The sequence below is a fragment of the Diabrotica virgifera genome, chromosome 8 (assembly GCF_917563875.1).
Source record: "Diabrotica virgifera virgifera chromosome 8, PGI_DIABVI_V3a".
NCBI classification, from domain to species: domain Eukaryota; kingdom Metazoa; phylum Arthropoda; class Insecta; order Coleoptera; family Chrysomelidae; genus Diabrotica; species Diabrotica virgifera.
The window spans coordinates 63,183,129-63,298,585 of record NC_065450.1 but is presented as its reverse complement, the minus strand read 5'-3'; the positions used below and the strand labels follow the sequence as shown (position 1 = coordinate 63,298,585).

Here is a 115,457-nt window from a genome sequence, read left to right as displayed (position 1 = left end):
TTGACGATGAGACAAAAATCCATGGAAATGAGGTTCCTGAGGAAAATAGCAAACACAAAGAGCACAGAGAAAATACGAAACGAAACAATTACTAGACAAAACCTAAAACTAGAACCAATCAATGAAAAAATAGTAGAGGAACTTAGATGGTTCGGGCACGTGTGTAGAATGTCAAACGAGAGACTAACAAAATGAGTATTCGAAACGAGAGTGCAGGGGGAAAACAAAAGAGGAAGACCAAGAGTTATGTGGGTCGATGAAATCAGGAAAGAAGTCGAGAAGAAAGGATTGACATTGAAAAGTGCAAGAAACCTAACACAAGATCGGAAAGCATGGAGACTACAATGCCAAACCCAACTCCACCAACCTTGCACCTAAAGGTAGAAAGGCTTAAGACTAAGTAAGCAAGTAAGTTGACTTTGTTCCTCTCTCAAAAAGAGTTGGTACTAGGAGTACACTCAAAGTTTTACACAAAGCCATCTAGTGGAAGTTACTGTACTTCGTAAATATGTATAATTTTAGTTGCTATGTTTTCAAATGGACAGCTGAATGTCTCTTCTGCTCAGCTTTGTTGAAAATAGTCTGACAATGATGAGATGAGGTGTCCTGTGTAGATCATTGACCTTCTGTTTTTCTCAATGACATACAATGAGCCTATAACAAACTGAGAATCGTATAACAAACTGAGAAACATATCAATCAGACCGATAATGTTGTTTAGACAGGGACGATAACCGATCACAAGAAATAAACAATAGGGTACAAGCTGGCAACAGATGTCTTTATGCCCTTTAAAACCTTGTGAAATAGAACCAACTAACAAGACATACAAAGATACAACTGTATAAATCAATCATACGAACTAAGAATTAGAGGAACGATGTAAATTAAGACTAAGTATGCTGTATCTAGGATCAAATGATGCTAAAAGTGAGCACGCTGAACAAAGAAAATGAATTAAAAAAATATTAGGAGAAAAGCAAAGGAGACATAAAGAATAATATAAGGAATCTGTATCGGGGAGCAAAAAATAAAAATTTTTTGCTTTACTCTATTTATTAGAGACTAACATGGAAAAAGTCTAATGAATGAAATAGTTATTTTTCTACAACCACTATTCAAAGTGCACTTTTCTGCACGGTTTTATGTTAGCAAACTTGATATTTTCTCACAGTATAAGATATTTGACATTAGTGTGCAGAAAAGTGACGTTTCTGTGCCGCAAAGTGACGTTTCTGTGCCGCAAAGTGACGTTTCTGTGCCGCAAAGTTCTTTTCTGCACAGTTGACTACCTCATTCTGAGTAACGTTATATTCTGTTTACATCCGTGGACTACCGCATTCTGAGTAACGTTATATTCTGTTTACATCCGTGGTTAAACTTTAGACAAATATATAACCTATAAGACAATTATTATATTTAACTATAGCATAGAAACTAAATTATGGATGTTACAACTGTTTTATTTTACAATTTTATTCTAATTAAACATTTTATAATTATCAAATAACCAATAAGGATTTAGCAACCTGTGCAAGAGACGTCGAATGAAGTAGGTTTTGTGTAAATCCGTGACTGCATAAATATAATGTCAATAATGTGTAATAATTGTTTAAATTTAAACAAATTAAGGCAGTGCATTAATTTTTTAACTGATTTCTGTGCAATTTATTTAGGTATAAGGAATTTAAATTGATTAGTAGGTATTAATTAAATACAGTTTAAAATTTATCACATAGGTACCTATTATAATTAATCGTCGTTTGGAAATTGTGATTTTTATTTTTAGGAAAAACTGTGCTTGTAGAAAAAGTATAGTGTGAAACACGTGCAGAAAGGTAATTTCTCACTCGTTTGAATTGCGGCACTCGCTTGCGCTCGTACCGCAACTTTTCAAACTCATGAGTAATTAGTACCTCTCTGCACTTGTTGCACAATATACTATTTCCTAACAAGTGCAGAAAGTCATACTTTTCCGCACGCGACTGCAGTTTGCCGAACGACGCGAAGCGGGAGTTCGGCAAGCAGTCGAGTGCGGAAAAGAGACTTTCTGCAAGAGTTAGGAACAATATTTTTTCTACGAGTCTTTAAAAAATGACCAAATCTTAATCAATTAATTTAATTAATATGAAAATACATACACAAATTAATTCTTTGACAAGGTTGTCAAAACCAAACTTTCAATATACGCTGTGAGCTCGTACGTAGAGGGGATATTTATAAATTCGTGAGCGCCAGTAGTGACAAGTCTGTAAACGTTTACCGGAAATTTGACATAAATGTCAAAGTGATTAATTTTAAATTAAAATTTAAACATTAATTATAAAAAATATTAGTTGATCAAAGCTGTGGTTTATATTTTTACCTTAAATATACTTACGTTTTAAATACTGAATTTGCGTTTTTTAATGTTCTGTAATATGTAATTATAAATTAATCTTGGCGCCATCTACATGATAATTGTGAAAGTATCCGAAGTAAGAAATTAATATTTCATCAATAGAACGTCAAAATGATTAGCAAAATCTTAAAAAAATCTATTAAAATTTAATTACTTTTTAGCGTTGTAAATATTAAGCGATAACAATTAAATAATAAATTTAAAAATTACCGGTGAAAGTTGAATTAGTAACCGCTAGGAGCGACACCAGCGAAGCTCAGAGCGTATAATTAGTTAGCATGACGACGATCTTGGTTTCCATGACGATTATTCAAAACGACTGTTATTGTCTACCGATTTGACTTTCTAATATTATGTCAAAATAATTTTATTTCATCGAATTGTCGCGTTCATTTCATTAAAACAGGAACACAATAAGATACATTTGAAATAAAATAGTAAATAATATCTATATATTAGTTTATTGCATGTATTATAATTATTTTAAGGCCATATTAAAATATCTACACGCGTGCGGAAAAGTAAAACGCGTGCGGAAAAGTAAAACTCGTGCGGAAAAGTGAAACTTTATAAACTAAAACGCGTGCGCGAAAGTAGACATTTTTGCACGCTCGTAGAAAAAAGACATTTATTTTTAAACCGATGAAAGGAATATTTCGAATATTTTCTGAATGGACAAGAAAATCTGGAAGTAAACTTAGATAACGAGGAAGAATATCCAAGGACACAGTCAAATCCAAATTATATCGACGAGATATGATTTAGAATGAATGAAAAAGACATTTATTTTTAAACCGATGAAAGGAATATTTCGAATATTTTCTGAATGGACAAGAAAATCTGGAAGTAAACTTAGATAACGAGGAAGAATATCACAGTCAAATCCAAATCATATCGACGAGATGCCTCCCACTATGGAAGAAGTTAGAATAGAAAAAGGAGAAAAACAAAACATACTTTCTTGCTGAAAAACATTTCTATTAGAATAATACAACTACCATCTATTCACTTTAGAACAGAAACAGACGAGCCACTCTGCAGCGCTACTGAGTGGATCCACAAAGTGGCTTAAGTTAAACAGGCGATTTTATAGCGCCAATGATTTTGTAATGGACGCCACTAGCAGCGAGGATCGGTGAGAGTGGCCAGCCACTTTGTGGATCGCTTGTTTAAGCCACTTTGTGGATCTAGCCTAGATGCATGGTATCGTACTCTTCATATTCGATGCTAGCCTAAAACATGGCATCGTACTCTTCACATTCGTGAATTCTCGCATTTAAAATAATGCATTTATTTTACATAGCGATCGATAATATAATTTCGATCGCCAGGTAAAATAAATACATTATTTTAAATGCGAGAATTCACGAATATGAAGAGTACGATACCATACTCTAGGCTAGGATACCATCCTTTGGTCTCTGTAGTGAACGCACCCTTAGTCTCCTCCTGGAAAACGTGCTGCGGAGAACCAATATCTCACGCAATGAAAAGGATCAATGTCCGACGTTCGCTGATGATAGTGATGATATAGCAATAGCAGCGAGAAGCAAACAGGAAGTGTTAACGGATAACTAAATAATTCGTACAAAAAGCCATATAACTAAGACTAAATTATTAATGACATAAAAACCAAATGCATGAAATGCACAGATCAAGAATATGCAAGAGGAAAGTATTTAACAGTACTTCTTCTTTAAGTTCCGTCTCCTAATCGGAGGTTGGATGTCATCATCACTATCTTTACTCTATCTATCGCTGCTCTAAAGAATTAAACCAGTCCCTAAACCTATCAGTCTTAGCATTTCATATCGCTGTCCCTCATTACGTGTCCCAGATATTGTAACTTTCTTATTTTTATTGTGTTTATTATTTCGCATTCTTTACCCAATTCTCGCAATACTTCCGTGTTCGTTTTATTCTGTGTCCATGCTATTCTAAGCATCCTTCTGTAACACCACATTTTAAATGACCGTAGCTTATTTATGTGTTCTTGTTTTAATGTCTGTGTTGCAGATAATTGTTTTAATTTTTACAAACGCATTTCTTGCTATTTCTATCCTGGTCCGTATGTCTGTTGTTTGATAATTTTTCTTTGATATCCAGGTTCCTAGGTATATGTATTTATCAACCCTTTCTATCCGTATATTTCCCAAATGTATGCTTGTTTGTATGTTTGTTTTCTTAGTTATTATCATGTATTTGGTCTTTTTTATATTAATTTTTAGTCCATATTCTTCACAGAAACTGTTTGTTTTGTTTAGTATTAATTGGAGTTGCAGGGACGTTGTAGAGTTGGAAGTCAGCAGAGCTTGCCATAATCACGGTGTCATCAGCATATCTTATGTTGTTAATAGATCTTCCGTTAACTGTTATTCTTTCACTTTCTGATAGTAATACTTCTTCAAAAATGGCTTCAATATATGCATTAAAGAGTAATGGAGACATAATACATCCCTGCCTCTGCCTAACTTCTCTCCTAATTTCAATTTCTGGACTGGGTTCGTTATCTATTAAAATTTGTGCTCTTTGATTCCAATAAAGGTTTGTTATTATTCGTAAGTCTCTTTTGTCTATGTTTTTGTCTTTAGAATATAACAGTACAAACAAATAATAATGCGCATAAATTTGAGGAAGTTGAGAGTTTCGAATGTCGAAGAAGTCCAAAATAGACTAACGAAAGCGAGCAAGTGCGCTGATGCATTATATAGGTTACTAATAAATAAACGCATATCAAGGGGTGCCAAATTAAGAAGATACATTACCAGAGAACGGCAGTTCTCGCCAGTGGCGCACACCTACACCCCCTACACGTGACACTATAATATAGTATATATTATATACACGAAATTTTCGATTTTCTAAATCTGACTGAATTGAAAATTGGGCCAACTCCCATCTTAAAGCTCAGGAAAAGACTCACCCATTCATATGTCAACCATCCATTTTGGTCCAAGGGTGTGGATTTTGCGGCCCTTCCTATTAAGGGGCTGTTTTTCGTTCTCGTCCCCAAAACTCCCAACAACTTCTAAAATTTAACTCCGACCTTTACGGCTTCTAATAGTACTGATCATTACCTTTCCAACGCATGTTTAATTTTGACAATCGGTTATACCGTTCAAAAGTTACCGAGCTCGGAAATATGAGTCAATTTTTATTTAAAAAAGGGAAAATGTTTGTGGATATGTATGTAGTATGTATGTATGTATGTGTGTGGAAAAGTTAAACCGATCTGAATTATTTTTTCTGTGTTTGAAGAGACGGTGAGGGTCGATTCAGAACCGGTGTAGTTTGTGAGTTTTGACTACCCATAACCCAGCTATAGGACTTGTTAGGTACAAAACGGCATATTTTTGGCGGTATATATCTTCGGTTCAAGAAGAGACAGGAGAACAGTAAATACATCAAATCAATAGAGTTGAGTTAAGCTTTCAAATGGTGTTTAAGCTGTCAGGATCAGACATACACACAGCTCAGTATAGCCGAAAAACTGAAAAACTAAACTTTGAAAATTTTGGTTTTTCGACAATTACTCAAAATTTCAACCTACGAATTACGCCAATAACTGAGCGTTTGTAGAAGGACTCTATATGTGTATACCTTATATCCGGGAAAATTCGAATTTTTAAGTTATAGGCTTCATAAGTATGATCAAATCTATTTCTTATGGAAAAAACGGTTTTTCAAGCTCAAGAATTCCTGTAATAGCTTCAGATATCATACTTGACCTTAGATGCATAAGGTACTACTTGTCAATACGTTTCAAACTCATGTTTAGTGAACAAAATCGGTTAAGCCGTTTAGAAGATATTAAGCTACAAAAGTATAATCCAATTAACGATTATTCCCTAAATGGTTTATGTAGTTGTAGTGGTTACGCGCTAATTTGATCTGGCAACGGGCAATCCAAGTTCATTTACTGGCCATCCCAATATTTTTTTCAATGTATTTCGAATATAAAAAAAAATCTAGTGTACATTCGATGGACACTAGATCATTTGGGAGATAATGCGACAAAGGCGACCATTTATAAAGCTTAACGTGTAATCGAGAAACATTGCGTTCAACTTTATACATTTAATTTATAAATAACTTTGAAAAACTCCTGATACAAGAATAAAAAACCGCTAAACGCCGTAAAAATGAGTGGCGCATACAATATTCCAGCTACAAAAGATCTGATATGAATATTACGTGGCGCGAAAATATATTTTCATTTTGATGCAAAACAAAATTCTAGTTCTATTTTAAAATATTTTTTCATAATATTTGCTAAATTTGAAGTAAACGCGCCACAAAAGAATTTCAAAATTCAAACTGTATCAAAGTTACTCTTTTGTGGCGCGTTTTACTTCAAATTGGGCAAATATTATGAAAAATCTTTTAAAATAAAACTAGAATTTTGTTTTGAATCAAAATGAAAATACATTTTCGCGCCACGTAATATTCATATCAGATCTTTTGTAGCTGGAATATTGTATGCGCCACTCATTTTTACGGCGTTTAGCGGTTTTTTATTCTTGTATTGGTTATTACTATTAGGATTATTGGGCTCATAGTAACTTATGGATCAGATATCGACATTTAATAGAAAAAAACCAAGATATGGTGCAGGTATGGGAACGAAAAGTACCAAAGAAAATATTTGGAGGAAAAATTAATAGAGAACAGCGTTTGGATCAGAAAGACAAATGAAGATGTGAGAAAGTTATATGGATGGGGAGCCAAACATACTATATTAGAAGTAATAACAACTAAAATGGCTAGGACATATAAAGAGGATGTCAGAGGGTAGACTACCGAAAATGCTACTATCAAGTAGAATAGGAGGATTTCAAGGAAGAGGTCGACCCAGAACAAGGTGGAAAATGGATATAAAAGAAGGAAAAATACTCAACGTCACAAACTGGATGATGAAACCAATGGATTAGAAGGAATGGAAGAAACTGCTCAATCAAACCATGGACTTACTGCTAATTATTATTATTTATAAAGAGACGATAACACATATGTACATTGGACCTAGAGACAGGGTCTCCAAACTATTTCAAGAGGTTGTCAGGTTAGCGTTCGAAGATAACTGTCGGGAGATAGTCAGAACTCCAACAGAAAAGTATCCTTGCAAAGCAAGGGAGGAAGTTACACACAAATTTAATTTTACCAAAGATAAGGTGTTCAACCTTTAGGTTATTTAACAGAACTCTGAAAAACTATCTTTTATAAAAACATTTAACTCCTTGTCAAATTAAATTTGCGTACGACTATGGACATATTGCCAATATTGTATCCATGTAACTGCGCGCGCAACGTGTGTCGGTACAATACAATAATTAACATTCAAGAGACATGATATGATATAAAATTATTAATGATAATACTTCAATATCGAACAAATATCCAAGATGACCACCAGTCTCCTTGTTTTGTTAAGTATCCTTTATCTAACTTGTGATGTTAGTTCAAAAGCGCCTCCAATAGTTTTGTGGCATGGCATGGGTAAGCGAACCATTTTCATTTTATAGGTTATTATCGTTATTATAATAAGTTAAGGTATTATAAAAGCTCAAATTTTGTAATACATCATACTAACAAATGCTTCTTAAAATATATCAAATGGGGGATAAACTTTCAGGATACCGCATACCGCATTAATTTTTTTAAATATACCTGTGTGTCTTGTGTGAAATTAAAATCAAAACAAACAATACCCGGTAAGCATAGACGTTTCGCAAAGGATTTTACGGGATACACACAATTTATTTCTTTAGAATGCCCTGTTAGAAAATAATTGGAACAAATAACTTCTTTTATTAAGTTTTATAGGATGTTACCAGGTTAAATAAATATGATATAATAATATATTGTTATGCATTATTTTGATAAGTAATCAGGCGATTTGAATATATCAATAGATAATGGATATCTATACATTGTATCTTACTCATTTTAGGATATATATGTACAAAGTCTACAAAAATCAGTTTGGCACTTATGTTTTTCTTGAATATGTAAAGGTTCAATGTCTAAAACTTATAACTAACTTTTTTCAAATTGTATCAGTTTTACTTAAAAATGTTTTATTCAACGCTTCAGTTTTAAAAATGAAATAATCTAGGTACAAAATCGAAACAAATCAGCTTGTTATAATATTCACGATGAAACTATTCACAGCCAGAAATACAGATATACGACGGAGATGCCAGGTGAAGAACATTAAAAATTGGGTAACAAACAGAAGAGTAGAATGGAATGAACACATAAGCCGAATGACAATAAATATAGCAGTAAGGACGGCGGAACACGATTTCCCAATAGGAAGACGATCAATTGGAAGACCACGAAAACTATGGAACGACAATTTACTAGAGGCACATTGAAAAAACAGACAGTCATGTCTATACAAAAAGAAGAAGAAGATGATAAAACTACTTATTCACTGTAAACAGCGGAAAGGGCGATGAAACGAAATATGCTTAGAGTATCATCGAAAGGCAAGATTAGAATCACCGAGATAAGACATCAGGGACATCGTGGAAGAAATTACAAAAATCAAATGGCGCTCAGCTGGTCACAGCCAGATATGATGATAAAAGTGGACACATATTAAAATATGTAGGTAGATGGCATAAAAGCAGTCAACAGAAGGTCAACTCTATATTAACCAAACCCCTGTAAAAAGAATGAGACACTATACAACTACCTCGGCACCATAATAAATGAAGAATGGACCAACAACCAAGAGATAACAGCGCGCATCGGAAAAGCTAGATCAATCTTCAACCGTATGGGCGCGTTTTTCAAGAGCCACAACTTTTCTCTTGGTATAAAAGTAAGAATGTTGAGATGTTATGTCTTCTCTGTCCTTTTTTATGGTGATGAATCGTGGACCTTGAACGAGGATATGTGCCGAAAGCTGGACGCATTTGAGATGTGGCTATATCGGAGAATTCTTAAAATCCCATGGACTGATCGGGTCACAAATGAGGAGGTCCTTAGAAGAATGGGGAAGAACCGAGAGGTACTGACCACCATCAAATCTCGAAAGTTGGAATACTTTGGACACATTATGCTAAATGAATCTAGATATGCCCTCCTACAAGCCATCCTGCAAGGAAAAATATTTGGAAAGCGAGGTCCAGGAAGAAGAAGAACATCCTGGTTAAAGAATCTCAGAACCTGGTTCAACACAACATCTGTGCAGCTTTTCCGCGTTGCTGCAGATAAGGTGAAGTTTGCCATGATGATCACCAACATTCGTCACGGATAGGCACATAAAAAAGAAGAAGAATAAGAGCAGTGGCAATCAAACAGTAGATTAGATTGGCGCAAGATAGAGAAAGATGGAAGCAGTGGGAGATTCAGGAGGGGATAAAAAATGGTTGACAAAGAAGAAGTGAATAGGTGTCAAAGTTCACATAACTGAGTTGTACATTGATTGAAAAATTGGACCATTTTTTGGGAAAAAATGCCCAATTGACAGAGCTTATGTTGGATTTGTAAAAATTAAGAAATTACTTCTTCATTTCAGAATAAACTCAACAAACTCATGCTATATTTACTGTCTTCTATTGTTCTTAGTCGAGGCGTGAACTATTTCGGAAACCATAGAAGAAGGAAAAGAGGAAAAATGTATAAATATTTTCAATTTCTTTGCAACAGAAAATGCAGCAGCTGCATAACACTCTGGTTAAATCGGAGGGTACAGGAAGAGTCTATAGCGGTTTCGGAGATTTTTTCCTCAAAGAAATTGAAAATGTTTATACATTTTAATTCATTTAATCCTTTGTTGACTAGTAAGGAATCTTTCTTGCTGGAACTTTTACCACGCTGAGCAGATGGGTTGTGAATTATTTAATATTTTCTCATCTTAATTTCCTCGGCATCCTGTATGATTTATAATTTTTGAAAAATTCGGGAGGTTGTACCCAAAGAAAGTATTTCACCTGTTGTCACTCTGGTGGTATGGTAACGATGTTTATTGTCGTTTTCTGTACTACTTCGATTGATAACCTATTTTGTTTTTCGGTAGATGGCTCTAGTTCATCCGCGGCATTTCTTTCTTTGCAATTCGGAAAGGCCCAAAGTATGATACCTGGGGAAATCTGAGAGAAGAGGATATTGGACTACTGATGAGGAGGAAAAAACCTCCGAAACCGGTATAGACTTCCTGCACTCTCCAATTTAACCAGAGTATTATGCATCTGCTGCATTTTCGTGTTGCAAAGAAATTGCAAATGTTTTTACGTTTTAATTCATTTACTCTTTTGTTGAGTACTAAGGAATCTTCCTTGTTGGAACTTTTACCACGCTGAGCAGATGGGTTGTGAATTATTTAATATTCTCTCATCTTAATTTCCTCGGCATCCTGTATGATTTATAAATTTTGAAAATCTCGGGAGGTTGTAACCAAAGAAAGTATTCCACCTGTTGTCAATCTGGTGGAATGGGAACGATATTTATTGTCGTTTTCTGTGCTACTTCGATTGATAACTTACTTTGAAGGAAAAGAATAGTTTGAGCTGTGGATAAACCAAAGAGTTTTCAAAATTCCATGGACCGCAAGAGTTACCAATGAAGGACGAGTTGTCAACCTGACCTTGCTGATAACAGTAAAATGTAGAACACTACAGTATTTCGCACACGTTATGCGAAACGAAGGCAAATATTTAGTCCAGAAAGCCACTGCGCATCCGCTAGGAAAAATATTCTAATTCGGATTTTTTGCACAATCTTACTCAAAAAGGACTCCTTTTATCAAATTCGCATGTTGCCAGGACCAAAAGGTGGTCAAAAATATTTTATACGTTTTTTTTTGTTTTTTTCCTAAAATTATTTTTTTTTGCATGGAAAAAAGTTTTTTTAGGTTTCTTGGATCATTCCAAACAGAAAAGGTCTTTAGTGACTTTTCTCTAAAAATGATAATTTTTGACATATAAGCGATTAAAAAATTGAAAAATTGCGAAATCGGCCATTTTTAACCCTCAAAAACTATGTGAAAAACTGAAAATTTCAATGTTGCCAAGGTAGGTGGATATTATTTAAACATCGATTGATGAAATCCTGAAGAGTTTTTTTCAATACAATATTCAAAACTCCTTTGTTTTTTAATTGCTAATCAAGCGTGCGCGACACGATTTTCTACCGACAGTATGGTGCAAATGAACGGAATAAATTCGTTATTTCATAAACCGGCGACTTTAAGGAAAAATCCCGAAACCAGTCGATTTTTATTTTCGATGATTTTTTTAAATGAGAATAGGGGTCGTGTGCTAGCTCATTTGAAAGGTTCTTCAATTCTCTATTCAGTAATGTAAACATTTACATAATTATTTGTACAGGGTGTCCAAAAAATTTTTATTAAATTAAATTATTTGACAAAAAAAGAAGTAGAAGGACACCCTGTAGAAATAATTATGTAAATGTTTACATTACTGAATAAAGAATTGAAGAACCTTTCAAATGAGCTACCACACGACCCCTATTCTCATTTAAAAAAATCATCGATTACGTCATCACGCCCAGACGGATGACGTCACTAGTATACCATATATGCCACAATATCATAACTTAAAAATAAAAATCAACCTGTTTCGGGATTTTTCCTTAAAGTCGCCCGTTTACGAAATAACGAATTTATTCCTTTCATTTGCACCATACTGTCGGTGGAAAATAGTGTCGCGCACGCTTGATTAGCAATTAAAAAACAAAGAAGTTTTGAATATTGTATTACAAAAAACTCTTCGGGATTTCATCAATCGATGTTTAAAGAATATCTACCTACCTTGGCAACATTAAAATTTTAAGTTTTTCACATAGTGTTTGAGGGTTAAAAATGGCCGATTTAGCAGTTTTTTAATTTTTAATCGCTGATATGTCAAAAACTCATTTATAACTAAAAATCATTTTTAGAGAAAAGTAACTAAAGACCTTTTCTGTTTGGAATGATCCAAAAAACCTAAAAAAACTTTTTTTCATGCAAAAAAAATAATTTTAGGAAAAAAACAAAAAAAAAAACGTTTAAAAAATTTTTGACCACCTTTTGGTCCTGGCAACATGCAAATTTGTTAAAAGGAGTCCTTTTTGAGTAAGATTGTGCAAAAAATCCGAATTAGAATATTTTTCCTAGCGGATGCGCAGTGGCTTTCTGGACTAATTGGTTATTCCGGGGAAGTATTGGTCCCCTGGAACAAGGTCCAAAATTAAAGAGAAAATTGTTAAAACAACAATATATTAGCTGAGATCAAACTTAATAGTCGGAGAGATAGAAACGGATTTTGCTCGTGATAAGTAATATGGAAATACTATACGGGGATATGTTAAATTAGTTGTTTACATGCCTGTCCCCAACGGGCGGAAACCAGAATGGAGGACGAGGGTAGTTATAAGGGGTCAAAGTCGCGGTGTTTATTATTTTTTTTTTGTGAAGCTCATGATCAAGATAGTGCACCAAAATTTGGGAATAGGTAGATCATGACGTAACTAAGGAAAATCTCCAGGGGCGGAACGCTGCGTGGCCGACAAAGGGGTGGGGGCAGGGGTGAATATAAAAATTTTAGGGGTTTTTTTGTGACTAGTTAAGAAGCTTACGTCTGTTTATTTCCTCCCTCCAAATTTCACTATTATAGGTAAAACCGTTCAAAAGATACGAGGGGGTACGGACTTTTGACTAGCACTATATAATAAATTAACTATCAATAAACACTACTTTTCTATGAAACAACAATAACGAATTCTTAAATTAACACACTACTGCACTGAACAGATATCGATAAAGATGACAGAACAGATTAGAGAAAATCTGACGCAGGTTTGTCAAAATGACAGTGATTATTTCATTCATAGGAGATTCTGACCAATAGAAACCTACAGAAATCTGAATTAAATCGATAATTTTTGATAATCTCCCGTCGTTAAGTATATTACGTCAGTTGCCCTTCGTTGCTACGAAATAATACATTCAGTGACATTAATGACAATTAATGTTTTAAAAATTATAAAAGTGATGACTTTCAATCGTCAAATATTTATAAATACTGTGTGTTTAATGGTACTTACATAAATAAATTACAATAAAATTATGGTTTTGAACAGTTTTATTCATGAAATAATCGCAACAAATTGCACTCGACCTCTGAAATTAATATAGAATTTCAGAGCTCTTGTGCAATTACTACTGATAATTTCTCTATGTTGCCTAATTAGTTTTTAGTTATAATATGTTCGATTTCTTGTTAGAAATAAAAAATTTTAGTAGTTCCAAGATTACACAAAATCTAGTCATGGGATAAAAAGTTTATTTGAAGAAAGTTTATTTTTTTTTCTTCTTAATGGCGGTACAGGCTCCATTTTTCAATATTTTATTTAGTTATAGAGTAATTTCCACGTACTAACATATTTCTGAAATTGGGCTCTGTACCGCCTTTCTTTATTATATTACGAATATGTGTGCCAAATATCTCGAAAAAATATTCAAAATTAGAGCCGCAATCTTGGAACGCGTTTGTTGCTACCTGTTGATCGCTACTGTAGCCTCTTAATGCTACCCGTAGAATCATTGTCAAGTACAAAACTGGAAACCGCAAGGTAGAAAAAGAAGAGGTAGGCCGAAGAAAAGTTGGCAGGAAGGAAACCGTTGTAACCGATAGTAGGTACCTATATATAGAATCACTGTAAGTTTTTTTTTCTGACTGATTATTGCAAATAATGTGTCTGATAAAAAAATGAATAGATTAAAAAATATTTTGATGAATCACTCTGAAATTTTAACCACATTTTTAACACTATAAAACCCAATTGTTCACCCAATATCAAGCTGGTAAGTTCATTCTTACAACGGTTATTAACATTTGTTGAAAATTAAGAATTATTAGATTTATTACAGTTTTCTACGCAACAAATAATTTGTAAATCAGCCTTCAAAGTCGCCATCTAATTACTTATGTGTTACCTACAAATTCATTCAAAATGATTATTTTTGGCCTTAAATAATTGATTACTTAACCTCTTACCTGTCTTAGCTCATGATCTCTTAAAACTACAAGCTGTATTTGTCAGAAGAATGTGACATTGGCCTACACACATATTAGGTAGCTGTATATAGGTACATATTATACGAGTGCGTAATATTTAAATACCGTATGAATTTAAAAATATTGTACATCGTTGTAGGTGGCAAAAATTTACTTCTCTACTTCTATTTTTACACATCATAAAAACGACGCGACATTTTCTGTACATTCCTGACCTTTTTCTGAACTTATTTTGAACAGAGTTCTAAAATAAAAAACTACACTGAGAAAAATGGAAAATCACAGAGATCTCCATAAGCTTTACAAATGCTTCTTCTTCTTCTCGTGCCATCTCCGCGACGGAGGTTTGCAATCATAATGGCATTGCTATTATTCTGATCTTATGTAGATATGACTGCTGTCAATAGTTCGACTGATATACATCCGTATCATTTACTTAAGTTATGCAATGATGACATTCTTCTCCTTCTTGATCTTTCCTTGTATAATCAATTGAAGTAAGTCGTATATCTCACCATATAGGGCATGCCCCAGGTATTGCAGATTTCGCGTTTTGACGGTTTCCATTTTTTTCATATTATTATAGACTATAGACTTATAGACTTTATAGTATTATAGACTTAACAGAAAAAATTAATAGATGGAGTGAATACATAAGAGAATTGTTTGAGGACAACAGAAATAACATTATCCAGGTAAATGGTGAAACGGGACCTGAAATCCTAAAATGTGAAATAGAAATGGCACTAAGAAATTCCAAAACTGGAAAGGCAAATGGACCCGATGAGGTTCCTACTGAATTACTAAAGCTCTTGAATGATGAATCAATAGGTATAATATTGCACTTATTTAACACAGTATATAATACAGGTATTATACCTCAAGAGTGGCTGCTGCCTACATTCGTTACACTGCCAAAGAAATCCAATGCAAAAGAATGTTCAGAACATCGAACAATATCTTTAATGAGCCTACTAAAGATATTTCTAAAAATCATCCAGAACCGAGTTTATCAAAAGTTGGAGTCAAGTAATACACAGATGGGGTTCAGAAAAGGACTAGGTACTCGAGAAGCTCTCTTCGGTTTGAATGTTCTTACACAAAGATGCCTAGACGTTAATCAAGAAGTACATGCATGTTTTATCGATTTTGAAAAAGCGTTTGACAGAGTACGCCACGATAGGCTAAGAGACATTCTTGAAAGAAAAGACATAGATAATAAAGATCTGCAAATAATTCTCAACTTATATTGGAATCAGAAAGCTAACATCAAAATAGAAAATGAAATATCAAAAGCAATAGAAATACGTAGAGGAGTAAGGCAGGGATGCATTTTGTCACCACTGCTATTTAACGTATACAGTGAAAGCATCTGTCAGGAAGCCCTTTTGCAAGCAAATGAAGGAATCGTAATCAATGGAGAGGTTGTAAATAATATTCGATACGCGGACGACACTGTACTAGTTGCAAGAACAGTAGAAGAGTTACAACGATTACTTACAAACATAAATATTGCTTGCAACAATTATGGCGTAAACATTAATATCAAAAAAACCAAGTATATGGTCTTCAGTAAAATCATGACACAACCAGCACATATTAGTATAAACGGCATTCAAATTGAAAAGTATCAAGTTACAAATACTTGGGAACTTGGAATAAACGAAAATGGAGACCAAAACAATGAAATAAAAAGACGTATCGAAATTGCCAGGGCCACCTTCATAAAGATGAGAAAATTCTTCTGCAACAGAGATATAAGCATCCCTCTACGATTAAGAATGCTAAGAGGCTACGTATTTAACACGCTATTATACGGTGTAGAGGCCTGGACTCTCAAACAGAACAACATAAAAAATGTTGAAAGTTTCGAGATGTGGTGCTATCGGCGAATGCTGAAGATAAGTTGGGTTGAAAGAATCACAAATCTTGAAGTAATACGAAGGATAGGAAGAGAAGGGAATAGCCTCTACTTATCTCCTAATTCAAAGTCTACTATGGCGCTTTTATATTGGGAGCATTTACCACCCCTTCAAGGGAGTGGAAAATTTGTTGGTCAAAATAACCACGGAAGTGGCTAGAAAACCTAATTCTAAGCAAATACTGTTCTATAATTTTTTTTTGAAAACTTAATACTTTTTGAGTTATTCGTGGTTAAAAATTGGCCATTTTCATTGAAAAATGATACGATTTCGGACGGTTTTTTGCAAATACCTTAAAAACTATGCAAATAACTAAAAAAATTATTTGTTTTTTTGGTGCATGCTCAAATCGGTGTATTCAATTTAAAATAAAAAACAAACGGTTGATATCAGGTGTATAATGCCACCAATACCTTTTTTAGTGCTTGAAAAGACCTTTAAAATGAGCAATATTAAATGTCAATTACATTCAAACTAAGCGAGATATGCTGGAAAAAAATGGATAACTAATGTATTTTAAGAAAAAATGAGAAGTATATTATTTAACCCCTATCCACCAGAATTTAAATGCATCGTTTTTCTTCTACAACACCTTTTATTATAGTATTATTTCTATGTTCAAAAAGTTGGACGGGTTTAAAATGAAACTTTGAAAAAGGACTTTGAAAAAAATAAGATCAAATTATACAGCGCATTTTTAAATTGTCTTAAAAATCTTCCTTTTTCTCCATGTAACTTGAAAATGATAAGAGATGCGGTAATGAAAAACAAAAATAAAATTTTTATCTAAAAACCCTACATTTTTGTATGGTATCTTTTTTTCATATTTTATCATTTTCGAGTTATATGGAGAAAAATGAAGATTTTTAAGAAAATTTTTTAAGAAAAAAGATTTTTAAGAAAATTTTAAAATACGTTCTATAATTTGATCTTATTTTTTCAAAAACCATTCATTTTAAACCCGTTTTAAAGTTTTTAAACATAGAAATAACACTATAATAAAAGGTATTGTAGAAGGAAAACGATGCACTTAAATTCTGGTGGATGAGGGGTTAAATACACTTCTCATTTTTTTTAAAATACATTAGTTATCCATTTTTTTGCAGCATATCTCGCTTAGTTTGAATGTAATCGACAATGAATATTGCTCATTTTAAAGGTCTTTTCAAGCACTACAAAAGGTTTTATAGCATTATATACCTTAAATCGACTGTGTCTCTGTTGTTTCAAGTTGAATATACCGACTTGAGCATGCACCAAAAAAAAAACAAAACTCTTTTTACCTACCACATCTCTTTTTGTATTATAACAAGAAGATTTATGAAAGAACGAATCTCTTTGTTTTTTTATAAGCTACAAAAATGTTTTATAGAATTTTTTTAGTTAGATGCATAGTTTTTAAGGCATTCGCAAAAAACCGTCCGGAAATGTGTCATTTGTCAATGAAAATGGCCATTTTTCAACCACGAATAACTCAAAAAGTATTGAGTTTTCAAAAAAAATTATAGAACAGGTTTTGCTTAGAACTAGGTTTTATAGCCACTTTCGTGGTTTTTTTGCCAAAAAAATTTTCCACCCCTTTGAAGGGGCGGGAACCGCCCCCAAGATAAAAGCGCCGCAGTATATAGGGTAGACTTTGTTTCTTGAGCTATTCCCTACTTACTGTGAAAATATCAAGTAAATCGATGTAGTAGGATGGAATTCGGAGCCAAATACCCTCATTGACAGCCCTGTTATTGATTATTTAAATATTACCGTTAATTATCAAATTATCAGGCTTTCATCATTATTATGGGTTTTCAAATGTTTAATAAATTTAAGGAAATGGGGAGTCCCATATGTAAACAATAAATATGAAAATTCTCGTGGAACCACTTTCTGCTAACATCCTTGATATCTGCCTTTTACCATTTATAAGGCAAGCAGGCGACGAATAAAGTTTTCCGTCACATTTCCTCTATTCGCCTAGGAAAAATTCTGCTTAAATAAACAGCTTGGATTCGTTTCGATTCAGAGATGTTCATGTAGACCAGAGGTTCCTAACCGTCCTGTAGGTGTGGCGCGAAATTTTAGTGTCTTTTTTACTAGTATTTACTTTTTTAATTCGCCATGATAATAACTTTTACCGACTATTTTTCATTGAATAAAACTTCTGTTCTGCGCTTGTCTGGTGTTTCAATAGTTCAACACTCGACCACCAGAATGCGGTAGCAGCATTAGCGTATGCAATGCAGACGTACCTACTGTAAATAAAGAAAGTTGAAAATCAAGTCACGAGGGACATGTTTGAGTTAAATAACAAACAATTGCAATGTAGAACCAAATCTGTCAGACCTTTTTTTGAAAAGTCTTAGTAAGCTGAATGACAATATCAAAAAGTATAATCCCTCCCTCGAAACGTCATCAATGGACAGGGTGCAAACCATCCATTGAGTCGGCTTATGACACGGCCTTGTTCACTACTGATGAAGAGGGTGAACTAATGAAGCAGAGGCTCGGTTAAAGCTGAAGAAAATCAAAGTTAATATAGATGTTGCATCATTTTGGATTACCCTCTTCAATGAATATCCACTGGTTACAAAGAAAGCTATGAATGCAATAATACCGTTTTCAATTTCTTATATCTGTGAATCTGCTTTCTCGCCGATGAATGTCATCAAGAACAAAAATCGTTCACAGAGCTAAAATCTTTAGAGGACTTAATAAAAAGGATTTAATAATGAAGGGTCACCAAGCACAAACATCGCATTAGATATGGTGTCACTATTTTTAATTAGACCGACATTCTGTTTTATACTCCATTATTTTTTATTATCAACTCGTCTCTTTTAACACAAAATATAAATATGTTTGTAAGTGCATTAAAATTTTGTTTTCTTAATTTTCCTAATTAGTTTCCATAATGAGCACAGCATTAACTCAATGAATTATGTTTTAAATTATATTTTTAAAGAAAGTAACATAGTAAAAAAAATCACTTACCGATACATTATGATGATACTCATTATAGAGATTATTTACCCAAGTGTGCCGTGGCTGAACGAGTTTTTAAGTTAGTGTGCCTCAAGCTAAGAAAGGTTGGGAACCGCTGATGTAGACCCACTGAAGATGTCTGGAGCGACCGAAACGGACGTATGGGGATGGTCGATCATCTCTGAACCTAAATGTAACATAAACTGTCTTTAACACATTCACGGACACATATTCATCTTCACACAGTCATGTCCCTTTATAAATGTCTGCATATGCAGTCGTGTTCGTGAATGTGTTAACTAATAAATTTACTTTCCTTAATGTTTATTGATAGTCCATATTCTTCTCCATACTCTACTATCTTGTTCGTTAACCTCTGGAACTATTCCTATAAAGCAGCCTTACCATTAGCAAACCTATAGATAGACTTTATTTCTTGAGACAACGCTTTGGCAATGCTGTATCCGCTTAAATACTGTGTACCATTAAGATGCATTGAGTTTGGTAGGCTCCAACTTTTTCGCTGTCGACTAAATAAATTTCGAAAATATTTAAATTTCTCAGACTGATAAAACAAGTCGAATTAAAAAATGTGTTGAAGATAAACCTGTAGGATGTGGTTACCAAAACTAACCACTAAGAACCATATTTTAAAATATTACTTTTATGTTTATTTTTATAATACATACAAAAACAATATAATGTACTAAGGATTTCCACAGTTTTCACTGTTTCTTCACTCAACCGTTCTCTCCAGTTCTTTCTGTTTTGCCAGTCCCCTCCCTGCAGATTTCTTCTTTCCATTGCTTCGTCCACTGCATCTCTGAAAGATCTTCGGGGTCTGCCCCTCTTTATTCTTCCTATCGGGCTCCACAGTGTTATTCTGTTTATCCAAAGTTTTTGGTCTGTTCTTCTGACATGTCCTTACCAGGTTAATCTCTTTTGTTCGGTGTAGTCTATTATATCTGAGTTCATTTCCATTCTTTTCTTAATCTCTATGTTATTTATTCTATCTCTTCTTGTTACACTGCAGCTTCTCCTTAGGAATTACATCTCTTTGGGTCTTATTTTGTTTTTGGTTTTCTTATTTTTTATTGTCCAATTTTCACACACATAAGTGAGGATACATCTTGTCATGGTGTTATATTATTCTTCTTTTTGTTCTTATACTGATGTTTTATTACATAGTACCGGATTCAATTTTCGTATGCAGTCTCTTGTTTGTCCTAGTCTATTTTATATATGAGTAAAAATAAATTTCGACCACGAGTCAGTATTCTGTTAACCGAGATACAATAGTACCAAGCGGCGCCGCTAGGAGGAGCACTCCAACAATGCGTCTCAGAATACTTTAACGAAACGTGGTCATTTTGTACTCTAAACCGAGTAAGGTATGAAAAAGAAAAGAAAATAATCGTTTTCGTTTTGATTCAATTCGAGTCTCTTGCCATCCTCTGACGTTCTCCTAGCGGCACCGCTTGGTACTATTGTATCTCGGTTAACAGAATACTGACTCGTGGTCGAAATTTATTTTTACTCATTTCGTCATTCCCCGTTAGAGGACAGTCTAACCACACTCTGCTGCAAATATTTTAATATATGCAGTTCTTCTTCGTTTCGTTATGATTAAATTCAGTCTACTTGCATAGCCTCTTTGAAAAGGGGTAGACCCCTGGTTTTCTTATTTATTGTGCAATTTTCACACACATAAGTGAGGATACTTCTTGTCATGGTGTTATATTATTCTTCTTTTTGTTCTATACTGATATTTTATTTAGTACCGGATTTAATTTTAGTATGCAGTCTCTTGTTTGTCCTAGTCTATTTTATATGAGTAAAAATAAATTTCGACCACGAGTCAGTATTCTGTTAATTATCTACCTGAGATTATCTACCGTTATGTTTTTCCTGGTAAATAGTATTTCTGAAAGTTTTGGTTGACTTGATTCCACACATCGCGTATTTGTCGTTCCTTCTTCGTACATACATCCTGTCCTTATCGTCAAATCGAACACATCTGAGCAAATTTTTGAATCGTTTTAACCCCATGGTAGCTCTAAATATAATAGGTCCATAAAACTTACTCCAAAGTATATCTACATTATGGATGTTGGCACTCAGGTGCCCTACAGTTAGTAGTAGTCCAATAAAGACATATAGCTCTGTAGAGTCGCAATATTTTCAGTTTTCTATCCCCAGGACTTTTTTGACTTCTTTATTTGTACACTTCTCTATTTCATTCACAATTTTTTCGTCCACAAACAACCAAAAGGAATCAACAAGCTTATCTACATTTTGACCAGGGGCTAACATTACTTTGTGCACTTTGCTTTTTATTATGTCGCAGGAGCACATACGTCCTGTCGGTTGTGGTTGACTCTTTCAGTTAATTTCCTTAGTTTCAAAAATTATACACTCTGAAATCTGGGAACTTGTAGCTACACATTCTTCTTCACTATCACTCAACACTACTTGCTGATCATCCTCTTCACTTGCTTCCGAAAGATGATCTTCAATTTCAGAGTCACTTTCAATGCCACCTACTTCAGGAGATTCTTTATCATCGGAATCCCATAAATTATTAGCAATATCTTGCAGTTCTGCAGCTGATAATGGTTTTCGGGACATTTTATTCGCACTATCTACTGCTACTGTAATTCAATATAATTTTAGGAGCTTAGTTGTCGATACTAACACTAACATCGATATCAAACGACTGATAGCAGATGCATTATTTATTTCACAATATGTATGGGTACCTACCTAACAATATTATTGCATTCCAACAATGATTATCGGTTCTTAAAAGTTATTTAGAATAGATATAACACCTATTGTAAGCATCTCTTTGATGTTCACATTAAAGAGATTTTTATATTGTTTGTTACAAGTTTAGACTTTATTATTGGATTTTCGGAATCATAAAAGTCATTTAGATAATCCATAAAAACATTACCTGATTGCCAGATTAATTTCTGTAACAAATATTTAGTCTTTAGGTATAAATACAAATAGGGTCCGATGGGCCCGTGTTGCCCCTTTACGTGACAAAATTTTTTCGACGCAGTAATTTCAAAAATGATAATAAATATTTTGAATAGCTCATTACTATGTTGAAGTAAACATAGGTACTTCTAAACAAATTCAGTGATGCAAAAAATTCAATAAATTTTGTTTTTATCAGTTTATGATAAAAGAATTGGCATCTCGGGCCCGTTGGACCCACCTTGCCCGGATAAGGGTTAAGAAACTGCTTTCTGGCTGCGTCCCGTATTTGCATTCTTTGGATTTCTTTTTGAGAAAAGCAAATAAAGGACACGGTCACGTATTTGCATTGTTTTCGTCTGGGAAAGGGGCCGAAAGACAGTTTCTGGTAAAAGTCTGAGTAAAGATGAAAAAGGAAAAATAAAAAATAAAACAAACATGACATCACAGACGAAGTGCTTACCTACCATAAAATTAATATGGTACGGACGTGTACAAAGAATGCTCAAGCACAGGACCCAAAGAAAGTATTAGAGTGGAATACAAAAGGGAGGACAAAATAAGAAATACCATGAAAAATTTGTTGAGAAGGCGTTGACCTTGAAGATGACATGTGGGAAAACAGAGAGGAATGGAGGTTAGATAGACGGAACCCCACGCTTTAATGGGATATGTTATGTATATTAATTCTTTTAACATACTATTTTTGTATTATATTTGAAGGATATAGAATCAAAACTCGCTTTCTCCAAAATTTTCCATTTGTCACAAAACGCTAAAAACTTGTGAAAAACAACTACCTATTTACAGTTATCACACGAATTTGACCATAGAAATTAGTATTACATACTTAATGAAATACAACTTTCATAGATAATTAAATAATTAGCTTTTTTGTTTGGAGAAAGCGAGTTTTGAAGCAAACTTTTGGAGAAAGCAAGTTTTGAAAGAAACTGGTTTGGAGAAAGCAAGTTTTAAAACCATTTCCTGTTTTGAAGATGAAATTTTAAAACTTCGGTTTTTTGCTTACATTAATACAATAACAGTAATCAGTTACATTGTTTGTAGTTAAGGTAGACTTCGAGTGCCCTGAAACTATATAATCCGCTCAACTTAGACATCAAAATAGTTGGCAAATAACAAAAATTGCCGGAGAGCCAAATTTTGGTGGAGAGCTAGAGTTTACCATAACAAATAAAGTTTTAAAAGTCCCCATCGATCCCATGTGTGCAACAAAAGTTATTCGGGGTCAAAGGTCAAAATTTGAGATTTTTTGGATTTTCTCGAAAACGGTCTCTCTTCAATTCTGACCCCCCGGAGGGAGTGTAGTGGTCGACGTGATGTCGTGTATTGTCCGTCTCCAAAGATCTCTGTCTCTGGTCATTTCTTTTAATTCATGCATAGGTCTTTTGCATATTCCTATAATCTGATCGATCCATCTTGTTGGGGATCTTCCTCGTGATCTTCGGCCTTCCACCTTTCCTTGTATAATGAGTCTTTCCATGTTTTCTGTGTTGGCTCTCATAACATGTCGAAAGTATTTTAATGGTTGGAGATGGACTTTACTGGAGAGCCGTTGGCTAACTTTTAGCTCTCTTAAAATCGAATTATTTGTTCTATGGTCGGTCCAAGGAATTCGTAGCATTCGTCTCCAACAGAACATTTCAGTGGCGTCTATCTTTCTTCTTTCCGAATTTCTCAGGGTCCAAGATTCACATCCGTAAGTCAGTATTGGGAATATTAAGCAGTTAATCAACCTCATCTTTAACGCTCTTGAAATTTGACAGTCCTTCCATATTGTGGTCATTTTTGCTGTGGCGACTTTTGCTAGATCACATCTACGTTTTATTTCCTCCTGTAGTGACCCTGTGTTTGTGATTAATGATCCCAGATATAAGTATGAGTTCACAACCTCAAACCGATCAATTGTGGTTATATGTGGATGATTGTTATGTAGTCTATCCACTATCATGATCTTTGTCTTTGATATGTTTAATATCGTTCTCGAAAACGGTAAGTTTTATCAAAAAAAAATATCAAACCAAAGTTGTAGATCTTAACATTCTCTACAAAAATAGTCCTTACAATTTTTTTCCTAAGAGAGCTCGCATACCGAAGCAAAATCCTTCATCGCATGTGGCATGCATTGCGAAAAGATACGCACTGAGTGTCACATCTGGTCTTCGGTGAATCTTCGGTGACTTTCGGTGGAATTTTGTTCACCGAAAACGCAAAATACGCAAAACACCGATACGTTTGTATCTTACCGCAATGTATGTTATGCGATGTAGGGATATTGCATTTGGTTTGCGAGCTCCCTTACTATTACTGAGATATCGCGATTTTAAAAGTTACTTTATACATTATATGCACATATAAGCCACGTATATAGATAATGTGGCACTTAAGACAAATATAAATGCCTATTTGTGTCTCTTTTATATAATATGTTATATGTACCTACTATTCTGAAAATATTTCTTCAAAGGATAATCAGTCCCACACTGAATTTCCTCTATCTACGTGGCCTTGAAAAATATTTGGCTATACCATTGGTTAAAAAAGAACATATTGTCTATTGTAAACAATGACTACAATATTTTCCGTAGGTCTTGTTCATATTATCTGTTTCTTTTAGTGCTAAAGGTTCAGTTCAAGTGAATATAAATATTTATTACAAGCGTCTACCATTTAGCAGACATTACGGGCTTACAGTGACAGTGGTATTTGACTTTGATGAAAATATAACAGTTCCAGCGAATCAACAACAATTTTTCGCTAACATTAATAATAAATCTCGTTTCATTTCCATGTTAACTGACAAATTAACAGCTGCGAATATTAAAGTGAAACAAGCTAAAAATGACGCAGATGTCCTTATAATTGAGACAGCAATTGAAAAATTTAAGGCAACAAACACAACAATTGTAGTTGGTGAACAAGAAGCAATTACAACTATCATTGTCTTCCTCCAACATCAGCATCTGCTTTTCAACATTTGTATCGAGTATATTATCAAGTTCAATCATGGCTAGGCAATGAACTGAATCCAGAAGACTGGGGTTGGAAATTAATAGATAATACTCTGGAACCGATTAAAACCTTACTCCCACCTGCTCCAGAAAAACTTCTTAACACTATTTTTTGCAATTGCAAAAAAGGTTGTAGTGCCAAATGTGGATGTAAAAAAGTCGGGTTGCTGTGTTCTCTAGCGTGTACCAACTGTCAAGGTCAGTCTTGCTCAAATGTCCAGTTTAGTACAACAGAGGAAGACTCCTGTGATTTTAATGAAGAGACAGGCCAATGACTCAGTCACATTTGAACAATTTTTGAACATCCAGCAAGAGGAAGAGGAAGAAGTTGAAATCGAAGAAGGCTTGACTGTTGAAGTAGACTTTCAAGAATATGAATCTGATTGAAATATCTAAAGAAATCAAAACAACAGTTAACCTAATAATCAATAGCAATATCAATAATCAATATCAATAATAAGGTAATATCTAGAACTTGACCGGTATTGTTTCCTAAAATTATCCTAAAATTGTCAAAACAGTTAGTGGAGAAACCTACAGGGGAAACCACGGTAAAAAACGCGCCGAGTACACTTACTACCTCACAGGTGGTGTGGAAACGTGTGCATATCATGTATAATGTGACTCTTAGAATCGCGATATCTCAGGAATGGCAACTCTTAGGAAAAAAATAGTAAGGACTATTTTTGTAGAGAATTTTAAGATCTACAACTTTGGTTTAACGTTCTTTTTTGATAAAACTTACCGTTTTCGAAAAAAATCCAAAAAATCTCAAATTTTGACCTTTGACCCCGAATAACTTTTGTTGCACACATGGGATCGATGGGGATTTTTAAAACTTTATTTGTTATGGTATACCCTAGCTCTCCACCAAAATTTGGCTCTCCGGCAATTTTTGTTATTTCAAATGTCTATATAGACCGGCTTATATAGTGAAATTATTTAGATCAGCGGTTCTCAATCATTTTGGGCCATGTACCACCAAATACTTTTATTATTTTTAGTGTACCACCTAACTAAAATCCCTATCTAGCTAGGTGATCTAATTAACTATAATAGTGGTGCTGATTTTGGCTGTTTTTGCGTTTTATGTACCACCTCAAATAACGATATGTACCACCAGTGGTACATGTACCACAGATTGAGAACCGCTGATTTAGATGTATCTGGCGATTGTAGCATGTAGCCTGATCTGGTAGCTTTGGCGAAGGCTGATTTTTCTGACAATCAAACGATAATAGAAAAACACATAAAAAGTGCCAGACCGTAATTTGTATACCTTTTTCTAAGTCATGAGTGTAGCCTTTTCTTGTTGGTTGAAGTAAAGAACTATGCAAATAATTATTATTAAAGTTGATAGCTGATTAGAGTAAAAAACACTGACATTGTATTAGACAAATAGAGTGATTAAATCTGAATGAGTTCCCTCCATGCACTTTACAAGCCTCCTATTGGTAGTTTGGAGAAAGACGGGTTTCATGCAGAACTGTCATAGGAGAAAGACGGGTTTGATTCAAAATGCTATTTTAACATTTAATTTATATTGGATAAACCTAATTTTAAGTCAAACTAGTTGTGGATTCGTATATAGTTCAACAAGCAGATTCAGAAAATATAAACAACTCAATTTCGACCATTTATGGAGAAAGCGAGTTTTGATTCTATACCCCTCATTTACTCTAATATTACCGCTTCCAATGTGTAGTTTATCCGAGCATGATTTACATGATGCAAAATATAATTTAACAAAATAAATACAACATTTACAGAAATATATTTTATAAAAAATAGTAAACAACAAAGGATACCGATAGTATCTCTACTAGTAAATATTTTGACTAACTTAACAAAATAACAAAATAATAATTATTTATGTTGGAGGTTAGTCAAAAGTTCAAATCGAAGCAAAAATAAGTTTATCAAAGAAACCACACAATACGCGTCCAAGTCGGTATGCTATCATGGGGAAACCGCTATAATTTTAGCAATCTTATCTGACTTTGGAATGCAAACTAGTTTGTTTATATTATTATCATCGTTGACAACAAGTGCATCAATTGGAATGCAAATTTATTTAGTCCAGAAAGCCACTGCGCATCCGCTAGGAAAAATATTCTGATTCGGATTTTTTGCACAATCTTACTCAAAAAGGACCCCTTTTAACAAATTTGCATGTTGCCAGGACCAAAAGGTGGTCAAAATTTTTTGAAACGTTTTTTTTGGTTTTTTCCTAAAATTATTTTTTTGCATGGAAAAAAGTTTTTTTAGGTTTTTTGGATCAATCCAAACAGAACAGGTCTTTAGTGACTTTTCTCTAAAAATGATAGTTTTTGACATATAAGCGATTAAAAATTGAAAAATTGCGAAATCGGCCATTTTTAACCCTCAAAAACTATGTGAAAAACTGAAAATTTGAATGTTGCCAAGGTAGGTAGATATTCTTTAAACATCGATTGATGAAATCTCGAAGAGTTTTTTGCAATACAATATTCAAAACTCCTTTGTTTTTTAATTGCTAATCAAGCGTGCGCGACACTATTTTCCACCGACAGTATGGTGCAAATGAAAGGAATAAATTCGTTATTTCGTAAACCGGCGACTTTAAGAAAAAATCCCGAAACAGGTCGATTATTATTTTTAAGTTATGATATTGTGGCATATATGGTATACTAGTGACGTCATCCATCTGGACGTGATGACGTAATCGATGATTTTTTTAAAAGAGAATAGGGGTCGTGTGCTAGCTCATTTGAAAGGTTCTTCAATTCTCTATTCAGTAATATAAACATTTACATAATTATTTAAATAGGGTGTCCAAAAAAATTTTATTAAATTAAATTATTTGACAAAAAAAGAAGTAGAAGGACAACCTGTATAAATAATTATGTAAATGTTTACATTACTGAATAGAGAATTGAAGAACCTTTCAAATGAGCTACCACACGACCCCTATTCTCATTTAAAAAAATCATCGATTACGTCATCACGCCCAGACGGATGACGTCGCTAGTATATCATATATGCCGCAATATCATAACTTAAAAATAAAAATTGACCTGTTTCGGGATTTTTCCTTAAAGTCGCCGGTTTACGAAATAACGAATTTATTTCTTTCATTTGCACCATACTGTCGGTGGAAAATAGTGTCGCGCACGCTTGATTAGCAATTAAAAAACAAAGGAGTTTTGAATATTCTATTGCAAAAAACTCTTCTGGATTTCATCAATCGACGTTTAAAGAATATCTACCTACCTTGGCAACTTCAAACTTTCAGTTTTTCACATAGTTTTTGAGGGTTAAAAATGACCGATTTCGCAATTTTTCAATTTTTAATCGCTTATATGTCAAAAACTATCATTTTTAGAGAAAAGTCACTAAAGACATTTTCTGCTTGAAATGATCCAAAAAAACCTAAAAAAAAAATTTTTAAAGGCAAAAAAAATTTTAGGAAAAAACAAAAAAAAATTTTAAAAAATGTTTGACCACCTTTTGGTCTTGGCAAAATGCAAATTTGTTAAAAGGAGTCCTTTTTGAGTAAGATTGTGCAAAAAATCCGAATCAGCATATTTTTCCTAGCGGATGCGCAGTGGCTTTCTGGACTAATTAGATATTATGTCAACCAAATGTAAATCCTAATCATAAAAAAGTTATTAATTAAGTTAAAAATATATGTTCGTTTTAATCGTTTTATTTACTTCTAGAGTGTTACTCAGATTGGAAATAGCTTTATAAGATTTGAAGTTAGTAGGTAATTACCTAACAGATTTTAACTATCCTTTTTTCAAAGTCTACTTACTTATCCATGGCTTTACACAGAATATTGTGTTTGCCGTTTACATCCCAATTGCCATTTCTTCTTGTCATAATATCTTCTTTGTCTTAACATTCATTAGTTTTCTCATTGGTTTATTTCGCTTGGACCTTGTCCATTAGTGTTAATCTGCAACTTCTTCTGCAAAATATAATTTCCATTTCATTTATTTTGTATGCCATTTGTCACCTACGTCTCTGAGCCATAAAGTGAGCAGCTTTCCACATTTCTGTCTACATTATCTTGTTCCAGTTTTTTGTGTTTCATCGGTAAATAATCGGTAAATTCGTAGATTTTTACGTTTAACGTCAATATTTCTAAAACTATGCGATTTATCATGAACAACCTTCTATACAAAAATGTTCTACATTAAATTTGAAATAAAAGAGGCCCTATGCATAATCCTTCTAAAATAAACGGTTCCAAAGTTACGGAGGTAGGTTCCTATTGTAGTATAATTGGTACAAAAAAAGGGATAACCCAAACATCCAAAGTAAAAGTTTTCCTCCAACACCAAATTGTTCTATATGGTCCACATATTGTTCAGTAAAAAATTACACCATTTTGAGCGTCCGGTTTGGGAGGGGGGGGGGGGATGGGAGAGAAGTCGGGGTAAATTAGTAGTTTTTTTTTTCGTTAATATTTCTAAAACTATGCTTTAGCGAAAACAATGTTCTATACAAAAATGTTCTACATAAAATTTAAAACAAAAAAGGTCATATACATAAGTGTTATAAAATCAACGGTTCTAGAGTTACGAAGGGTGAAAAGTGGAGGTTTTCGATACTTTTTATATTTTTTGGGCAATTTATAATATTATTGTAGCGTGATTAGTGTAATTACTTCTAATTACAATAAAACTAGCGGTTCGTAATTTATATACGACTTTATTTATATAAGTTACAGACGAATTTATCTTATACACTAAACTTATTCACAAAATATGCCCGTATTTATACCCAGTTGTTATTCTGGAACAATCGACTCCCATCTCGAGCTATCGGCTTGTTCCGCCTACGTGACGTACCTTCCAGAATTCTCCGGCGAGGCCTAGCACATCCGATTACGTCATTCTCGAGGTGTTTACTGTTATACGGGGATCGGCCAAGATTTCTCTTCCGCTACACTGCTCCCCTCTTAAGATCTGAGCGTCTCGATCAGCAACTCTAAATGAAGGCCCAGGATGGCGGAATCTACACGACTCTCCAGCTCTGCATACACCCTTCAAGAAGAAATAACAGTCTACTGTCTTTGAAGGGTACGACATCTTCGGGTTCATGCAACACACAGTGATTTGTACACCAGTTCCTCTGAAGACCACTTCAAGCATGCTTCTCACAATCTTCCAATCCAGATTTTCTACTGCATGGCCTATTTTTGGTAAAGCCAAATTTTTGATGTCATAATTACACACGATTTTCTTCAAATTAGTTAGAGCACGCCATATGTTCTCGTAGCTTGGCGTGTCCGTATAAGACTTTCTGGTCACCATATACAGCAAAGATCGAGGACCATCTTCCAATCGCAGTACTCTTCCAATTTTAGGCTGCTGATTTCTTAACTCGTCCAGGCGGCCGAACTTTCTATTGAATACGGACGATATTCCTTTAGTCATCTCGAGGTCTTGGGCAACACAGTGGGCCAGAGAGACGTTTTCTGGAACACCAAACAGATCTTGCTGAACTTCTGTGGTCACGCCGAATCTAGCACTCTTTCTCGCTGCGTAATTTGACATAAATTGATTAAAACTTGGCTGTGCGACATCTTTCATCTCCTGTTGGAGGACTCGTGCTTCTTCTGTTTCATTTGAGCCAGCATATGGTGCAAGACGATTTATGTGAATAACTTTTGGTTTACCGTTTGGCAACTTCTTAATTCTATATATTACGTCATTTATTTTCTTCTTAACTTCATATGGACCTTCCCATTGTCTTTGCAGTTTAGGACATAAGCCTCGACGACGTTGCGGATTATAAAGCCAGACAAGATCACCTACTTCGAAGCTTTCATTCTTGCATCGAGAATCATATTGATCTTTCATTCTGTCACTGGCTATCTGGATGTGTTGTCGGGCAAGTTCATGAATGTTGTTCATTCGTAATTTCAGGCAGTCAACGTAGTCTTCGCCTGCAACATGTTCCTCGGAAGGTCCGCAGCCAAACTCTAGGTCGCAGGGCAACCGAACTTCACGACCCAACATCAGGCAGGTTGGTGTTTGACCTGTAGTTTCATTTACGGCCGAGCGGTAGGCCATCCGGAATAAATGAATGTGTTGGTCCCAATCTCGCTGATGTTCAGATACAACTTTGGACAAGTGTTTACCCATCGTTCGGTTCATCCTCTCGACCATCCCATCTGATTAAGGATGCAGGGGTGTTGTTCTGGTCTTATTGGCACCAATCAATTTACAAACGTTTTGGAAAAGATCTGACTCAAAGTTTCGCCCTTGGTCGGAGTGGATCTCCAAGGGAACACCAAATCGGCTAAAGAATTCTTTAACAAGTACCTCTGCAACGGTAGCAGCTTCTTGATTTGGTAATGCATAGGCCTCAGTCCATTTTGTAAAATAATCCATGGCTACCAGGATGTATTTATTTCCAGCATCAGTTTCTGGAAATGGACCTGCAATGTCGATTGCTACTCTTTCCATAGGACTGCCAACATTGTACTGTCTCATGGGTGCTCTCTTTTTACCAACTGGACCATTACCGGATGCACACAGTTCACATTTCTGGCACCATCTTCTTACATCATCTTTACAGTTCACCCAATAGAACCGTTCTCGAACCTTTTGCAGAGTCTTCGTAATACCAAAGTGTCCACCTGATGTACCGTCATGCAACTGACGCAATACTTCTGACACTTTACTTTTAGGTACAATCAACTGAAGCTTAGATTCTGTACCATCATCGTTCTCAAAGGTTCTGTACAGAAGATCATCTTTTAGTATCAGGCAATTCCATTGGCTCCAGTAGGCCTTGACTTCCGGACTACATGCACTAATGTTTTGCCAACTAGGTCTCTCACCTCGACGCATCCAATCCAATACTCTTTTTATACATGGATCGTCTTCTTGGGCTTCTTGTAACTGTTGTGGCTGCCATTGCTCATTAACGACGGTAGTTCGTCTCACAGGGCAAAGCTGTTCATCTACTTTAAGCCGGTGATTACAACTTTCACTGCATGGCCGTATCGAGGAAGCATCTGTATTTGAACCAACTCTTCCAGCCCTCTTCATGCGTCTCTTCGGCATCGTGTCACGAATCACCCTCCGTACCATTTCCACCAAACGTTCATCTTTTCTCTTATCGCCTTTTTCCACGGTTATTACTCGATTGTTTCGTGAAGCTTGGCTAGCTGCTTCGTGTTCCAAGGCAATAGCAAGTGCTTCATCTAAAACTTTCGGTCTTGCTAGTCGTAAAGCTTTCTGTAGTTCACTATCTTTCAGCCCATTGACAAAGGTATCTACCGCAATTTCTTCTAAAACGCTGTCTGGCACCTCCGGATAAGCCAACCGCACCACACGAGCCACATCTGCTTCAAATTCTTGCAGATTCTCACTTGCTCGTTGACTTCTACTTCGCAGTTGTGCTTTGTATACTTGTTGTAGATGGGCATCTCCATAGCGTTTTTCTAGACGAGTGAACAAGGTCTGGTAACAATTTTCTTGACCCTTAGGAATTGATCTTAATATATCTGCAGCATCACCTCGCAAAGCAGCAGTCAAGGAAACAGCCTTTTCCTGTTCGGTCCAATGATTGGCGGTCGCAATAGCTTCAAATTGTCTAAGATATATGGACCAAGAGGACTTTCCATCGAATGGTGGTAATTTGAATCTCATATTATGCGACGTTTCGTCTCTCGGTAGTTCATCTTTCACTACAGGATCTAAAGCTACTGCATTAACTGACGGTTGCACTTTTGTATCGGTTATCATGCTCTCTAATTCTTTGATCTTCTCTTCTACGGCCAAAACTACTGCATTAACTGAAGGTAGAACTTTCGTATTGGTTACCATAGTCTCTAGTTGTTTGATCTTCTCTTCTAACATTTCTTTATTGTCGTCTACACTTTTCTGTATCTTATCGAATGTTCTAGAAACTTCTTCAAATTTCTCATTGTTCTGTTTACAAACTTCTTCAAGTTTTTCGTTGTTTTGCCTACAGACCTCTTTAAAAGTTTCTTCAATCTTTTGAGAAGTCTCGTCGAATCTTTTAGCAACGTTTTCGAATTTCTCGTCGCTTTTTCTACTAACTTCTTCAAGTTTCTCGTTGTTCTGTCTACTAACTTCTTTAATTACTTGAGAAACACTTTCAAATTTCGATAAGATCGCTTGTTCTGCTGTCTGGAAGTGGAACGTCTTTGGGTCCTCTCCATTCTTCTTGAGGACCTCGTCGAGTCGTGCTTTCAGGACTTTCTTGGACCCACTGGCATCTTGCTCGTACTCTTCTAATTGTTCACGGAGCTGTTTTAGCGAGAGTTCTTCTAGCAACATCTTTAGTCGGCACACACGTACTTTTCACAATGTCTTTTAAGTCTTTCCGAATACCGAACAATCAACGCACTCCGGTTATTCCCGACGAATAAAGTTCAAAAGTCTTTTAAAGTCTCTCTGTAATTCACTTATTTATATCGCACTAAGTTTACCGAACACCGACACCAACTGTAGCGTGATTAGTGTAATTACTTCTAATTACAATAAAACTAGCGGTTCGTAATTTATATACGACTTTATTTATATAAGTTACAGACGAATTTATCTTATACACTAAACTTATTCACAAAATATGCCCGTATTTATACCCAGTTGTTATTCTGGAACAATCGACTCCCATCTCGAGCTATCGGCTTGTTCCGCCTACGTGACGTACCTTCCAGAATTCTCCGGCGAGGCCTAGCACATCCGATTACGTCATTCTCGAGGTGTTTACTGTTATACGGGGATCGGCCAAGATTTCTCTTCCGCTACATTATGAATGATGAAAGAAATTTTAAACAGGATTGTGTTTTGTAAATAAAATTTGCTATTTCAGTGGCCGATGGTATGGTAGTGATAAGCCCTTGAAGAAACGTCTCACCACCCAAAATCATCATTAATTGCCCAAAAAATATTAAAAGTATCGAAAACCTCCACTTTCACCCTCCGTAACTCTGGAACCGGTGATTTTATAACAATTATGTATAGGACCTTTTTTGTTTTTAATTTTATGTCGAACATTCTTGTATAGAACATTGTTTACGCTAAAGCATAGTTTTAGAAATATTGATGAAAAACTTAAAAAACTACTAATTTACCGACTTCTCCCCCATCTGCCCCTCAAACCGGACGCTCAAAATGGTGTAACTTTTTACTGAACAATATGTGGACCATATAAAACAATTTGGTGTTGGAGGAAAACTTTTACTTTGGATGTCTGTGTTAGGCCTTTTTTTGGACCAATTATACTATACTACCTCCGTACCTTTGGAACCGTTCATTTTAGAAGGATTATGCATAGGGCCTTTTTTATTTCAAATTTAATGTAGAACATTTTTGTATAGAAGTTTGTTTATGCTAAACCGCATGGTTTTAGAAATATTGACGAAAAACGTAAAAAACTACGAATTTACCGATTTCTCCCCCCTGTCCCCCCAAACCCGACGCTCAAAATGTTGTAACTTTTTTCTAAATATTATGTGGACCATATAGAACAATTTGGTGTTGGAGGATAACTTTCACTTTGGATGTCTGGGTTATGCCATCTTTTGGATCAATTGTATCATACATCCTAAATATGTATCTAAGCTCACATCAAATACATATTTGTTGACCACTCATCCTTTCCGTGTTGTTTTTGTTTATACATATAAATATTTACATGTTTGTCATTAAAATAATCTCCGCTTAATTCTTGGCATAAAAACTAAAAACTAAAAAGTGTATTGCCTCTAAACATATTACAGCATATCCTCTATGTTATTATCAATTTATATGGAACTGTCAATATGTTGAACCCATAATAAATTCATTGGCTATGATCCATATCGTCTAGCCTACATCCATTCTATTTTCCGCTTACAAACGCAAAATGTCAAAATATTCAGAATGCAAAAACAAGTATATTGCCAGACACAAATTTTCCGATAAACAATTTTGCAAAAAGATTTTTCACTCATCTTGATCTGATTGTTTGAAAATCAATTATATTGAATCATCTGGACCAGTTCCAATCTTTTAGTGAGAAAAAAAATTATGCAGCAGTAAAAACAAATAGTAATAGACTACTCAGCTATGATTTGAAAACATTGATATCCTAAAAATAAAACTTATTTACGCAATACGACCGGGTAAGATATAAAATATTTTTTATTTTTATCCCAAGTACGTGTAATAAAATTTAAATAAAAAAATTGTCTGTAAAACGTTTTCATAACAAACATGTGAGGATGTGACTTGTTTCAAACTTCGATTTAATACGCATATTAGACCAGTAAGGATCTGTTTTTAGGTGGATGTGAGAGGTGGCATTCAGATTTTTGCGGATAAAGTTAGGTGATAACTTCTTTAATAATAATTGATTTATGCTCCTTCTCAAATATTCCCGGAACATTAATAAAAAAAATAAAATATTTAAAAATTTCAAAAAATTTCGTTTTTTTCTACTTTTTTTTTGCTTATAACTTAAAAACTATTCATTTTAGAACAAAGTCCTATAGAAATAAAACAAAGATAATTAAATTTTCTATCAGATACGATTGGTTAAAAATGTCTTGATGTATCACCCTTGCTTCAAAATAGCAATAAATATAAAATAAGGGGGCAAAACAAGCCTGTCCTTACTCAATGATTTTCCATCACTTAGGTTACACTTGGAACCTTCCTAATTCGCTTAGAAAATTTTTGTAATGTGTTTAAACCGTACACCAAATTTCATTAAAATTGACTTACTAGATTTTGCATAATAATTTTGCAATCTAAACTTTTTTAAAAAATTAAAATTTTTTAAAATCTTGCACAACAAAAACTAGAACATACAAAAATTTGTCAATTTTTTTACATATAAAAAAGTACTCCACCTATCTAATGCACTTTACAGAATTGAAATCGGATTATTTAAGCAGCCTCAGCAATGTTTTAAAGTTATAAACAATTTTTTGGCTTATAAACAAATTAGTGCTGTGGCCAGGAGGGGGTGCTACGGGCTCCTTTATTTAGATGGACTTACATAAGTTTTTTTATGTATTTTGACCCGTAGAACACGAATTTTTTGGGTAGCAGTTGACCCGGATGTCGATAAGTTTGTTATAAACAAAGAACTTGAGGAATTACATAAAATCGATTTTTCGCAAAATAAATTTTTTTTTGTATTTCTTGGGTAATTCTAAGCAAAAATGTTCTTACAAGATTTTTCGTAGGATGCATAGTTTTCGAGATAAACGCGGTGGAACTTTCAAAAAATCGAGAAATTGCAATTTTTGAACGCGAATAACATTTGATTAAAAAATAAAATAGCAATTCTGCTGACAGCATTGGAGCATTGCCCAAAAATTAATTTTTTTATTATTAAACAAAGCTATTTGTTTATAAGCCAAAAAATTGTTTATAAATTTAAAACATTGCTGGGGCCCCTTAAATATTCCGATTTTAATTCTGTAAAGTGTATTAGATAGGTAGAGCACCTCTTTATATGTAAAAAAATTAGCCAACTTCTAAATGGTCTACTTTTTGTTCAGAAAGATTTTAAAAAAATTAAACTTTTTTAAAAACATTTAGATTGCAAATTTATTATGCAAAATTTATTAGGTCGATTTTAATGAAATTTGGTACACGATTTAAGTATGTTACAAATAATTTCCTAAGCGAATTACTAAGGTTCTAAGTGCCACCAAAGTGGTTAAAACATATTGAATAACAACAGACTTATTTTGCCTCCTTTTTTTTTATTTATTGCTATATTGCAGAAAAGGTAATACCTTAAGACAGCGGTTCTCAATATTTTTGTGTCATGTACCACCAAATACTTTTTATTATTTTTGATACCACCTAACTGAAATACATATCTAACTAGGTGATCTAATTAACTATAATAGTGGTGCTGATTTTGGCTGTTTTTGCGTTTTGTGTACCACCTCAAAAAATGAAATGTACCACCAGTGGTAAATGTACCACAGATTGAGAACCGCTGCCTTAAGACATTTTTTACCAGTCGTATACCATACAAAATTCAATTATCTTTATTTTATTTCTGTACGACTTTGTTTCAAAACGAATTGTTTTAAAGTTATAAGCAAAGAAAGCAGAAAAAAATTGATGTTTTTCTAAATTTTTAAATATTTTAATTTTTTTATTAATGTTCCGGGCATATGAGAAGGAGCATAAGTCAATTATTATTACTGAAAGTGTCACCTAACTTTATCTGCAAAAATCCGAATGCCACCTCTCACATCCAAAAATAGACGTTTTTTCGCAGATCCTTACTGGTCTATATTTCATCATCAGTAATAATATTATAAATTGCCCAAAAAATATAAAAAGTATCGAAAACCTCCACTTTTCACCCTCCGTAACTCTGGAACCGTTGATTTTATAACAATTATGTTTAGGACCTTTTTTGTTTTATATTTTATGTAGAGCATTTTTGTATAGAACATTGTTTACGCTAAAGCATAATTTTAGAAATATTGACCAAAAACGTAAAAAAACTACTAATTTACCGATTTCTCCCCCATCTCCCCCCCCCCAAACCGGACGCTTAAAATGGTGCAACTTTTAACTGAACAATATATATGGACCATATAGAACAATTTGGTGTTGGGGGAAAACTTTTACTTTGGATGTCTGGGTTAGGCCTTTTTTGGACCAATTATATTATACTACCTCCGTAACTTTGGAACCGTTCATTTTAGAAGGATTATGCATAGGGCCTTTTTTATTTCAAATTTAATGTAGAACATTTTTGTATAGAAGGTTGTTCATGCTAAACCGCATAGTTTTAGAAATATTGACGAAAAACGTAAAAAATTACGAATTTACCGATTTCTCCCCCCTCTCCCCCCACCCAAACCTGACGCTCAAAATGGTGTGACTTTTTTCTGAACATTATGCGGACCATATAGAACAATTTGGTGTTGTAGGATAACTCACTTTGGATGCCTGGGTTTGGGTCTATTTATACCATACTATGAGTATTTAGCACCCAACTGTTTGATTTGTGATGAAACTGAATCAATCATGTAGGCCTGGATCCCGTGTACCAAAAAAAGTTTATTAATAGCATGTTGAAAATTTGTTAATAGCTTAACGGTGTCTAGTCAGACAAACTTTGATGTATGGGAACACTGGAACAGGGGAAGTTTTAATTTTGGAACATAATTTGAATTGTGGAACGTATCATCCTGAAAAGTTTATGATTGTGAAAATAGCAGGTTGCTTTTAAGTTTATTCAATAGCAAACTTTATAGAATATATGAAAAAATGTTTGTCCGACAAATATGTTGGACATTTTAATAAGTCCGACACGTAGAACTTGTCAAATGACAGGAATTATATTGGTGATAAATAGCATTCTGATTTTTTTATAAAAGTTTAATGAAAGGGTAAAAAATCAATTGGAAGTTCTGTCCGACAAAATACATGGAACGTTTTCGTAGTCTGATGATAGTAGGAAGTACGCGGTATCCAGGCCTAATATATTTTATACTTATATTATTTCATAAATATTTATTTTTAGGTGACAGTTGTTGTTTCTCCTTTAGTTTGGGAGCGTTTTCCGAAAAACTTAATAATTCTCTTGGGGGTACGTACATTCACTCAATCGAGATTGGAAACAATATGGTTGAAGATGTAATGAATGGATTTTTTAGACATCCTGACGAACAAATTGATGAAGTATGCGAGAAGCTTGGTTCAGATCCTGAACTGGCGAATGGTTTCAATGCCATTGGGTTTTCACAAGGAGGTCAATTTCTGTAAGTAGTAGCTTGTAAAGATCTAAAAAACTTGTTAGTTTGAATTCACTTATTTCAAATCCCATTACGTATAAAGTTTTAATTTGCATACTAGAATTTCGATAGAGACTTATCAACCAAGGGAAGAGGCACTAATATAGAGAAAGTAGTGGAATACAATAAACCTCTAGTTCTAATTTTTATCGATTTTCACAAGGCCTTTGACACAGTTAAGGTAAGCAAAATAGGCTACAGACGATTAAAGAATGCAGGCTAGATTATAGATATACGTATAAAACGTAATAATACGTATAAAACGTATTTATTTCCTTAGTTAAGCGGTTTCGACAAAATTATCATCATCGTAGCTAATGGTCAATGTAAAAAGAAGTATGTACCACCATTTAGGGTTGTAAGCGTGAGCATCTTATTAAACATTAGAATTCTAACTGCATTACAATATTATTATAGTCATATATACTTTAGTCATGATACAATAACCCAAGATACGACACGCAGCGTTCCTAATTTCGTTCAGGTCGCGCATGACATCACGTTGTGGGTAGATCCTTTACATTTCGAATGCATTGCCATTATGATTTGGGGATTTTAGCTTTTAATATCAGTTGAGAAATTTTCGAGAAGTGCTTTTTTGTTTAGTATGATTAAATATAATTATTGACAACATAATCTAATAATAGAAATCAATTACAAACATGATTTTTTATTATTAGACAAGATACGTCTCATTAGGCATTAGGTATATATTATACTGTATAATACACAGCGTTGCTCTCTACTATTGTTCTGAAGCTATTTTCTCGTGGCATTTTTGTAATTAACTATTTTTAATGGGAAATAAGCCACAATTTTACCAAAAAACTTATTTTATTAACGTTTCGACGTCCAAATCGGATGCGGTTCTCAAAATACAAAAAATATTAATGAATTAAACAAAAATGTTGTTGCTTAGTAAAAAATTCTTCTAATAATTTATTTAATCTGACTCATTTATATTGGTAATTCAGCAATAATATATTATACATTTTAGAGTAGAAGACTTTAAAATGATATTGCCAATTGTTAATTCGATTACATGAAATCAACCCCAACTCAAGAATATCCGTCATAAAGAAAATCATAGCATGTGATCTATCTTTAAAAATACAACCACATGACCACATGCAACGGTGACAGTAAAATTGTGGCATTAGAGATTCCATAGTAAATCACGAGTAAAAACCAGGAAAAAACCTCGTAATACTATCATGACATCTTAAGTATTAGGTCTTACTATGATTATCGTAAGTATTATATTAGAATCTGGTATTAGTTTTGAGAGTAAACTAAAGTAAGACCTAATACTAACGATGTCGGGATGGTATCACGAGGTTTTTTCCTGGTTTTTCCTCGTGATTTACGCGAATCTCTAACGCGAGAATTTTACTGTCACCGTTGCATATGGTTGTATTTTTTAAAGACAGATCACATGCTATGATTTTTTTTGTGACGGATATTGTTGAGTTGGGGTTGATTTCATGTAATCGAATGAACAATTGGCAATATCATTTTAAATTCTTCTACTATAAAATGTATAATATATGTCTGAATTGTCGATATAAATGAGTCAGATTAAATAAATTATTAGAAGAATTATTTACTAAGCAACAACATTTTTGTTCAATTCATTAATATTTTTTGTATTTTGACAACGGCATCCGATTTGGACGTCGAAACGTTAGTTTAAATGTCGAAACGTTAAAATAGTTAGTTTAAATTTTGGAATGGAATAGCTTTTTTTAAGGCATTGAAAATTTTTAGGAGAATATTCAAGCAGCTCGTGTTTCAGATTGCGTTCATAATCATCGCTGTTACAATGTGTTGAACAGATACGAGCATTGTTAACGTTAAAATTGTCTGCACGTTTACGTTTACATAATTGTTTTCACACACATCGCACTTTTTTGTTTTTTGGGAAACTAAAAAACTTGATATTCGTATGGAAACCTTGTGATTGATTGTCCACATTACAACCAAACACGGCACACCTTATTTTTAATAAAAGTTTAACAAATTATAAGTAAAATTCACATTAAACAAAAAAATAAACACCGTACTATACGACCATAATGAATTTAATGCTGTTCTACTCACAGAGTGACGTAGCTACGTAGGCCCCGCCCACCGACTCTATGTCATATCTTCAGTTATTGTATCATGTACTTTAGTTGTCTCCCGTGCCCAAATAGAAAAAGCATGAAAAACTGCCATACAAACCTTACACACATATTAAAACTTTGTTTATGCCCTAGGCATTTCACCCAACTGGCTGGAGAAGAATAGGTGATAAGCTAAGGAAATAAATACCTTTTACGGCACTTTGATCAACTAAAAATATTGATGAACATACTAACAGAAGAAAGTCACAGGCTGGACATTAAGTCCAAAACCAAAATTATGGTATTCCACAAGAGCCCCCATGAACAAATTACACCCAATATACAAATCAATGGTATAACCCTTTAGAGTTCCCAAAGCCTCCTGGGCAGAGAGCTAAATAGTCAGCTAGACCACTTAAAGGAAATTAGAAGACGCATTGAAATAACAAGATCTGGTTTTACGAACATGCGTAAACTGCTCTGTAATATCAAGCTATCAGTCACAATAAGATTGAGAACACTAAAGTGTTATGTGTGGTCTCTATTACTATATGGCTGTGAGACCTGGACAAACAGTATGACGTCAACAAACTGAATTCATTTGAAATGTGGATGTCCCGCTGAATGCTAAGAATAAGCTGGACAAGGAGAACTACGAATGAAGAAGTACTGGGAATAATGAACACACGTCCTCATCTGGTCAATACAATCAAAATTCGAAAGACGTCACATAAGACGACACATAATGCGACATATGGAATTTAGCAGCTCCAGGTAATAATAGAAGGCAAAATCGAAGGTAAAAGGGTTATAAGAAGAAAGAAAAAATCCTGGCTCCGAAACATCAGAGATTGGACCCATACCACAGGGAATGACTTAATTCATCAAGCCCAGAACAGTGAGAAATTTGTCATATTGATCGCCAACCTCAATAGAAAAGGCACTTAGGAAGAGGAGGACGACAATTTGACATAAAAATTTTTCGCTTCCTTAATTCATTCAAGTGTGTACTTATCAGTCTTTCAACTGTTTACTTATTACATTCCTTTTTTAGGAGGGCTTTGGTACAAAGATGTCCAAAAGTAAAAGTACTCAATTTAATTTCCTTGGGGGGTCAACATCAAGGTGTTTATGGCCTTCCTAGATGTGCTATTATATCAGAAGTTTTATGCGATTATCTAAGACAGATGTTAAATGGAGCTGCATACACGGAGTAAGTAAATATTTTTTATAAAAATATCAAGTCAAAGGTGAAACATATGTACACGCAATAGCGCAGTAGTTTCATTATCAGGAGATTTACAAGTTCCCTTATGTATGTCTTGTGAAAACGTGTCCCAACTATTACTATATTCTTGATCATAGTAAGTTTGATAAGTCTCAGTCCGTTGCCATTTGAGTCTGCGTGTAGGCTCTCTTTACCGTTAGAGGAGGAGAAGATATTCTCTCCTCCAATTTTGCCGTTAAAGTCTCCTGCTAATATTTTAACATCTTTCTTTGGCAACTTACCGTACTCTCAGTCCAGTGCCTCATAGAGCAGATCTTTTTCATCGTCCCCTTTATCTTTAGTTGGTGTGTGAATACGTCAAATGTTAACATTATCAAACTTTCTTTTAAGTAACATTCGATATATTGGGTCTATTAAATAAAAAGAAGTATTTGCTTTTATTATTTAAGTATTTACTTAATAGTAATTGAATAAAGTACTTTCTTTAATGCTTTGTTCAATTACTATTACGTCAATACTTAAATACGAGGAAGTAATAGTAAATACTTCTTTTTATTCAATACACCCATTACATGATCAATAGGGTTGAGCTCAATTACGCTGTGTTTAATCCTGCTGCTCACAATAATTCCAGTATCAAATAAGTGGCGGTTAGGGTATCCGCTGTAGTAGATTCTTATTAGTCCAGAAAGCCACTGCGCATCCGCTAGGAAAAATATTCCGATTCCGATTTTTTTGCACAATCTTACTCAAAAAGGACCCCTTTTAACAAATTTGCATGTTGCCAGGACCAAAAGTAGGTCAAAAATTTTTTAAACGTTTTTTTTTGTTTTTTTTTCTAAAATTATTATTTTTGCATGTAACAAAGTTTTTTTTAGGTTTTTTGGATCATTCCAAACAGAAAAGGTCTTTAGTGACTTTTCTCTAAAGTTGATAGTTTTTGACATATAAGCGATTAAAAATTGAAAAATTGCGAAATCGGTTATTTTTAACCTTCAAAAACTATGCGAAAAACTTCAAATTTGAATGTTGCCAAGGTAAGTAGATATTCTTTAAACATCGATTGATGAAATCCCGAAGAGTTTTTTGCAATACAATATTCAAAACTCCTTTGTTTTTTAATTTGTAATCATGCGTGCGCGACACTATTTTCCACCGTTGCATGTGTATACAGTATGGTGCAAATGAAAGGAATAAATTCGTTATTTTGTAAACCGGCGACTTTCAGGAAAAAACCCGAAACAGGTCGATTTTTATTTTTAAGGTATGATATTGTGGCATATATGGTATACTAATGACGTCATCCGTCTGGGCGTGATGACGTAATCAATGATTTTTTTAAATGATTTTTTTAAATTTTTTAAATTTTTTTTAATAAGAATAGGGGTCGTGTGGTAGCTCGTTTGAAAGGTTCTTCAATTCTCTATTCAGTAATGTAAACATTTACATAATTATTTATACAGGGTGTCCAAAAATTTTTTATTAAATTAAATTATTTGACAAAAAAGAAGTAGAAGTATATAAATAATTATATAAATTTTTATATTACTGAATAGAGAATTAAAGAACCTTTCAAATGAGCTAGCACGCGACTAGTATTCTCATTTAAAAAAATCATCGATTACGTCATCACACCCAGATGGATGACGTCACTAGTATACCATATATGCCACAATATCATAACTTAAAAATAAAAATCGACCTGTTTCGGGATTTTTACTTAAAGTCGCCGGTTTACGAAATAACGAATTTATTCCTTTCATTTGCACCATACTGTCGGTGGAAAATAGTGTCGCGCACGCTTGATTAGTAATTAAAAAACAAAGGAGTTTTGAATATTGTATTGCAAAAAACTCTTCGGGATTTCATCAATCGATGTTTAAAGAATATCTACCTACCTTGGCAACATTCAAATTTTCAGTTTTTCACATAGTTTTTAAGGGTTAAAAATGGCCGATTTCGCAATTTTTCAATTTTTAATCGCTGTGTCAAAAACTATCAACTTTAGAGAAATGTCACTAAAGACCTTTTCTGTTTTGAATGATCCAAAAGACCCAAAAAACTTTGTTCCATGAAAAAAAAAATAATTTTAGGAAAAAAACAAAAAAAAAACGTTTAAAAAATTTTTGACCTACTTGGTCCTGGCAACATGCAAATTTGTTAAAAGGGGTCCTTTTTGAGTAAGATTGTGCAAAAAATCCGAATCAAAATATTTTTCCTAGCGGATGCGCAGTGGCTTTCTGGACTATATTCTTCACGTGCCGTATCAGAATTATATCCGCCGTTGGCGATCATCATTTTGAATACTTCACGATCTTCTGCACTATGGAATAATTGTCCTTCATTTGATATCTGAGTACATTCACGAATGTCTTTTAACCAATAAAATTGTTTTCTTCTTACACTTCTACGGCCACCTATTTTACCTTTGAGGAATCAGTTGTAGAATTCTATATCGATTTCCCCTCACTACATGTCCCAGATAAGACATTTTCCGGAGTTAAACAGTCTTTAGCAGTTCTCTATATTTGTTGACCCTTTTTAGTATTTCCTCATTAGTTTCACTTGCTATCCAATGCTGCAATTCTGTTCACACTTCTGCACCATACAAAAGTACCTACAGACCAAACATAGTACTTAATCATTCTTTGTCTTAGTTCTTAACTGAGATGATTATTGAAAAGAAATGACTTCATTTTCATAAAAGTAGTTTTAGTCATTGCTATTCCGCGTTTTATTTCTACATCTGGATCTAGTTAGTCCATTATGACAGATCCCAAATTGTCCCAAATGCGTCATTGTGTGACGTTTTTTAACTTGGTCTCCATTTAATTGAAGCTCGCCATCTGGATACGGGTTACGAGTAGACTAAAAATTTGGTTTTGTTTGAGTTTATTTTAATGCTCATTCCCTCTCCTACTTCGTGAATACGATCAAGCAGAATTTGGAGACTTTCAATATTTTCTGGCAGAATGACTGTATCGTCCGCGAATCTAATTACATTAAGTAGTTCCCCGTTGATTTTTATTCCATATGGTTGTCCGAGTCAACATTGAGCAATGATGGGGACAAAATGCAACCTTGTTTGACTCCTCGGTGTATGGAGATTTCGTCGATGCACTTTTCTCCAATTTTACGATAGCAGTTAGATTCCAGTCATAGCCACCTTTACTTTACAAGCCATGAAGAGAAAAAGGCAACGTCGCAATTGATGACGTCGGTAGTCTGACTTTCGGAATACCGCTTTCGAAACCACGATTTTAAATTACAAATTCAAGTAAAATTTATAGTATGTATTTTTTAAGTCGAACAGAAATAGCTATTTGTATAACAAGGGAGGAAAGTGCTACTTTTCCTCCCGAGAATGAAGTTTACTGCCCGACGCGTAGCGGAGGGCAGTAATCATTCAAGGGAGGAAAAGGCACTTTACTCCCATGTTATACATATGGTTTTTCCACCTTCCTCAAATAACAAGTCATTTTTTCATTTTTACTTAGTTTATTTATGTAACTAACCAACAAAATTTATTAGAACTAAAACTAACAAGTACGTACAATATAACTGTCAACTGTCAAATATAAGTCAAATAAATAATGTAAACATTGTTAAATCAAAATAACAATTTACTGTTTTTTACCATTATGCAAAATACAGAGTGTTTTATAAATAAACGTTAAAATGTATAGAAACTTACGTAATAAAAAATAGATATTGTACAGGGCGTCAATAAGTTACATTTCATGAATGAAATACCATGACGTCACTTTTACTTTTCCTCCCTAGGGAGGAAAAATATTTTCCTCCCTAGGGAGGAAAAGTACAACTTTGCTCCCTACAAACAGGTCCGGAAAAGTATACTTTCGGTAGAGGTAGGTGGAAAAATATATTAACTAGAAACTTTTACAAAATCAAATTAAAAGTAATTCCTTGTAAGTAATGTTTATTATACAAAAAAAGAAACAATGACAAGAAAATGTGTAATACTTTATTTTAAATAAATAATATCTTATTTTAAATTATATGCAAAATATCGCTAAAAATAACTATAAAAACAATTGCTGACAATGTTTGATGTGCATTGTTGGGGTTTAGAGTAGATAACTGTCTTTTTTGTTATCGCCCTTATCGTCCAGCAAACAGACCGACGTGTTAATTACGTGAATTTTGGGTACATTTGTCACCAATATACGTAAATTGCTTACGTGAATTTCACGTGAAAATTTGGTTGGAATGTCATATTGAAAATACGTCTTTAAATTACGTGAATAACTCGTCTTCACTAGACGTGTTATTTACCTTAAATAGCAATAAAATGTTTCGGGAAATTCACGTTGCAAATACGTGTTGATTGACGTATCTTTTAGGGAATGTATATATTAGTATTCACGTGAAAGATACGTCCTCGGTTCACGTAAATAATTCGACCTTAATTAACTTATGAATCACGTAATTATTATCCTCATAATATGATATAAATAAAACAAGCATATAAAGTATTAACAATGTATTTATTTAGTAGAATTTAGAGACTTTAAAACATTTGTCCTGTATAATTATTATACAAGATAATGAACCAAAAATGGTACCGACCTAAAGACACATTAAAAAATTTGCCAACATAAAACACAACACAGGTCACTTTTTATTTCGAGGACACTTCGACACTTTCTTGTTTTTTCTAATTGCATCATGGCACTTCAACCCTCGAGCAGTGAGGTAAACGTTAATACGAAAGACATTATTATAAAATAAACCCGCCTAAAATAAAACGAGGGAAATAAAGCTCTTCACGTTTCACTTCTTGTTGTGAGAAATGTGAGAAGCCAAGCCAGAGCCAGAGAAGCTGATATTAGAGGATATGATCATCGATTATAAAAATCGATTATTTTTAAATTACAGTTAAACTATTCTACTTACTTTAAATTAGTATTACGAATTTTCTTTTTGTTTTTAAATTTCTTCTACTATTAACTAATTGGTCTTACTAAAAATCTATTTCAATACCAGAATAATATAAAAAAATAATCCTATCGAAGCGTATCTATTATTCGATAAATCGATTAATTTAGTTTTCGAACCAACTATGTTAGTCACGTGATGGTATTTAAAGGAGGAGAAATTCTGGTAGTACTTCATCACCGCGCGCGATTTGAAAATAAGACAACATCATTTTAGCTCCTGTGATATTTTTAAAGAAAAAAATAGCTTTAAATCAATTTGGATTGAAATAGTTATGCTAAATGATCTTAAAAGCGAAATCATAAACTTTTTGTTTAAATATTGGTATTATTTACATTACTTTTACGTGAAATACATCTAATTTTTCGACGTCCATAAAATACAGTGAGTAAAATTCAAGCGATACGTATTTAACCAACACCATTGTAAATTTTTTTTTCCAAAATATTTCTCAAAATTTAACCAAAGGAAGTTATTTCTGTTTCGTGATTATTACGTGAAATAAACGTACCTTTGCGATGTAACCGAAATTCACAAATATTATAAAAAACATGTACTATATTCGTCATTATGATTTTATATTATTCTAATGTCAAACATGTATAAAGAAAGCACTAATATATAGGTGAATGATTTGGCACTGAAATACGTTTTTTTCCCGTCATAAATCACCGAGTTACGTATTCGTTGAAATTTGCCGTAAATTTAACGTAATTATCACGTAATTGGGCTCAAGTCTGTTTGCTGGGGTTATTTTTCTTTTTATACTTTTTTGAAGATTCGTTACTTTGATGGCTGCTATTTCTGTATAATTATTTAAAACAATATTACACATAATTTATATAACAGCAGAATAAACTTTGAAGGCATTTTCCCTACATTCACACTAAAATTCAAAATTTAAGTGAAATCCTTCATGCTGTTGTAAACTTTTCATTACCAAAGATCATAATAACATCAAGTGACAATAATTGTTTTACAAAAATAATTTTTTAAGATTGGGATTGTTAATAATAAATTCAAATGTTAAACAAAGGTGATAATAAATACATTTTACTGAATCCGTTGCTAAGCACAAACCATCCTTTTGCAAATAATAATAGTAATCTGCTCCAGTTGTCTCTCCTTTACTGCAAAAAACAAGCTGTTTGAACTAGAATCGTCTTAATAACATACCTTTTAAAGCTTTTTATAATTTGTAGCACGAAACATTGTAAAATTTTTCAGGTTCTCTGTAAATATGGTGAATATTGTATACAAACAAAAAATGAGAATTGACAGATTTAACCGGTCTACCATTAGATGTTGCCAAGTTTCAACTTCATGGCTTGTTAAGTAAAGGTGGCTATGTTCCAGTACACATTTTTAATGACACGAATATCTTTGTCATATATTCCTTATATTTTTTAGCATCTTTATTAATTTTACATGCTGTACGTTATGTAATGCCTTTTCAAAGTTCATACAGCATGCAAGTACATCTGTTCTTTTATCACAGTATTTTTTTCATAGAATATTTAACGCAAAAAGTGCCTCCCTGGTTCCCATAGCATTTCTAAAACCAAATTGGATATCAGCGAAATCTTCTTCGCATTTGCGGCTGATGCTGTTTTGAAGTATTTTTAGGAAATCTTAAAAGTGTGGCTCATTAGGCAAATTAATCGATATTCTGAGCATTTTCTAGCATTGTGTTTTTGAAGGAGGTATTGTGACAAAGATGGACTAGAGTGTGGACTGTGGGAATCACTCCGGTGTTAAAATATATTGCATCAAAAACTTTTATTACTACTTTTATGTTATCTTCATCTATTAGCTTCAGCAACTCAGTTGGTTTATCATGTGGACCACAAGCTTTCCTCTAGTAGATATTGTAGTTCTCTTTAGAATACCTACTTCTTTTTAATAATAAAATATGCATTTTGATACTGCATATAAATGTAAACTATAGTCGGTTCGCTAAACTCAGACACAACTGGCTAGTGATTTTAGTAGGCAATTTTTTTTGTTTTTTGCCAATTTTGCCAAAATTGGCAAAATTACTAATTATTTAGTAATTATTAACTGTTCAGTAATTATTTTTTTTTTGCCCATTGTGCCAAATTGGCAAAATTACTGACTAAAATCACTAGCCAGTTGTGTCTGAGTTTGGCGAACCGACTATAAATATATTAATTGAAAATTTTAATAATATAATTGCTGTCTTTATACAGGGTGTCCCGAAAAGATTGGCCATAAGTTATACCACACATTCTGGGGTCAAAAATAGTTCGGTTGAACCTTACTTACCTTAGTACAAATGTGCTCAAAAAAGTTACAGCCCTTTGAAGTTACAAAATGAAAATCAATTTTTTTCAATATATCCAAAACTATTAGAGATTTTTTATTGAAAATGGTCATGTATTATTCTTAAGGCAGGGACATCTTAAAATAAAATTATAGTAAAATTGGTCCACCCCATAAAATTTTATGGGGGTTTTGTTCCCTTAAATCCCCACAAACTTTTGAGTACCTTCCAATTAATTCATTATTGTGGTACCATTAGTTCCACACAACGTTTTTAAAACCTTTTTGTCTCTTAGTATTTTTTCGATAAGCCAGTTTTTATCGAGATGCGGCTTTTTTTAATATATTTACATAAAAATTTTATGGGAATTTTGTTCCTTTAAACCCCCCAAATGTTTGTGTACGTTCCAATTAAACTAGTGTTGTGGTACCATTAGTTAAACACAGTGTATTTAAGACTTTTTTGCCTTGGTCTTTTTTTGATAATTCACCTTTTTCAAAATATACCTAAAAATGTAAGTTATAAATAAATTTTAAGATTATTAACAGGTGTCTATAATCATACTTACCATATACAGTTGAGTCCCTGAATCTTTACCCGTGCGTCATCATTTAAAGCATACGAAATAAGTCGATGATAAGTCAGAAATTGAAATTTACTAAACGCAACAGCAAGTGACAGTAAGTGACTTGCTGTTACGTTTAGTAAATTTCAATTTCCGACTTATCATCGACTTATTTCGTATGCTTTAAATGATGACGCACGGGTAAAGATTCAGGGACTCAACTGTACAAATATTTGGTGGATTCGACAACTTATTCAAAATATCTCGATAAACACTGGCTTATCAAAAAAGTACTAAGAGGCCAAAAGTTTTAAAAACATTGTGTTTAACTAATGGTGCTACAATAATAATTTAATTGGAACGTACACAAAAGTTTAGGGGGTTTAAGGGAACAAAACCCCCATAATATAATTTTTATGGGGTGCACAAATTTCACTTTAATTTTTTTTAAGATGTTGCTGCCATAAAAATTCCAAATGTCCATTTTCAATAAAAAATCTATAAGAGTTTTCGATATATGAAAAAAAAATCGATTTTCATTTTGTAACTTCAAAGGGATGTAACTTTTTCTGTGTGCACTATTGTATATAGGAATATAGGTAAGTGAGATTCAATCAACCTATTTTTGACCCCAGAATCTGTGGTATAATTTATGACCAATCTTTTCGGGACACCCTGTACATCTATTTTAATTTAAATGTTTTTTGTAGCATTGTACAAAAAGATTTGGTCCAAGCTACCTACTGGCACGACCCACTGGACGAAGATCTTTACAAAGAAAAGAGTACTTTCTTGGCTGATATAAACAACGAAAAAACCATCAACGCGGAATACAGTGAGAGAATCAAGTCCTTGGAAAATTTGGTGCTGGTAAAATTTTTAAATGATACCATGGTCGAGCCTGTGGAAAGTGAGTGGTTCGGATTTTACAAACCTGGACAAGCCGAAGAAATTTTGCCTTTGTTAGAATCGCCTCTGTATACAGAAGTAAGTTAATTAAGATGCAAATGATACCCAAAACCACTGACATTGACCATATTATCCTCTTACCATAATTACTAGATCATCCGCGTAGGCTTTCCCTTCTACACCATGTGCGTCAAGGACCGAGATTAAGTCATCCACCAGGAGTGACCAAGGAGGGGAGAAGGCACTCCCGCCTGTGAGCACCCCTATACTTTATTTCACGTTAAAAACGGAACGTTTGGCGTTTGGCTAATGCAGATCAGTGTTGACAAAACTATCAGGCACCTGTTACCTACTATGTACTAGACTGCCGATATACGATTCATTCTCGATACGGTAGAAGCGACCAGTGGCGTAACAAACTCCGTCGCCCCCCCCCCCGCCAGAATTGAAAAAGGGGCCCCCTTTAAAAAGTTAATAAATACGACTTGTTTAACAAAAACTTATGTGTGTTATAGCCTAGTACTTCTTCTTCTTTCTCCAAACTCTTTATGACATTCAGGGGCGTCGGAAGTTTTATTCATCCTCTATCCATATCTTCCATTTCTTGCGATCCTTTGCTAACTCTTTCATTTGTTGATGTGGTTTTCCTTTTTCCTGTCCAATTGCTATAATCTGATCGATCCACCTTTTCCTTATCATCCCTTTCCTTCTTTTACCATATCTTTTTTATTCCATCACCTGCTTTGGTAGTCTTCCCTAGTCCATTCTGTTTATGCGCCCATACCATTTTAATTTTCTTTTTTGGATATTGGTTATTATCGATTCCTGTTTCAGTCTTTGTCTAATATCTTCATTTCTTATTCTGTCTAATTTCGTTTTGCCATCTACTCTACATTGAGCTATTTGCGCAGTAGATGACACAACACCGATCAAACTGAGGGAACCAGAAATGCGCATAAACCACCTCACTAAAGACGAAAAAATGCGCACCTGGATGGCTAAACCTCTGCACGGGCGACATTTCAATGAGGTCAGCCAAGACTATGTCGACAATACAGCGTCGAACTATTGGTTGACATCAGGAAAGATGTTCCCTGAAACGGAGGGTTCATTACTGGCCATTCAGGATCAGGTTATACCAACCAGAAATTAGCTGAAATATATCATCAAAGACCCTCAGGTTTAAAACGACAGATGCCGATATGGATGTCAAGCCCAAGAAACCATCCAACATCTTACAGGTGGCTGCCAGGCATTTGCTGCAACTGAATACAAGGAACGGCATGACGCAGTGGCAAAAATCCTTCATCTAGAGATAGCTTTCAAGCTGGGACTTCTCCAAACGGACCATCTCCCGTATTATCAATAAGTCCCTGAGAGTATGCTTGAGGATGGCAACTACAAGCTATACTGGGACCGCACTGTGCTCACAGACCAAACAGTGGCACATAATAGACCAGATCTCGTACTAGTTAATAAATTAACAAGACAGACAACACTAGTTGATGTGGCGATATCTAACAACAATAATCTACGGAGTAAATTTACTGAAAAGATCGCCAAGTACAGAGATCTGGAAATTCAAATACGAAGGCAATGGAGAATGCAAAGTACCCAGACGATACCGAATATTATGTCTACTACTGGAGTCATTCCGAAGACCCTCCTCGAAAGCATAAAAAAGCTGGGTCTAAATGAACACCTTTATAAGACCATGCAGAAAGCTGTACTACTTGCGACGGCCAGATGCGTACGAAAATTTCTGGGAGAAACTCCAGCATAATAAGTCACCTAGGGCTCGAAAACACAGAAAGAGTCCCACCAGAGCTCAATCCTTTTGATACCGTAGGTATCTGGGATGAGTCAATTTTCCCCTTAGAGGGAGTCTGAGCCGTCTGGCTAAACTTGAAAAACATTAAAAATATTACTAAAAGATTTTTAAATTGAAAACTTATTGGTCCACTTCCCTGGTGACACCTCCAAGGCTTCTACAATATGCAAGCCAAATGGATGCTGCAGTGAAGACTAAAGGGAAGGAATTCTACACTATGCAATTCACAACCCCCGTCTGCCAACGGAACTTTACCTTTTTTTTAGTATTTAAAAAAGGCTTTATTTTTATTTTTTTTTATAAAAGTTTCTAGCACCAAAACTAAGCGAGTTACGCTCAAAATAAAGTTGACCCCTTGTTTTGGTAAAGAAAATCGTGAAAATCTCCCCCTATTTAGCACCCCAAATGAAACTATACCGCTTTACAAATTACTTAACTTTTTTTATGACCTGTAAGTTTCACTGGTTCAAAGTGCTTATTTTTGAAATGGTTCTAGTTGAAATGGCTTGAACGAGTCACTAATCACGGGTGTATGCAAATTTTGAACAGCCATATCTTAACCAATTTTTGTCTTAAAGAAAAACAAAATAAAACTTTAAAAGCAAAACCTACATTTCTTTACTTTCTAAGATTTTTTGTATCACTAATACTTTTTAAGTTATTTTAAGAAAAGGGCATTTTTCCCAAACAAAAAAAACCTTTTTCTACTATAAAACCAATTTTTTTCAAAAATAAGATCTTTGAACCGGTCAAACTTACAGATAATATAAACAATACATACAGTCGTAAAAATGAAAGAATACCCATGAAAGATCACATCAATCACTTATTTTGTATTTCCTGTCTTTTTCTATAAATAACAAACGTTTGTTATAGATAAAGACAGCAAAGACAAAATAAGTGATTTATGTGATCGTTCATGGGTATTCTTTCATTTTTCCGATTGTAAAGTAAATGGAAAAGCGCCTATGATTAATATTATTTGAGGTGCTAAATAAGAGAAAATTTTGGAGTGCTTCATTTTTGGTTATTTTACGTTGAAATATTCGATTTGGAATTGTACACGAATAAGAACAATTTTTCATGAGCTTTAACTTTGCTTTTACTCGATTGACTAAATGAATAGACCATTATTTTGTTTTTTTTTTATAAGCTGCCTACATTATTGCTAAAAATATTTTTTTGATAATATTTAATTCGATAAAAATTTTTGAGTTATTTGCGAATGACCGCCTAAAAATGTGTGTTTTTTTTGTTGAAAAGTAAACAATTTCACTCGTAAATAACTGGAAAAATATTGAGTTAACACTTTCTGAAAAAAAAAAAAAATTTAAGGGTGCAGGTTGGATGCGTTTCCGCGTCCCGCGTCATTAACATATTAAAATACGTTGTCGGACTAACGAAACGTGGCTGTGTTGGACAAGAGATCGACAATCCTTATTAATTAAATATACATCTACAAAAGCAGAGGATACAGAGTGGGAAACAAAGAAGTAAAAATGCTCTGTTAAGCAGACGACGCAATATTGAGAGCCCATGCTGCGGGGGCTTCTGTTACGCCTCTGGAAACTACTGCCGACACTTGTATCGAAATACTAAATGTAAAGAGGAAACCCATTTATAGATTTAGAAATATTGTTCTAAAATTCGGCAAACTGCAATTCTCAAATCTTTCAATGGTCACGTACAAAGCATTATAGTTTATTGTTGTCACCATAAAAGTTGGAAAGAACGGAAAGAATTAAGTTTATAGATATGAGACGATTCACTTGCCGAACATGCTTATTTAGAAATTTACGTTCTTGAATTTAAACACACAACGTAAAATAATATAACAATAACAGATTTTTACATAACATTAGACGACAAGATGGGGCCCCTGATCGATTGGGCCCCCCGCAAGTTTACGCAAATACGTAGGCAACGCAACGTTCCGTTATTAACTTGAAAGGCTCTATAGCCGTTTTGTTCAAAATCTCCTCTCCTTGCAGGACTGTTAGAACTAGCCTATTTTCTAGCATTGTTTTGATCCACTTACATACTTTTGCAGGTAGCGGATATCCCTTTGATGCTGCTGCATTATAAAAATAATTTGGAATTTGGTAGGGAATTATTAAATGCACCTATTAATTACATCTATAAAGGCGGTTAATGCAATCTCTTCATTATTAATATAGTCACTGATTCTCTGAACTACCTCGTACAATGCTGTTTATTATTTTTTTTAGCTAGCACCTATCTCCCAACATATTATATGTATGTAATACATAGTAGCGATTATAAATATTTAATTAGAATATTTTAAATACATTTTTCCTATTTTAGGATCGCTTGGGGCTAGGAGCATTATACTCATCTAACAAGCTGCATTTACTCCAAGTCGAAGGTGAACATTTGAGATTCAAATGGGCTTGGTTCGAAGAAAATATTTTACCCTATTTAAAAGAATAGTTCAATAATATATTGTTGTAAATAAAAGACATTTAATATTATGTATTTATTTTAATCTCATATTTTTCGAGAGAAAAATACCCTCAGAAAAAAATAGCTGTTATTAATCTACTAACAGAAAAACCTTACAAGCCTATACAGGGTGATTGATTAGTAGGGTAAAGTTCAATAGCTCCGCTATAGTAATAGATAGCAATAAAAGTTAAGAACAAAAATTTTAGCCACCTTTGAGCTTCACATTACAAAATTAGTTAGAATGTTACAGGGTGTTCGATAACACAGTGGCAGACCTTACTTTTGTTTTTTTAAATGGAACACCCTATATTTTATTTTATATTCGAAATTCTGTTAACGTCTCCATCACAAAAATATAAAGGTTTGTAAGGTTGTACAGGGTATTTACAAAGTTATAACCAATTTTGTATGAAAATCGTAATAAGTTCAACTCCCTGTATAAATAAAAATAAGCACAACAGCAATGGTTTATTAATGCCATATTTTTTATTTATTGTCAAAATTTTTAAGAATTATTATTGATATTGCTAATTTTCTTTATATCAAATACAGGGTGAGTCAAAACGCAAGTACATTAATTTCTCAGTAATGTTAAATGGAACACCCTGTATTTTATATCATTATTGAAAAGTAACATTAATGTACTTTAATTTTTATATAACATTCCCTATGCCCAAATTTATTAGTTTTCGAGATATTTTCATTTTTCAGAGCAAATTATTTTAGGTGTTTAAATTTATCTAAATTTTAAGTACGCCATGACTGAATTGACAATTGAAAATTACCGATTATCAATCCGGTAATCAATGTAACACTATAGCAAATAAAGAAATAAAAATAATTTACATATTAGTAATACATTTTACAAACAAAAACACAACCACTACATGCAACATTTTTGAAACAATTAAAAACTATCTTTTTATGTAAATGCAACAAATAAACAAAGAACATTAGTAATAAATTTTACAAAAAAACACACAAACACAAAATACAATATTTTGTGAAGACAATTAAACACTACTTTCGTATGTAAATGTAACAATGTAACAAATAAAGAACGAAACATAATTTATCAGTAATACATTTTGCAAAAAAACATGTTTGAAAAAATAAGAAGCTACTTTTAATAAAATATTTAATTACATCAGGTGTTCAAAATTATCTCCTAACACATTTATGTACGACTAAAAACGATCATTGAATGAGCTACTTACTCTACGGAGCATTTGTAAATTAACACATCGAAATGTGGGCCATTCCACGAACATACGCCTGTTTTGGATTACTTCGACAACGAATATTTTACTGTGCAACATAAGAAGTACGAAAGTAAATGGCGCTAATAATTATTCCAATAAACAACAATGTAATTTGCAATTTACTTTAGTTCTTCTTATTTTGCACAGTAAAATATTCATTGTCGAAGTAATCCAAAACAGGCGTATGTTCGTGGAATAGGGTATACACTTTGTATTCTATTTTTCATCTCATCCCTTGTTGTTGGAGGTATTTTATTATTAACGTAACCCCAAAAAAATCAGTCCACTTTATTAAATTCTGGTGATTTTGGTGGCCACGCTACTGGTCCATTGAAAAATGAAAATATCTCGAAAACTAATAAATTTAGACATAGGGAATGTTATCTAAAAATTAAAGTACGGTAATGGCACTTTTCAATAGTGATATAAAATACATTGTGTTCCATTTAAAATTACTGAGAAAATAATATACTTGCGTTTTGACTCACCCTGTATTTGATATAAAGAAAATTAGCAATATCGACCATTCTTGAAAATTTTTACAATACGCTAAAAAATATGGCATCAATAAACCATTGTTGTTTTGCTTATTTTTATGTATACAGGGAGTTGAACTTGTTACGATTTTCATATAAAATTGGTTATAACTTTGTAAATACCCTGTATAACATAACAAACCTTTATATTTTTGTGATGGAGAAGTTAACAGGATTTCGAATTTAAAATAAAATATAGGGTGTTCCATTAAAAAAAAAAACAAGTTAGGTCTGCCACTGTGTTATCGAACACCCTGTAACATTCTAACTAATTTTGTAATGTGAAGTTCAAAGGTGGCTAAAATTTTTGTTACTAACTTTTATTGCTATCTATTACTATAGCGGAGCTATTGAGCTTCACCCTACTAATTAATCACCCTGTAGAGTAAAATGAAATACGCCAAATAGAAAATGGAAAATATCAGAACAAAAAAGAAACTGGGATAAAATAATCTTATCCCATGGATAGGATCATTTTACCTGATATAAAGTAGGTTCTAAGAATAATCAACATTCTTCTCCAACAGAACATTTCAGTGCCATCTATCTTTTTTCTTTCCGCTTGGCTTAGTGTCCCAGATTCACATCCGTATGCCAGTATTGGGAATATTAAGCACTTCATCAACCTAAATTATTTATGAGTTTGAGAAATGTGAGAGTCATTCTATACTTTGGCCATCTTTTCTACGGCGACTTATGCTATAACACATCTACGTTTAATTTCTTCCTGTAATGACTCTTTGTTTGTATCAATGATTCCAGACATAAGTATGAGCTCACAACCTTAAACCGCTCAATCGTGGTTATGTGTGTACGTGTGATATGTTTAACTGTAATGTAAATTGTATAATTTACAAATTGTAAATTGTAGAATTCCCTCATCTTCCTTAGTCTCAGCATCCGTATGGCTTGCAAATTGTAGAAGCCTCGGAGGTGTAACCAGAGAAGGTTCCCATTGTTTTCGTTCTGGTGGGATGTAGAATAGCATTATGTTGTTTTATATGCCATTAGAGTGAAAACTTAGTCTTTTTGCTAGCAGTTGCCGCTAGGGCATCTATGCCATTTCGTTCGTTGCGATCCGGGACTGCACGCTGGGGTTTGTTTTGGTTGGATCAGGGAGAGCAGCATATGTGCCTCCTGATGAGAGACTAATAAGTTTCGAAACCGGTAGGGGTGCTTGCGGCACTCTCTGATTGGACTAGAATATGGTTCGGCTATGTTTTCGTTTTGCAACGAAATTGAAAATGGTTATTCATTTTTGATTTACATTTACTCTGTGTGGAGTATGAAGGGAACCATTCTCGTTGGAACTTTACCGCGCTGAGCAGATGGGACGTGAATTGTAAATTGTAGAATTCCCTCATCTTCCTTAGTCTCAGCATCCGTATGGGTTGCAAATTGTAGAAGTCTCGGAGGTGTAACCAGAGAAGGTTCCCATTGTTTTCATTCTGGTGGGATGTAGAATAGCATTATGTTGTTTTATATGCCATTAGAGTGAAAACTTAGTCTTTTTAGAATATGTCAGTTGGAGAATTTTATTTTTCGATTCTGCAGTTTTCTTGCTGATATGTAACATTTAAGTGAGGTAGTACCCACATAACAATGATGTTCGCATCATGTTCTAAGCATATATACTACCAACATTCGTCGGAGTATATTCTTTTTAGTATATGTGTAGTACAAGCATAGCATCTACCTTAAAAAACATTCTAAATTTCATGTTCTTTGCATATACTTCAGAGTATATTCTCGTACCGAATATACTACCCATATAGCACACAACGTCCGATGTACGTCCATATAATGTACATTTAAAGTCCAAACGTCCATGGACCAAAACTGGACGTACTATGTACGTACATTACGGGACGTCCATTGGACGTTTGATTTCAACGTACATTGGACATCCATTTGTGGTCCATGGATATTTTACACAAAACGCGACTATTATATTAAGTCCCAATACAAACTAAATGAGAATCTTCTTGACAACGTTGTCGCTCTTCGCGCTATCGGTCGTGAAAGGTAGTATATCAGGTACTTTTAGGGGATTATCGCTGTTAATATTGTTGTGGAATACTGAAGGATGGTTTATTTATGATAATTCACAGAATGGCAAACGCGCTTGTAATATACAACAACGGTACTGACTCTAAAAATAGTTTGGAACAGAAACAGAACAGAGATTAAACCTCTTTTAATGTGCATGCTTCCTAGGGCGTCATTATCCGAATCTCGTCTTTATGAAAATACATCCTGTGATATATTTGTGTTTTCTGTTTATCGTGCAAGTGCAGTCGTGCATTAATGAAGTTCCTAGTTCCTATAATAAAGTATATATTATAATGAAGTTATAGTAAAGAGAAATAAAAAAGGTCTTTTGTGTACTATTTTTAAGTATAAGTTTAGTATTATAAGGAACTATTTCCTATAAAGGCTTTTTGCTATGTATCCACAAAATTATGGATACTAGATTGCTTTCTGAAAAGTGCCCTACAAATGTCCATAAGACGTACATTGAATGTACATAAGGTGTACACTGAAAGCTCCAATACAACGTACAATGTACGTTTGTAGCGGACGTTCTATGGACGTCCAATTTTGTGAACTCTGGACATTCGCTGGACGTCCATCGGATGTCCATTGTACCTTAGCGGGACGTCCATTGGACGTTCCAATGTACACAGATGTACGTCCATTGGATGTCCATAAAACGTACTTGTGCTATCTGGGTAAGTATATTCGTGTACGTAGGATCTCGGAATATTCGTAAAAGTTTATTCTTAGAATATACCTTTATCGAATATTCTTAACACATACTTATAAGTACATTCTTAACACATACTTATAAGTAGATACTTTTAAAATATCTTAAAAATAATTTGTATGTATAGGAAGTATAATATTAGCCTTATAGATTATCAACTTCGTTATTTTTTAGAATACATAATTAATAAAATTTATGTATGTAGGTAGTATTGGACGAATTTCATTTCAAAATTGTTGTAGGGTAAAAAAGTTTAAACATTAATTGTATTAACGTTTACATAGATACTATTAAAAATTCGTTTTCATAATTGAAATGACTTTACCATTTCGAGTTTATCATGAATCATTAGTATTTTTACATCCTTGGAATTTGAATTTAGGTACATTCAATTCAATAGGCCATTTCGCAGAACCAAAACGTGCCAAACTGCACAACCAAAGCAACCAAAGGCTTTGGCGTTGCCAACCGTCGAGTAAGCTTTTTCCGTCAACTTACCTTAAAAATTCCCACTTTTATAAAAAAAAACTTCCCTCCTGTTTACAAAATCTGAGAAGATTTATGTTGAATTATTTTCAAATATTTTGATTTTTTCTTAATATTTTACAATTTGGACTGGAACAATAATTCCCTTTTGAGTTAACTTTTTCCCTTTATCACCTTTTATGTTGAAAATTCCCGCAAAAAGGGAAATTTCTCTCCGTTTGGCAACACCGATTTTGTTATTCCACAATACATTCATAACCCTCCCCCCCTTCCCCATCATATTCTGACCATTTCTATTCTTACCTGAATGGATCAGCAGGGATAGGAAAAAACCGTAAAATATGAAAAAGAAAACAGGCATTATTTCATTATTTGTATCATCTATGGATCTCGATCTATGCAGTGTTAAGGATGAAGGCGAATGATGTAGTAGTAGGACTAGGACTAAAGAACATACATAATCTGTTTATTTTGTTTGCGGTGCTTCAAAATACATATAATCTATTTTGATAACTCAATATTACTTAAATAGGTAAGTACATATAAGTATTATATAAATTTTAGTTACTTATTATGCATAGTTTAGTTTAGCTAAATATTATATAATGATTTATATAAATAACTAAAATTTATAAATATGTACTTACTTTTTAAGTAATATTGTAGAATGTAGGTACTAACTACATTCTCATTTGCAATTAAAATATGTAAATAGATATTTGGTAGAACCAGTAGAACCTAAGATGAGATTAGGTGATGCTGAAAACATACTTCTAAGCAATATAGCACTTGATAGCACTTTCTTAGAATATTCTTAAAAATATATTCTTCCCATACAAAGATGTGCGGTAGTACGTTCTTAGTATATAAATAGAAGGTTTATAGCACTTCCTTGGAATATTCTAAAAAGTACCTTCTTGGTATAAACTAAAAGGATGTGCGGTAGTATGTTCTAAGTATACACATAGAAGGTTTATAGCACGTCCTTGGAATGTTCTAAAAAGAACATTCTTGGTATATACTGAAAAGAAGTGCGGTAGTACATTCTAAGTATATACATAGAACGTTTAAGTACTGTAATGTAGTATATACTCAGTATCTGCTCTGCACATTCGCAATGGTAATTACGCACATTCTCAGTATATACTTTTTCTGAAAAGTATGTTCTTTGAATCTACTAAGAACATGAAATTGTTATGTGGGTAGGTAGTGTGTACTAGAATTGTTACTTTAAGAAATGAGGGTTACAGACAAGAAGATATTGCGTGGATAGTGAATATCCATCAGTCGACTGGTTTTTCGTAAAGTAAAGCGATACAATGAGATTGGGCAATACAAAAGGCGACCTGGTCAAGGACGAAAAAGATGTGCAATGCCAAGAGATGACCAATATTTAAGACTTAAATCTTTGCGAAATCGTACACTTACAGCTTCTTATCTCAAAAATGAGTTACTGATCACAAGACAAGTTAATGTAAGTGCCAAAACTGTGACTCGAAGACTTAAAGAGGTTGGTTTGAATCCAAAACGGCCTGCCAGAGTTCCACTTCTTCTACCACGGCATAAAACTCAAAGGTTGCACTTTGCAAGAGCCCACGTTAACTGGAATGAGTATCAATGGAGAAGAGTTCTTTTCACAGATGGAACGAGGATACAGTTCTTTTCGCAGGATGTAATCTTGTACAACCGGTTAGTTTTGGTGGCGGTTCCATAATGATATGGGGTGGCATTAGTTGGGAGAGTCGTACGGAGCTTATCGAGGTGAATATTCGAATGAATGCTGACTGGCACATACGGAACATCCTTGAAGAGCATGTTTTTCCTTATTGTGGCTTCATTGGGTATGACAACTTTGTGCTAATGCATGATAATGCCCGTGCACATACCGCAGGAACAGTCATACAATATCTTGAGGATGTTGGAGTTGAGGCTCTAGACTGGCCACCAATGAGCCCTGATGCAAATCCCATAGAACATGGGACATCCTAAAAAGACGTATACGAGCAAGAAATACAGCTACAAACTCAATTGTAGAATTAACAATTGCTGCACAGGAAGAATGGAATCGACTTCCGCAAGAAACTTTCCAAGATATTCTGCGGAGCATGCCTAGAAGGATGCAGGCAATCATTAGAGCTAGAGGAGGAAATACTAGGTACTAAATTGTTACAATGTTGACGTAAAAAATTGTTCTAGTGTCGTTATTGTTTCTCTTTCTAATTAAATGTTATAAGCAAAATCAGACTATTTCATTAATTTCTCTACAAATTAGTTGTGACTCTGCAACATGCAACCCACATAACAATTTCATGTTCTTAGTAGATTCATAGAACATACTTTTCAGAAAAAGTATATACTTAGAATATGCGTAATTACCATTGCGAATGTGCAGAGCATATACTGAGTATATACTACATTACAGTACTTAAACGTTCTATGTATATACTTAGAATGTACTACCGCACTTCTTTTCAGTATATACCAAGAACATACTTTTTAGAAGATTCTAAGGAGGTGCTATAAACCTTCTATTTATATACTTAGAATGTACTATCGCACATATTTTAGTATATGGGAAGAATATTCCAAGTAAGTGCTATATACCTTCTAGTTATATACTTAGAATGTACTATCGCACATATTTTTAGTATATGGGAAGAATATTCCAAGGAAGTGCTATATACCTTCTATGTATATACTTAGAATGTACTATCGCACATATTTTTAGTATATGGGAAGAATATTCCAAGGATGTGCTGTATTTCTCAGAAGTATGTTTTCAACATCACCCAATCTCATCCTATAGGTTCTACCAAAGAATACTAACACACCCACAGGGTGTGTTAGTATTATTTGGTTCTACTAATATATTATATTTACATATTCTAATTGCATATGAGAATGTAGTTATTACATTCTACAATATTACGTAAAAAGTAAGTATAAAATATATAAACTTTAGTTAGTTATATAAGTACCTATGTATAATAAATATTATATGGGTAAGTAGCCTATATATAAAATATAAGTAATATATTTAGTTATTATGTGCACATCAAAATAAAAATGCTGCTTATATAATTATATAATAGCCAAATATATTATAATATGTATGTAAATTACTAAAATTTATAGGTATCTATATACATTATACATACTTTTACTTACTAGGTATTTAGGAAATATTGAAGTACCAATATGAATTTATTATTTTCAAACTGCTTTTTATGTTCTTAAAAATGTTTTAGTCCTTGTAGCTAGAAATACTTGGTCCTACCTAACAGCGTAGACATAAATGCATAACTGTACTGGAAACTATTTTCATATTTTGCTCTTTTGTTACCTACCCCCTTCCCTTGTGCAGGTATAAAATGCAATGCAAGGGTCAGAATGAATGGCCGTTTCCGGATTCCCGAAAATTATTTTACTTATGGTATAAACTCAAATCAAAATGGTATATTCATTTCAACTGAAAACGAAACGAGAATTTTTCATTTTTCTTCACAATAGAATTAAGTTTTAAACTTTTTACCATACAATTAAAACGGTTTAAAAAAATTAATTAGATAGTTCAGTAGTACCTACTAAAATACATAAATTTTATTAATTATTCTTAACGCGAAGTTGATAATCTATAGGCTCACATTATTCTTCTTCCTATAGGTACGTACATACAGTATATTATTTTTTAGATATTTTAAAAGTATATACAAGTAGGTATGTGTTAAGTATATACTTTTGCATATACTTACGCATATACTAATAATATTCGATTAAGGTATATTCTAAGAATAAACTTTTACGAACATTCCGAGATATACTACGTACCCGAATGTGCTCAGTATATTCGGTGCAAGAATATTCTTTGAGGCACATGCAAAGAACATGAAATTTGGAATGTTTTTTATGGTACATGCTATGCTTGTATTACGCATATACTAAAAAGGATATACTTCGACGAATGTTGGTAGGATATGCTTAGAACATGATGCGAACATCATTGTTATGTGGGAAGTTACTTGACAATAAATATACGTAGGATAGTTCAGCTCAACTTATTTAGCAATAAAAAGTACAAAATTTTTTAAAAGGAAAAAGATATACTTCAAAAATAAAATATGCAATATTTTTGTCTGTGACTGTATAAAGTTTACTATTGAATAAACTTAAAAACAACCTGCTAGTTTTCACAATCATAAACTTGTCAGGATGACACGTTCCACAATTAAAACTTCCCCTGTTCCTGTGTTCCCATATATCAAAGTTTGTCCGACTAGACACTGTTAAGCTATTGACAAATTTTCAGCTTATCTAGGTTTTTAAATCTAGTTTAATTCTTTTGTTAGTTGTTTGTTATTTACTAAAATCTTTTAATTTCTAAATCTTTCCATTTGAGTTAAAAAATAAAGCCTTATTTTTGTTTTCTAATATACGAAGCTTAATACTCAAATAAACATAAAAACCTATTTATACTACTGCACCATCAAACAAGGCGTTTAATCAAAAAACAACACCTTATAATATAGTTAATTCCGGCTGTGATAAAAGTTGTGACAAAAAATTATGCTCCTAAACAATGAAATGTATTACTTAGGATTTGCTCTGACTGTTTTATTTCAAACTATAACTGTAAGTACTAATGTTTTAAATTGTTATCATCATCATCATTATCATCATCATCATCATCATCATCATCATCATCATCTTCATCATGATCATCATCATCATCATCATCATCATCATCATCATCATCATCATCATCATCATCACCATCATTATCTGTGCCTTTATCCCTATACAGGGTCGGCTTTCCCTAATTACATTTCTTCATAAGTCTCTATCTTGCGTCATACCAATATCAACCCCCTTTACCGACATGCCCTGCTAAGCCTCTCCCCCAGGTCTTCTTTAGTTTTCCTCTCTTACTCTTCCGAGGAACCATAGTCTAGTTGCCCTTAGCAACATAGGGTGTCCCGTGGACACTTTTAGGTCGCCGCGATTTGATGGTGGTATTATAGGTTTTTTGGGTCGCTGAATCCAATGGAAGTGGTCTGGAAGCCCAAATGTGGTGCGTTTAATTGTTATTAATAAATAATGGTAAAATTGGGAGTTTTTCAAGAATTATTAGAAGCCCTGTAAATAAATTGATAGTGTTAAGATCTTCTCTGGTGTATTTTTGTTCGCTGAATCGAATGCGACTAGTCGCGATTACTCAAAATATGTTCTTATTTTGTTAATAACAAAATAATTGTTTATTCACCGAAAAGCTCAAAATGCGTTATCTACAGCAAGTTTGTAGTCTTTTTCATAGCATTTTTATACGCTAAATCGATTGTCACTAGTCGCGATAGCTTAAACCACGTTTCGACTTTGTTATTAATAAGTTATTGCAAAAATAACGGTTTATAGTACGTTTACTCACGGTTTTTACTCTAAATTTAAAAAACTACTTGAATTGACATGAAATTTGGAATACACGTAGCAGTGGCGTAGCTAGCCCCACAGGGGCCCCCTATCAAAGTTTGTCACGGGGCCCTTTTCCACGACTGATAAGGGATAGTGCTAAAAAAATGTTCAACAAAAGCAGCAAAAACGCGTGTATAGAATAGAATAGAAATATACTTTATTATCACTGAAAATTTTACAATTTTATGCACAAAGCGTAGGTACAAAGAGTAGAAAAAAAAAACAACAAAAAATACAGTTTACTGAAATTACACAAATCGTCAATATTATTACAAAATAAAAGATAATGAAATAAAACAAAACAATACAGAGTGTTTCATTAATAATTGGGAATATTTTAACTGTAGATTTCTGGGCTCAAAATATTACGGTTTAACTTAAATCACCTACTCCGAAAACGCTTCCTAAAGCTGAAGCTCTTTGAAGATGGTGCCCTTTAATTAGTTTTTTTTTTGGAATACCTCTAGAACACTTCTATTTAGAAAAACTAAAACTGGTACGGCTATTTATTTTCCAGAGATAAATGTATTTCATAAATTGCGAGTTTCTAGTACCGGTCATATGCATCCTCTTTGGGTAGGGCAACGGTTATTTTATCGCATAACTTTTTTGTCTTAAAATTTTAAGTATTTTTGACACTGGATTATTAAATTGTATGGTATTCTAGTACTAAAAGTTACTCTTACTTTAAGTCTGTAGGATACACCGTTTTCTAAAAAAATCGATTTGAAATTTTTTCGTTTTTTGAATTTGATCAAAATTTAAAGAAACTTTCAAAAAAACGGTGTATATTTTACCGACCTAAAGCAAGAGTAACTTTTAGTACTAGAATACTTCATAATTTAATAATTTAGTGTCAAAAGTGTTTCAAAATTAAAGACACAAAAAATAATGCGATAAAATAACCATTGACCTACACAAAACGCACGCATATGACCGGTACTAGAAATTCGCAATTGATGAGATCGATTCATCTCTAGAATAAATGTACCAGTTTCCGTTTATTGTTTTCAGTTTTTTTTTGAAAATTTTTTTCAAATTAAAAAAACACAAAATTTTCAAATCGATATTTCTAGAAAACGGTTTATCCTACCGACTTCAAGCAAGAGTACCTTTTATTACTAGAATGCCTCAAAATTTAATAATCCAGTGTCAAAAAGGCTTAAAAGTTTAAGATAACAAAGGAAGATAAATAGGCGTACCAGTTTTGGTTTCTCTGAATAGAAGCATTTTGGAGGTATTAAAAAAAACTAATTACAAGGTGCCTTTTTCAAAGAGCTCTAGCTTCCATAAGAAGCATTTTCAGACTAGGTGATTTGGGTTAAATCTTAATACATATTTTGAGCCCAGGAATCTAAATTAAATTATTTCCAATTATTAATGAAAATATTGCAAAATTTAAATAAATTGAATACAACCTTAGGAACTAATAAGTTCAGCGTATAACACTCAAATATAGATAATAATAATAAATCTAATTCCTGTGGGAGTTTTTTGTCAGTTCTTCTATCAGGCGCGGCCCCCTGCGAATGGGGGATGCTTTCTGGGTATTCGTAGCGCCAATACCCAGAGAGTAGCAGGAATACTTGCCGTGGAACAAAAACTGACACCTGGCAGTAGGTATAAAATGCACACCCATGAGAATGGAGATTAATAATTTATGTTTAGGATCGCTGCCTGGGGATCGCCAGGGCACGTCTGGAGCCGGCGCTGGACGTGACAGCATGCGGGACGTCGGTGGCAGGGTGTTGAGGAGGCGGGCCCCTGTCATACAATCAGCTACAGCCCAACCACAACCACAAGCGAGCCAAACAACAACAAGAGCTCCACCCGCCGAAGGTGCTGCGCTGAATCATCAGCCGGCGCTCACTCAAGCGGGACGACCGAGGCAGCGCATGAAATGGACTGTGTCCATTAATGAAAACATTTTGCGCTTCTACTACAAGGTGACAAACCTCGGTCAAGAAACAATCGGCTACCGACAACAGCTGTATGCCGAATTTTGCAGGACATACCCAGATATTCAAGTATCGGAGCAACGAGTATCAGACCAATACCGGGTAATTATAAGAAACAACCTTATCCCAGAGGCTAGACGCAATACCATCAGAAGCGAAGTCGAACGGGAGATTCAGAACGATGTTGTAATTGAAGATCAAGTCCCTGTTGAAGTTCACGAGCAGATTCCTGAGCTTGCCATACAAGAAACTCAACCTGACAATACAGAGCAGGAAAACAACGAGTTACGTGATAACCTAGTAAGCGAAATGGCACGTGCGGTACAGGAGTTTAATGGAACAAACCCACTTAGCAGACCACCGCTACCACGAATAAACTCTTGTAAGAAACTAGGTGCGCTGTTACAAATTGTGAACACTGAAGTTCTACCCATTTATGTCGCAGAAGCCCACACATTAGAATATTTGCACATGCTAATCTACTCTGCAGCAACAGCAATTGCTAATGTAATGGGCGTTAAGATCAGAACACGACGGGGTACTAATAACGGAAGAACTGGTAACAGAATTGCACCTTGGGAAAAAAGACTGCTCGGAAAGATTGAATTACTACGTAAGGATATTGGTATAGTCACAGAATACATACGAGGTGTAACAAGTAGAAAAGTCATCAGGAGAGCTGAAGAAATAATGCTGAGTACCGCAAGACACTCAAGATATGATCCAGAAAACAACACAGCCCATCAGTGTATGGATACATTAAAACAAAAACTCTCCGTTTATTCAGGGCGACTAAGGAGGTACAAAGTTAGTAACAACCGCAAAAGCGACAATGCTCTTTTTGAAAGTTCTGAAAAGGCGTTCTATCGAAAACTCAATTCCACTGTAGAACGTGTCGATAAGACTTACCCAAGCCAAGAAGAAATTCATGAGTTTTGGGGAAATCAACTTTCCACACCAGCTGCTCTTAACAACAATGCTGGATGGATAGAAGATACGACACAGAACTGCCAACACTACATTACTACCCTTTACGAACCCTTCACTACTGAAGAAGTCTCAAATATCATCAAAGACCTTCATAACTGGAAATCTCCTGGACCAGATGGAGTTCAAAACTTTTGGCTCAAGAAGTTTTGGAGTGTTCATGAATGCTTATCAACATTAATTAATCATGTTATTTCTAATCCGCAGGATATACCAGCATTCCTAACTCAGGGTACCACTTATTTAATGCCGAAGGATCAAAATAACACCCAAGATCCAGCCAAATACCGCCCAATTACTTGTCTTCCAACTTTGTATAAATTGGTCACATCCTGTGTAGCCCGGCGTATCTATCAACACTGTGCTCTGAACAATATCATAGAGCCTCAACAGAAAGGATGCGCTAAGGGTTCCATGGGATGCAAAGAACAACTCATCATCGACTCAGTCATTTCTAACCAGGCATATTCCAAAAAGAGGAATCTTTTTACTGCCTTCATTGATTACAAGAAGGCCTTTGATTCAGTGCCGCATGAATGGCTTATAGATATATTGAGAATATATAGAGTCGATGATAATATAGTGACCTTTTTAGAGCATATAATGACAGAGTGGAAAACTAGAATTCACCTTCAAATACCTGGTGAAATTAACATCGAAACTGAAAATATCGCAATCAGCCGGGGCCTGTTTCAAGGAGATTCGTTGAGTCCTCTGTGGTTCTGTCTAGCTATGAACCCACTATCTCAGCTATTGAACTCCACAGACGCAGGTTTTAGCATCAAAAATAACAACAATGTGGTGGCGAAACTTAATCATTTATTGTACATGGATGATTTGAAATTAATGGCTTCCACTCGAAACCAACTCGATGAGATGCTAAAAACTGTAGAAACTTTTTCTAATGATATTAGTATGCACTTCGGACTAGACAAGTGCCGTATTTTAAATATAGTCAGAGGAAAAGTACAGCCCGGAGGATTCGATATGCAAAATGGCCAGAACATCGAGGCCATGGGTGAAAACGATATGTATAAATATCTTGGAGTAAAGCAAGCGCGGAAAATTGACCATAAACAAATGAAAACAGAGATAACTACAGAGTTTATACGAAGGGTAAAACAGCTGCTTCGCTCACAACTTAACAGTAGAAATTTGTTTAAGGCACTAAACACCTACGCATGTTCCGCGCTTAGCTATTCGTTTGGCATTGTTAAGTGGACAAAAACGGACATAGAGAATCTTCAGCGAAAAGTAAGAACACACCTCACAAAGACACAAAAACACCATCCTAAAAGTGCAGTAGAAAGAACAACATTACCACGGAATCTAGGAGGAAGAGGACTTATGGATATAGGTGAGCAATTAGATAAACAAATTGCTAATTTAAGAAATTATTTTCAGTTGCAAGCTGAGACATCTACTTTACATCGCGCTATTTGCGCAGTAGATGACACAACACCGTTCAAACTGAGGGAACCAGAAATGCGCATAAACCACCTCACTAAAGACGAAAAAATGCGCACCTGGATGGGTAAACCTCTGCACGGGCGACATCCCAATGAGGTCAGCCAAGACTATGTCGACAATACAGCGTCGAACTATTGGTTGACATCAGGAAAGATGTTCCCTGAAACGGAGGGTTCATTACTGGCCATTCAGGATCAGGTTATACCAACCAGAAATTACCTGAAATATATCATCAAAGACCCTCAGGTTCAAAACGACAGATGCCGATATGGATGTCAAGCCCAAGAAACCATCCAACATATTACAGGGGGCTGCCAGGCATTTGCTGCAACTGAATACAAGGAACGGCATGACGCAGTGGGAAAAATCCTTCATCAGGAGATAGCTATCAAGCTGGGACTTCTCCAAACGGACCATCTCCCGTATTATCAATACGTCCCTGAGAGCATGCTTGAGGATGGCAACTACAAGCTATACTGGGACCGCACTGTGCTCACAGACCAAACAGTGGCACATAATAGACCAGATCTTGTACTAGTTAATAAATTAACAAAACAAACAACACTAATTGATGTGGCGATACCTAACAACAATAATCTACGTAGTAAATTTACTGAAAAGATCGCCAAGTACAGAGATCTGGAAATTCAAATACGAAGGCAATGGAGAATGCAAAGTACCCAGACGATACCGATTATCATGTCTACTACTGGAGTCATTCCGAAGACCCTCCTCGAAAGCATCAAAAAGCTGGGTCTGAATGAACATCTTTATAAGACCATGCAGAAAGCTGTACTACTCGCGACGGCCAGAAGTGTACGAAAATTTTTGGGAGATACACCTGCATTCCAAGTCACCTAGGGCTTGATAACACGGAAAGAGTCCCACCAGAGCTCAATCCTTTTGATACCGTAGGTATCTGGGATGAGTCAATTTTCCCCTTAGAGGGAGTGTGAGCCGTATGGCTAAATCTGGAATCTAATAAACTCTAATAATCCAAATTCAAAAAACAGATTTGAATTGAGACTCATTGTTTTAAAACCGATTCAGTTTTTTCAAGCCAAGGGTGAATAGACATTGAAAAGGAGCGTAAACAAAGAAGCTCTGTTCTTTAACGGCGAGCGACCGGCAAATAGATATACCTAAATACAATTTATAGATAAAGAACAGATTACACGAAAATATACGCAAACAATACAGTGTTTCTGTTTCAAATTATCAAAAGTAAAGCGATTACAAATATTGCAATTTCGCATTATACATGATACAATGTCTCACACAGCCAACGGTGAATAGACAACAAGAAGTAGCTTGAAAACAAAAAACGTCTGTTGTTGTAGAACGGCTAGAGGCAGAAAATAGATAGGTACCTGTACAGTACATAAATATAGTTTATAATAAAGAATCCATTACACGAAAATGTCGATATTCCAACAATATATGTACACTGTGTCAAAGCATTTGAATAGTGAAATAATTGCAGAATATTTTGTTCAATTTTTTGAATGGAATTTTGTTTCGACATGCCGCGTTGGGGCCCCTGAATGTCGGGGGCCCCGTATAATTGATACGGCTGATACGGCGGTAGCTACGCCCCTGACACGTAGCTAACATGTAAAACAAAACAAGTAATATTGTGCCGATGTCTGATTTTACCCTGGGGGTTTCACCTTTTTTCGGGGGTGAAAAAAGAAACCTTTGAAATAAGTCCGGAAGTGGACAAACTGATTAATTCTAAGCAACTTTTGTTCTATAAAGTTTTTTCAGTAAGTCAATACTTTTCGAGTTATTTGGTTTTTTTGTTGAAAAATCAACATATTCACTCGCAAATAACTCGAAAAGTATCGAGTAAGTGAAAAAACTCTATAGAACAAAAGTTGCTTAGAATTAATCAGTTTATCCAATTCCGCACTTATTTTAAATGTTTTTTTTTTACCCCCGAACCGAATGAAACTCACCTCCAGGGTAAAAGCATACATCGGCACAATATCACTTGTTTTGTTTGACATGTTAGCTACGTGCATGCCAAATTTCATGTCATTCGAAGTGGCTTTTTAAAATTTAGAGCAAAAACCGTGAGTAAACGTACTATAAACCGTTATTTTTGCATTAATTTATTAATAACAAAGTCGGAACGTGGTTTAAGCTATCACGACTAGTGACAATCGATTTAGCGTATAAAAATACTATGAAAAAGACTACAAACTTGCTGTAGATAGCGCATTTCGAGCTTTTCGGCGAATAAACAATTATTTTGTTATTAACAAAATAAGAACACATTTTGAGTAAACGCGACTAGGCGCATTCGATTCAGTGACCAAAAATACACCAGAGAAGACCTTAACACTATCAATTTATTTATAAGGCTTCTAATAATTCCTGAAAACACCTAATTTTACCATAATTTGTTAATAACAATTAAACGCACCACATTTGGGCTTTCAGACCACTTCCATTGGATTCAGCGACCCAAAAAACTTATAATAGCACCATCAAATCGCCCCGAGCTAAAAGTGCCCATGGGACCCCCTGTGTTGCGACTATGGCAAGATTCGACTGCAAGTAAAAGATCTAATCTCCTATTTCTATGATACTCCTATGGCCCTATGTATAGGTTCTCTCAATTAACCAATTATTTTAGTGTGATGTGGTGAACACAGAAGAGGGACCAATTGAAGGGCGTACATATTTAACTGCGTATGAAAATAAACTCTGCTATGCATTTCAAGGAGTACCATTTGCAGAAACACCTAAACGGTTTGAGGTAAGATCAAAAATATGAAACATAATGCCTGGTTGCACTAACTTAACAAATCTTAAACCCCAAATTAGCCCAGCTCAGCTTATAGATAGGATCGCTTTATGTCTCATTTACGTTGCACCATAATTTTCAATTCTTATTTAAGCACGACTTAACTGATACGAAGTTTAAAAGGCAATCCACGTGGCAATCCATTGTGACAAGCTGAAAATTGATTGGTGCAACCAGGCATAAGGTTATTATGCGACATGTCGCATATGCGGTTATTTTATGCGGTTATACTACATGATGCTGGTCTAATTAACGAGATAATACATACTTTGAACATTTAGGTAGATACAAATCATTTACCATTAAATTAGTATAAGTTAAATATTGCAGACAGGTATATTGTTTTTAGTTATCAGACATTTTTATTTTTTATGAGTAGGATGTGTGTATTCCAACCGGTATCCATTAACCCTAGCTAGAAGGACCAAAATGATGACTGGGAAAGGAGGGTTAAAAAGTTTCCACAACATTGCATTACATCCGATTTTCTAAATACCTTTGTTCCTAAAAATCTCAAATAATGAGTAGTTGTCGGCGTACTACTGCCGTATTAGATGGCATAATTAGCATTTCTATAATTTAATTCATTTCCTCATTAGTGTAGGAAACAGAGGTGAACCTCGCAAAATGGACACAAGTCCGGTTTTATTTTTTTTTCTGGTATATCAAGGGGTGCTTATTATGAGACTAACTTTTTCTTAAAAAATTTCGCCCCGGAACCCCCTTTTCATCCCTTTAAAGGGGGTAATTTGTGGTTTTTGCGAAACATATCCCTTCCTGTAGGTTTTACAAAAAAATTAGTAAATGGTAAAATGAAGAGGACGATATTTCCTACTATTTTTTCCTATGCCATATGTATACAGCATATGTATACAGCATATGTCTATCGCACACCGTTTAGAGGGGGTGCCGGGTGGCTCCCAAAGTTGACAAATTTTTAAAAAAGATGTTTTTTAAAAAAATTATTTTTCCCTAACTGTAATGAAAATTAAGAAGAAACCTTGGGGAGATTAATCACAAATAACTGGCTGATTTTTTGGTATAGGTTTTATAAGGGCAATTGCAATTTTTTAATTACAGGGTGATACATTTTAAAAAACCCCTTTTTATACCAACTGAACCGCCTATGCTAGAGTAAAAAAACTTTCAGGATTATCCATGTACTGGTGTTATTTACAAAATTTCTATAATGCACTCCCATTTTTTCCGGAATCACCCCAAAAAAAAAGGAGAATTAATAAAAAAAAGTGATTTTCTTAGAATCCTTCACACACCATGCCCTTTATTAAAATGCTTCATATATTATTTTGTGCACGTTCTAATTACCCATGCATGGACACCAAAAGCGATTTCTTGATGCAACCCCTGTAGCCAAACAAAAAATAAATAAAGGGGGGTTGAAAAAAAAATTTTTTTTTTTGGCCCTTATGGACATATGCTCCATCAATATGGCTTTTTATAAATATATATGATTATTGCAACATCCCTGCGGAAAGTACCCCTATCCTTGAAAATAAACTGCAGAAACTACCCCTATCCCTTAAAGAGCATATTTTTACGATTTTCTCATTACCTATGCATTTTTTTAAAACAAAACTTATACAGAATTAAGGACAACTATTTTCTCTACAAATAAGGTTTTATGCATTTTTTTCGTATAAGCAACCGTTACGGCACAGTGCTACAGTAAGCCTCATAAATGCTTTGGCAGGCTCCAGTTTTGTTTTTTTTTCGTCACCTATTCATTTTATTGATAACGTACTTATGGAAAATAAAAGAACACACTTTCTGCTACACATTATGACCTATGTATATTTTATTTACTTTGCACCCTAAAGCCACAGTGGTGGCCCAAAATCAATTTTTGATTATTTTCTTTATTAATTCTCCTTTTTTTTTGGGGTGGTTTCAAGGAAAATATGGGGGTGTATTATATACATTTGTAAATAACACCAGTACGTGGATAATCGCTGAAAGTCTTTTTACTCTAGCATAGGCGGTTCAGATAGTATAAAAAGGGGTTTTTAAAATGTATCACCCTGTAATTAAAAAATTTGCAATTACCCTTAAATGAAACCTATACCAAAAAATCAGCTTATTTGTAATTAACTACCGCAGGGTTTCTTCTTAATTTTCATTATAGTTAGGGAAAAATAATTTTTTTTAAAAAGATCTTTTTTTAACAAATTGTCAACTTTGGGGCGTTACACCCGCTAAACGGTGGGTGATAGGCATAATATGCTGTCGGAAAATAAATAGTAGGAAATATATAGTCCTCTTCATTTTACTATTAAGTAAATTTTTTGTAAAACGTACAGGAAGGGCTACGTTTCGCAAAAACCACAAATTACCCCTTTTAAAGGGATGAAAAGGGGGGTTTCGGGGTGAAATTTTTTAGAAAATGTTAGTCTCATAATAAGCACCCCTTGATATACCTACGATCACTATCATACTTTTATATAAACTTGACAGAGGACTATAAATAATCCGCTTGAATACCTTCAACACCATCCCAAAATGGAAAGGGACGATATAATTCATGTGTCAAATTAGCAAAAAGAAAAAGGCCAATAAGTGGGCAAAAACAACCATAGTTTGTTCAAAATGCAAGTATGTATGCGGTAAGCACAGCGAGAGGTCAAAAATGTTTCTATATCCTACGATGATGCCAATTCCACTGAAGCCGAAGACTCCAGGCAGTGGCGGCTTGTCAGGGTCGGCAGTGCCGACCCACACATTTATGGACACATTATAGATTTTTTTAAATATATAAGTTAATCATAGTTAATGATATTCGTTTCTGTGAAATAAAAAAAATATCTGTGAGATAATACAGACTAAATTTTATTCATTGTTTTTAAAAGAATTCGATCGATCCGATACGTTAAGTGATCCCTGTGCGCTGTGCGTAAGAGACTTTTCAAATTAATGATCCTAGCCAGCCATACACCCGACTGCGATTGTGTGAATTCAAGGCCCGCTTCGGCATGCCGTACCCAGATTGACCATTTGCTTGTAATAAGACGCTATGGAATATTAGCCGATAGGCAACCAATTATACATTCCCCGTATTTATTTGAGTGACAAGTACGGCAGAAAAACAATCTGCCGAGCGCAGCAGCGGTGATCTGCAAACGGCAACAAGACACGTACTTATAGACCAAAGCGCATCTGTAAAAATATTAGTAACATTAATTTGGACGTTGAGAGGTGACTCATATTTGTTTACAGAAATTGATTGAAAATAACTCATATAATAATATTTGAGTTATCTTATCCTCCCACTCAAAAAGTTCCGGAACATTGTTTAAATAATCAAAATGTCACAAAATGAAGGAAAAATTCGATTTTTTTCTTCATTTTTTGATTATAATTTTAAAAGTATTCAGTTTCGAGAAAAGTTGCACTGACATAAAAGTTGCGTAATTAAATTTCCTACAATATAGGATTAGCTAAAAATTTTAAAAATTGTCACCCTTGTTGAAAAATAGCAATAACTGCGAAAAAATTATAAAAAACAAGTATTCGCATTTTACGTTTTTCAACCGTTTATGCTACACTTAGGACCTTCATAATTTTACCCAGAAAAACTATATCATATAATAAAACAATACTGTGAATTTAATTAAGATCGGTTCAATAGATTTTGCAAGATAAATTTTGCAATCCAGCTTTCGCAAAAAAATTCATTTTTTCAAAATGTTGCAGAACTGAAAATAAATCAGACACTTCTGTACCTTTCTTCTATAATATGTAAAAAAAATCAACTTGCTATCTGCTTTATTGTCAGTACTGCAATTTTTTTTGCAAAATCTGGATTGCAAAATTTATTCTGCAAAATGTATTGAATCGATCTTAATGAAATTTACAGTATTGTTTTATTATACCACAAACGTTTTCTGGTTAAAATATGAAGGTCGTAAGTGTAGCATAAATAGTTGAAAAACATAAAATGAGAATACTTATTTTTTATGTTTTTTTAGCAATTATTGCTGTTTTGCAACAAGGATGACACTTTTTAAAAATTTTAACCAATCCTGTGTTGTAGGAAATTTAATTACCCAACTTTTATGTCAGTGTAACTTTTCTTAGAAGTGAATACTTTGAAAGTTAAAATCAAAAACGAAGAAAAAAATCGAAGTTTTTCTTCATTTTTTGACATTTTGATTATTTAAACAATGTTCCGGACCTTTTTGAGTGGAAGGGTAACTCAATTATTATTTCCAAAGAATTTTCAAAATATCTATTAGACAAGTTCATTAAAAATTATCCATAATTCTTTAATCAAATTAAATAAGAAAATGGATTAACAGTTTTATATGCTAATCTAAATATTTTCGGAAGGTGGGATAAGTTACAAAATATGTTTAATTATATATACTGCAATTCATTAGGTATAACAAACTGTTCCCGAATTTAATAAATTATTGTGCTCAAATGCTGCCTTAAATCAACGGCATTTCTCTTGTCTCAAAAGAGTCAAAATGTATTGTCGAAACACCATGAAACAAGAGAGAATGTCAAACTTGTCTCAAATGTCAATAGAAAAAAACTTTTAAAACCTCTCCAAAACAATAATAAATTTTACAATGACGTTATATCCCATTTTGCTACTTCGAAACAACATAGACTAGAGTTAATTTATAAACAAATTTACAAAAAAAAAAACAAAAAAAAAATAAAAAAAAACAAAGCCAAAAATCTTCTATGAAATTGAAGCCTTTTAATTAGATAACATACCTATCTGAGGAGACAAAACCTTGCCGACCCTGTCCCTAAAACCACGAGCCGCCACTGACTCCGGGTAAATTATAAATTCGTATGTTTTAACTTATCCATTAACGTCTAGGAATATTATAAAAGTGTTATTTTTAAATTAGTTTAAATAAAGAAGCACGTTTTTGATTAATTTATGTGTGGACATTTATTGACCCTCCTCCTTGATCCTCGCTGTTTCTACTAAAAGGTTGGTCCTGCGAGGGTTAATCTTGTTCGTAACTTAAAATTAGTTACCAAATTTGAAATTAGTCATCACCACCTTTGACAAATGCATCATAATTTTTGTAGAAGCTTTCCGAGCTACTTCTTCATGACCCACAGGAACTAGATTTCTAAATTTTATTGTAGTGCTACTGAAGAGGTCTGGAGAGGCCGAAACGGATGTATGGGGATGGTCTATTATCTCTGAACTTAAATGAGATATAAGCTGTCTTTAATTTTTCATTTTACTCATATTTTAAGTAGGTACACGGAATCAACTTTCGTTGGAATTTTTCCTAGACGAATAGGCGGAATGTGACTGCATATTGTAGAGTCCATTTCGTCTTCTTTATTCGTCATCTCTTTGCCTTATAATTTGTAAAAGAGAGAGATTAAGGATGTTACCAGAAAGTGGTTCCACTGCCACAATAATTTTAAGATTTATTGTTTAGATCTGGAACTTCTCATTTCTTTAATAGATGTCGCTACAGCGTCCGATACGCGAATTATTTTTATAATTCTGGAGGATTTTGGTGGATTTTTATAATTCACCAGGATTAAAGATTATGGTGATGAGCCACCCACTCATCATACTAAAAAGTTTCTTGTAAAAATTACCCAGCTTACAGAAAAGGATAATGAGTTTTGGAACCTGGAATGTAGGGGAGAGTAGGGTAAAGTGGAATAGCTAAACTTTGAAATTAAATAAATTTTACAATTTTCGAAATGGAATTTTGTAAAAAACATATCTTATTACAGTAATGTTTAAGATCAATATGTCGAAATATAAATTAAATGGAGACAGTAAATTTTTTGTAATGCGAGGGTTTGTCAGGCATTGTCTTTTTTCACTTTGCCCCGCATGGTTGGGTAAAGTGAGATAGTCTAGAGTACGATTTGAAATCGGCCTAGCTTCTTACTTGGTGCTTCTTCCTAATTTTTTTTTCGGATTTAATCCTCCGATTTAACATAGCAACAGATATTCCGTGTTGCATAGCAGTTTGATTTTGACAAAGGATGCCCGTTCGCAAAGATCTGATTACCGATGTCATTGACTCCACAGACTATTGTTGTTAGGTCGTTTTTCGTTTATAATTTCGCATATTACACCTGGAAATACAGATATTCCTTGTTAATGGTGGCAATCAAGTATAATTACATGTGGGACATGTTAAACAAAAAGCAACCAACCCTCAATTTGTAAATTAAGAGAAAATTAACTTTTTAAGTTTTTCTAAATATTTAATTTTCCGTCGTATTTTTTTAAACGATAACTTCACTAATCAATAGTTTAATTTTAGAGCAACTTTATCATAGTAGTATCAAAATTATCCTAATAAATTTTTACAAAAAAATAGCCATATTGAGGGTTGGTTTCTTTTTGCTGTTGGAAATATATCTAATAAAATGCAATCTGCAAAATCCAACCAACCCAAAAAATCCATGAATAAAACCGAATAATTTCAGTCAACTCAGTAATACCATACAGTAGAATTTCTACTATTAAACATAATATCAATACAAATAAAAAATATGCGATAATCAGTCAAAACAACAAACCATAATATTTAAAAAGTAAGGTAAACATAGCCTTAATCCTAAAACTTACCATTTTCTGCAATTTCGTGAGCCGCTTTAATTATTTTAACAGTTTTTGATTTAAACGCATTTTTCGCATTAAAGATTCAAAGATTTCTTCATAATATAATAGATATTACACAACAAATATTTTAATATTTAAGCACTAACTAATATTGGTCAGTACCTACACGTCAAAACAAAAAGATGCAACATTCCAGGAACCGTAATCGGCATAACAATATCAACCCTCTTGGCTGGTACTTTTCGACAGTGCAATGTAATAATATGTTCAGTCACACAAACAATCCAAGTGGGTTGGTTGTCTTATGCGAAATCTTAAGTGAACTATTATTAAACAGAAATAATTTGGAGTAGTATTTTTCATGGTTTAATATTTAGAATGGCTTGGTTGCTTTTTACACAATGTAGAATACACACTTTTAAATCGGTATGTGACATCTTGTTTTCCTCAAAAATGTGGGTTGGTTGCTTTTTGCATAACAAGGCCCTAATAACATTTCACATTACCCCAAATGGATTTAAAAGCAAACATGTCAAGTAAAAATTTTTAACCCTATCCTAACATTCTATATTTTATATAAAACAATGTTAAGTATGATTGCTTTTGTGTGTTGCTTTCAGAAATATGTTTAGTTAAATAATATAAAAGAATTATCAATTACACACACCTACAGATTTTACAAACAGTCGCCCAAGAATGTATAAACAGTGATATTTTCAATAATATCGACAAACGACCGGTAAAAAATGGCCGATAAGCGCGTACCTACTACTTCTAAACCTCGATTGGATTGTAAACAGTGATGACTTCGTTTGCGGAAGAATTTGAAAACGAGCTATTTCGCTTTACCCCACTATTTCACTTTACCCTTCCCTCCCCTACATGCAATAGGAAAGAAAATATTATAATGGTAGCCGGTAGGAAGACAAAACAAGGAAAATCCAGAACGAAATACTTGAAGGAAGTGAAATACGACCTAAAAACTATGAATGTAGTACGTTCTTTAAAGATAATATATTGCAAAACCTCTAAATTTTAAAGAACCGCTTGGATTGACATGGAATTTGGCATGCACATAGCTAACAAGTCAAAGAAAAAAAGTGATATTGTACCGATGTGTGCTTTTGCCCTAGGGGTGACTTTCACCCCGTTTTGTGGGTGAAAAATATATGCTCGAAATAGGTCCGGAAATGGATAAAATGACTAATTCTAAGCAACTTTTGTTCTATAAAGTTTTTTCACCAAGTTAATGTTTTTCGAGTTATTTGCGAGTGAATATGTTAATTTTTCTACAAAATAACCACGTTTTCATACGGTTTTTCGTAAATAACTCAAAAAGTAAGTATTTGGTCGAAAACAATTTCTTATCAAAAATATAACACGTAAAAAGTGAAAAACATGGTGTATATATTAGGTCACTATACCTAGTAGAAGCAGAGTTATAGCTAATGAAAAATAGGTTCATATTCGTCAAATTCCAAATCGAATATTTTAACGTGCTATAACCAAAAAACGAAGCATTTTTTTTTGGGAAAACTCATTTAAAATTTTTTAAAGTGTTTAAAAAATGCTTATTTTCGTTTTTCAAAACAGTTTTTTAGCATTAAAAGTAAACAAGTTACGCTCAAAATAAAGTTTGTCCCTTTTTTTTGGTAAGAAATCGGGAAAATCACCCCCTCACTAGCATTTCAAATGAACTTAATTGTTAGCACTTCACAAGTTTTTTACTCGCGTATATATTGATCATACGATCTGTAAGTTTCATCGATTCAAAGTCCTTATTTTTGAAAGAGCTGTAGTTAAAAGGGCTTGAACGAGTCACTTATCACGAGTTTATGCAAATTTAGAAACACCGAATCTTAACCAATTTTTGTCTTACAGAAAAACAAACAAATACAAAATATTCAGTAAAGTAAAGCCGACCTTTTTTATTGTTTAAGATTTTTAGTAGGTATTTCTGACATTTTTTAAGTTATTTTGAAAAAAGCATTTTTTCAAAATTAAAATTTTTTAAAATTTTACTTCAAAACCAAATTTTTTCAAAAATAAGCACTTTGTATCGATGAAACTTACAGATCATATAAATACAACATAAGCAAAGTAACTTGTGAAGAAGTAACGATAAATTTCATTTAAATTGCTAATTGGGGGTGATCGTCCTGATTTTTTTTGCCAAAACAAAACGGACCAACTTTATTTTGAGCGTAACTTGCTTACATTTGATACTAGAAATTTTTTTTATAAATACAGAAATAAAGCTTTTTTTAAGCACTTTAAGAAATTTGTAAAGCGTTTTCCCCAAGAATGCTTCATTATTTGGATATTTCACATTGAATTATTATATTTGGAATTTTTCGAATATGAACCTATTTTCATTAGCTATAACTCTGCTTTTTCTAGGTACAGAGACCTAATATATACATCATTTTCTTCACTTTTTTATAGGCTATATTTTTGCTAAGAATATTTTTTTCTTCCACAAAATGCTTACGTTTTGAGTTATTTGCTAAAAACCGTCTAAAAACGTGGTTAATTTGTTGAAAAAAGAACATATTCACTTGAAAATAACTCGAAAAGTATTGATTTGGTGAAAAAATTCTATAGAACAAAAGTTGCTTAAAATTAGTCAGTTTATCCATTTCGGGACTTATCTTGGACATATATTTTTTCACACTCGAGATGGGGTAAAACTCAACCCCAGGGCAAAAGCACACATCGGCACCATATCACTTTTTTCTTTGACATGTTAGCTATGCCTCTGCCAAATTTCATGTCAATCCAAACGGTTCTTTAAAATTTACAGCAAAAACCGTGAAAGAATGTACTAATGTAAGAGAGTGGACGATAATGACACAAGAGCGACTTTAATGGAAGGACATAACCGGAGAGGCAAAGACCTATCCAGAGTTATGATACCAAAAGAAGAAAACGAAGGACCTAGACCTCCAAAAGAATGGAAATGGAAAACGGTATGTCTGCAATCTATACAAGAATAAAAGCGATGGAAAGGAATTACCAAGGGCTTAGTGTCACCAACACGTAGAATTTACGGAATAACAATTAAAAATCGACATTAAGAGGAAAGGAACAAAATGCAAAATTTTGACGCCTGCCATCAATGTATTTTAAATGTAATAATTTTTTTCGAATCCTGAGAAAACTAATAAGTATTTTTAAAAAATTTAAACGCAGAATGAAAGACAAAATTATTACCGAGGGCGGAAAGTCATTTAGAATAAATAAAAAGTTTATTTTGAATGAGATATTTGAAATTAAAAATCACACTAAATTTTATCTTAATTTTTCAGCCCTGTAATTTATTAAAATAAACAATATAGAAGTTTTCAGGGACTTTTGGCCCGCGGTTATAACGTAATCTTTCATTCGGCGTTTAAATTTTTCAAAAATACTTATTAGTTTTCTCAGGATTCGAAAAAAATGAATCCCATTTAAATAGCATTGAAGCCGAAAGTTCGTACCTATCCCCTTAGGTAAATAATTAAGTTTTTTCATTGATGCGGTATTTTTTAAGATTAAATTTGTTTACATTGGCGTTTTTTTTACACAATATTATGTTAATAATATTTTTTGGGCCTACTGTTTACAATTTACTGATTTTCAAAATAATATTATTTTAATATTAATTTTAATTCACTTAAAGTAAATCCTTTAAATGTAGATATCAAAACATATTTACTATATTATTAATAAATAAACATATCAACAATGTAAGGATCTTTCCAAAAATTTTAAATAACAACGTTAGTTAGACAATTTTAGGTTTATATCTCTCTATATTATTTGCTATATCTCTTTATATCACTACAGTATAACTCCTTATAGTATTTGCTAGTGATTTATATGTAAAATGAGCCCAAATAGAATAAATAAAATCAAATAAGCCATATACAGGGTGTCCCAGACTAATTTAGCCACGCTATATCTCTTAAACGAATGGAGATTTTCGAATGGGAGAAAAAGTGATATATTCTACTTGTAATACACTTTAATATGGCGTAAAAAAAATAATCCTCTAAATATTCATCCCTTAGTTACAACCCCTAACTTTAATTTTTTTAATAGCACGCTGTATATTTTTTATAGTTTTGGATGTGGTCTTTTATCGTCTATTCAACACATTTTTTGAAAATAAAATCGGTTCATAGATAACCAAGAACCTATCAGTTTATATTTGTTAATTGTGTGTCCCAGACTAATTTATCCAAGCTATATTTTCTTAAACGAATAGAGATTTTCGAATGGGACAAAAACTGATCTATTCCATTTGTAGTACACTTTCATGTGGCGTAGAAAACATTCGTCCCTAACTTACAGGGTGCTATTTAAAAAAAATAAAGTTAGGGGTTGTAACTAAGGGATGAATATTTAGGGGGTAATTTTTTCTACGCCATATTAAAGTGTATTACAAATGTAATAGATCAGTTTTTGTCCCATTCGAATATCTCTATTCGTTTAAGAAATATAGCCTGGATAAATTAGTCTGGGACACATAATTACCAAAACTAAACTGATATTTTCTTGGTTATTTACGAACCGATTTTATTTTCAAAAAATGTGTCAAATAGACAATAGAAGACCACATCCAAAACTATAAAAAAATATACAGGGTGCTATTAAAAAAAATAAAGTTAGGGGTTGTAACTAAGGGATGAATATTTAGGGGATGATTTTTTTCTACTCCATACTAAAGAGTATTAAAAGTAGAATAGACCACTTTTTGCTCCATTCGAAAATCTCTATTCGCTTAAGAGATATAGCGTGGCTAATTTAGTCTGGGACACCCTGTATATACACCGGTATTTTAGGCGTCAACGCCCTTCCTGTAGGGATCTATGGGGAGTATCACCGAGCCGCAAGCCCTTATCCCTTGCCGTACTGCTCCCTCATAGGCCGATCAGATGCCCGCATATTCCAGTCTAAGCGCCAGATTCATATTTAGAATTTTGTACTGACGCGTTAGGGTAAGAACAGAACAAGTGGGTCGCGGTGGAGGTGAAGGTGTCGGTCGCGGTCGATGTCGACATCCATGTAAAACAAACACATTGTAATGAATGGAAGAACGATGGAGGTTTAGCGCGATGCCATCCAGGAGGTTTACATCGATGCTTTTGAAAATAAAATGAGTTTGTTTTACATGGATGTCTACTGCGTGGCCTACAAGGATGCTTCCCTGTGATTGGTCCGTTCGAAGCCAAGTTGTCATTACCTGCGCTATCTTAGTTGATACTTTTTATATAATCCCTTTTTTGTATTCAGTTTATTTTTGAATTTCTAAAGCACTTAAATACTGTAAATTTTTGAAATATGAAGGAGGATCTGATTATTTACAGCTGACATTTCGACACTCCCATCGAACAAGGTTGTAACTCAAGTTACATTTTTTTTCAGATTTCAACACAGGCGAATTCAGCAAAAAATTGCGCACACGTCAATATAAACGACATAGTTTAATTCTCAATAGTTTGGCTAATACTCCATTGAAAAAAGTTGTATTTTAACTTACGTGTGCCATTCTAGCGTGAAAAGGCAGTAACACTGGATACTCCCTATGTTAAATATTTACTTTCTTTATAGTTGACGATTAACAAGGTTTTTAAATGAGTTACAACTTTGTTGCACGTATGTTTAATTTATAAAGTATTCAAACTTATGGTGCATCTCATAAGTCAATTTATCGAAATATAAGTAAAAAAGGATCTACGGACTTTTTTTCCTTTTTGATAGTTGCGGTGGACAAAATAAGTATAGAATAGTGTTTGCTACGTACTTCTATGTAGTGAAAAAGTTTAATATTAACATTACATAAATATTTTTTGAAATAGCACATTCACAAAACGAGGGTTATTCAATGTATGCCCTTATAGAAAAACCGAAAAATATTAAGTCGTATATGCTCCACACCTATGGATGGATAACCATGATACGATATGCCAAAGCATCAGGCAAGCCTAAATCCGTAACTGAAATAAATCAGAAGCAGATTCTAAATTTTAACCTATTTAAGGACACACATGTTAATTTTGAAGTAGATATTAATAGTAAAACAGTAAAGTAATAAAGTAAAATGGTTTAGAATTAAATATTTACAGATACGCAATAAAAATGCGAAAAATTTGAGATATTTTATATCATTTTTTTTTCATAGTGATAGAATATTAAAGTTATTGTAAAATTTATAATTTCCAATTAAAATTGTGTAAACTGTGAATTGATATTTTGTTTAAATATACCATAAAAACTAATTTCCTCCTAGCTATATTGCATATAACTCAAAGCATACAACCTCTTAATAGTTAAAGGGGAAAAATAATTAACAGGGAGAGTGTAAAATGGTTGTTAGGCGAGTTACAACCTTTTTCTACGGATACTCATGTTTAATCTCAAGGTTGTATCTCAATCAAACTCAATATTTTCAATAGCTAATAAAATTACAAAGCATACATCTCATAGTAATCCCTTATTATGTTATAAATATCATATCACATCAGTGTAAAATAGTCTAATCATTTCGCTACAAATTTTTAAAAATTCATGTTTTCGTTTTTTGCCTCTCCTGTAAAATCGCTAAAAATGAGTTACAACCTTGTTCGATGGGGGTGTCGATTTCATCACTATCATCACTTGACTGAAACAACATCGCAAAAGCACAGTCTTTTTGTCATTCAAATTTCATTAAACTATACAGTCGAACCCGCTTATTGGACTAGCATTCGTGCCAAGCAAAAATATTCTTATAAGCGGGATATTCTAATAACCGATCATTGGTGGCAAGCTGAAATAAGTGTGTCGAATATACACTTATTTATAATACATACTAATAGTACATACGAATAGTACATACTATGTCAATATGTATATGCATATGGTTTTAGGTCTTTTTATGTCAATAAAAATTTATAATCTATTTACAAAAATAATTACGAAACGATTAGAAAATAAATTGGAATTGGGTTTTAGAAAAGACTTCCGAACAAAAAATCAACTATTGGTAATAAATAATCTTTAGAAAAATGCTGTTTCTAAAAACAGCCAAGTGGGTGACAATAATGTACCTATAGAAATTTGTAGACAAATGAAATTATTTTATGACCTTGTCGGTGAACGATTGAATTTTCTGTGGGACAGGAGCGTTTACTCATAACACAGTAATGAAGTGTTTATTAGGTACCTAACAAACCGCAATACTATACAATAATATAACAGCAGGCTTTCGAAGCTCTTATCGACAAACCATTATACCAGGAAAATTTTAAATTTTTAGGAAATTGTACACAAAAATTTATTCGTTAACCTGAAAAAATTATCCTATTATGCGGTATTAGTTTACTAAACCATATTCCAATAAACAGATAAATTTATTAAAGGGTAAATGAAAACGTTTCGGGACCTCGAATCTATATTGTATTAACCGGGATATTCCTATAACCGGTACGCTAATAAGCGGGTTCGACTGTATCATTTGATAGTGGTTCTAGCTCGACTGGCAGCGCAGGTGATCTCCTTGCTATGTGATGTCGACATCGATCGCGACTTAACTAGTGGCATCCACCGCGACCTACACCTCCACCTCGACCTACTTGTTCTGTTCTTACTCTTAGCCTTTTTTGTTTTTCCGATGGCCTGGTTGGGCTTGAACTCATATACCTCACGTCGAAGTGAAGTGCGTGTCAGCCGCTAGTCGCGCTGAGCTATCCGATCGACGAAAAAAAAAAATGATTTATACAATTTCAAAAATTGTAAAAAAAACAGTACCATTTAAGAGAAATGTTATAGACAAATTAATGACCGTTTTGAAGTGCAATTTTCAGCTTCACGACGGATTTGCTTGAAAATTTGGATTTAGGTTCTACTTACCCTCTACTTCAAAGTTGGTAACTTTATCCATCAGGTGGATTATCTCTGAACTGAGATGAAACATAAGCTGTTTTTATTTTTTTATTTTACTCAAATTTTTAGTACAACTAATTGTTTATTTTCCTATTTTTAGCCACCACTTCCCAAAGCAAGTTGGACTAATACATTGGATTGTACGTACGATAGATCTGTCTGTGTTCAAACTCAAGGTATTACGAATCCTACAGTTATTGGTTCGGAAGATTGTTTATATTTGTCTGTCTATTCTCCAGATGTAAGTATTGATTCCAACTATATTAATATTCTATTGGCTATAGGAATTGAGTCAGTACTCGCAATCTTAAGGTTTGTATATTTATTAATAGTTTTTACACAATTATGTGGCAACCGGTTTCGAGGCTTACACTTTATACCTCATCTTCAGGCCCAGTACATAAAGTCTTCACAAATACAAACTACAAGCTAAAAATCACAAAAAGACAAAGTCTCTTTGTCTTTTTGTCTTTTTGTCTTTTTGTCTTTTTGTCTTGTCTGTCTTTTTGTGATTTTTAGTTTGTAGTTTGTATTTGTGAAGACTTTATGTACTGGGCCTGAAAATAAGTCATAAAGTGTAAGCCTCGAAACCGGTTGCCCCATGATTTTGTAACAACTATTAAATATATATACAAACTTTAAGATTACGGGTACTGACTCAATTGCTATATCCAATAGTATAATGGACTCGCATTGGCCACCCTTTCATCATTTATATTAATATTATTAGATAAAGAATTAACACTGCCATAATTCCGTCCGTCCCTGGCGTTCTGTTTTATTTTTTTTTAGTTTCTTGATTATCTGAATCACTTCTTCATAACTTTTTACTAACTCGGTGGACGGTGGACATTTGCTCTAACCAATTGTTTCCTATTATCAAAGCAAGATTGAAACCAATTCAAAGAAATACCTCCAGCTCCGTGGAAATTTAGTTCTTTTATCAAAATATCGTGATTTACACAAACAAAAGCTTTGGCAGCATCGCAAAGAACGGTGGCAGTGTGAAGATGTTCAGTGCTTGATAAACTTCATGTAGTATGTACAGAAAACATGGCATCAGTGGTACATTTATTATTTAAAAAGCCGCACTGATTTTGTTATAAAATGTTGTTTTCAACTAGAAAGGACCTAAGTCGGGCTTTTATGAGTCTCTCAATAATTTTGGAGAGTACCGGTAGAATACCGGTACATACCTATATGAAGAGGAATAATTATGGCTGTCTTTAGAACATCATTAATTAGTGAGATGACGACTTCTAACATATTTTCGGGGAGATTTAAGAAAATTTTTATGGATAGTCCATCGGTACAACAGAAATCTTCCTGTTTAATACTATTATATTGATTGTGTGTTCAGATTTATCAGTTGGTCTTATAAAGAATGAATTCGAGACCTTTCTTGAATTAGGGAGATAGGAAATGGGATCTTTTAGTTCCTCATAGAATCTTTCAACCTATTCTTCATCAGTCTCTTCCGTCGGAGCATATACACTAACCATGGTCTTGTTATGCAGTTTACCTTTGAGTCTTATGGTCCAATTTCTGTCTGATATTAGTGTATACAGAGTTGGGATAAAGTATGGAACCAAGCAAATATCTTTGAAACGAAAAGAACAATATTTATGAAACTTTGCGTGCAAGTACAGTGACGCAAAAGGCATATGGTGCCATATTCTTTGTTACTACTCCACTTCCGGTTTCACCGGAAATAACCTTAACTTATTTACTTTAAATGGGACACCCTGTATATTTTTGCAGATTTTAAAAGAACTTGTTATTTTTAATTCATACATACCAAGTTTGGAAGAAAAAACTCTTAAAACAAGAAAGTAAATCTCTTTACAGTCAAAAAATAAGTTAATTTATTTACATTAGACCAATGATATTAAAAATAAAAAAAAAATAATTTCAAATGTTGAAAATGCTTGCCATTCACCTCATGAAAACATGCAAGCCTATAAATAAATTCGTGAGTCACTCTTTGCAAGATTTCTCCACGTATTAGTTCACATTCATCAATTATTATTCTTTGTCTCAAATCCTGTGCGCATGTTGGTCGCCTAACGTAAACACGTGATTATAGATAACCCCAAAGAAAAAATCTAACGGGTTGAGGACCGGAGAACGAGCGTGCCGCTATATGAATCCTCTACGTCCAATCGATCAATTTGGAAAATTTACCTCTAAAAATTGAAAGTTCACCATAACCGATTTATCATTGATATTTCCATATGATCTTTTTCACTTAAATGACCATTTTTAAAACAACTTATTTCTGTCAATTAGTTGAGTAACGGTTTTACCTACTATACTAAATTCAAATAACTTATGCAGTGCATGTAAACAACAATTTTAGTATAGAGTATAGATGGTACTTACTCGTTTATTTCCTACTACGTTTAGCCCGATCAAATAAAATTACAATACATGTAAATCAAAATGTAATTCCGTAAAGGTTGGAATAAATTTTTTATCAAACTTTAGGTCAAGACAAAAGATATTTTCAAGAAAGTATATGATTCATATGAGGGGATCATTGTTTAAATAATTAAAAATGGGTAATTTTTGCACAAAATTTATTTTTTAATTGCTGAGGTAATTCATGATTTAATTAAGATTTTCACATTTTTTTTTTCTTCAAAGCTGAAGAAACAGTCTTTTATATAAGACTTGCTAAATTAAATTTGATCCTTAGTTTATTTAAATAATTGTGAATCAAAATTGAAAAACAAATTTCCAAAAAAATATTATTTGCATTATAAATAAACACTATAAAACATTTAGTTTTGCAGAAAAAGTTGCACTGCAGTACCACTATAAAGTGTAAAAAAAATTGGTTAAAAAATGTTGAGTAGTTTACGAGATATTTAATTTGTTTATTAAAAATTACCATTTTTTCAATTGCAAAAATGCGGTTGTTGCCGATAGAGTATAAAAATTTTTAAGATCTGATTTTTTTTGCATTTATATACATTTTCGCTAAATGCATTTTAGCAAATCAAAATTTCAATTAAACTCTCCTACAAAATGGCGTTTAAAATTTGTTGTAATTTGTTTAAAATTTGTTTTTTAATAACATTGTCGGGATTAAAAATTTTGAAATTATTTTTCGATATTCATGTCCTGGTAATATTTGACAAATTTACAATAGAAAAATTTTTTCTAGAAAGCTTAAATGAAAACTTTTTGTCTGAAAATTGCTGGAGGGGTACTTTCAATATCTCCGTTAATAATGGGCCAATTTCAATGTTTTTTTTTAATTTGGGGTAGCGTATAAAAATAATAACACATACATGACCCTTTTTGCAATAAATATTCGTCAATTTGTTATAAACTATTTCTTTTTTCAAAATGTTTTTCTCTAATATTGTCATAAATAAAAGTTGACACCAAAGATAACCACAAAACAGTATTAAAAAAATTTTTATTTTAAAAATTTAACGAAATTCAAATTTTGTTACAGAAATATAATAATTTTATTCTTTGTACCAATCACTGGCAAAAGCTCACAAAGTTAATGTGAATACAAGAGAAAATATTATATAAAAAAATTGAGGACAACCTCTATGTATATTAATATATATATATATATACAGTATGTGTGTGTTTATGTTTTATTGGCACTGGTTTAAGCAACCAACTGGCCAGAATATATATACAGTAAAACCTCTCTTAACCGAAATAATTTGGGGGGGGGGGGGAAGCCGTTTCGGATAACAAGAATCTGGGTTAAAAATATCAAATATTATTTTTTGTATTCTTCTTGTATCAAATTAATAGTATTCTTTGTCAAAATTGTTATTAAAAAATAGATAATATTATATAGGTGATTTCGTAATTTGTTGTACGAGTATATTAAACTGCGTTCTTTAGTTATATGAAAGCAATGTTGACGATGTTGACAAATTAACATCGAGTTGTTTCCGTTTTTCGATAAAATTTTACTTTTTTGACGAAATGATTGAAACTGTCAGCCGTTTCGGTTAACGGAGGTTTTACTATATGTATATAAGGGAATAAAAATTAACAAATAAGTATGTACATAGAGTGTATAACAAATAGCTTAAGTAATAAGTATGTACATATAGCTTATAAAATTAAATATTAAATTCACATACTTATATTTTATTATTGTGCAAAGAAAAAACTTTTTATGTTTCTTTAACAAATGTTTAATGCTAATTCAGTATCATTTTGTTAACTGTTTTATAAAAAAAGTTTATTTCAATACTATTATGGGGTTATCTTTTGTGCCATTTTTTAATTAAATATCATATCTGAAGAAAAAAAAATGAAAAAAATTGTTTATAACAAATTAATGAATATTTATTGTAAAAATGGTCATTTAGATGTTATTATTTTTATATGTTATTCTAAAAAAAAACATTGAAATTGGCCCGCTATTAACGAAGATATTGCAAATTACTACTGCAACACTCTTCATGCAAAAACATTTCATTTAAGGTAGCTACGAAAATCATTTATTTTTAAAATATTCTACAATTTTTACTCTATGTATAAATGGCACTGTTGAGTAGTAGGGTTGATAGATGTACCTACTTACACACTTTTAAATGTTAATATTGACAAATAAACAAATTATGAATTTTTAAACTTGGAAAAGCTATCTCGGCAAAAAATGGTTCTAGCAAAATATTTTTCTTTTTTAAATGTGTCAAAAATTACCAGGAACACGAATATCTAAAAATCATTTCAAATTTTTTAATCCCGGCGATGTTATTAAAAAAACTAATTTTAAACAAATTACAACAATTTTCAAACGCCATTTTAGAGGGGAGTTTATAATAAATTTTGATTTGTCAATGGATTTATCGAAAATATATATAAAAGCAAAAAAATGAGACCTTAAAAACTTATATACTCTATCGGCAACAACCGCGTTTTTGCAATTGAAAAAATGGTAATTTTTAATAAACAAATCAAATATCTCATAAACTGTTATTATATTTATCAACCAATTTTTTTATACTTTATACTGGTACTACAGCGCAACTTTTTCTGTAAAACAAAATATTTTATAGTGCTTATTTATAATGCAAATAATATTTTTTGGAAATTTGTTTTTCAATTTGGATTTAAGATTATTTAAATAAATTGAGGGTCAAATGTAATTTAGTAAGTCTTATATAAAAGATAGTTTCTTCACCTTCACAGAAAAAAATAGTGAAAATCCTAATTAAAACATAAATTACTGCAGCAGTTAAAAAAGTAAATTTTGTGCAAAAATTACCCATTTTTAATTATTTAAACAATGATCCCCTCATATGAATCATATACTTTCTTGAAAATATCTTTTGTCTTGACCTAAAGTTTGATAAAAAATTTATTTCAACCTGTACGCAATTATATTTTGATTTTATTTTATTTTATTGGTCTAATTGTATTAATAAAACAATTATCTACGGACAATTTTTAACAAATTTTTTCTTCCAAATTTGGTATGTATGAATTAAAAATAACAAGTTCTTTTAAAACTTGCAAAAATATACAGAGTGTCCCATTTAAATTAAATAAGTTAAGGGTATTTCCGGTGAAATCTGAAGTGGAGTAGTAACAAAAAATATGGAATCAGATGCCTTTTATATCACTGTACTTGTATGCAAAGTTTCATAAATATTGTTGTTTTCGTTTCAAAGATATTTGCTTGGTTCCATACTTTATCCCAACCCAGCATATGCGATAACGGATTTTCGCAGAAAATTTAAATGATTAATATTAAAAAATACTTTTTTTAGATAAAAGGCGTTGACCTTCCTGTACTTTTTTGGATCCACGGTGGGGCATTTGTTGCTGGCAGTAACTCTTTCGACGCGTGTAAACCAGATCATTTTATTAATCAAAATGTAGTTGTAGTAATGATACAGTACAGATTAGGAGTTTTTGGCTTTATGAGTACTGGGGATTCAGCCTGCCCAGGAAATCTCGGATTGAAGGATCAAGTGATGGCACTAGATTGGACCATACGCAATATTCGTCATTTCGGAGGTAATCCAAAGGATATTACAATAGGCGGTCTAAGTGCTGGTGGTGGATCCGTTGGCTATCATCTACTTTCTCCAAAATCAGCAGGTAAGTTGTTTTCCTGTATTGTAACATTAACACGTCAAATGCCAAAGCCTCGACGGTGGAAGCCATTTTTGTATAACAGCTCCAGCGTGGATAACAAAGGCAAAAAAGATAAACTATAACTCGACAAATTAAACAAACATAAAAATATACCTAGTGCTACGTAACCTTACGGAGTACCTCGGTAGCTGTAAGTCTTCAGAGATCTAGGGGTGTGGATTCTTGATAGATTTTAAATATAATAGAAACTTAATTGCTCGGGGGGCGCCATAGTTAAAAGAAAATGAAAGACAAAACATACTTAAAACTTAAAAAAAAAAAATAATTAAAGTAACAAGTTAATAAAAATATATAGTCATCATAAGATACAAACACATTTACATAAATATAAATATATCAGGACCTACCTTAGTGTTTTTATGTTGATTTCTCATTTATGAAAATGAGAAAGGGATCAGATAATAATATTATCAATCAAAAAAAAATTATTATAAAATGAATCAACTTTTTATTAAAATTAAAAATTAAAAATGAAATGATGGATCTCTTGTAGAAAACATACGAGATTCTGTTTACAAAAACAATAAAAAGGTTTGCAAACAATACCTTGTCATATAGTCCTGTCCTTATTCTTTACGTTGTTAATGTCCAAAGCACGCACTTTTCACTGAATTTAGATAAAGAATAGTACAAAAATGTTAATTTTTATAAAAAGTTTCAGCAAAAAAAAAATAAATAAACTTCCAAATCTGCTCATATTGACTTTTAAATAACTTTTGAGGTATTTAGGATTATATTTAACACTTAATCCATATCTGCTTACAAAAAGAAACTTAGGTAGTGTAGTATACATACGGTGACCATATGTACTTATTTAAGTAGGACAGTACTTATTTTTAAATATTGTCCTAATGTACTTTAAAACCTTTCTAAGGACACGCGAATGTACTTATTTTTTCTAAAAAATGAATATTTTTATCTTTTACTACTTTTAAACAAATTTCTTTGTATACTGTTCCAGGTATTGCAGCTTTTATGTCTTGATGGTTTCCAATATTTCCATTCTTTTGTTGACTCTTCTCATGACTTCGTTGTTTGTTACAGGCTCGGTCCATGCTATCTTCAGGTACCTTTACCCACAATCCAAATGCTTCCAACTTTTTAGTAGTCGACGCGTTAATTGACCATGCTTCTATCCCGTAAAGCAGAGTCGAGAAATATAACACCTTGCCAGTTTTTCTTGCACAAACTACCTTTCTCATTTTATTGAAGTTGGTTCTTGTCTTCTCTATTCGAACTTTGATTTCTTTGGAGTAATCGTTTGTGTGATTAATTATTGTGCCAAGATAGTTGTAGTTTTCAACTTGTTCTAAAGTTTTACCTTTAATTGTCAGTCTTTTACCATTATTTTGGGTTTTTGATATCCTCATAAATTTAGTTTTCTTGATGTTTATTGATAATCCATATTGTTCTCCATACTCAACTATCTTGTTCATTAGCTTTTGGAGGTCTTGGAGGTTGTCCGCTATTATGATAGTGTCGTCCGCATATCTAATGTTGTTAATTGGCGTTCCATTTAGGTACCTTTATTCCTGCTGTTTCTCCCTCAAGAACTTTTTTCATAATTTCTTCAGAGTATGCATTTAATAGTAGTAGTGACAATACACATCTGATGCGTGTTCGTTAATGCGTATGTGTGCCTGCTGTTAATATAATATAGATTTGTTATAATTCAAAGGTCATTGTATTGTAACTGTTTTGCTTTTGAGGACGTCCATTAGCTCTTTGTGGCGGAATTTATCGAAAGCCTTGTTGTAATCTATGAAACAGACGTACATATCCTGGTTCACATCCAAGCATCTCTGGATTAGTAGTGTAAATCCAAAGTGGGTTTCTTCAATATCCATATCAAGTGTTTGGTAGTTTATGAATGATCTTTAAAAACATTTTAAGTGTGTGAAACATTAGACTTATGGTGCGGTGGTCGTACACAAAACACAAGTCGTGCACAAGTGAAACATTTTTACACAAAATGTGTAACCTACCTAGAAAACTGGAGTACAAATTTTCATGAATTTAAACTATTCAAAAGCATAGATCTAAAGCGGGCTCCACACTCTCGGCGAAGTTACTTCGCCAAAGTTGACCGAAGTCCGAAGTCCGAAGTACCCTCTCTACACACTCGTTCTACTTCGCGAGGAAGTGTGATACCGACAAAGAGCGGTGCGATACCGACAAAGATCCCTTTGACCAGACCGACAGAGAATGGAAGTAGAACGAAGTGAGGCAAAGTTACACAAGGTGGCCATCTACACTCTCGTACTTGTTGAACCTCAATCGACTTCGGCGAGAGTGTGGAGCTCGCATAAGAAGTGAAATAACATGGAACGATGTTTGTTATTCTCTCGAAGCTTTTAAATTGTATAACCAAGGCAACCATGTTAAACGAAGTTCAACTCTTTGACGAACTGGGAATTTTGAAAGACGTGGCTACAAGTGAAAAAATTGCTGAGTGGAACAGTGAAGAAAAAAATAGTCAGGATCGATGGCTTAAAGTTTTTAAGTGTGTAGATCAATTCAAACTGAAAAACTTACAAATATTATGCGAATTTATTTATTGTCTACCGGGTACTAGTACGGCTATCGAGCGTTTATTTTCTGTAATAAATAATTATTATTGGACGTCGGAAAAGTCACAAATGTCCATATCCACTCTCAAGGCAGCGATGCTGGCAGAGCCTATTTTTACTTCAAATCAGGCCCGAGGCACTTCACAATTTTCGGCACTTCACAATTTTTTAATTAAATATGATTTAATAGTAATAATAACTTTTTTAAATGAATTAATTATTTAATAGAAATATGGTCGCACAAAAAATTTAAATTTTTATTATCAATAAATAAAATTAATACTTAAGCAATTAAACATTTTTTAAATACAGTGTGTCGCATTTAAGATGAATACAGCCCTATATTTCGGCTATCAAAATAAATACAGATTTGAAGTTTTGCAGTAATACAGGTTGAAGTTTCACATTTTTTAAGATACTCAACTGAAATTTAAATTTTAGTCGTGTTCTACTGCGAATTTACATACCTACACGGTAAATTTTCTATATTTTACTTCGTGTTATCGACAGATATCGGAAAAAGTTATTTGAAAAAGTTGTTCCAAATTTTCTTCTAACTTCAAAATTCGCACTTTTAGTTACCCTAAAATTCATCTCAGCGTCCTGAGATACATCTCGTCGGGCCAGCCAATTTTAAGTTTTAGGGTCCTGACTACAAATAATGAAAAAACTAAAGGTGCGAACTTTGTCATGAAATTTGGTAAGTGGGGTTAGAATAATATTTGGAACAACTTTTTCAAATAACTTTTTCTGGTATTTCTAACGCGAAGCAAAATATCGAAAAATTACCCTGTTTGTGGAGTCGCAGTAGGCTGCGTTTAAACTTTATTTCAGCTGAGTGTCTTAAAAAATATGAACACTCAACCTGTATGACTGTGTAAAACCGTTGTAAAACTTCAAATCTTTATTTATTTTTATAGCCAAAATATAGCTCAGTTTCCAACTTAAATGCGACACACTGTATATATGTCATTTTTTTTGTAAATAATTTGGTTGTTGAACCATAAAAGGATAGACCGTTCTTAGGCAAAAATTTAATGGTTGGTATTATTCATTGAAGAAAGTTTCTTCAATGTTCCTTTTCTTCTAAATAACTTTTTTTTCCATTCATTTTGCAATTTGTCCTGCTGTACTACTTCTCTTGGCTAACCTACCAATAACTGTCCTATTGATAATTTTTCCAGTCATTATACCCATCGAAAGTTAGAAGAACAAGAATTTTCGTGGAAATCAGTTAATCAGTTTACAAACCTAACAATAGACACGGCTACATTTAGGACTGTAAACTAACATAGCTTTCATTTTGAAATTCCAGATTTAAATGTTTTGGCCAAAAGAGTTATTGGCATTGTCGTTTTCTATAGGAGATGACGGAGATGTACCTACTTGTGACAGGTGACGTTGCTTGAAAATCAACAATGGAGTCATCATTAAATTGATCATTTCTTGTTCGTAAATGAACGAATTTTGAAAATTTATTTTGATATTGCAATAAAAATTTTTCTTTCCGGGCCCCATTAAAATGCGGTCCCGAGGCAGGTGCCTCACGGGCCTAGTGGTAAAATAGGCCCTGGATGCTGGTGTGCGAAAGTTTTGATGAGACTTGTATGAAATGTTTCATTTACTTCAGTCGAAGCCTGACCTTCTTAAATTAATTTTAAATTCAGAAAAATATGAATAATGCAAAAAACCGGAAGAAGTTGAGGCTATTCCAGGTCCATCATCTAAAAACTCTTAATTACAGGCTTGTAACTTTTTCAAAGTTAAAGTAATGTGTTGTTTAGTTTAATTGATATATTTTTTTATGTTTAGCTACATAGTTTATTTTTATTTTTAATGCCAAAAAGTTATATTTGTCCAATAACAAGATAAATTTTGCGTTTTTAATACATTTTTGTTTTTTGTACTTTTTTTTCTTTCAAAAGATATGGTCACCGTAAGTATACACTAAAATAAACTGGCTCTTTGCCTAACAGCGGCATTTGGCTTGTGACTAGGAAGTTACGAAAGGAGAACAGACAAGGATCTACAGACCGAGCGAGTCTCGTAAATTGCACGGCTTCGAGCCACGCTTCACGCAACCGTATTTGCGTACTTGTGTTTCGAGTTGCGTGGTCGTGCGGAGTTATAATTTACCAAATTTAAATATAATCGTTTCTACTGATTCATATAACGTAATATTAAAGTTTTTAATATTGCTAATATCGATACATTTTTGGCAAAGTAACGTAAGTGACATTTTTGAAAATCAGGTTTTTTCATTACACTAACGGTATTATTATTCAGAAGCCACTGCCAAAGTGTAGTAAGCCTATATTATGTTTAAAGTAATTCTAGGCTTACTACACTTTGGCAGTATCTTCTAAATAATAATAGTGTTAGTTTAATAGAAAAACATGATTTTCGCCAAAAATGCCACTTACGTTACTTTGCCAAAAATGTATCGATATTATTAAAGTTTTTAACATTGTATTTTAATATAATTTTTTTTATTCATAATAATATTACCTAAGTATTGCACCTAGTTCAAAAAAAAGTACAAGATAGATACCGCAAATCTTGTATAATTTTATACAAGATAAAATTGCATTTTCATATGAAAATGCAAAGCAAATAAGCAAAATATACAATTTGCAGAGTAAATGCTTGTTTTTTTGATAATATAATACAAATTGTATATAGGTAGGTAGAGTAACTAAGCGTTGAGTAGTTATAGCAAAAGTAGCTACGCCATCTGTAAAAAAGGTATACTACATTCATCTCGCTAAACTCAACCGTTATCGAGATAAACGCATTTTAAATCTGAGAGACAACATAATTTTTTGCATAAGTAATATCATTGTAGTTACACCCGAAAAATAACTTAAAATCATAAAAATTTACAAAAATGTATCGCAAATTTCTTCAAAGGGAATTTGCGATGCAATGACATAAATATGAGAACTGGCACAATTATTATGGTTTCATGTTTATTTTTCGGGTCTAGCTACAATTTAACATATATATATATATATATATATATATATATATATATATATATATATATATATATATATATATATAACAGCGCTAACAGGCCTTATAGGCCTACGGCTTCTAAATTCTGGATAATATTTCTCCATTCTGTTCGGTCCTCTGCACTCTTTCTCCAGTCCTTCACCCCGATTTCTTCCAAATCCCTCTCTGCAGCCTCTAACCATCTCTTCCTTGGTCGACCTCGTCTCCTTTTTCCCAATGCTCTGTCATTCAATATTCGTTTGACGTTTCTAGTTTCTGGCATTCGAGTAATATGTCCCAGCCATCTAACTCTTTGGGCTCGTATTTTTGTCGTTATTTTTGGTCTCCCATACATCCTCATTACTTCTTCATTTGTTCGTCTCCTCCAGGTTTTCTCCGCTATCTGTATACCTCCAAAAATTTTTCTCAGGATCTTCCTTTCCCATATCTGTATCTTCTTCTCCTCTTGTTGATTCATTACCCACGTTTCGCTCGCATACAACACTGTGGGCCGTATTATCGTTTCATACATTCTGATTTTCGCGTTTATTGATACATTTTTTGCTTTTAATATCGTGTTTAAGGCACCCACAACTCGACTTCCCTTCAATAATCTTTTATCTATTTCTTTTTCTTCCCTTCCAGTACTGGTTACAGTCACTCCCAGGTATTCGAATTCTGCTACTTCCTTAAATTTATATTCATCTCCTTCTCCTTTCATTTTTATATAGTTATCCTCTTTATTTATATCTCCTTTCATTACCATGTATTGTGTTTTTCCTTGGTTGATTCTTAATCCATACCTTTTTGCTTCCGCTTCGAACTTTTGGAATATTTTTTGGAGATGTTCCTTTGTTCTTGTTAGGATGACTAGATCATCAGCGTAAGCTATAAACTGCTGTCTGTTGTTAAATATGGTACCGCTTGTATTAATTTTTATCCTTCTTACTATGTGTTCTAGTACCAAGTTAAATAAGTCTGTAGATAGAGGGTCACCCTGTTTCAGTCCTTTATTCACTGTGAATTGTTTTGAAAAATTTCCTTCCAGTGTTATCCTGTTTTTTGTATTGTTGAGCGTCATTCTCACTAATTTAACCAGCTTTCCTGAAATACCCAAGGATCTCATTGCTTCATATAGCATATCTCGGTCCACTGAGTCGTAAGCCTGTTTAAAGTCAATGAACAACATGTGTAGTCCCAAATTTTGTTCGTAGCTGTTGTTCTGTATTAGTTTTAATAAACATATTTGATCTGTTGTTGATCTTCCTGGTCTAAAACCTCCTTGGTATTCTCCAATGATCTTATTTACCTCCTTTTGCAATCTATTTCGGATGATTTTTGCAAGTATTTTATAGGCCACTTCTAATAGCGATATTCCTCTATAATTTTCGCAACTTGTTTCATCACCTTTTTTGTAGATTGGACAGATGAGTGCATTGTTCCATTGTTGCGGCATTTCCTCTTTTTGCCAGACTGTTAATATTAGTCGGAAAATTTTTTCTTGCAGCTTTTCTCCTCCTACTTTAAAAATCTCTGCCGGAATTCCGCTTTCTCCTGCGCTTTTGTTATTTTTTTGCTTCAATATTGCTTCTTTTACTTCTTGTAGTGTAGGTTCTTCTTCACGTTGTTGTTCTGTGTTATCCTGTTCATGTTGTTTTATTTCCTGGGGTTCTGCTTGTTTATTTTCATTTAATAGTTCTTCAAAATACTCCGCCCATCTGTTCAATTTTTCTGTTGTTTCTCCTAAAAGCACACCGTCTTTACCTCTACAATAACTTGTTTTACTCTTTGCAGTTCCTCGAGATTTTTTTACTTCTTGGTAGAAATTTCTTATTTCCTTGTTTACGTATGATTCTTCTATTGTTTTCAACTGTTTGTCAAGATGTTCTCTTTTCTTTTTTCTGCAGATTTGTTTTACTTCTCTTCTTGCCATTTTATATTTTTCTGTAGTATCCTGTGTATTATTTTTGTCTTTTTCTATTTTTGCTTTATTTCTACGTATCAATGCTATTTTACAATCCTCGTCAAACCAGTCTCTTCGTTTCTCTGCTTGTACTTTTCCTAGACATAGTTCCGTTGCTTCTGTCATCGCTATCTGTATATTCCTCCATTCTTCATCAATATCTTCTGCGGTGGGGTAACGAAGTCTTTTATTTATCTCTGCCACAAATTTGTTTGCCGTTTTTTCTTCTTTAAGTAATTCTATCCTGTATGTTAATCTTTCTTTTGCTGTTCTTGGGTTTCTTGGCAGCTCTTGTTTAAGTTTGGCTATCGTTAGAATATGATCGCTATTGGTATCTGCCCCTCTGTAGCTTCTGGAATCGGTAATTGCTCTGATATGTTTACTTTCTATTAATACGTGGTCTATCTGGTTTTTTGTCCTTCCATCTGGAGATATCCAAGTTATCTTATGAATATCCTTATGGTCAAATCTTGTGCTTACAATTTTCATTTTATTTTCTGTTGCAAATTCAATTAATTTTTTCCCATTTTCATTTGATTCCTTATGCAAACTTTTTCCACCCGTTATACTTCTGTAAATCTCTTCTCTTCCTATTTTGGCATTCATATCTCCTACGATTATCTTTATGTCATATTTCTGAATTTTATCCATCAAATTACTTAGCTTCTCATAGAACTCTGTCTTGGTTTCTAGGTCTTTTTCTTCAGTGGGGGCATGTGCATTAATGATGCTAATTTTTCTGTACTTTCCTCTTATTCTTAAATAACATATTCTATCTGATATTGCTTGGAAGTCTATAACTAATTTACTTATTTTTTCTGTCACCATAAATCCAACTCCAAAATATCTGTTTGTCCCGCCACTCTTAAAAAAGGTTCTTTTTCCTATTTTGACTATTTCAGTTCCCAACTGTTTTGTTTCTTGTAAGGCCAGGATGTCTACTTTGTAATTCTCCATAATATTATCTAAATTTTTTAAGGCACCCTCTTCGTACGTACTTCGTACATTCCAGGTTCCAATTTTTATTATTTCCTCATGTTTTTCTTTATTTGTATCGTTTTTTCCCTCATTTTCCAAAGTCGTTATTCCTTTTTTTGCCATGTCAATACCATATTTCAGCCGCTGTTCTTCGTTTATTAGTTTTTTGAATTTTCTATCAGCTGGTCTCTCTCCTCGTCCCATATCCAGATTTTGCCATTTACTATTAATTTCTTGTAGCCGATTTTCGTTTGCTTACCTTTGCTTCTTTCTTCCTTTGCTATTTTAGTTATTTCCTTTTGTATTTCTTTTTCTTTCGATGTCAAATCGTTGTTTATATAGATACGGTCTTTATGCTGTTTAAGTTTACTTTTCTTGTTTAGGATTTCCATTTTATCCGTGAAAGTTTCTGTCTCTATTGCGCATACTGTTTCTCCTATTTTTGTTGCACTTCTTAGTTTTATTTGTGTTTGCAACTCTTGGGCTATGAAATTTTCCATTTCTTCTTTTAATTTCTTATCATCATTTGTTTGTACTTTCAACCCAGTTACGATCAAGCTTTTCTTTTTGCTAAATTTCTCCAGTTGCTCCATTCTTTCATGTAGCAATTTTACTTCTTTTTTTAGTTTTTGATTCTCTACTTTTACATCCATTAACTCTTTATTGGTTTGTTGTTGTTCTTTTCTTATTTGTTTTATTTCCTGAAGCATTTCATCATTTTTATTCATGAGCTCTCTCATCATCGTAATCATAACATTTTCCATGTCTTCATTTTTTTCGTTGCCTGCTTTGCTTGGTGACCGTTTTGTAATTTTACTTCTATTAAAACAATCATCCAAGTTTTCTCTTTTGCGTTTCGTTTCGTCATCGGTTTCACTTCCTGTGTCATTATCCTTTCTTTCCATTTTCTAAAAGTGCCCCGCTAAATGTTACAATTAGAAAAATCTGTATAGAATACAATATAAAATATAAGGTTAGTTTAAAAAAAAAACCTATATTAGACACAATCTATAAACTTAATTTAGAAATTAACTTTAAGCCAGTTCGTAATCACCGTAAAAATTAAAATTATTGATTTTTAATTCTCGCACTATTTTAGATTTATTTTATAAGTCCGACTCTGCACTGCGAAAATAAATCAAGTCTGTTTGACCCATCAAAACTTGAATTTCTTATCAGTGGTTTTATTTTATTTATATTGTTCGAATAATTATTCTCATCTAAAATACCTGTTTACAGTAAATAATGGAGAGATCTTACTTTTTCGATGCTTTGGACGATTTATTTTCACTCACTAGTGCACTTGTACTTTTATTTACACACTGTGTTAACTTGGCGATTTATCTATTCGTAATTCCAATGGAAATTGGATTATTCACGGAACAGACGTTAATCAACCTCACAATTTGCCTACCAGGACCGATCACAATTTAACATAGCTACATAATATCAAATTTTTAAACACCTGACGTGTCCCAAGTACGAGTGTGCGAAGCCGTGCAATTTATGAGACGCGCTCGGTCTGTAGATCCAAGTGGAGAACAGCTTCTCACACTACATTTTCAGGAACTTAAAAAACTTGATTAAGGACAATGTCGGAACTTAGTCTTCGAACTTAACTTTCTCAGAAAACTAAACTCTTCAGAAACCGCGCCGTGACGGCTCCCGCCACAAGCTTTGTGAAACAAGCTTTTCTTGAACTCTAAACCTCTCTCTTTGAAAGCCCAAACATGAATTCCCTCCTTAAACCAAAACGCTTCCTTCCAAAAACCCACTCCATTCCTCTAATTCTACCCTACTCATTCAAACAACCAATAAGAAAAAAGTTTAATCCTTCCTTTTTTAATCATTGACTAATAAAAAAAAATAACTAAGCTTCCTACACTTTTTATCGACCAATAGGTAAAAACAAAACACATTCTAAGCCCAACCTACTTGGTATGGAATCACCCAAAATTAGTTTGCAAAGTCAGCAAAACTAACTTCGTTCTACAGTTCTCAGGAAAGAAATTGCTGAGTGCACACTCCTACACCTGCGCATTCTGATAATGTTATGAGCACGTATGTGTATCTAACTACCAGGAATATTGGAGCCAAAACGATCATTAGCTACAATGTAACTCTTTTTTACATCACAAACTGACTGTTTTAAGTTCAATTTTTGGGCGATAATATAAACACTGAAAACCGAATGTAGATATGTCTACAAAATATTATAACGTCTTTCTTTAACCAGACGGATAAACTTCAAATTCTCACGCATTTTTTTGGAACAGAGATAAATTCAATGAATTTACTTAGCATATGAAGCGATATTCTTATGTCTACAGGGTGAGACAAAAATATGTAACAATGACATTTACGATTTTTGGTTTCTTGATGAGGCAAATTGATTGAGTTCTTACTGAGGCAGTACTTATTGACTGAGGCAGTACCAGAAACACAAGAAATAAACTCTAATGCTATCATAATCAGTCCGCCAATCGCGTTCACTGTTCACAGTGGTCTCTACCTCTACACTGGGCCGCTTGTAGCCTGTTTCCCGCTACTCTTTTTGTTTCGTCGGTCCATCTAGTCGGTGGCCATCCTCGGCTTCTTTGGTAGTTTCAGTGCTGGATTTACCACTAGGCCGACTAGGCCGCGGACTAGGGCCGCAAGCAAAAGGGGGCCGCAGCGTTTTGTAAAAAAAAACTTTTTTGGTAAAAAATTTTACTAATTAAATTAAAATCAGTAAACAATTTTTCAAATAAGAGAATGGCTGTTCTACTAAACACGTGGTACGGTATTTTACAACGTTTTGACCGTGACCCGTCAAAATAGCCCGGTCAAAACAGCCCCGTCAAAAAAGCCCCGTCAAAATAGCCCTAACACAAAATAGCCTCGACAAAATAGCCCGCAAACAAAATAGCCCCGACAAAATAGATCACACACAAAATAGCCCCGGTCAAAACAGCCCCGGCTAAAATAGCCCCGGCGAAAACAGCCTCTTATAAACAATTACATAATTATTTATACAAGGTGTCCAAAAACTTTATTTTAATTTAAATTATTTGACAAAACGGAAGAATTCATTTAATTTAAAATGCATTTTACTGTTGCCGAAAACAGAAAAAAATGTTTATATCATAAATAAACATTGATTTTCGCTTATCTTAAATATTCAAACTTCCAAGAGGCAGGGAAGACAGGACTCGAGTTCTCTGAAAAGACCATTTTTATTTAATGTGGTTAAGATAAACATCTGAATTGAGGATAATTACCATTTCCGAAAAAAATGTATTTTTAAGGAATGATTTCATGATGCATTCTGAAGGGAGCTTTTGTGTCGAGGCTATTTTGTCGGGGCTATTTTGTCGGCGGGCTATTATTCCGCGGCTATTTTGTCTGCAGGCTATTTTGTCGGAGCTATTTTGTGTGCGGGATATTATGTCGGGGCTATTTTGTCGGAGCTTTTTTGACGGGGCTATTTTGACGGGGTACCGTTTTGACAAGAGTAGCAAAACATTAACTGCTACAGACTTGAATGTGACTTGCAACATACAAATCTCTAAAGCAGTATGCATTGAGTCTGAGAGAACACTTTGATTCCTATGAAAAAAGAGGAAAAGAGTTGTCTAAAAATGAAACCTATATTCTTGAAATAAAAAGACGACCAAAAAGAAAAGCGCTACCTGGCTAAGACAAAGAAGATAAATCCACTGAACCCCACTTTAATGGCAAAGAAAACTTAAAGATTCAATGTTGTAATTGACACGCTTTATTCAGAATTGAATGAAAGGTCCGAGGTTTATTTCAGTCTTAATGAAGAGTATGGATTTAAAACAACTTATCATCAATTGCCAATGAAGAAATCAGAGTAAACGTTACTATTTTGACTAAAAAGTATCGAATCGACATAGATGGCGACTTGGGAGAAGAGTGTGTACAGTTCAAATGCTTTGTTAAAGGTATATTTGATGAAGAAAGAGAACCTCATGACAACAAGATTACCAAGCCTCCGAGAAACACACTTTTGGAGTATCTGAAAATCATTCATGAAAAACAGTTAACAACATTATTTCCGAATATGGACACGGCTTTACGCATTCTACTATGCATGATGACATCTAATGCATCTGGAGAAAGATCATTTAGCGTGTTGAAAAGAATCAAAAACTACTTGAGTAACTCGACTTCTTACGAAGATTCTAGATTGTCTAGTTCGGCCAGTTTTGTTTCAAATGCTGAGCTTTTTCAAGCCTTAGACTGTAAAAATTTGATTAAAGATTTTGCAGCCAAAAAATCTAGAGAAGTGAGTTTTTAGAGTTTAGATAATATGATATTTATTATAAGAGAATAATGAATAATGAATTAAACGATCTAATTAGAAGTTTATTTGTTGTATTCTTATGACTGGTTGCACCAACATGCGTTGCACAATTGAGTCTTAGATCAATTTTCAGCTTGCCACAATGGATTGTCATGTGGAATGTATTGATAAGAATTGAAAATTATGGTGCAACGTATGTGACACTTAAATCGGCCCTATCTATAAGCTGAGCAGGGTTAAGCTGTAGCTTAAGATGTGTTGGTGCAACCAGGCATTAATATTTTTATTTTTCATTACCGTAGCCTATTACTAGTTAGTCCAAAAAGCCACTGCGCATCCGCTAGGAAAAATATTCTAATTCGGATTTTTTGCACAATCTTACTCAAAAAGGACCGCTTATAACAAATTTGCATTTTGCCAGGACCAAAAGTTGGTCAACAATTTTTTAAACGTTTTTTTAAACTACTTAAAAATAGGAATATTGAATCTATTTTGGCAGCAGAATTACGAGATATTTATGAGCTCTTGAAATGATATAGTTTCGATTTTTAAACTCATCCCCTTCACCCCCAAACAACCCTTTAATTGATTTAACTTAAAAGAGAAAAATGCTGAGAAAACTTATTGCGGATATAATTCCTATAGCTTATATATTCTAAAAATAAACTATTAAATCACATGCATTTCGATTATTGAGCTACAACCCCTTCGCAAGAAAACCACCCCATCTTCCCGGCTTAAGAGAGAGTTGTACTTAAAATGCATTAAATTAATTATTTGGCGACTACGTATCATTTAATAATTTATGAGCTCCCAAATTACGCGCATTTAGATCAGTAATTTGCAATTTATTTTGTATAGTGCAGTCACTGAAGGTAAAAATCAACGATTACCTTCAATTTCGGTGAACCTTGATCGATTGCCACGAAAATTGGTCAGTGGTTAGAGGATACCTCAAGAAACAAAGGTCACATGGTACCACCTTGCGCCTTTACCCTGAGAGTGGATACCGCCCCTTCTCGGGGGTGAAAATTATTTTATAAAAAATAACTGCACAAATCAATAAAGGGACAAATTATAAGCAAAATTTGTTATATAAAGTTATTAAAATAAGTCAATACTTTTTAAGTTATTAAAGATCAAACATTTTAATTATACCGTGAAAAAAATGCATGATTTGAAGCGGTTTTTCGTAAATCACTTAAAAACTGTAAGCTTTTACAAAAAAGTTAAAATAGTAGTTTAATTCGTATAGCTTATATTCTAAGAATAAACTCTTAAATCACGCGCATTTCGATTATTGAGCTACAACCCCTTCGCAAGGAGACCATCCCATATTCCCGGCTTAAGAGAGAGTTGTACTTAAAATAATTTAAATTAATTATTTGGCGACTACATATCGTTTAATAATTTATGAGCTCGCAAAATATACGCATATCAATTATTGAATTGCAATTTTCTTTCTATAGTGCAGTCACTGAAGGTAAAAATCAACTATGACCTTCGATTTCGGTAAATCTCCATTCATTTTCACGAAAACTGGTGAGCGGATAGAGGATACCTCAAGAAACAAAATTAACAATAACAACTTGCGGTTTTAGCCTGGGGTATATGTCACCCGTTCTCGGGGGTGAAAATTACTTTATTAAAAATAACCCCACAAATCGAGATACAGACAAATTATAAGCAAAATTTGTTATATAATGTTATTAAAATAAATCAATACTTTTTGAGTTATTAAAGATCAAATATTTTAATTTTTGTGAAATAAAACGCATGATTTAAAGCGATTTTTCATAAATAACTCAAAAACTGTAAGTTTTTACAAAAAAGTTTTCATCACTAAAATTGAAGCTAATAAAAAATGTAATAAATTGCTTACTTGAAAAGCCCAGTGTAGTCGCCAAATAATTAGTTTAATGCATTTTAAGTACAACTCTCTCTTAAACCGGAAGATGGGGTGGTTTTCTTGAGAAGGGGTTGTAGCTCAACAATCGAAATGCACGTGATTTAATAGTTTATTCTTAGAATATATAAGCTATAGGAATTATATCCGCAATACGATATATTTTAAGTTTTATCAGCATTTTTCTCTTAAGTTAAATCAATTAAAGGGTTGTTTGGGGGTGAAAGTGATGGGCTCAAAAATCGAAACTATATCATTTCAAGAGCTCATAAATAGCTCGTAATTCTGCCGCAAAAATCGATTCAATATTCCAATTTTTAAGTAGTGGGTGACTCAGACTAAAATATTAAATTTCTTCTCAGTGGAACGAGCTCAAAATTTTTAATTTGCCGAATATGAAAGCTCATAAATAGCTCATTAAGCAGCGCTATTTGTTTTTTTATTTTTGCAAGTGGGGGGAGGGGCAGTTTAACGCGGGTCTATCTAATGCTATATCTTACTATTCGCGAATGCTTGTAGCATTGTATCTTAATAAGGTAACAAAAGCGATTGAAATATATAGTTTCTGAAATCTCAGTATATAAACTATATTATCTTCTTCTTCTTCTTGTGACTTGTCTGTTCCAAACGTTGGCAATTAACATGGCTATTCTGAATAGTTCGGCAGATGACAATCCGAACCATTGCCGTAAGTTTTGAAGCCACGAGTGTCTTCTCCTCCCTAGACCCCTACTGCTGTTTTTAAAAACAGCAATTTTACAAACTATTTATTATAGTTGATAAAATTGGTGAAGCTGGTAAATTTGGTCCTAATACTGTTTCCTGCAGTATACCAAACTTACTGAATAATTTAATGTTACCTGACTCATTCATATTGACAAATCAGATCTATCTTATACATTTTATACTAGATGCCTTTAAAATGATATTGCCAATATTTATAAGTTACGTTCCTTGGACGACATTATTGAAAGATAGTTCATTCGATTATATGAAATCAACTTTAAGTTAAGAATATTCGTCAAAAAATCATAGCATGCTATTTGCCTTTAAACAGAAACTCACATACAATGATGACAGTAAAATTCTCGTGTTAGTGATCCCATTGTAAATTACGATGAAAAATCCAGAAAAAAAACATCATGATACTATCCTGATATTGTAAGTATTTGATCTTACATTTAGTTTACTCTCAAAATTAACAACAAACTCTGATTTTAACATAACAAAAACTAAACATAACAAAAACAAAAAAAAGTAATGGTAGTGTCTGAAACGAAAAGAAACGTAAATATACAGATCAACGGTATACATGTAGAACAAGTAAAATGCTTGGAATACCTGGGTATAAAAATAGAAGATTCAGGACAACAAAGTTTGGAAATCGATAAAGGTATAGATAAGGCAATAAATTCATATTATGCAATAAACACAACTTTTATAGGAAAGAAGGAAATAGCGCCGAGTACAAAAATGAAAGTATGTAAAGCGATGTATAGACCCATACTCATCTTCGGTTGCGAATCATGGACATTAACAGAGAGGCAGAAGAGCAGAATACAAGCGACAGAAATGAAGTACCTAAGATGAACAAGAGGAGTCACGAGATTTGCCAGGGTAAGAAATGAGCAGATAGGAAAAGATCTGTAGATGGAATAAATCCTAGAATTCATAGAAAAAAGACAAATCAGCTGACGGGGACTATTACAATGACTAGACGATAGAAGACCAGCAAAAATGATTTGGGAAACGAGACTAAATACCAAGAGGAAGAGAGGAAGGCCAAGAGAAACATGGGACCAAGCTGTTGGAAAAGTTCTGCAAAAGAGAGAGAAAAGTTTTATATGGAGTCCGGTCCTGAACATGTAACACAAACAGTGTTTACATTTCAGTCCCAAAAAATCATCTTTTTCATAGTAATGTATATCCAAATAAACTTGAAAATAAGCAAAAAGTAATAGTATATAGTGCAGTTACCTTAAGGAATAAAACAGTGGGTTATTATTATTTTATTTACTCAAAACATTACAAAGCATAAGTTTGTAAGGTTAAGTGACGGCGGAAAGGCCAGTAATCAGAACCAGTTTTGGTTCCACAACTGGTTCGTAGTTACTAATGAGTTTAACAAATGACACCAGATCCAACCTAACAAATTTGTCAACAATCATGACTGACTATCAACAACCTCAAAACAAAGCACTTGGTGAAGTTGTTCATCCACCGAATATTTTATTTTCATCAAGACTATCAAATAACAGAATATGTATTTATCTCTCCAGCGAATCCTTGGTGGAAAAATTTATGTCCGGTCCAGCAGAAATAACAATTAAAGGCGAAAATCTAAAAGCACGAAAATGTTTGCCTTTCTATTCCACATATTCTAATAGAGAATAAGTTAACCAGATTAGGTCTTAAATTAATGTCACTTTTAACTTTCCTAAGAATCGGTAGTCAACTTCCAGAATTATAACACGTCCTCAGTTTTAGAAGACAAACTTATATTCAACCAATTGTAGATAGACCTTCCTTCTTCTTTCTTAATTACATACAGTCGGAAAAATGAAAGAATACCCATGAACGAACATATAAAACACACTGTATTTTTCTGTCACCGTGTCACAAAGAAAATTGTCCAGTGCAACTACATGTAACAATAATTATTACATGTACTTGCGCTGGCCAATTTTTTGTGTGACACGGTGACAGGAAAATACAGCGTGTTTTATATGTTCGTTCATGGGTATTCTTTCATTTTTCCTACGGTATGAATAAACTTCGTATCGCATATTTTAAAGTTTAGATAAACCTTCGTGTTTAATCTGTAAGAAAACAGATCACATTGTAGCAAATTTTCCAAGTCATAATCAACAAAATGATTCCTCTCATATCGAACACCAACCACAACAACCAATACAACAACAACGGCAAGAATCCCCCCAGTCTAATCCATCACCCTTAGAAATAGAACCAGATCATCCAGTCAGTAATTCTAGTGCCGAACCTTCACTTAACCAACAAAAAGATACTAATTTAATACCTCCCGTATTATTTATGAAAACTAATTGTATATCTAAGGATCAGTCAACGACCAATAAGAGAACAATTTCGGAAATTAATACTACTCCATCTCCCACTGAAGAATTAAATAAAGAATTTAAAATACCTACACAAACCAAAAAGAAACAACAAAAAGCAAACTGAAGCTACCTCATCAATTCAAGAAATGATGATGCCAACAAAAACGATATTTCACGATATGTCAAAGACATATTATCAGAAAGAAATTACACTTGATGTTAATTGATTTTATTAGTCATAAGAACATATTTTCTTGACATTACAAAACTATTCCTTCTGAGCAATAATATTTCTTAGTAAGGAATATTATTATCTTACTATTAATAATTAATGTATTTAATGTTAAGAAATATATTTCGCAGATATAATCGTATATTTAGAATAAGTTAATATTTCTTGAAAATGAAGTGATATTATATTCGGCGAAATAAATCATTGTGTTAAGGTAAAATCATTATTTATTAATATTAACAAGATATAAAATGTTATTATTACATACAAATGTTTTCTTCTTCTTCAGGTGCCATCTCCGCTACGGAGGTTGGCAATCATCATAGCTATTTTAATTTTTGAGGCAGTAGCTCTAAATAGTTGTTTCGAGCTGCATCCAAACCACTCTCTCAGGTTCTTCAACCATGAAATTCGTCTTCTTCCGATGCTTCTTCTGCCATCTATCTTTCCCTGCATTATGAGTCGTAGGATACCATACTTCTCGCCCCGCATCACATGTCCGAGATACTGTAGCTTCTTTTCTTTAATTGTAAGTTCAACTTCCTTTTCTTTACCTATTCTTCTCAGTACTTCATTGTTTGTAACTCTATCTACCCAGGAAACCCTCATAATTTTTCTATAGGTCCACATTTCAAAGGCGTTAAGTCGTCTCAAATGTTTTCTCCACTCTTAAACCACTGGCTTCTAAATAGCAATAAAAGGATTGAGAGGCAAATCCAACTTCCTCAATTTTTCCTTCTTTTGATATTACTTTGTATATCAGCAATTCACTAAAACAAAATTTTAATAATTTTTTTATAAAGATATATATATTTATTTTGACAAATTTAGGAAATACAAAAAAAACAAATACACGTACCCACATAAGAACTATTAATACTAATAATAATCAATCATATTTAGTTCAAACATACAGGAGAAATACAAATACAACCAGTGAAGCAGACATAATACGTAATTTTCTTTATTTTTATAATCTAAAAGAGACTGCATACCTAATCATTAAGAAATTTTATTACGGGAAAGTATTATTAGTTTACATCTTAAGTCATTTAATACATATTAACTAATTCATAGTTTTCGGCAATAAAATTTCTTAACCATTAAAATATTTCTTTTAGGTTAACTGATTTCTTTATCACAAATAAATGAACAGAAAACATCCTCAGCGTTGCATCCGCCATGTTTGATATAGCGTTGTATTGTATATTTTTATAGAAGACAATACATTCAAGAAACCTATTATAGTTGATACATAAGTATACACACTTTTAAAAAGGTACTTACACGTATCAAGTTCTACCATTTCTGGATGGCCCCACAGTTGGTTAATAGCTCCTTTCTTAATATTGTTATGAAGCTATATATTATATCATTCTGTCCCAGCTTTAAATTGTGGCTTATTTCCCAGTTAAAATAATAAGCTCCTTTCTTTCAGAGTTGTCCATCATTATACCTAAAAAGCATATAAAGATATTATTATGTTTCTTTTATAACCATTCGGATACGCAACAATATTATTATTACAGCTTAGATTACTCAATTTACTTTTATTTAATACCTATATATGTACGTACCTTCAAAATATCCGTTAATTTTTATAGAACACCAACAAATCCAAAATCCATCTATATGAACATGAACTAATACCACGCCATCTTGACAAACACTGAAGATTAGGTAAATCATAAATACACTCCGCCAAAGAAGTATCGCATCACCTTAAAAATGGGACATTTTTAATGTCTCATATTTCCTAAACCTGTTGTTCGATTTTAGTGGTTTTTTAATATGTTATAGCTTTATTCTTCAAGAATATCGATTTAATAATATTGTTGCTAAACAGATAAGTGTCATTGTATACCGGGTGTAACAATGATAGTGTGTTTTTCCTCAAATTTTGGAACACCCTGTGGAATATTCTAACGTATATAAAATATTGAAATTAAAACTCAGTTGTAACCTTAGGCAATCTAAACATTTTGCTTTTTGATTAATTCGCTTATGTTGGATAATAAAAAAATTAGGTACTTTAACAACTAGCAACGTCCTTCATCAATACAGGGTGTTTCTAAATATGTGCGTGACAAACTTTAAGGGGTAATTCTGCATGAAAAATTAATGACAGTTTGCTTTATACACATATGTCCGCAAATGCTTCGTTTCCGAGATACGGATGTTGAATTTTTTCTTACAAACTGACGATTTATTTATTGCTCTAAAACCGGTTGAGATATGCAAATGAAATTTGGTAGGTTTTAAGAGGTAGTTATTGCGCATTTTTTGGCATACAATTAAGAATTTTATATTCACCATTGGCGTGCATACGGGTAACATGACAGGGTAATATGATCCGTATGCACGCCAATGGTGAATATAAAATTCTTAGTTGTACGTCAAAAAATGCGCAATAACTATCTATTAAAACCTACCAAATTTCATTTGCATATCTCAACCGGTTTTAGAGCAATAAATAAATCGTCAATTTGTAAGAAAAAATTCAGCATCCCGTCCGCAGCATTTGCGGACACATGTTTATAAAGTAAACGGTCATTATTTTTTCATGCAGAATTACCCCTTAAAGTTTGTCGCACTTATTTAGAAACACCCTGTATTGAAGAAGAACGTTGCTAGTTGTTAAAGTACCTAACTTTTTTATTATCCAACATAAGCGAATGAGTCAAAAAGCAAAATGTTTAGATAGCCTAAGGTTACAGTCGAGTTTTAATTTCAATATTTTATATACGCTAGAATATTCCACAGGGTGTTCCAAACTTTGAGGAAAATACACACTATCATTTTTACACCCGGTATACAATGACACTTATCTGTTTAGCAACAATATTATTACATCGATATTCTTGAAGAATAAAGCTATAACATGTTAAAAAAATCACTAAAATCGAACAACAGGTTTAGGAAATATGAGACTAAAAATGTCCCATTTTTAAGGTGATACGATAATTTTGAGGCTTAGTGTAGTTAATCTGCGCAATCCTTTTGTGGAAGAAAATCTCTTTGCAAGTAACATTTCGGCATTAATGATAAAGTTTTTATTTTATAACCACAGTTACTACAGAGGGTATTTCTAAAGAATTATTTCTTGTGGTTTAAAATATTTATTTGATTGCAAGAAAATTTCTTGAAAAGAAAGAAATTATTGAGTTGTGTTTAAAAAACTCGTTTCTTTATATGTGAACCGGTATGTTTAAGATGATATGTTAACTTTTAAGAAGCATGGTTCAAAGAAATTAGTGTTTTAGGAGAAAAGAAATTGTTCTCTCGGTGTACAGACGGCTCTGAAGACACTGAAAGAAGAAACCTAGGTCAGCCGATGGTGGTGGCCCCCGAATCGGATTAAATCTAAAGCTGCCTTTCGTTAGATCTCAATGTGTTTGTTGTTTTTAATGTTGTTGAATCAAATACGCTATAGACTACCCCAGCTAATTGAAATACCATTCGAAAATAATATTTCAACCAACCAAGATAGCCATGGTTCACCCTAGCTTAGCTCAGTCTCCCAAGGTGTGTGTTCTTCTTGTCCTAATCTTAGATATAA

At 33.3% G+C, this 115,457-nt stretch overlaps 2 protein-coding genes across 2 annotated transcripts; both read left to right on the top strand.

Annotated features, from left to right (window-relative positions):
- Positions 1-7,707: 7,707 nt before the first annotated feature.
- Positions 7,708-55,507, top strand: LOC126890756 (palmitoyl-protein thioesterase 1). Its single transcript, XM_050659926.1, has 5 exons — positions 7,708-7,897; positions 38,864-39,101; positions 42,294-42,452; positions 50,986-51,262; positions 55,341-55,507. The coding sequence occupies exons 1-5, from the start codon at positions 7,804-7,806 to the stop codon at positions 55,464-55,466; spliced, it is 894 nt and encodes a 297-aa protein (XP_050515883.1). The 5' UTR covers positions 7,708-7,803; the 3' UTR covers positions 55,467-55,507.
- Positions 55,508-82,675: 27,168 nt separating this feature from the next.
- On the top strand, positions 82,676-109,601 carry LOC126890169 (venom carboxylesterase-6-like). Its single transcript, XM_050659022.1, has 4 exons — positions 82,676-82,777; positions 87,817-87,957; positions 93,476-93,809; positions 109,366-109,601. Exons 1-4 carry the CDS (start codon positions 82,676-82,678, stop codon positions 109,599-109,601), a joined length of 813 nt encoding a protein of 270 aa, XP_050514979.1.
- Positions 109,602-115,457: the final 5,856 nt, after the last annotated feature.

What these genes read in the sequence shown, in the direction of transcription:
- LOC126890756 (XM_050659926.1), top strand. Translation starts at nt 7,804, where the DNA reads ATGACCACCAGTCTCCTTGTTTTGTTAAGTATCCTTTATCTAACTTGT. An exon ending in AGTTTTGTGGCATGGCATGG is followed by an intron (nt 7,898 to 38,863) that starts GTAAGCGAACCA and finishes ATTTATTTTTAG; the next exon opens with GTGACAGTTGTTGTTTCTCC. An exon ending in AATGGAGCTGCATACACGGA is followed by an intron (nt 42,453 to 50,985) that starts GTAAGTAAATAT and finishes TGTTTTTTGTAG; the next exon opens with CATTGTACAAAAAGATTTGG.
- LOC126890169 (XM_050659022.1), top strand. Translation starts at nt 82,676, where the DNA reads ATGGAAGGACATAACCGGAGAGGCAAAGACCTATCCAGAGTTATGATA. An exon ending in AAGAATGGAAATGGAAAACG is followed by an intron (nt 82,778 to 87,816) that starts GTATGTCTGCAA and finishes TCCTATTTTTAG; the next exon opens with CCACCACTTCCCAAAGCAAG. An exon ending in TGTCTGTCTATTCTCCAGAT is followed by an intron (nt 87,958 to 93,475) that starts GTAAGTATTGAT and finishes TACTTTTTTTAG; the next exon opens with ATAAAAGGCGTTGACCTTCC.